Source organism: Vanacampus margaritifer, chromosome 7 (genome assembly GCF_051991255.1).
Source record: "Vanacampus margaritifer isolate UIUO_Vmar chromosome 7, RoL_Vmar_1.0, whole genome shotgun sequence".
Taxonomy (NCBI): domain Eukaryota; kingdom Metazoa; phylum Chordata; class Actinopteri; order Syngnathiformes; family Syngnathidae; genus Vanacampus; species Vanacampus margaritifer.
In genome coordinates this window covers 6,447,834-6,559,489 of record NC_135438.1, presented here as the reverse complement: position 1 = coordinate 6,559,489, position 111,656 = coordinate 6,447,834, and the positions used below count along the sequence as shown (strand labels likewise).

Below are 111,656 nucleotides of genomic sequence, written 5' to 3'. Positions count from 1 at the left end.
AAAAAAAAAAGGTTTGACATTTTAAAAAATAGCCTAGTTTGTCCAGGCAGAATGTGTTACAGCTAGAGCAACTCCTCCTTCCTCTTCTGGCCGCGTCCCCTCCCCCCCTTCTGTGTAAAAACAAATCTCCTTTTCTGCTCTCAGCCTGAAACTATTGAGTCAACAAATGTCACTGCGTCCAAGGCAGTGGCTGGTGGAAAAGAGGAGGGGTCTGCGTATAAGCTTGAGCTGCATTTAAAAGGAGATTATTTTCAAACCCACCTGTTAGCAATGGTGGAGGATTAAAAACTAATCATGATAAAACTAGCATGTTAGACTTTTTTTTTTTTAACTGCAATGCACAACAGGTTCAGGTGGTTGTTGTGCAACGTTCAGGTTCCTTAAAATGTGTGTTCCATATACAAGCTGTGACTCTATTTCAGACAATGCTTTTGTATTGTTAGACTATTCAATAGTAGTACATTTTTGCAACCATACACTGATTTGAAGGCTTTTGCAAATGTCTCCGAAAACATCCACAAGGGCTTTCCCTGTCTGCCGTCTATCTCTTACAAGTCCACGTGGCCAGTGTCAACAGGAGGAGGGTCTTGGCAGGCACACAGAGCAAAAAAAATGCAGCCTGAATGCAGACCAGAGAGTTGTCTTACGCCACACACTAAAATTGAGCCAGCCAGACAGCCGAGGCATACCAAAATAAGACACAGGCGGTGGAAATGAGTCCATTGCTAAAATGGTTTGGCCGGGTGTGTGATTTTTACTGCAATGCTCTGAAAAACATTGGCGCTGTTGTGCTGTTAAAGGGAAACTTGCATAACCGGCGGCTGATAGACAGAAAATGGAAGGAAGTCACTACACTGAGAGCAAAAAAGGAGGGAAAAAAAACCAAGCTACGTTGCTTCCTCCCTTAGAGAGAAGAGGGTGGAGACATCTTCTTACCCTGCCACAGTTAGACAGTTGAGACCAGTGCAATATTTAACAAAATGTGGGGGGTGGAGTCCTGTTCTGAATCCACTCCATTGCTTGAGGGTAGCCATCATAGTGTTCACTATTGTGTGCGGCTGAGGGAAGAAGAAAAAGAGAGGAGGGCGCACAAGGGGGGGAAAGAAAACCTGTCCCTTTGTGTGGGAAAGACTCAGCAGGAAAGTGATTTTGTGACTATTTGAGTTTGCCGGCAAAACAAGGATCTTCCCCCTGACCTGTACACACATTTTTTCGTCAAGTCCGTGTGCTTCGACTGCTTTAAACTACAGTCGCCTTCGATTTGGATTCTCCAGCCGGCAAACAGCGACACCCCGGCTTCTCCTGATGATGAGAGCAGACGTCAGACTGGTTTGCATGAATATTGATGTGGAGGATAGTCTGTTTCATAGAAGAACAGAAGGAGGCAAGATGGCTGCCCTTTAGGATTTGTTACAGGGGAGATCCAGACGGTTCGTTGGAATTTATACAGAGTGGAGGGACGTGAAAGAAGGTGAGGATTTGCTGAGAGGGTTAATGTGTTGCTTATGGGTTTTTTTTCCTCACCACTGAATGTATTTTTGAAGCTATTGAGAGCAAGGATAGGTACAGCTAACGTCCCCCGCAAAAAGCAAGAGCAAGTATAATAAGGAGGGGATTTTAGATAAAGCTACTCCAACATGGCTGACATTTTTCTTTCTTGTTCTGCCAGCTAAAACCATGAGACACATTTCACATTTTCTTTTTAGTTCTGTGTGTTTTTATTTTGAACACATATTGGAACATTTTGATTCTCAGGCTCTTTGCTCTTAGTTTTTCCATAAGAATTAACTGCTTTCTGTTGCCTCTCCCTCTCTGCGTTCCTTTTAATTTTTAAATGTGCGCTTCAGAGTGAGTGTCCCTTATTTAAAAGGAACCCGGGAGAACAATTTTAAATTAATTCTCAACTATCTGCCACTCTCATCTAATGTTAAATTGAATTCAGTACCACTATGTGTAGCTGTCTTTTGCACATCTGAGCATTTGTTAGCACTGTTTTGTGTGCAGACTCTGTGTAAGAGAGCAAAAGTCCACTCTGGGCATTTCTTGCAGTCGCCTTCTGCACGGTAGTGCAGCTGGACTACCATGAGTATTCTCTGTGAATCAGCTTTCATTGCTTTTGCTGGTGAATGACAAGCAGGCACAAAGGCAAGAGCAGAGGCAAGAGAAAGGAGAATGTTGGTGGCAAGGGTGCAGTGGAAGCCAGGAAGGTCAGAAAGCTTTGACGTGAAGAAACACAAATCCTAATATACCATTGATTTCAAGCCAACAGAGATTTGTTGCATGATTTATATCTTGTTTTTCTGAATTTGGGATAAGAAAGCAGCACCGTCCATAACTCAAAAATCATAGTTTTGAACAAAAACAAGGGTCAGAGATTTTTTTTTAAACCTTTTTTATGTAGGTTAATAGCAGAAAAGGGCTGAGCTAAGATAATAACAAAAAGACAAGTACTGTACTTTCTTAATAGCATGCAGCCCTAATATAAATTGATAGCATTATTCTCAGTGATAACAGTTTGACAATAGTTTGCATAACAAGCACAATTAGTCCTGAAAAGTCACAATAACCTGTTAATTCGGATGTGTGAGGCCTTAACAGCAAATAGCTAATGAGTCGTTATTTTTTTCTGCATTCACTAAGTGCTACTTAATGATTAACATCTGGTCCATTAGAATCTAACAGATCTCCCTCAGGTTTGTGTATTAGACTTGTGTATTCTACTGACCACAGTGGAAATGCTGCTACAATGTGCCTCAGGTAAAAGGCTAATGCATACTTGCGTCAACGTAGAGAATTTAGATTAGACCCTTTAACCTGGTAATTCAACAAACCAGGACTGGTTGTCTAATGTTAATGCTGGAAACAACGCAAGTCAACTTGGCTTTCTATAGTTTCATGCGTAATCCTCACCTATAATAAATTATTTAGGTGAATATTTCAAATAGTTCTCATAAATTGGAGAATCAAAACTGGTTCTCCAGTTAGATTTTATCCACACTAACCTGCCTGTTTTCTTAAATGTGCTTCATTTGTTAATAAGAAAATGAAAAATTATCAATGAACTGTGAGAAAACTTTGGAGATTCATGTAGGGTGCACCCCTCTAATGAAGTGGTTGTTTTGATATGGATGATATGTCAACATAAGTATTTTTTCTTGTGCATCCTACTTTATATTGCGACAACACCAAACTTAAAATAATAATAATAATAATTAATCAACATGGTCCATGCATGTATTATGATTCTAGTTGTCATTTATAATGTTGCATTAAAAGACCAAAGCAGAAACCCCTTGAACATATTTTTGCTGTATTTTTTTGTGGTTATATGGCATCTTCATGAGTATCTGCATTGCTGCTGTTAACTCAGCACCCAAAGAGGCACCAGGAGCCCATGGGGCCAAGTGGGGGAAGGGCCAAGTAGATCAATCACATTCACATTGCTCCTCTCATCTATCCACACCAACAGATAAAGCCGTGCGGTTGGATTGCTCCTTCGCCAGGGCTCTAAGTCCCCTTTATGTCACTTCCAGGGCAAAAGACAATTTCACCTTAAGGAAAGAATGTCCAGTTGCCATAGCGCGCCAAAACAATGCTGGCCACTTACAATACCCAAGCCCTCACCTCTGACCCTGCTCTGTCCAGCCCACGCATCATATTTCCACCCAGAGGTAGTTGCACAAATAACACGGGAAAACAAGCCCAGTGGTAGGCTAGATGCTTCTGGCTGCACTGTTTACTTGCTGGTCCTAGCTTCACTGCCTTCCTGAAATGAAATGGCCATATAGAGAGTGGTGTATTGATTTCTTTAGTATTGATTTTCCTTGTGTGCTATTGGTGGGTTGCTTTGCTATATGGGGAAGCATAGCAACACCAGCTCAGAAATTGTGCTGCAATTTTAGGACATTTGCACATTTTAGGACAAATGATTATGACACCAAATATTTTAAGTATAATATAAACTATGAAGCAAACGGGAGCTTGGTGAATAAACAACAATAAAAAGAAGTGAAACTGAATCTGTGACTATCACGGTTTAGCTACAAACTCTTTATAATTATAACAGCAGATGACGAAGTGGAATGAGGCCCAATTAAAATTATGGAGTGCGCTATGAGGTTCTCTTGGAAAGACCAGTCCAAGGTGAGCGATCCAGACCCTGACTAAGTATCGATGTCCATATTTACCCAGAGGGTTGAGACAGCTAGGCTAGTGACGGAAAAACTTCCTCCACATGAGCGCACGCACATGGCGGCTGTGTTTACAAACAATATCGTAGCGTACGGTAACGTGGCAAGCACGAGGTTACGTAAGCATCCCAAATTAAACACCATCTTTACCCGCCTGTATTCAGACTTACTACGATTCGCTAACACAATTTTCTTGAATGTTTTTATGAGTTCTATTATGTGGAGTTACGGTTGAAAAGTTCAAAGTACAGTTCCACTACCTGTCTAAAAAAGACCGACATGGAAAATGCCAGAAAAAGGAATTTAGGCTACTACAAAAATATGTAGATATGAGGCTTTGGAAGAAGCAGCTTTTTTCTCAACATTAATTGTCAAATCTTGATATCCAAAAATAGATCATCTAGTGCATTCCCTATATAGCTCATTATAAGCAATTTCAAATGGTGCCCATAGTGATCTACACAACTGCATGTGCAGGGTGTTTGCCCCTTTCCAAAAACGTCAGATATAGAGGATTGCACTGCTAGAAACTGTCATTGAAAAGGTTAGCACCCCCATGGCCCCCTGTTGTCCACATGAAGCAAAGAGCCAGACAGCTGGTTCTAAATGGCATTCAGAAGCATAATCAAACCAAAGTCTTTGAATTACATCACCGACTACTTCTGACAACGTCAAGGAGTTTGAGCCCGATATAAGGTTTCCAAAGTGGAACTAATCCAGCAAGTCTTTTGAATTGGATTGCCAAAGGAAAACTACAATTATTTGGGTCCTAAAGTGTGATAATGGATGTGTTTAAGTTCCAGCTCTTGAGTGTAAAGCAATGCAACAAGAACCAGTCTGCATAATTCACTGACGCAGTTACTACGAAAATTATGCTGGAGCGTAATAATTGTTGATTAATGTGGCCCATTTTACTTATTTTATGAATACCACATGACTACATTTTTTGTTAGTTAGTAATTAGTTGTTGAGGCCAAATATCTATATATATATATAAATATAAATAGACTAAGCAATGGGTCTACTCAGAAACAGGTTTGTTATGTTGTGTGCCATGTTTGTTTTCCTTTACAAAATATTTCCATTGCCTCTGTTTACTATTCAACCCTATTTCCTGTTTATTTTGAAGCTAGCTTAAAATTGGTCATGCAAACAAAAGAAAAATGTTTCATAAAATGCGTATGAGTGTATTTCAGCTCTTCACTTGAAGACAGGAGGCTGAATGGAAAACTAGCATTAAAAGATGCAGTTGTTAATCACTTTATGCTTTCCATTAGAATTCAGTGCTCTTTTTGTATTCCAATAGCAACAGAAATGTTAATTTTTAGATTTGAACAATCATAAATGTAATTTCAGATGTATAGTAGCAGGGTCAATGATACTCCACACAAACAAGATGTGTATATCACAGCTGAACAGCCTATCCTGTAGTCAGTGCTGGGGTAATGTTCAGACCAGATGGTCTCTGGAGCACTCATAAGATGGTAACCATGACTACCATGCGGTCTGAAATAAATTAACTTTTCTTCGCGCACAGTTCATCAAGTTAGTCAGATATATTGACTGCTGCACAGACAAAGGGGTTGAAGGGCAAGAAGACAAGCAGCTTGGAAGGAGACATGCAGCTTTGTGAGGGGTTTGGGGGCATACTAGAGGGGTTGTACGCAGTCGGAATCAGTCTCTATTTGATGACGCTTTAAGACAGAGCAAAAGGATTTAGATATATGTCCGCATGCCTTGCACAGAGGGTTTCATAATCGTAGAAGATCTGATGTCAAGAAGGGACTCTTCCAGTTTCATCTGATTTAACCAGATTGATCAGTGATGAATTGGTTGATAGAGTAAGATCTAGGCTAAGGTTCAACTGATGTTAACTATGAGGAGTGACCACCTCTAGAAAAGAGGAATGCGTCAAAAAACACACACACTTTTTTTTTTTGCCAAGTCAATTGCGGATAGAGGGTTCCTCATACATTGTAGTTTCTTGTTAACAGTTATTTAATGGTGCATGTTTATTGTTATCCAATGTTAGAGTTTGGTAACAAAAAAATCATAAGGTCAGTTTTTACTCTTTGAAAACTCTCCTTCAAACTCCAGTCTAACAGAGAATTTTTTTATAAAGATTATTAAAAAATCTTACTTTCCTTTAAATTTTCTTCAACTGTGATGAATAGAAATTTTATTTTTTTATAAAAACTTGGGCATTTACAAGTTCAGCCAGTTTAGCCGGTTTGTGCGGTTCAGCCTCACCCCTTACAGGCATTAAAACCACCCACTGTCAATTCTTCTTTCAAAAGTTTTAACAAATCAATAACTTAAACCCACAATAGTTCTTTATAGGAAAACCTTGACAGTAATGCTTTTTCATTGACAGAATCATGTGGAAACAGTCCTAATACCAAAAGGTCTGGGATTATTGTGTTTATGTAATAAACATGTGTATGAATGGTACTGTTAGATGTGGTTTGTGGATGAGTCTTCGGTCTGCAAATAATTATTTTCCCATACTAAAAAAACTCTGGGGTCTCTCTGACTACTGCACTCTTTGATAGATTTACATGACATGACTTAAGACAAAAAAAAATATGGAAAAAAATGTCCAGTTGTATGTGTAATGTCAAGGTAATTGATACTATAGTCCAATATATACAGTCATTTCAACAAGGTCTCTGTACTAAAATATAATTGTGACAGAGTAATTATTAGAAAACAGTCAGTGTCTTATAAATAGAACAGATAACTAGTGAAGTAATAGTAAACTAGTAAAGGTGGGGCAAAAAACATGAATGCAATTACACAAAAAGCTGCAGGACGACAAAGACAGCAAAAGGGGAATCTCCTTGCCAAGTCGACGACATCTGTTCTGCATTAAACATAAAGAACAGTGATGTTGGTATGGAGGAGGAGAAAGTTCTATAGGGAACAAAATTACAAACAGAAGAGCTTCTCCGACGCAATGTCATTGGTGTAATTTATTAACTTTATTTGCTGGTTTTAGAAGAAAATGAGGACAGAGCATATGTATCTGTTCCAATAAAATAAAAATGTAAAATAAAAATAATTTACTTGCTTACAAACATCGCCAAATGAAAAGAAGTCAGAAGTTATTACCTACTTATCAGAGAAATGTTTTTGGCAATGAAGAGAGGGGTTAATTTCCACCATGCACAAGCGCAAAACTGTCCCCTTAGAAGAGGCCTGGTCTATGTCTTTTAAAGAAAAAGGAAAAAAAAGTTGCAGTAACCAAGCTAAAAATTCTCTACATTCCAACACAACCTCTGCCTTTTTCACAACTAAGAAATACTGTACACCAATAGCAAACATACACTAACCTTAAACAAATGTATTTTTGTTTTTTGGGACTAACATGGTCATGTACTCTGAATATATTTATGCTGAACCCCCCCCCCCCCCCCCCAATATCGTTTTGAAGGATTAAAGGGAAGACACAAGACACAGAAGCCTTTTGTTACTTAGCATCTGTGGAGGGGTATCATATGTTCATACCACTAGTTATGAGTGACCATGTGAGGTACATTTGGAAGCATTGACACAGTGTGCCACGTGACGTGAATCACAAGTGTGATGGGCCGGACCAAGTAAGTTGGTGAGATGTAGAGCATGAATGAACGTCTGTCTTCATGTCTAGCAGTTGACTAACAGTAGGTGCATATCAGGGCAACTGGTACTTGTGTTTTGTGAATAGGATTGTTTTAACGTTTCCCTAGTCCAAACAACTGACTCCTTTCCATAGTCCATACAAGTAATTCTCCAAGTGTGGTATTAGTATTACTAGTGGTATGAGGGGTCACCCTAGTGGTACGCAAAATGATTACCACGTACAATTCCGTTGTATTGAACGTTTTTTTTTTTTTTTGTACTTTTGCATTTATAATAATGTATTTTTTTAATTGACATAATTATGTATTTATTTTAATATGATCTGTTTAGGAATGTAGTGGTTTTAGAGGCCTTAAGATTTTACTTCTTATGTTTTTGCTTATATTCTTACTTTATTCACGTAAGTTACAAATTTTTGTTATAATATTACAACTTAATTGTTTCATTTTGAGTTTTATTTCTCTTGGCATAATTCCAGTCCAACAGACTCCAAGAAAACTGAAAAAAAAACAAAGACTTTATCTGAGCACACGTACTAGTACGCGCATTACGTACGAGCTTGACACAGAGGCTGCAGTTACACTTTAGGCCAGAGGTAGCAGTCACGAGTAAAGTGGCTAATTCCACAAATCGCCTTTAAGTTTTGCTTAAAAAAATTCCATCCCTTCATTTTCCGAACCACTTATTCTTACTAGGGTCAAGTAAATGACCTCTCAACTATAGAAATAAACCCCTTCTCATTTTTAATGAATAGTTAAGCATTGGCTAGTGGATATTAATTTTGTTAATGATAGTGGTACTGGGAGAGTTTAGTCTTTTTTTTAGGTGGTACTTGGCGTGTGAAATTTGGCAACAACAGGTCTAGAAAACGTACTCTATACCATTAATGTTTGTTAGATGAGTCATGTATTTCCAATCATGACAATGGTTCATAAAAAATAATGTTAAAAAATAAACATGCAAAATGTTTACAGGCACTATTGGCTTCAAGTGACCATCTGGCGCAACTGGCTAGAAGGATATGGGTAAAATGCCAAGGCAAAAAAAGTGGAGTAGAGATAAAAGTTTGCATAGTCAGCTGGAATGCCAAGTTGTGCAAATGTTGTCATAGGTTGTGTGGTTTGCACAGTCCATCTCTATATTTAGGCGGTGGATTTAAAACACTCCGAGATGCAAATAATCTGACCTGATTACACTTGGGGTAGCGAAGTATGAGATTTCACTGGCACAGGAGAAAAGATTATATTATTTATCCTACAACCTGAGGGTAGACTATTGTCTCGAATCATCTGGCACAACAAGGAATTTCCTTCCATTGCAGATATTTATGGACTATGCTTCAAAAATAAAAAAAACAGCAGGGAGGCTTGACAAGCGTAATTTATTGCGCTACTCTATATTGCCAAGTATTTTCTTAAACAGGAGTGCTCTTTAGCCTTGCTGCCAAGGTCTCAACCCGAATCATAGGAACTTGAGTCTCTTAGCAGCTGTTGTGAGGGGTGAATGTCACATACAACCGCCATGTCATGGCAAATAGATGGCATCAACTATGGATACTCATATTTCAATGGTCCTGTCTGGGGCAAAAACATAGCATAGATCCAGTGCAATACATTTTAGTTGGGAATGAACTATACTTTTTGAGAGTCAGGACTAGACTACCTGAGAGCAGGACATTGCATTGAATTGGCATTTCTTTACATAACGGTAGTTTCAAAAACACTTCCTCCCACCCCCACTCCCCCCCAATACCAATTCCCCCCCAATACTGATTCACTGGATAACTATTAAGGAGACTGTCTGTTTCAACAAGACTGATCACACTGTCCTGGAGTTCAAGCTTAGCCCAAATGTTTTTTAGGCACCAAAGCAACTGACCATATATCTAGCTCAAGAGGCTATGACCGTGGAGATGACCGTCTATATTGCACCTTAAAAGACATGTTCAAACGGGCAAGATGATGGTCTTAAAACAAGAGGGAGCTGGGTGAATGACAAATAGTAGTGTAGAGCAGCCTGATGTGCAATTACACGATACTGACTTCTGGAGACAAACAGCACAATACAAGCCAAGTTGAGTCTGATGAAACATACAATTTTATGTACATGTTCCTTGTGGAAAACAGACGCTGATAGAGAGAAAGGCAAAACATAACATAAAAAAGACAGAAAGGTCAATCATACCCTATAATTTTTTAGTTAGTTAGTTTAGAAAGTCTTATACTTTCTAACAGGCACTCTCACTGAATCCATAGTAGCAATATGCAAGAGCTTTTTGTTTAATGCTCTACTTTTTCTACAAATGAATAATCTCTAACTCTCATGGATATACAAAATCAAGAGGTTGCATCCAACACTCAGTCCAATACAATAAATGTCTTAAAGTGGTTACAGTCAATTTGGGACATTCAGTGTGCCTTGCCATTGCATGTGATTGTATGTATGTGTGCAAACTGGCCTACGGTTAGCTGGGATCTCTGGCTTTGTCCTAGGTTCACAAAGATTATTTTTTGTTGTTGTCAGAGTGGGTGTACCCAACTGTGACAAGCTGCTTGGCTCCGCTTGGTTGCTTGTAAATCCCGGAGAGTGACAAAGGAATGGAGCTGCACTCATAGCAGAGTTAACATCCTGACTTAGTTGCTGATTTACAGAGCACCAGACAAAACAAAGGGATAGTCACACAGGGTTAGGAAGGAGTAGTCATTCAGTTTCCTAAGGGCAACATTTAAAAATTAATAACAATAATAATAATAAACGTTTGAGGGGGAGAATTAAAAAACAATTTAATTTATATATATATATATATATATATATATATATATATATATATATACATATATATATATAAATTAAATTGTATGAAATATATATATATATATATATAAATGTTTTTTAGAATTAAAAAACAATTTATTTATATATATATATATATATATATATATATATATAATAAATGTTTTTTAATTCTTTACTGCAAGCCACAGACGCTGGCGCTCTGCTGCAGGCGAGCCAAGAGCACTTGAGAGCTATTTTCTGGAGTTGCTGAATAAAATATGCGTCACATCTAAAGATCAAGTGGCTTGGAGTCACTCCAACTGACAAGACAGCATCCATTCGGCTCTCACAGGAGTTTGAGAGTGCCCATGGACACCTTATGAAGAGCTGGAGCAAACTAGCTCGTTGCTAACGGCTAACCGAGTGTGTTCTTTCAAAGCAGAGAATTGACAATCGATCTTGTCTGGTTCGTCATGCAGTAAAGTTGCGGTCATTTTATAATGCGCATCCGTATTGAACTTAACAAAATAAAAGCATTCAAGTTGTGCAAAGAGTCATTGTAACACAATTTAGCAGTAATAAATTAAATAACAATTGATATATTTGTGGGGACTGGGGTCAAGTTGTATTCATTTTAAAAATTTGTCAGGTCTTAATATGAAAACAAACGCAAATTATTCCATGTAGTGAAAGAAAATTGACCAACACAAATCAATGTCACACTTTTTTCTTTTTTTTTTTCAGTACTGTACATATTTTCCTTTTTTTTTTATGAATTGTTATGAACTTACTGTATCAGTGATTAAAAAATGCCTTAGTGTTAGTGAAATATTAAGTACCTTAATTAATGGACACTCTAGGACTGCAATATAGCGAGTGTCAAAGACAATGAAGCAATTGTACCAGCTCACCCCAGGATAGCATAACAGTTTCCCATGTTGGTATTCTTCGACCAAATTAATTGTCAAAATTACGACACAAATGATATTGCTTGTCTTAATTTAAACATTCCAACCATTCACAGTGGGGTTAAGTTGCCCCGTAGGTATAAATAAAGTTTTCTGAATCCGAAAAAGAGAAAGGACATGTTGATGTTAAAGTCATGGGGTCGGGCCAGTGCAGTTTTTTTTGTATCTCTGATCTAGGCAATCTCGGTCCTAGAGAGCTGCAGTCCCGCATGTTTTTGATGTCTCCCTCCTCGAACACAGCTGAGAGGCTCCTGCAGAACGTAATTATGAGCTGATGATTTGAAACACCTGGGTTGGAGGCAGGAGACACCGGAAACATGCAGGACTGCGGCTCTCTAGCACCGAACTTGCCTATCCCTGATCTAGGCAATGCTCATAAGTGAGCAGGCATCTATAAAATACATTATTAACATTATCAACCTCAATCATGTAAAATGGTTTCAGATGTAATCGCTATGTCCGATAATGGAGCTCATAATCATAATTAATTAAACGTACCTCAATTTTCAAGTATTTCTTTTATACTTTCCCCTCCGAGTGTGTGAAAAGGTTAATATAAACTTGCAACTTGTATTTGTGCTTATAAATGATAAACTGGGGGTATTTTGCTAACATGTTAGTTCAAATCATCAACAAAATGAGCTGCTATGCTCCCTTTGATGAGCTGTATGTAATTTCCATCATTCCACATTTTTTGAAATGCTCTCAAAGGACTGTCTAATGCTTCTCAGCTGCACTCTCTGTTCTGTCTGCCTGTATGAAAGTTCTCAAATGAAGGAAGCTGAAGTAATAAAGGAAACACAATAAATATGGTGTATAAGAAATCGCTTAGAGTGTTACTAAAAAATCATGTGAAACCTTTGGCAAGAATTGCAAAGTTTTAAGTGTGAACTCTTTTAACCCTAGTCCGTAGTAATCCTATTTTTCATACATCAAAATGATTGGACATTGGTGAGAAATTTAAGATAATTCTTCTTGGTGGGGCATTAGTCAAACATTTAAAAGCTAGTGTCAACCATACACAATGGTCTCAAAAGTTAAGATCTGTTGCCGACCATCTGGGGACATGATCATCTTTAATCAGCTTGACTATATTTAAATAATTAATTTTGATATTGTAATTCATTAAAATGAGAAGCCTGCTGAGTAAGAAAAATATGTCCAAGTGGCTAACTGTATAATGTCAACTTTGTTTTGTAGGACGCAGAGAGGGCAGCCTGTGAATGGACTCTAAGCAGGCCAGATGGAAACAGACCAGACCAGACATGAGACGGAAGAAAGTTTGACATTAAAGAAAATTGTCACGTCACGCAACATCTCTAACAAACTCCAGAATGGAGGGACCTTTTCAGATGGAGATCTTCTTCAAATTACTAGTGACAGAAACTGGAACAATTACAAGCCAAGCACAGAGGCCAGCTCCATAAAGAGGCAAAACGAAACCTGCAATGACTCTGGATCAGTACAGGCGCTGTTGAATCAGGGATCTTTTATGATGAATGGAGAGTTGATGAATGGAAATTTCAATCATGTACTTGGTGAACAGTCATTCCTGGCCAGCCAACCGAAAAAATTTAAAGTAGATTCAGAGATTTCTGAATTGACAAAAAATGCAGAATTTGAATGCAATGATCAGGCAGAGATACAATTAGAAAACAGTAATTGTACAATTCCTAATGGAGATCATTTTGCTCTGCCAAGAAATAAACAAGTTGCCATTAATAGTGCTGTACTCACGACCTCTACAATAGAAAGTACACCAGGTGATCTATTAGAGAAAACTTTGTCTCAATATTATCCTGAGCAAGTATCAATTGCACCACAGAGGTCTGGGACACAAGATGCTATGAATGGTTCTCTAACTAATAAACTGCCCGGTGAAGATTTTATGCCATCCACTTTGACTTCAGATTTCCCCAGTTCTTCTCAGATGCTCAAATTACAACGACAGCCTGAGGCCTCTAGTATTGCTGAGGGAGTTAATTTTAACTCTGTAAACTATATAGTGAATGGATACTCAAACAATCATGAAACAGATTACCAGCAGAAAAAACAACAGCTGCCACCATCTTCTTGCTCTGGCCACGAAAGATCTATTGATCAGCTCCCTGGCATGGTCCAATCATCAAATACTGCCAAATCCTTGCAACAACATAAAAATGGCCCACGGTGTTATCCCACAATCACAAATTCTCAACAAGCGTATGAGAATGGCAACCAGCATTTTGATCACAACCGTTTTAAGGAGATGAATACTCTACAGACAACTGATGCTGTGTTGTCAAAATATGGATTATCACTGAATTCTGGAATACAGAACATAGTGCACGGGAAGCCAGGGTCTGGTCTTGCTCAGCAATTTGAGATTCAACCCAGGAATTTCCAACAAAATGTTGGAAACATGCATGGAGCTGACAGGATGAGCAATAAAGGCCATGATCTACAGCAGCAAATTCAGTCGACTGGATTAGAAAATAGTCTAGATAACCATACGCAGCAGACCGGCAACTTGTGTTCAAGTCTCCATAAGGGGAGCTGGATGGAACAGAACCCTTCCAAGCAACAAACAAGTGCTATGTCAACCCAGGCAGAGCAGGAAAAGGCCATGGCTTTGTCCGACCAACAGAGACGTAGCCTCCAGGTTCATGGTCAGATTTTGGAGGCAAGCCCTGTACAAAAGTTTGAGTCACCTGGAATGTTAAAAGAAAACATTTGTGGGTCTAACAGCATACAGGAACAACAAAAGAGTCTCTTAGCCCAACCACACTGCGCTTCAGCCCCTAGTATCAATGATTCAGAGTGGCAGAAATCAAATTCTAACACAAATTTAATGCAGCATCTTCCACCCCAGACAAAGCACGATCAACAGACCGGGGGCCATCATCACACCCCCATGCAGTCAGAGCACTTACGTGACAACCCTGAACTCCAGGATGCATTGTCGCCTGAATTTTTCACATCACAGCAACAGCAGCACTGTAATCTTCCACGCCCACTGTCCCACCCGCCGCAATTTGAAGAACAACAACTTAAGTCTCCCATTTACAGACCTCACAGTCAGCCTCAGCCAAGTCAAGTTCAACTTAACCAGCAACACAGAAATAACACTGCGCAGCCTAACAGTCACTTCTGCTACAAAAACACAACAGGAAGTCATATACAACGTCAAAGATCGTTTTCTCCAATCTCTGGCAGCTGTGATTCCAGGCACTTTCAACTGCAGCAAACCAATAACTGCCACCCACCTAGCAATAAGGACATCTCACAGAATTCACCACAGTCACAACATTATTTTCCAAAAGGTGAAACAGACCAACAGATATCAGCGCATATGCATCCTAAGACTGAACACCAGCTGACGGCATGTTCTCAGTTCCAAAGGGGATCTCACCTGGCATCGTCACATCCCCACACAGACTTCCAGAAGCATGAAGCTCTACGTATGCATCTGTTACAAAGGCAGGAGAGACAGGGCCCTCCTCATTCTACACAAAACACTAGAGATAGCAAATACGGGCTTACAAATATAAAAATTGAAAACGGACCCAGATTTAATTTTCCTATCTCAAAGCAGCAAATGGGTGGAATGCAAATCAAGCAGGAGACTCAACACACTATGTGTGAGAATACTAAGCAGAAAAATATTCTGGCCTCCATGGAACAAAGTCTAAAACAATACCAACTGTCCCCTGTATTTGAGAAAAAATCCTTCGTCATGAATTCAAATAAAGTTAAGGTGGAATCTTCTGGGCCTGTCACAGTCCTGTCAACCAATACTGACATGTGTAAAGTGGAAGCATATGGAGCTGCCATGTCCATGACAGCTTTAAAAAGAACACCTGACACCACACCCAAGAAAGAACAACTCCTACAGAGATTTATGGATTCCCCAATGAAGCTATTGGATACCCCGATAAAAAGTCTACTTGACACACCTATTAAAACACAATATGACATTGCATCCTGCCATTGTGTTGGTGAGTCACCTTTTGTTGATTTACATTACTGATAATGTGGTGTATTACTAGTGAAATGTCCCTTCATTTAGAACAAATCAGTGAGAAGGATGAGGGCCCATACTATACTCATCTGGGATCAGCGCCTACGGTTGCTGGTATACGGGAAGAGATGGAGAGGAGGTAAACAACATTTTAACAGCGGACTGTGCTGTATAATTACAATTTACTATCCAATTGTAAGTACTTTATTATCTTTTATTCCAAGGTCTGGTTTAAATGGTCAAGCCATCAGGATAGAGAAAGTAGTGTATACCGGCAAAGAAGGAAAAAGCACACAGGGGTGCCCTATTGCAAAATGGGTAGGCACTATTTTTTGTTGTGTTACGCAATGCATTTCTTCAGAAGAAAATGGAACACCTTCAAATATGTTCAATAAACAAATTCTTATACTCATCATGATTCAGGTGATCCGTCGAGCCAGTGTTGAAGAAAAGCTACTGGTGTTGGTTCGAGAACGCACTGGACACAAATGTGAGACGGCCTGCATAATCGTGGCAATCCTGGTCTGGGAGGGCATCCAACCCAGCCTAGCTGACAAACTCTACCTCGAGCTAAGTGAAACTCTAACAAAGCATGGAGCCCTCACCCAAAGACGATGTGCTCTCAACGAAGAGTGAGTTACAACAAAGCTGAAAAAAAAACCATACATACAGGGTACCCCAAAAATCACTGTACACTAGTTTTGTTTTTTGTTTTTTCATTTCTTGTATCATTCGGAAAGATGCGAGGCCATTGGCAATTGACGGCTAATGCTTTACCGTTTTGTAAGCAAATCACCTACGGTTTGCCTTTTGACAATGAACCATTCCTGTATATTTACCGGCAAAAAGTTTTTCTGTCCCTGACCGCTGTTCAGCGCCAGTTTGCTTTAATGCCTTCACACTGCTTCAAAGCATAGTACAATTATGCTATCCATGGCAAGTTGCTCATGTTGGATTCCCTGGACTTGTGCGAACACCTACTCTTGCAGTTTGGTTTTCATCTGTGGTGGTAGGCGTTTCCGCTGCGTGGTTTGTCATAAACAGATTGTGTTACAAGATACTTGCCATGGATAGTGTAAATTGTACTACACTTTAGAGCAGTGTGAAGGCCATGAAGCTGCTCAAACAAGCGCTAAACTGCAGTCGGGGACCAAAAAAATTCTTTGCAATTTTGCAACACAACACCGGACCTATGTTAATTGACGAGCAATGGACAAGGGAATTATATTTACAAAGACTGCAAAGCCTAAACTGTCAAATAGATTAATGTCTGTCGGAATAAAAGATGAAACAAAATAGAGAAAAAAATAAGTGACTTTAGGGACACCCTGTATTTCTAAATATGTAGTCATCTTTGTATATTATTGTGTGCTTGTATTTAAAACAAGGGAAAAAATGCAGATGATGAACTGAATTAATCCATATGAGACTCTCAAATTGTCATTACTTGCTTTCAGGAGGACTTGTGCATGTCAGGGATTAAACCCAGATGCATGTGGAGCATCATTCTCCTTCGGCTGCTCATGGAGCATGTACTACAATGGCTGCAAATTTGCCAGAAGTAAAATTCCAAGAAAATTTAAACTACAAGGAGATGATGTCAGAGAGGTATTCTCCGCTGATATGTGTACTTATTACTGAAGTTATTTTAAATGTATATTTCATTCAATAATGTCAATTTCACAATGGCAATATGTGTCTTTTAGGAAGAGAGACTAGAGCAAAACTTTCAACAGCTGGCCACCTTACTGGGCCCCTTGTACAAAAATATGGCACCTGAAGCTTATGGAAATCAGGTGAGGACATTGCACCATTTCTAGCCTTTTTAAACAAATATTAAGCAAGACAACAAACCCCTCCTTGCACTCCAGTTAACACGGATACATTTTGGAGTGTAGTTAACTGTGGTTGGCCTAATAACACATATACTGTATAATTAAAGACAATGCTTTCCGAAAAGCCAATGTGAGCAAAATTTGTGTGTTAATGGAAACAGGTTGAACACGAACACAGAGGACCTGATTGTCGTCTGGGGTTTAAAGAGGGGCGTCCCTTCTCTGGGGTTACTGCTTGTCTGGACTTCTGTGCCCATGCTCATAGAGACCTCCACAACATGCAAGGGGGTAGCACAGTGGTAAGTTAAACATGGCTTTCTAGGTTTGCTGTGTTTGAGGCAGGAAAACGAAACATTAAAATATCTTAAAACTCTTGACGTGCTAAAAACTAACTTTTGGATCTGACACTCTTAATGAAATACTAAACTTACTGTGTTTTCGCAGGTATGCACCTTAACAAGGGAAGACAATAGAGCAATTGGAAAGATACCAGAGGATGAGCAGCTTCACGTCCTGCCACTGTATAAAGTTGCCAACACAGATGAATATGGCAGCGAGGAGGGTCAGCAGGAAAAAATCAAATCGGGTGCCATTCAAGCCCTCAGTGCCTTCCGCCGCCAGGTGCGCATGCTTGCCGAGCCCGCCAAGTCATGTCGCCAAAAGAAGCTGGATGCTAAGAAAGCTGCTGCTGTCAAGAACACCATGTTTGACAACTCTCATGATAAGGCAGAGAAAGTTACTCCATCTAAGGCAAAAACTGGGACTTGTGAAAACATCATTCTAAGCACACATGTGCAAGGTAAAACTTTCATTTGGGCCATCATTGGCTAGCCCTGTTACACAAAATGTATTTGTATCCATTAGTGGCATTGTCTTTGTATCTGCTCATGCTTGGGATTTATTCCAGGTGCTATGGGAGCCTCTCAACATCCAGATCAACCAACGGAATCCATTGGAGCCCATTCTCTGCAACTGCAGCATCAACAGCACGAAAACATTCTTACCTCTTATCCCGGTGCAACAAATGCTGCCAAGTATCCTGGGTTTCCTGGCCACGCGGGATCATTTCCAAGCACTTCAAAGCCAGGGAGCATGTTTCATCATCAACCCTCAACACCAGCAAGCCATTACCCATCCCCGGTCCACACACCCAACTCGTTCATTGATGGATCTAAACATTCATACCCTGTTTATCAATGTAACGGAGGCATGCCACTTGATAACTACCATCCATACTATGCTTCAAACCAAAAGCAACTGGACATGTATCAACAACGGCAAGCATTGTACTCCGAGCAGCAGTATGCAGCACATCAGCGTTATGAGCTCAATTATCCACCAAATTATCCTGATCATGGTTTGCAAGTCAATGGCTATAATACATGCAGCATGAGGCCAGTTCACCCCATCCGAGCTTTCAGTCCATGTGGTCCTAATGGAGTCGCAGACCCTCATTTTATGGACCCCCTTTCAAGAACGCCCTCTGCCCACAGAGTTCGAGATTATACAGCTGTTGGGAGTAATGGCAATCACTTTGGAAGGTCCCCAAATCCATACTTTGGGAGTCCTCAAATGTTTCCCTCAGGCCAACAACCATTCCATATGCAAATTAAGCAAGAAATGGGTATTGCTAACCCGAAGATGCTTGGTGCTCAGTTAAGTGGTGGGTGTTTAAACCTAGAAACACAGATAGGATTGGGCCTGCTCAATGGTAGCCCCATGGTGACTGGTATTAAACAAGAGCCTGGAGCCCCACAGACACCCCTAACCCCACAAAAGCCAGAAATATGGTCAGACAATGAGCACAACTTCTTGGACCCTGACATCGGTGGAGTGGCAGTGGCACCAAGCCATGGCTCAGTACTCATTGAATGTGCTAAACGGGAGCTCCATGCCACAACACCTCTTAAAAATCCGGACCGCCATCACCCAACACGCATATCCTTGGTCTTCTACCAGCACAAAAATTTGAATGAGGCTAAGCATGGTCTGGCCATGTGGGAAGCAAAGATGGCAGAAAAGGCTCGAGAAAAGGAGGAAGATGCAGAGAGGAATGGTGGAGAGGGGACGCCAAGCAAGAGCCACAAGAAGGGGACAAAACGTGAACATCCAGAGCCGTCAGAATCTCTTGGGGAGCCTCCTTATAAGCGTTTCATAAAGGCACTCTTTGAGGGGTCTTCATCGTGCACAACCAACACCTACATCAGTACAACTCCGTATGCCTTCACTAAGGTCACAGGACCTTATAGTCACTTTGCATAAAATACCCTCAAGATTTAAACAAAAGAAAACATGAAGGTGCTTTATTTATGCTATGACCAACTGCAGCACTGGCCTCATAAAAAACACTCCTAACCTGTTCAGGTTTTTACATTTTTAACAACTGAGCTTTACTTGTTGACCCTGCTATGGATGTATTTATTTTTGTTTTGCATCTTTTGCAAGATACACACTGTTAAAACATCTGGTGCTCTCAATTGTACACATAGCCCTTTTTTTATTTTATTTTTTTTACTGGAAACAAAGCTTATTCTTTGGTGGCTTTATTTTATATTTTGAATATTGCAACATGGCATTGAATGCCAAATTTGAAAATGACAACTTCAAGGTGCTAATTATGTCTTCTTTTTTTTGCTTAATATCTTGATACCATAATTGATACTACAGATGAAATAATTTAACAGGAAATCATGGGAAATATTTGAAGTCATTAGTATCAAAATGAGTTGATGTGTGTCAGTGTTTCTTGAGCACTTCTTGATTATAAAATTTAAGCGATAAAATTTTGATGTAACAAAACAAATTTTCAAGCATCCGCAAAGTACAACACCACAATGTTTTTTTTAGAATTCTTGCAAAAAAAGTTCTTCAGGACACGATCGTGTTGGTGCTTCTTTCGCTACTTATATTCTATACATTGAGACATTCAAATGGTGCATTTCTAACATTTTGAGGGGAAAAAAAGGCTATTTGTTATCCAAGGTTTTCCAGTTTTAACTATCAGCAAAAATGTTCCTTTCGGAAGGTTCATTGAACCAGCCTGAATTGTGAAAATTAAGTGTAGTTTTATGTCTGTGGTGCTTAGTTGATGTGCTTTTTATACACTGAGGAGCACGAGACAGGGTAAGCTTGGTGTAACTTTCAGAGGGCAGCTGGCTTGCTGTGGGTTTGTTCTTTGTTTATTGTAATCTAACTGTAAGATAAACAGGTGAGATGTGTACAGTAACTTAAATTCCCTTTTTGGAATTACTGTTATAAATTGTGTTTGTTGTAAAGAATGCGCAAAGCCTAAATCATTGTTTATCTTTGTGTTCAAATGGATCTTGTTTCATAGGGTGCTATTGAACCTGTTAAAACATACAATGTGAGACTCTTTAAGCAGTGAGAAGAAGGCTGTTAAATAATGTACAGTAACCAACCAGTCATATACCTCAAAACCAGTTTGGCAATAGGAAAAAAAAAATCATATATTTCTTTGTTTAAATATTTTTGGTTACAGTTTAACTGCATGCCACCTAAAAGACGGAAAAGTTAATTTCTTACTTTCTTACCTACCTGTTAGATTTTTTTTTAATTTTTAATGTTACTGTAAAATCAGGGACATTTAAAAAGAAAATGTACATTATTGCCTGCATTTATTTTGTCTTTTTCCTAATTCAGGGACGTGCCATTGCATTTTGTGTCCCAGTTCAACTTTTCTAAAATATGTCACACAGAATTTTGAAGTTAAAAAAAAGAAATCCTTCATTTGTTTTCCTTTTTTTATGTAGTAGGATGGTGTGTTTTTTTCTTTCCTCAAATGAACACAACGTATATGCACTGATGTGACTAAAGGGAAAGTATGATATTGAATAAATTAAGGGCAATTTATTTGCTTTCGTTACGAGGCAAGATCAAGGCAGTGAGTATTGTCTTTGTGCCTGTGTATAGTTCAATTTATTTATAACCACTAAGCAATTGTATGATTTTTCCTCAAATTTTTTTTTTAATTATTGTGATATATAATAAAATGACTGTAACATTAGAGTAACAATTCACCCACTCTTTTAACAAATTCGTTTTCTGAAAGCACTTCAATTTTTTTTCAGGAAAAAAAATGTATATGTAATAAAGTACAATATGTTTTATTTAACAGGGTGTAAATGAGTTTGTCACATTGTACAGTGAATATCAATCAATGAAATCAATGAATTTTTCAGAACTTGATGTTGATGTTGGTTCTCACCAAGGCAAACTGGCCCAGAAATTATCAAATCTAAAACAAAAACTGTATACATTTTTCAGGAAATCTTTGTAAATAGTACACTCACTGTCAACATAATGTTTACTGTTAGCTTGATGAACATTGGAATTTATATTTTTGCTTTTGTAAAATCCACAGTGCTTATGTTTTCAGTGTACAGAGCCCAGCAACAGTAGCAGGTTGTGGTGAGGAGATTCAAGAGATTTAGTAGAATTAAAAAAAAAGAAAAGAAAAATGAAAAAGAAGAGCCATACTTGAAGCTATGAGTCAGTATTACTTGAATGACTTTATTGGTATAACAAGAGTACTGCATGTACGTGGCTCAATCAACTGGTAGTTCATACTTATTTTTTTGCAGGCAGACACTAAAAGTCCTTATTTTTCCTGTTTTATTTCTCAAGGCTTCCCTTGTTCTCCTGAAGCTTGGTATGCTCCGAAAATTGGATTAAGGATAGGATTTAAACTGTAAGTATTGTAACGTACTGAATACAGTTCATTTCAAATCTGTTATTATATAATTGCTGATTTTGCCGAGGTGTGGGTGTTTTTTTTTCCTCCAATAAATTTATATTTATTTAAAGATATTTGACTTGTATAAACATATCAGTTTTATCATTATAAATACAACTTCAAATGTTTGTGTGTATGCTCCATTAATGGTCTAAAAGGCAATCATGTTACATTTACATCAGTTAATGGATTTATTCACACAGCTGATCATTTGGTGCAGATCTTGTAAGCCTTTGATGTGGCAAGAAACACATTGCACATAAAAAAAAAAATTAAAAAACAAAACAAATATTTACAGTAAAATACAACTAACAAACTCAAAGAAAAAAAAAACGTTATCTCTGTGATTACTAATATGGATGCTTATAATAAAAGAAAAGAACATATGGCAGTCAAAACATGATATTTCATCTTTGATTGGACAATGAACAAAACTTCATAGTGATTACAAATAACATTTTTGCTAGTTTAGTATAATACATTATATTTAGCTTCATTGGACAGCAAACATGGCACTGACAAAAGATATCAGACATTCCTGATACAGCTAATAAACCGTAAAGCACCATCATACCAGTGATGATTGTTTGCATCCGTGATGTTTTTCCCAGTTTCACAATCACTCAAACAAAGTGCCACTTGTCCACTGTACAGGTAGAGATAGAGAAAAACATTACGTTCGTGAGGATAACAACTCAAATGAGTCCTGATCTACTTACCCACTGACGGAACATTGTGTGCGCAACCAAGTGCAGGGGCCTGCGTAAATAAACATTGCAATTAACAAAGACCAACTATCACTGATGTACAGTTGCTATGCCACTCCTCTGGCAGCGATCATTACTAAGGAAAGCATATATAAAGCTCACCGATTGAATCACTTTTGTAGCATCTTTGGCGTTGCATTTGAAAGGACTGTCAGAGCATGATACATTTTTACTGGAAAAAAAACAAAAATAAAACCAAACATGGATTTAATTTAAAACAAATACATAAATAACACAAGGCTCTGTCAGGTCAACCTTTTAAATAAGCTTACCATTCAATTCCGCCACTGTTTGTCTGCTTTTGCACTAGTGCCCTCCAGTGCTCATGTGTTGACTTAATAATCTCAACAGCAAAGTCCTTAATACAAATACACAAATTCTCAATACAGCAGGCTATTACAAGTGTTTGTAATAAACATGTGATCATACCTTATCTTGAAACTGAGCATTGAATCCGAACTGGTTCTCTGGTTTCCCATCTGGAACTTTATATTTCCTGAACCAGTCCACAGTGGCCTCTAAATGACCGGGTCGGCTCTTGCGGACATCATCTATGTCTATGGAAAAAGAAAAACTGAATTCTTGTAATTTTAGTAAGAAAATTCTATATAGAATATGCAGAACATTCATTCATTCTTTGAACTGCTTATATCATAATAATTGGTACTGTAGCATGTGCCTCCCTTATTTGTTAATGCTAAAGAGTAAATACAATTCTTAACATACAACTGAAACTGTAGGTCAAAACACACCTACGGACAGGCAATGCTAGCGGTCTATTGGCACGTCAGTGAACATGATTCCTGCATCTGATTCCTGTGTGATTTGTGCAGTGAATAAATGATAAATCTCACATCAGAGTAAGTTTCTGCCCCATCCATATAGAACATCGCAGAGCAACTATTAAAGGAGACTCGCAGTGAACCGTTGACTGTACGCGACTACTGTGTTTAAAATGAAAACGTCTCAAAAGTCTGTTTGATGATACTGTCATCGCCATTAACCTGCAAGGTTTGCCTTTTGACTATAGCTAAGGTCATCTAACGTAACGTGAACAAAATAAGGTTCCGACATGCTACAATACAGTCAATTTAGCATGTTTCTAGTTTTTTGTGTGACCGGAAAAAAGTCTGACCTGAACAATCACACTTTTCAGTCCCCTGGACCTTCTGTACACCTGTGTTGGGAGTGCTGGTAACATTGGTACACTTCGGTACATTTGAATAGAGTGGAGTTGAGGCAAGTTCCGTTTTACTTACATGTTGCAGTTGAATTTAACAGACAGAAAAAGGACAAATTGTCACATGCTGTGTTGATGCATAGAAGCAGAAAACTTCTGTTTTACTTCTTCCGTCCATTGGTGTATTTCCAGGTAATTTCAACACACATTTGGTTTGATACTTACTGTATTAGCCACCATTTGCATAGCATTTGTCCATGTCTCCGAAACAGAATGGGGGAACAAAGTCCGGATATGGTTGTAAAGACACTCAAGACTCACTTCTCCTGCTTGATGGAAAGGTGGTTCATGTGACCAAATCACTGCAAAGGTTGATGGTGGAAAAAGAATACACCAACACATGGCCCAAGATCTTTTTTGCTTGGTTCTCAGTTTCCTGATTTTTCACAAAGTTCAGAAAATGCGGGCAGCTTTATTGGAAATGAGCCAGCTGCTGGCCTTTTTTGTCGGTTTGTGGAAGGTGGCCAACACTCAATCGCAGGTTGAATGTGACTTCTGGCACACTATGCAAATTGGATATCAACGTGAAGAAGTTGACGGCTTGCCTCGATGAGTTGATTGCCGATTCCTCCATTTGATGCCCATTAAGTGCTCCGGTGAAAGAGTCAAGGCTGAAATTATTGTTGCCCTGTCCACTTGTGTTGGGTGGGGTATGAATCCTTTCACCGCGACTTAAGTCATTCGATCGGAAGAAAATACCCACCATTTAGGCTTTTGGCATCGGGATCCAAGGCATTGATAGCAATGACCTTCCAGTCCATTTCTCCCTCATCAATCATTGCCAAGATTCCAAGTACCTTCACTTGAATCACCTGACCAGGTGAGCATACCTAAAGAACAAGCAAACGACTGGTGAAAAAGCACAGAAATTCACCTACTTATATTGAGGGTTTGTACCTGCATGCCGATATCACAAACGTCAATTGGATCATTATCGCCGCAGCATTTTGTTTCTGAGTCCATGTGGTTTGGGTCCTCCCACGTCTTTCCCAATGAACCAAGTAAACAAATTGAGAAATTATTGTCCACAAACTAACTGAAAAGCAAGCATTAGCTCAAACAACTGGGACTAAAATAAAAAAATTATTATAATGTAATAGACATGCCGCAAATTCTACAGAATACTATGTTAGTAAATTGCACAACTATGCTTTATTAATATTAGTAGCACTTGCTAGTGACAATCAAGGTTCCTGACGAATGACTCCCTTACCTGTGGGATGGCGCCATAGTTCCAAATATAACCTTTATGTGGAAAAATGTTGGCAACGTATCGGAGTTTGCCTTTCTTTACGTCTTGCTTGATGGGGTTCAACGGTTCCTTTGTCGCAATCTGGAAATTGTTCAAATGGTGAAGGAGTGTGTATTTGTGTGTCAGTGTGTACACACGTTTCCCATGTGCAATGCAAGTGTTTAGTATGTCTATAATGTAAGCAAAATTGTCTTGTCTTTGTCAGCACAAAAAATAGATATTTTATTATTATTATTTTGCACATGACTGCAATGTATTCCTTCAATTTTTGGGGGTTAGTCAACAGTAGTTGGTACTAGTAGGAATACAAGCATACATTTCTTTTGGTCTGGTATTTCTCTTACCTGCTTACTGTGGTGACAATCAGTGGTACTTTAACTTTTGTCACTATATGTTTGATCAACATTAAAGAAATGCTAATATATGGATGGACATTTCAAAATTTAAAAAACATGCAAACATTTTGTCCGCTCAATCAATGACATGGAGAGTTAGTTTAACAACAACAAAAGAGTAAGTAAATCTAATTCATTGCAAAAAATATATATATATTCAAGCAGTGGGAAACAACAACAACAACAACAACAACAACAACAACAACAATAATAATAATAATAATAATAATAAAGGATGCCTATTTTTAATTTATGGAAGTCTGCAAACTTTTCAAAATTCTTAACTTTGCATCAACATGTTGGTATTGTCAGAAAACTCTACCAGGGTGACACCCACTTACCTCCATCTTAGCATTTGACCAGCGGGGCACCTCCACAACCATGTTAAAGAGCACCTGAATATACAGACGGTATTTCAAGTACAAGCTGTATGCTCAGCTGAATTTCACAAGGTAACAGTCTGATAAGAACTTAGCCGAACCTACCTCGCTCTCAATCCTCTTGGCCTTCTTGGCTGCCAAATCATTGTGCTGCTGCAAGAAAAGCATTACACATGATGTACACATGTAGAAAGGGGCCATGGATTTCAACCAAAAGAATAATGAGGGTTACCTGTTCTGCCTCAGCTATAAGAGGAATATCATGGAAAGGAGAAATGTAGATGCCGTCCGAATTTTCTGAGGAAGAAAATAATGGCACAATAAAAAATAAAGTCATCATGAAATGGTGTACAGTACTCCACTGACTTTGACGTGACCATGGAATCATCAACTATACCCCATGTAGACATCTGCTACGACAACACTCATCTGTGCAACATGTCAGTTTAGTTATCCATCTGATTTCTATAGTGCTTTTCCCCATTAGGGTTGCCGGTGACTTACGCTGTATGTAAACTATTGGGACCCAACATTTATACAGTATGTTCATTGCTAAGTTTCATTACGTTTGATTGTTGACATAAAACACGAATTTCACTAGTGACATGAAGACTAAAAACATTGTTATTCGACATTATTTACAACCGAGTAATTGATTTTGTATGCGTCAAATACACTTGAGCATGTTTATTCTGCGTGATTGTTCCACAAACTCAAGCATCCCACAGGCTCAAAAACTCCTCCGTACGCCTTTTTATAGCAAGTAGAACACTGTAGGAAAACGTTGGTAGTGCTTTTAGACTGACGTTACAGACAAGGTCAAACATTAACTTTGTCATGTGCCGCCATTAAACTAACACTTGTATTGGGGTGTGTTTACGTTTCTGTTACCACAATGGCGGTTCCCCACTTACTAAAATAAATCCGGTAATCTGTGGTGTTTGGGCTTCCTCTCTCCTCGGTTTGATAGTGCATCTTTTTTCTCAACGTGTACAAATGCGGCAAGGAGGCTGTACGAGAGAGGAGTTTGTGTCCAAAGACGGGAAACGGCCCCAAAAGTGCCCGGAAGACGTAGCCTGAGGACTGGAATACATTCGGCAGTCTCATGGCTGACGCTTTCGCGTTTCCCCACAACTTCCTGTTTCCTGTTTTACCGCTACAAGGCTATTAACACTTCCTGTATAAAACCTACAAAAATAAAAGCGTTATTAGCGACAGATTAGACTTCTAAATTGCTTTTCGATGTAGTTTATGTTGATAAAAGTATTATAGCCTGTGATTGAATACGAAAGAACAAAATAGCCGAGTCACACCACAGTTTAAGAAGACGCTTTTGAACCCTAGCTTTAGTTTTATAATACAAACCGGAAGCTAATCTAGTACTTCCATTCTCCTGCCGGCCCCACCCTAAAAAAACTCTGCAAACTGAGACTCCCAGCATGAAAAATAAAATTAATAGCAATGTAATTTAAATTTATAATGAAATAAAAATACAACTGAAAAAAAAACGAGCACAAATTTCAGGTAGAAACAACAATTTCATTCAGTAGTGCAAAACCAAGGGAATGATAATTGATTTTTAAGTCCAGCGTTTTTTCCCCTTCCCTTGGTGATTGACAATAAAGCTGCAGAGAAGGTACAACTATATAAATATCCCGGCACTTTATTCAATGGCAAGTAGTCATTTAAGTATTCCACCCATATCCCCTGACATCTGAATTTAAGATGCTTCCCTCTGGGTACAGATGTGTAGAACAGGGGTGCTCAAATTCGGTCCTAGAGAGCCCCTATCCTGCCTATTTTCCATGTTTCTCTCCACTAGCCCACCTGATTCATAATCAGGATCGTTATCAGGCTTCTGCAAAGCTTGCTGATTAGCTGATCATTAGATTCAGCTGTGCTGCAGGAGGGAAACACAGAACACAGGCTAATAGGGGCTCTTGAGGACCGGACTTGAGCACCCCTGATGTAGAACAACAAGGTATAAAACCTAAAAATGTCCTGGGTTCCATTAACCATTGGCCTTTCAAACAAACAAAATTGATTTTGTTGTTTTAGGCTTAGCCTCAGGCATAGACCTACTGCACTTACTGCAGTCACTTTACCGTTGAATTTGTTTTTATTTTAGAATTCATTTTAGATATTATTGTTACATATTTTAGATTTTATTGTTATTCTTGCGTGCATTTGCGTGTTGTCTTTTGTTTTTGCTGGCTGCACCACAAATTGCCCCTTGGGCACAATAAAGATGTCTTGAATCTTGAATCAACAATTCAGCGATGGCAAGTCGCTACCTAGCTTTCCATTGGACCATAACAATATAAATTCACAAAAAGTTCAGGACAATTAATTGCTTGACAATTAATAACGATGCGCAAAGCATTTTAGTAATGACAATTGGCAATCCATTAATAGACCCATAATCCCATATTACATTTGGAAGACGTTACAATTAAAAAAATATGGTCTAGTGCTTTTTCTAATTATTTTTCAGACTCACACACATTCTTTCAGTTACAACGTAACCACAGAGTTATACCATGCCAAAGTAGCACAGTTGTATCCCTCTTGACAGTCTTATGACTTGAATGTTGACACTGCATGAAGCGCTCAAAGTCCACATACACTGAGCCATGAACAAACAATCGCTCCTCGGCCTCCTTGATCTTTTATCTTCGTATGACGGCAGTGCACGGTCAAACAAATGATGTCATCCGCAGATTGCGTGAGTGGGTTATTAAAAGGCGAAAATGCATGCTTGTTTTTGACCAAGTTGCCAGAGAGCTGTCATCACATTCACACCACAAACGTCTTGACATTAATTCTGTGCTTGTGACACAATGCATCAATTGGTAGCCTTTTTTGTTCAATCTGATTTCAAATTCATGGCAACCCTGCCTAAAAAGTGGCCTGTGACTACTTACAGTAGTACTAAGGTCTTCTTTGAAAACATTGTACTTGGGTCTTCTAGGAAAGATGCACTTCAAGAGACATGATGTAAGATTACACCCCTCAGGGACCAAACATATAGCTAACACTGCATGTTTGCATGAATCTGAATAGGATTTGGAATGACGTTCTACTCACTGAAGCACCAAGACTTTAATGGTGCACTCATGTGACATGGTCACTATTGTCACGTATTTATGACAGCACACGCACGCCCTGTGAGTGCATTTAGTGTCATGGGAGTGAAACTGGTGAGGTCACATTACACACGCTTTCAATAGGGAGCAAATGCATCCATTCATTGTGCTGCCAATGAACCTGCTGGACCTGCCCTACATTTGATGCACAATTTATTCAAATTTGTATTCATTTGTTATCGTTTTTGCTAAATAATCAACATTCAGCTGATTGCGCCATTTTTTTCATTACGTTAAATAATAATTATGTATCGCTTATATGCCTTGCATTATAATTGAAAATAAAAATACAGATTTTTTTCAATTATATGGAAAATTCTACTTAATAATTATACATTATTTTACTCATTTTATATTTAATGGCAAATACAAACTTAATACTGTATATAATTATTCTCGACATTTAAGTATTATTGCTCATATTAATATATAATTTATGATCAATTTAATAGGCAGCAAAATATTTATACAGGAAATACTGAATATGAGTAATAATTTCTCATTATAAATAAATATATTTGTACAAATAACCTCATGATTTTTCATGGTATTTTAATTATGTTAAAAACATACCATGACAATTAATACTAGTGCTTTATCAAAATATGTTCATATACACTTTTTTACTCAATCACTACATTGTTAATAAGAATATATACATAATTTGAAACATTAAATAAGTTTGACGCTAATATACATTATGTTTATAATAATATGTAACAAAATAATACAATGAAATAATGAGTATGTGGACTATTTTAAATGACTAACATTATTTGTCATGCCATTTAAATAATTGAGATTGCTAGTAATAAATAAATAAACAAACATAAATATAAATTACATAATGGAAAAAAATCATTACAATTGTAATTAATTAGATTTTTTAATATTTACTAAATTAAAATTTTTTTAAAAAATTTGTAACAGGCGGGGTCACAAGGCAGTGTTGACATTCTCTCTCATGTTTCTAGCTTGAAAAAGTTTTTAAAGGGAAGTCACGTCCCACAGCAGAGGAGAGGCGTGTTCACTCACCTCTCAGGTCAGGTGGACAGGGGTGGGGTGGAGCCGAATTACCTGTAACAGAGTAGGTAACCAGCACACAGGGGAAAGAGTGCACCTGTTCCCGCTGCCAGGGCTGCCTTCCTTACCGGACGAGCTACTTTGGAAGCTCGCCATGGATCCCAAGGAGGCCGGCGGGGCTGAGAAGAACAAGGAGAAGGTGATCAAGCGCAGGAACCGGCCTGTGTTCCTGCGCTACCTGGAGAGGAGGAAGACGGACAGCATTGTGGATGATGACACCTGCAAAGGTGACATCAACCTGGGGACGCTGGTGAGGCGCAGTCAGTCTGACAAGACGGAGTACAGCGCTAAACTTAAAGGTAAGGTGCTTATTAATGACATCCCTAGAGTGGGACGCACAACTATGGCAACAATCCACGCACACACGCTCCATCCCACATGCAAACATGTCAGCATGGAAAACTTTTAGATGATAACTAGTTTGACACAACAGGACTCAAACATAGCCATGGATACTGTGCACCTGTTATGTTCCTATGAGTAAGAGATAGTCTCACGGGGGACGGATCCACGTATGCAAACAGTGTCGATAAGTGTGGCGCGCACCAGCTGGTAAACAAGCCCTGCGCAGTGACATCCAGGCTTTTCGCAAATGATTTTCACAGGTGGGAGTAAGTCATAAATACCTCAAGTTTTAACCTTCAAGTTTCAAACAAGTGCTGAGTTACTGTGGCCAAAATCACGCATGTCCTCACTAAGTTAGTCAAGTCATTATTTGGTTTTAAGCAACTCATAAGTCATACAATGTTACCCAGTCACACCATTTATTCGCACATAAGCCAGTTTAAACTTAGTATCTCTACTTGTATTGGTTAGCTGTACCAAACACATTTTCAGTTTCAAAATTGTCCCCAAACGGTCTTCTGTAATGTCTATTATTTTCCTTTCAATTAATCGCATGATCAACATTAAGTTGTTTGACCAGTCATCTGTAAACTTTAGTGAACAGAGAAGTTAGCATAGTTTACCTGTCTGAGTTTTAGAGTGAGTGATAAAGTTAGATGTCATACTAACTGAGTTAAAAACCTTGCATGGTGCCGTTCTCATAATTAAATAATTCCCAAAGCAAATGGGTTGGCCTCTGCAATCCACATCAGAGGATACTGCCTGGGTTGCCAGGTTGCACATTATACACACACACGTGCACACTCGCTAACTTGAAATTATTTTCAAATGTAAAAAGACGAACGAGACTTAGTTGCCAAATCATTTAAATCCAGGTTAAAGTTGAATCATTCCAAAAATTATATCAACCAAGTCCCAAGACCTAAACTTAAGTCTGACCCGAATAAAGTCATGTGACTCGAGTCTCCCAACTGATGATCTTAGTTGAGCTGACAAGCTTAATATGCTGACGTAGTGTTTTTACACATACACATGTTCCCAGACAACCTGTCTACGGGAGTCAATGGTTGGGAATGTCGCACTTCAGGCCAAATGAGTGACATCACCCCTATAGTCAAAACTATGTTGGCTTTCCTGCAACACTTGTCCTGTGTGTTAACCCTTTCCTCAAACTGGTTCACTTCCCATTTGCTAGTCGACTGATAAGACAGCTTTCACACACACTCGACTTATCAGCGGCAGTTTACAGTTCACTTAACTCCTCTCCAGTTCCTTTCGAAAATGTCTGTTTGTCCCCAACAAACCTGCACGATGGCAACTCTTGTTGTTTTCAGTAAACCCGCCACCCGCCCCTGTTTTGGCTGTGGGTCGCACACACACATGCCGACAAAGCGTATTGCATATTTACAGGGATATTAGCATTGCAAATATTGACAGAGCGATGACTTCACCAGAAAGAGGAAACACGTGAGCATGCCTGTTCGCAACTCAAAAAGTTGTCACCTGCCTGCCGGACAGGTTGGTCAACCCATGCAACGTGAACTCAGTGAGTCGAACTATGTGCTCAGTGCAATACTAGTACTACAAATACTACTAATACATTCCTACTAAAGCCTGACAGTCTGATTGTCAGATGTCAGAATATAGAGCTTGTTTATCTTATTTACCTCACAATCTGTTTGGAAAATAGTTGAGGCCAACGACTGTTCAAATAAATTTTAAGATCAAACTAAAATGCGCTATAACTTTTCCAGGTTAACTTATTTTGACCTTCTCTAAACTTTTCAATGTACATTCAACTAAAATCACCATTCACCATAAAGGGCATTTGAGACTTGCCCATTTCATCACCAAAATTGAGATTCTTCCATTCAACTTCATGCTCATTGTAATAAGTAGTTTTTATGCTATTCAAAATGCAAATTGGTCAAGCTCCAACACGTTAAAAAAAAAAAAGTATACATACTGTAAACTGCAAGCTGACGAAATATGCAAACAGCATATAAGTGAGCTTGTGGACAATTATTGTCTAATGTTAGCGTTTAATGAACACATGGTGGACTTTCACTTAGCAAACAAGCTGACAGACTAATGATTAACAAATGTGAAATTTCTGAAAGTGTTTTTTTATATATCAATGGATATTCATTATGACCGGGTGGACATGTTAAGCTTGACGAATCGATACCTAAACTAAACAAAGTGTATGATCATATGTGATGAAACTAATCATGTAAATATTCATTTGACAGCCATCCACTTTTTTCAGAAAGACAAAATGTTGCTAGTAATATAACTGAAAATGTCAAGGGGCTTGTTAAAATGTGCTGTTATCCTATAATGACAGTGTGGACAGAATATTCAGGCGCACAAGCAAGATTTTCTTCATCCTGATGAAAATAGGATTTCAAAAGTTATCATTCAGGCTCCCAAAATGTCATATCCTTTGCAGATACACGGACACTAATTTTCGTAAGGATGGAGCCTTATAAATCTAACTAGTCATGTTTGTTTTATTTATTTTTTTGTGAAGGCCAGTGACAGTTTAATGGCACCTCAGTTCATTTCATTTGGTAATTGTGATTTTATATAGGCCTGCTCATTGCTTATATAATAATAGATTGATATAGTAAACAAAATATAAGTGCAAATGATCATTTCACAGAATTTTCAGCAGTGATCAGATCCCATTGAGCATGTTTAGGAAATTAGGAGGCAAGAGCAAGTCTAACGTGTCATTTTTCTCCATGGTGTTTTATTCCTGCCTCTTGGGCAGTTGGCCCAGGCAGTGAAAAGCCCTGGATCCACTTTCATGGGAACTCCTGCTCTGAGAGCCACAATAAAAAAAAATGGACAAAGAAGTCCGGATGTGAATTGCAGCAGTTTTAATATATTAAATGGTTTGCAACAGTGTAAAGCATCTCGGGCATAACTTGATGCAATTTTATATGATTTCAAACAATTTGATATGAGACTCTTTCTGGGAGCACGTACAGTACATGCCATAGACAAAGAGCTTATTGTTCACACTACATTAGCCTAAGGTTCTTATTGAGCTACAGCACATGCTAAACAGACCAGTTATTTAACCATGGCGTGGACAATGAAAGTGCTATGTTTAGTTTGTACTTTGGTATCAAATGTTAGTTTATGAGCAGGCAAAATTATTTTCCAATTGGACAGGCCTTGACCTTTTAGATGAATTATAACAAAATATACCATGTAAGACAGAGTATGTGCACTTTTGAGCACAATTCACCATTAGCAGCAGACAGTTGTGCTCATAAATTGATGAGCACAAATTATATGTCTATGAGTATAACGTCTAGTCTTTTCATCAATTTCAAACCGAGCTTATCCTACCGATCTGAACCTCCAACATGATGGACAAGCAAATACCGATCACATGATTAAAAACTATTATTTATTCATCATAACGTACTAGATTGTGCACCAATCGTTTTATAATTTTAATGGTCAACCAACAATTTATAAAAAAAAAAAAATCCTGGGTCATCTGGTTTGTAGTTTATTGACTTTGATTTGCAATGTGACAAGAGGAAGCAGCAGCAGTTAATTATTAAAACATATTTTGCTATGACATTTTATTTCACTTCATTATAATTTTTTATATTTAATATTTTTTTTTACTAATTCTATTATCAATAATCAGCAAATCAGTTCTATTTAATAGATTAAACAATTACATCATTTTATTTTCTATTTCTAACTAGATTAATTCATTGTATATTTTGCTTCTATTTAATAAAACTAATTATAATTTTACTAATTATTTTTAAATGTAACATTTAGAAAGAGTAATTGTATTTGTAAATTAATATGCTGCTAAAACATTTTGGGGTCTAACATTGAATATTTATAGCCATTTGTTTCTACGAAACAATGAGCATATTTAATATTTAAATTAATAGATTGTATAAAATACAGTATATTTAATATTTTGATTAATTGTATTACATATAATTTTATATTTCATTCCAATTTATTTTTAAAATAATTTTATATTTAATATTTGAATACTTATATATAATTTATTATTGTTATTATGAATTATTTTATTTACCTCTAAGTTACACTCTATAGCCGGTAGACTTTGGCAAATAACCTCAATGCGTGAGGTTTATGTTTTATGCACTAGCATTGAGCATGCTGTGCCCTGTTGGACTGTGGTCAAATTGTTTTGTGTGTGCGCTTCCTAACTTGTGTGAGATTCGGTCAGCATGTGTGTGTCCTTGCAAAGGTGCGGGCTTATTAATGGCCTCCAAACAGATGGAATGCCTGAGCACGCCGGCGCATTACATCAGCGGTGCGATTCGTTCCGTAACCTGACACGAGCCCCCTGCAGCCTTCCCCTTGCCCTCAATCCCGCCCCGAGCAGGAAGCCGTGTGTGGCATCGATTAGGCGGCGAGGCGGCTTCTCTCTTGCCTGAAGTCAAGCGCACAGCCGTCGCAGACTGATTAGGCGGTGTGAGCCGTAAAAAAAAAAAAAGCGCAGTGAGCCTGACTGGCATGTTAAATGAGGCCTTGTGGCGCAGCAGTCACAATAATTAGTTCACCATGAAATATTGCAGGCGGCTCAGAAAGTTTTTTTCCTTCAAGAAATGCCCTTTGCTGATGAATTAGCACGTTACCGGCTTCTTGCATGGGCTAAAACCCTTTAAACGCTTGAAAATGTATATAAACAAACAGTATGCACGTAGTCGTTTGTAGCCATGTGTGGGAGGTCACGATTACCTCTGCGGTCGATGGAGGTCCACAGCTATGTTCTGACCTTTATATCACAATGCTAAGTGGCTACATGCTAGCATCACGAATGCCACAAATACAAAAAGTTTCACATCACACACCATAAGAAGGCCACAAAGGTTAACACAAATTTGACTCTACAATTATATTGGTGGAATAAATTTTTCAGTTTGCGGCTTTTTCTTTTGCTAAAGGATGATGTTTTTTTTCTTATCGTTTTTTGCAATTGAAACTAGTTCCCAAGTGTCTGTCTAAATTGTCTGTTATATGCTTTTGTCAAAATACCCTAATGATCTTGAATTACAGTTCAATTTACACCCACGTCTTAGCCAGTTTGTAAGGTGAAGTTCATGAGCTTGCTCACCCCACCCCTTCTACCGCAAGAGTGTGACATTTATTACCATGACGACAGAGCTGAACTATGTCGTTGTGTCAAGGTAAGGAGTTTAGAGAGCACTCTTAAAGACGGCAGCATCATTCTATTCTATTTTCACTTGTGGAGGTAGCACTTCATCACCAGGATCTGAACTATATTGAAGTAGATGCATGCATGTGGCACATGTAGCAGCCAAATCTTCCACCACAATAATAACTTTGCCTAACATTCCATAATGAACCCATTTTCAGTAGCTTTTGCTAATAAAGCTGTTAGCTAATGCTAATCTGTAATAATGCAGCAATTTTATGTACGATTTGTTTTAATATTGTAGTGCTTTCATGTGCTACAGCTGTCACTTTAACACAAACACATAATTAAAAAAATATGTTAGAATTTACTTCTACCGTTTGTTGGTCAAATCCGCCAATAAAAAAAATCCTGCAGACAGATTTAGCATTTTGTCATCACAATGGCGCATTCACACCAGGCCAATTTAGAGACTTGAATTAACCGAACATGCCTGTTTTTGGAATGTAGGAGGAAGTCAGAGCACCCAGAAAAAAAACTCGCAAATATGGGGAGAACGTGCAAAGTGTTGGGACCTCTCCATTGTGCGGCAAACATGTTAATTCTACCCTCACTAATAGTACGCATTTTTCTGCAGAAAAAATGACACCGCACGACTTGTCCACCCCTGCCTCACCAGCGCTGGACCCAGAAGAGGTCCGTTCGCGAAAGATGAACCGCAGATCAAAAGTCATCCAAGAGCTGATACAGACTGAAAAAGACTACCTCACTGACCTGGAGTTGTGCATCCGAGAGGTGGTGCAGCCTCTGAGAAACATACAGGTGTGTTATTGCGGATTGTAGAAACATTTAGCAGATGGGATGTGTTACAGATATATGTCATTCAGTTCTCCCTCGTCAACAGAACATCAGATATCTGGAATTACATTCTTTCTATCCCCAATTAGCATTCCAGATACTGTATCCGAACAAACCCCATACACCTGAAAGGCAAAAGTGAAGACATCTATCTAATCTGGCTTTTCAAAAGATAAAATTTTGTTACCGATTTTTTGAATGAAAATTCCAACTATTCAAAGTCAAATTACCCAATAAAAGTTAAGGTTTGCAATACACAATAAGCATGTTAGAATGTTTGATAGAGCTCATAAGACTGTGCAGATGTACCTAATGTTTTGTAGTGGACAAAAAATGCTATGTGTTATGTTAGGTTGTCGATGTGGATCGTCTGTTCACCAACATGGAAACGGTGTGCGAGATATCAGCTGCACTGCTAAACAGACTTCAGGAAGCCATATCTGACCCAGATCCTGAGGCCGTCATTACAGGTACCGGTAATCTTCATCACCCCCCCCCCCCCCCCCTATTCCTCCATGCCTGAATGCTGAGCATTTTATGTTAATTATACATTTTGGGAAAATGTGTTTGTTTTGAATGTAAAGGAGACATATTCATCCAGGCAAAGGCAGCTTTAGAGGACGTGTATAAGATTTACTGTTACCATCACGACGATGCCAACATGGCGCTGGAATCCTACGAGAAAGAGGAAGGAATAAAGCAACATTTCACCACGTGTGTATTAGCAATGAAGTAAGTATTACTTCCTCACAATATTCATTTCAAGCTGCAACTTCCTGATACAGTGGACATTCTGAGGTGGAACAATACAGGATGCTGTTGGACTTCCAATTTTGGCCTGCATTTTTCTTCACAGTGTAAAAGAGTTTCCAGGGGTGTTAATAAAAGGGCCCTGACAGTGTTTGGTTAAACATACAAAGGATAAAGAATTAAAGTACTGTAGTCGCTCTGGTGCAAATCACACCATTTTGAGGGGAGGTCAGCCTTTCAACTTAGAAAACTTCCTGTATGTCCTCCTTTTTTCAAAACTCCTTGGTTGAGGTGGTTCTTTCTTTTAGGCAAAGTGTTGCAAAAAAAAAAAAGTCGAAGAAAAATGATGTTTAATTGAGGTCCTGTGAGGTATGCTGCAAGTCTGGAACACTTTGAACAGATGCCGAATTATATGTTCTCAGGGGTGTTCAACTTTTGAGGTTCCAGTAGGTTAGGAAATTAACACTATAAATGAAATCTAACGTTCAAATCTTCTATCTCCTCTTAAATTGCAGGAAACTCTACGACCAAGAGTGAGTATCCCGAAAATGACAAGGCTGAACTTGCAGACTTTTTTGGGGTCCATTTTCGATGATTGTTTTGCATCACAGAGGGAAGCCCCATCTACTGGATATGGGTTCGCTCCTCATCAAGCCAGTCCAGAGGATCATGAAGTACCCGCTGCTGCTTGGCGAGCTGTGGCAGGCCACGCCCGAAGACCACCCCGATTTCCAGCCGTTGCAGGAGGCCTTCACCGCCGTAAAGATCATAAACATCAACATCAACGAGTTCAAGAGACGCAAGGACATAGGTGAGGTGATTACGCCTACTGCAATGTGATCTTATACATATCCATTCTCTTCTGTTACCATTTGGATTTTCAGCGATGAAGTACAAGAACTCAGAGGGTGAAGGAACTCTGCGCAAACTTCACAAGTTCAACATCCACTCTATTAGGAAGAAAGGTGACAGGTTTGCAGGTTATCTCAAGATCCTCACAGGTGTTGAACCACAGGTAAGAAAATCAAGCATCATCATTCACCATGGTGTACCTTCAAAATACTGCCAAGTGCCTACTATTTTGGATTATTCTCGGGGTCTTACATTTTTTGTTTTTATTTTCGCCTACAGGTCAGGGATGAAGTGTTTGACAGGGAAGAAAAGCTGTTCAGGAGCCTGGAGAAAGCTGTAAGGCAGCTGGTTAAGAATGTCCAAAGCTATCTGCAGTACAGTCAGGTTGGTGAAAAGTCTAAAAAAAAATGTATACCTTGTTGATCTTCTTTGTTTCCTCATGCTTTTATGGTTGTGTCCAATTCAGGAGATGGTGTCCGTCGCTGTTAACAATGTCCACGAAATGGAGAGCATAATCAAGGACTCAAACGGCTCATCACACACTAAAAGTGATGACCCCTATGAGGATTATGTAAGTCAAAAAGTCCCAAGACGGATAGCAAGTTGGATAGCTATCTAGCTAGCTAGCTATCTATCTAGCTATCTAGATAGCTAAATAGATGCTCATTGACTTAATAGATGAAGTCTGTTATATCTGCTATAGCTTGCTAACATGCTAATCTCTTATTCGCTACTTGTGGTAGCAGCTCAGCAGTGTTGACGTTTGCCTTCTGTACCTCCAAAAGGAGGCAGATGCCTGCAAAAAGCCATTCACACTCAACTTCTAATGTCTCACAGAAAGACAACATGGAGCGTCTGGTCCTTGCCCCACTCTCATCTCTTCAGGGCATGTTCACTGCACCACAAAAGCTCATCCAAAAACGTTATGACAAACTGCTGGATTACTGCAGTCGGCTTGAGCGCTCGTCCTTTTCTTCCTCGTCCTCATCATCTACCTCGTCCTCAACCCCATGCCTGCTATCCGTAGAAATGCCCGGTCCTGCCCGGAGGGACTACGAGGCTCTCAACGCGTTGCTCGTGGAGGAGTTGCAGCGGTTCAACATGGCTGCCTATGCTATCCTCAAAAACTGTGCGGTGTACGTCGTGGCCTTGCTCAGGGGGCTGATGGAGAAAATATTGTCAGGTGGTCCCTCCATACAGCAGCTACCAGTGAGCAGCACCCCCCACCAACACACACAAAAAACAGTACCTTATCAAGCATATTTATTGCATTAAAATGCAAATTTGCCGCATCATTCGCAGGCTCCGTTGTCAAACATCGCTGAGGTGCAGAACAGCATTATGGATGAGCTGAACAATCTGGCGTTTGTCAAGGAGAATGCACAGAAACTAATGGAGCGGAAAGTCAGCTTCGAGAGGCAACGAGACAAGAAAATAGCGGTGAGATAAGTGGTTGCAAGAATAATTAGATATTCTCCTTTTGAGGTTGGATTGCAACGCTTCCACCAATTTCTATTCTGCTTACATTGTGGAGGGTGGAGCCTCCTCTGAGTCTTCAATGAACCTAACATACAATTTTTAAACATTGAGGCTAATATAGTCTTCAATTAACCTCAACATTTCATGTGTTTCGTAAATACTGAAGACAATGAGTCTTCCATGTATACAGCCTGTTTTCATAAACAATGACGCCAATTAGTGTCTTCTACCAACATTAGACAATTTCAAGACTTGAATTGCTGATACGTATATGTTCTCTTTAACATGCAGTGTTGCACAAGCTTACCATACTTACACGTTTTTGCACTGTGGGAGAACAAAAAAAAATACCACAAAGAAAAAGCCAAGAACTGACCTAGATTCAAACCGGCAACTTTCTTACTATGAGGCAACAGTCCAGGCGTTTGAGAGGTTACAACAGTTCACTTTCAAGATCGTCTGTCTGGATGTCAAGTTCAAAGTCCCTCATTTCCCCCAAAGAGTTTCACAGTTTGGTGGAAAATTCCAAGTGATAAAGATGAACACAAAGGACACCCCCAGGTGGTGATTAACTGGGGCAATTCCATGCTCCATCAGGTCTCAGCCATTTACACTTAAAAAACTTTTTCTGTAATGTTTCAAAGTATCCCTCGACGAACTCCATCCACCTCACATACTACATACATAACTAACAACACTTGTTGCCTTCCAGGCGCCGGAGGTGGATCATCAGACAGAAGAACAACGTGCCCAACTGCTGGCCGAATATCCCCCGAGTCGTCTGTACCAGCTGAAGAGGAAGTGCAATGGCTGCCAAAAGCAGGACCTCAGCCTGCTGGAAGGGGAGCTGGTGGCCTTGCTGGTGGACACAGACCCGCTGGGCAGCAGCAGCCGCTGGCTGGTTCACACCGGAGGCAAGTTTGTGCTCACACATGCATATTAAGTCACGTTATAAGGAAGGCAAGACAAATAAAGAGATCCAAAAACAGGTCTAGCCTAATACTTGAATAGGAAGAATTTACCACCTCTCTTGACCATTGAGCACATGCTCCTCTACAGATTGACCTCAATTTCACATAGAAAACTTTCTCACAATGAAGTGCTCTGACAGTTGCCGATAGTGTTAGTCTGTCCTCTGGGGACGTGTTCCCTCGTAACACTCTACAACAAACCGGTGTGCGTTGTCAGCAGCGTTTCTTAGGAAGAGAAAAGCCTCACTAGCTGCTGACAATTCCAAAACAAGGACAAAACTCTATTCTGCTCTCTGGACTTTAATGTTCACTGCGACAACACCTTTTTTGAGAATGCTATACATACCCCCCCAAAAAAACTACAAAAGACGTGTCTTACCCCCCTGGGATTATAAGAATGCCCAGAAGTTGGGGGTGAATTTGCTTGTCTCAGAGTATCTTATTCATGATGTCTTTCTCTGTACGCAGAGTTAGACAGATTTTTAGCGTAGCTTGTAGCTACAACAGAACAATGAACAATTCTTAGAATATTCAAAGAGATGTAGCCTATACTCTGCCGAATGCCCATGTTCTGACCAGAACTAGAAATGTCTTGAAATGTTTTTGCATGTATTCATAATTTTCCAATGTACCACCAATTAGGTGCGCAGGGATACGTGTACTCCACGTTCTTGAAACAGTACAACCCTCTGAGAGACTCGCAAAGGGGAGGCCAGGTGGCCAAACAGCAGCAACAACAACAGCCGCAGCCACCCGCCATTGCCGACGAGGACTTTGACAACCTGAGCCTTTTCGTGTCGGGCAGTGGGAGCAGCAGCCTGCGGAGCTTCAGTCTCAGCACAACCGACAGCAACTCCAACCTTTCAGGCCTTCAGGTTGAACTTGATACATCAGACGACCTGGAGGCTTCGTTTGATACAGACGCCCAGCAGGTACGTATACAAACATACAATTTGCATGACGGAGTTAAAAGTCTTGCGCCCGTTTAGGGAACCCTGGTCCTCAAGAGCCACTGTCCTGCCTATTTGAGATGTTTCCCTTCACCAACACATCTGATTCAATGATCAGGATCGTTATCAGGCTTTCTGCAGAGCTTGGTGATGAGCTGATCATTTCAATCAGCTGTGTTGGAAGAACACTTCTAACAGAAAGGACAGCTGCTCTGAGGAAGGGGCGATCACATCAGCGTCAGTGCTCGGGTAAAAATCTAGCAAACAGTGCCACCTACTGGTTTAATGACAATATTGAGGTCAAGGCAAGCAAAAGTCAAGGAAATACTTTTAGGAGTTGTTTTGCCGTGCATGAAGTCGGGGAAAAAACAAGCATAGTGATAAAAGTATAGTAAAATATTGTTGAATGTCAATATTTCTGGAAGTGTGTTGGTGATAGTTTAGGAAGAAATGTATCTTGGGGGAAAAAACTTTCCAAATTTTCAGTGAGCCTTAACAGGTTAAGTAAAAAATGGATGGGTAAGGGTTGAATTCAATGATAACAACCAACCATCCATTTCCTTCCCCATTTATCCTGATCAAGGTTGCAAGAAGATTGGAACCTCTCTCACGTGATTAAGGACATACAGTAAAGCAGTCGACGTTCTTCACTCGTTGCCATTCAAACAGGGAAACTAATTGAATTGGATGCCAAATAACAAATACAATGTCTGCTATGTCAACCACTAGGCTAACAATGACCGTTCCCTGTCAGAAGAGTCAAAATTGTTGGCATTCATCATGGAAATCTATTTAAAGAGCTATCAAATACAGAATCTCTTTAATGAGTTGCCAAACACATTACAGTCTATACCTTGGCAAGGGTCTAATGATCCAAAATAGCTTATGGAGACAATTTTTAATGATGAGTCTAAGAGAATGGTCTACACAAATTGAGGTGAATTAAAAGGGGGTGTTTTTAATGGCAGTGTCTAGGCTGTTGTCCTTTTATAATTTGGTGTTATTCGGGCAGGAAAGATTATTGGGACAATGCTATCTCTAAAAAATTACAGTCTATTTAAGCACTGGTGTGACAAATTAATATGCTTCTTGTCTCTTTTCACAGTACTATGCTGTATATGCATTTCAAGCCCGTTGCGACCAGGAGCTGACACTGCAGGAGTACCAGCATGTACGCATCTTGAAGTTCAATGACTTGGGCGGTAATAAGGATTGGTGGCTAGCGGAGGCTGATGGCCAGCGGGGATATGTCCCCGCTAACTACCTAGGCAGGATGTCCTATGCATAAGAAAATACATATCCTGACTTCAGACTAACTTGCAGGGTTTCAAACTATACTTATTGTTTCACTGACCATTTCAGCGGAATGTCATCCATTTGTGCTTTGTGAAACATAAACTGTGGATCTTGTCATATTGACAGCGTGACCTAATGAAGAACGTGATAAAAATGTTATAATGCAAGCTGCTGTGCTGAGAGCACTTTTACTGTTTGTATGTCAGTGTTGAGTTTAGAAGTCATATTTGTGAAGTAAAATTTTATATGAAGACCTTTTTGGATGTAGTAAAGCTTGTATATGAAATAATTTATCAAAGAAGTTTAATGTGAAAATAAATATTCTATGTGCTATTGATTATATTTTGTTACGTCATTATTAAACAGCTTCTATGAAAATGACTGTTGATATTTGCATTATCCCCCCCCGGATTAGATCCACTATCACAAGACTCATTGATGTCGTTCTTATGTGGAATTTTAATGACATTTGCAGGTTAAAAAAAAACGGACACGTTATCTCGGGGCCCCATTAGTTGAGACAGAAAGAGGCACATCAAACCAGCAGCATTTACACAAGTAAGGTTCAAGTATGACAAAGTATGGTCTGTCTCCATAGACATAAGATTACAAACAACGCTCTGGCACTAGATCTGCTGAGGTTGAAAGTTTATTTTACCCTCCATCAGCCATGCTTCCACCAAGTGCCACACAGTTCAGTTCAAGTTCAGCTTGCAACAGTATGGTTTAGAACAGTGAATGTGCCTTGTGTCTCCACTGCAGTTTGTAGGTAGACTGGTTAATATTGACTATCTGTAGAAGAAACAAGAGCTTTCTGTCTTTGTTTTTGTGTCCTTGACATTTCATTCCTACTACTGTGCAACAGAGGCATGTCTTTGATTCTTCGTTCAATTAACGGACAGTGTGTCAAGCTGGGAAAGTGGTAAAGTATGAACTGGCTCTACAAGCATCTCAACAACTTTTACCAATGGAAAAGCTAAACATTCAGTACTGTAAGTGAACTGAACTGTACTACGTGTTGGGTGCAGGACTTTACTACCTCTGCTTATTTCTTTAGCTTTTTCTGTGCTGCTTTTTTCTTTACCAGCTGCAACCGTTTCATGGCGTTGAGCTGGGACTCTTGTGATGTTGGTGCTTTTTCCCCCAGTGGAACCTTAGACCCATTCCCATTGTTTCCATTACTTCCACCGTTATTTCCACCTGTGCCACTACCTCCTGGACTTGCCTGGGAGCTGCCTGGGGAGCTTGCCCCTGACGACAAGGCGGAACCCTTCCCCTGGCTCTCGCTGCTCGATGAACGGTTAAGTGGCTGCTTGCCCAGGGTCAAGGGTGGTGGTTTCAGAGAGACCTGGCTAGAACCATTTCCATTGCCGCTGCCGGAGATCTTCGCAGCGCCGAGTCCGGACTTGGTTCCGGCTAAACCAGAAAGACCTACCGGTTTCTGGCCGGGTGGAGTTGTCATTGACTTGTTATTCCCACTTGGTCCCGAAGAACCCAATTTGGAGCTGACGGAAAGGGATGGACTTGTCTTAGCGCCAAACGCGGCCCAGCCTGTTAGGCCGCCGCCTGACGACGAGGAGTTGTTGTTGGTGGGATTGGATGATGTTGTGGAAGTCTGCAAACGATAGCATGTTAGTTGTCATCCATCCATCTGTTTATTTTTGATACTGCATATATTTATCCGAGTGACAATAGAGGCTGGCGCTTACACCAGTCAGACACCCTGGATATGGATAAGTTGGCAGTTAATATGCAATCCTAAGCAGTGTTGGGAACGTTACTTTCAAAAAGTAATTAGTTATAGTTAATAATGACTTGCTTAAAAAAATAACTGAGTTAGTAATTGAATTACTTCATAATAAAAGTAACTAACCCGTTATCAGGCAAAGTAACTATTTTCACTACTTTAAAAAAAATGTTTTATATCAATAAAATTGTGGACTCTAAACTGCCAATGGCAGCCGTTTTGACACAATCCAGAAACATTTACATGATAAGCACGTACCTTCACTTCCGTCCGTTTGAAAGCCTGAAAGGTACTAGTGGTGTCCAGTTTGGTTTTTAGTTCTGTCTTTTTCACCAGAGTGTCCTTGATAACAACCGGTGCCGACGAGGCGGACGCTGGGGAGGGCTTCTGTGGAGGTTTTTGGGCCTAGTACAAACAACCAATAGATGCATTATAATTATGCCAAAAATGAACCCACCAGGAATTGGTTGCCCAGACGAGTATGATACAAATTTGTGGCTGCGCTGCAGTAGAATGGATGTTACTGACCATACGCTTCATTTGTCTGGTGCAGCGAGCACAATACCACACGAGCCTGGGGTCGTTGACTTCTTTGTCTGTCACTTGGGGCTTGTGGCAATCCTGATGATACAAGTTATGGCACTCTTGGCACTCAACCAGCTGGTTTCCCATTGACACTGTCATTTGTCTTTGGTGGGAAAAAAGACAATTCAATACAAGTGATTGTCCTCCTATTCACTAATTCACTATGACCAAGGATTAATGAGCGTTATTACTAGATGGCACCTACAGTACACATAAACTAAGGGTGGAAATGTTCGCTTCAACAGTCAATTTACACATACAACACACATCAATAAAAGATTTGTCATTTGTGTAGCGTCTTCACAAAATTGGATTTTTAATAACAATACAAAAATCTGAATTAGAATCTTAATTGCCACTGCATGACTCTGCAATATCCACAATTAATACAAGCAATGTTAAGAATGAGCACGTACCTGCAAACCACGCACGCCAGACCCATCTCCATGGCAAAGTCGTCAGCGTTGGTTTCGTCATAGTCGTTGATGTTAGGTAGAAGGTCTTTGCTCGTCTGCACGGTAACGGGTGACGAGCGATCCGGCTTCTCTAAACGGGGCTTTTTTGGTGGGTCCACATCACCAAAGTCAACCCTAACCTGTTCATCATGAGGATCCCAGGAACAAGATATTCATTTTGGTGCATATTTGTGACAATGCCGCCCCCAAAAAATTATTTACCAATGAGTTTATTACTTTCCAACTCAAATTGGTGTAAAGTCAAGCACTGAGCAATCTTTCATATTGACTGTCCTCATTGGGATTGCAGGTGAGCTGGAGCCTATCCCAGCTGACTCTGGGTGAGAGGCGGGTACACCCTGAATTGGTTGCCAGTCAATTACAGGGAAGATATGGAGAAACAACCATTCATTCACACATATACATCCATATACGATTTTGAGTCTTAATTTAACCAAACAGCCTGTTTTAAAGGAAACTGAAGTACCAACAGAAGTGTTTGTTTGACTTTTCCGAAGTCAAATTCAAGCACTTTTAACATATTTTTTAAGCAGACTATAAGCAATTTTTAAACCTAAAAAGTTCAATTCAAGTTCTAGAATTTGAAGAATTAAAAGCACCTGTAAGTAGCAGGGTTGGACAAAGATTGAAAATACTGCATAATACCTTGGACAGAGATTTATAATTTAATCTGTATAGGACAAGCACTTCGGAAGAGTTATGGAACATGTTGTGCTGTACTATCTATCTTAAACACTGTAGAGAGTGTACAGTACATTGACATTATTCATACCTTCTCAGAAGATCTCCTATCAGTGTCCTTCTTGCTCTTTTCAGAGCTGGATTTACTGCCCGTGCTGGAGGATGAGGAACTGGACAAGGATTTGGAGTCCTGCTTGCTGTAGCTAAGTTTTGACATGGACCCCTTGGACACCTCCAGATCCTGAAGATGCACAAAATAATGTATTTGTCTCTCCAGTGTCCAGACACTTCAGCATATCTTACAAGGCCTCCATTCAGGGAGCATCAAAGGAATAACTTTTTCTTTGGCCCCTTATTGAAAAAGGAACCGTATCAAATTGTTGTTCACGAAACTATATACAGCAGAATGTTACGTGACGAGGACTAACAACTGACAACATCTGCTAATGTTAATATTTGTAAGAAAATCACTTTTAGGCCATGAATTTAAAATAATCAAATGGAACTGTGTGGACTTTAAATTAAAGCTTTGGCATCATCATAGTTTCATTTGATTGTATATTTAGGGTTTAAACTATTAATACAGTATAGGCTATTCACACAGAGTCCAGGTCCCTACACTTGAGATTATGAGGGGTTGACAGTGAGCTATGTCATAAAATATATACTCATATCCACACAAGTTTTCATCTTGGAATTAATGCCCCTGGAGTCTAAAACACTATTCCAGCTTTTTCTGCCATGCATTCTGCACTCCTGCCATCTTGATGTCATCTTCATCTTCAAAATGGGTCCCCTTGATTACCCCCTTGAGCTTGGGAAAGAGGAAAAACATATAAATCACACAGAGTTGGGTGAGTAGGGCGTGTGCTCCAGCATGACGAGATTCTTCTCAGCTAGGAACTGTCAGATGATCAGGGCATTGTGAGCGGGTGCGTTTTTCTGGTATAAAAGGTCACGACGTGCCCTGTCACAACTCGAAGAGAGCTGTTTGATCGTCTGGCCCACATTGACGGGGAAAACTTGTAGTTTGATATGAAATATATATTTTGTGACACCAGTCCTGGGCACTTCTCAGACACAACTCCTATGATGACATTCGTTTTACAAATTCTAAAAATTGGATTTTCAATAACCACATACTTTTTGTACCAAGCGATAGGACGTGTCGCTCCCTCTGGAAAGGGACTCGTCGAGGAGGGCTTTGAGCTTCTCAGCAGAATCTTTGCTTTTGGAGTGCAGGTAACTCAGACCTTTCAGGAAGATGGGATCTAGCTCCAGACTGACAGGTCCAGCCATGGCTTATACTGAAGACAAAGTATTAATTCCAACAGTTAGCAACAATGCTGACATCAAGTGGGACAGTAACCATTCATGACTACATTATAATACTATTCATCATAGTCTTGAGAATGTGATGTAGAGTTCACAGCACCAACTAGCAACTAGCTCTGTAGTGACCCCACAATGGGTAACGTTCATAACAAAGATAAGAAGGTTAAAAATGTACAATTCTCAATTCAGCCATATTACCCGAGGTCTACTCCCAAGTAGAAACGCGTCGGCTACACCAGTGAGGGAGTAAAATGACGTTACAGAAGCTTATTGTACCGAGGCGGAAGCTTCTTCTTCCGAAAATTTGCCGGTGCCCAATCTAAACATGTCCGACATGCTCACAAGGGCGGAACTCTCGATGGGACTTTATGTCGCGGCGAAAAATAAAATAATTCTTCACGACCTATTTTGAGACGAGTCTTTATTTATTTTTTAAAATATATTCAAAAGAATTGGCGTGCGTGTGGTTATTTAGATTTTTTATTTTTATTTTATTTTACATTTATCGATAGGTGGCGCTGTGACACTAGTAGATGCCAGGAAGAGAGAAAGAAGAAGAAGCAGGCGCACATACCCGGAAGTTTATATTTACAACGTGTGTTTATGGGAACGCGAATGAAGATGTTATTTAAACCGTGTCAAAGTTGATACTTGAATCAACATTGCAACAACAACCGCTTTTTCCCAATGAAGGACCTTAATCAGCGGCATGCCTCCCTTTACCTGGAAGTTAGTTTCCAAGATGAGGAGGCACCCCGTCTCCCCTTGCACTCCTCCATCGTCTTATTCCTCTTGTCCTACTGTGAGTGCAAGTCTTTCAAAGTCCACCTTGTCTCCGGAAAGCTCGACAGCTCTCAGATCCTTCAGGATCAGCTGCCAGACTTCCTGGACGTGCGGGACGTCAGACCGGAGGACCTACCTATGCTGGTGCGAGGCTGCCGGCTACCCGCCGTGCTCGATGAAACTGGAAGGCTATGCAGGGCTGGACTAGCTGTGGTCTTGAGGCACATCATCAACAAGAGCGTCGAGGCTGAACGCTCCAGGAACGATGTGCAGGAACTGTTGGGTTTCAAGAAGACTTGCCTCAAAGCCTGTGCTGAGGTTTGTGACACATGATAGGACAGCAAAGTTGTTTTAATTGCATGCATGCAAATAGTTAGGTATATTCCCAACCATAACGTTTGAAATTAAACAATCTGTTATTTGCTGTCTGTGAGCAAGCGTTTTGAAGTTTGTAGGATTGTGACGTCACACTCACAGTGGGACTATTTACATAATAACGCCCCCCACATCTCCAGTCATTACAATACATTTAGTTGCATGAAGAATTGGTGCCCGAGTCCGGCCACTGCATCACATTGTCATGTCAAGGCCAAAAGCTAAGCAGAGCTGCACTGTTATCAGTATTCACCTATGACAACTGACTCATAATCATATATACTGTACAACGTTATTGACGAGGGTGCATGGTTTGAATGTGCGTTTGGCGAAGTGTTAACTTCATGTGCCACATAGCCTACTATATGGAATTGAAGTGGGTTTTGGTGACTTGCTGACTTATCTGAAGCAACAGATAGGTTCAGCATCACATAGGACAATATAACTGCCCACACCGAGGAGCTGAGATGAGCTAAGCCTCCATCAAGTGAATATCCTTCTGTCTGTTTTATTCTGCCCTCAGGTGGCCAAAACTGGCACACCAAATGGGGCAGAAAAATGCCCATGAATTGTAATATGTGACAAAAACTGTTGAATTATTTTTAATTATTTCTCTTAAAAATACACACATTCTGCTTTTTCATTTTTTATTTTTAGTCTAGAACCAATTAATGACATTCACATCAATTCCATTGGAGAAAGATGATTTGACATGAGTGATTTTCATTATGAGCATGATTACGAAAAGATTTAAACTCAAGGCATAACTAAATTAAAGGTGCAAAGCTTTTTCTACATCATGCATGCTCCACCAATGCCCAGATGAGTACGAAGAGCCCTGACTGTTTTACTCTGACTGCACTTATCAGCTTTTATCTTCCCTTTATAGTAGAGTGTGCGGACCGCGCACACTCCAGTTTCTTTGGGGAGGGGCGGGGCGGAGTTTTGTGGCTGTGACTGTCGCTTTAAGATCGTGCACGTACTCGCACACGCACCATGAACGAGCCTGACAACCGATGCTGCAGTTACGCATTGGGGCAGAGGTGGCAGTCGCGAGTAAAAAAGTGACAAACTGCGCAAGGATCCTTTAATATACAATGAAGCTGACCCTGCAATGTATATTCCAATATTATACATATTATTTATATCAGTTTTTTTAAGTTGTAGTGTACTGAGTTTTTGGGTTTTCCACGGTGTAATAAGTTCCATTTTCTCATTCATCAGTGTCACATTTCTGCCATCAGCCGAGTCCTTCTTTGGTGACATTAATATCATATTTCGACGTTCCTTCCATTGTCTCAGGTGAGTAAGTGGACCAGACTGTGCGAAATCGGCATCCCTTCCGCCGTCGAAGAACATCTCCGAAATCCCAGCAGTCAACAGCATCAGCCGCCACCTCCCGCCATCCTCACCCTGGAGCAAAAGCTAGCCGAGCCCGTCAAAGTCCACAACGATGACAAAATCCGCAGGCAGAAGCTCAAGCAGCTGAGACAAAACGGGAATGATGGCTCCAACCCGAGTGAAGGGCTAGAACTCAAGGCCGCTCTGGCTAAGCTCTCTCTAGTAGCAGCGCCGATTCCGACCACCAGGGAGAGCTGTGAGATCAGAAAAGTCAAGACCAGCGACCTGCCTGCGCTGGAGCACGTGTTTGCCGAGGGGCTGTACTTCACTCTGACTGATGTGGTCCTGCTGCCGTGCATCCATCAGTACCTGGTGAGTTGCCTGCTAATCATTAAAGCCCGTCCGTACCGATGCATAACCTTTGAACTCGAGATACTTAACCAAGGAGCACATTTAAATGAGACCATTGTGTATTTTTATTTCACAATTTAAAAGAGTTTCTAAAAAGTGTACTTTGACATTCTTGTGTCAAAATATTAGAGCTGTCAAACGATTCCATTTTTTAATCAGATTAATCACATCTTTGAATTTTGATTCATCACAATTAATCGCCTAATTAAAAAGGCTTTTTTATCAACATTTTTTTGCCCGGCAAATTTGAAGAGCACCTGTTATGTGTTAACATTTTTTTTTTTGATCCACTTGTCACTCTCATCCTCTTCTTTTACTAATCAGTTAATTATTTGCATAATTTAAAATGGGGAAAAAAATGACCTCACTAGTTTGACATCAACAAATATTCTGATTGTCATTCACAATAATATTAATAGTGTGATTAATCTGGGTTAATGCATGATTAATGCTATATTTTTTGGTAATCAATCAATGAGTTAATGCTTTAACGTTGACAGCACTACAAAATATACTTAAGGGGCAAAGAATATAATTTTTTTTTGGTGGAGGGTTCTGTCTCGCTGTGAATGGCTTTCATCGTCATGACAACGACCATGACGGCGCCCCCTACTATTCGCGGGGTAGATAGGGACCACAAACCCGCCTATAATTGACGTCCATTGAAATGTATTTTGAAAAAAACCCCACAAACATTCAATATGCGTTAATATGATTAATAAATACTTGGTTGGTGTCAAGGAAGAATGTTGAAATCATACATCTTGATTGAGAAACAAACTTGAGTGTTGAGGAGGAGCCATTTATTAGCAATTATAATATAATATTGGCAATTATAATCATTTTTTAGTAGCAATTACTTGTGCTTTTGTCATTGGAGATTCTAAGACCTTTTCAAGAGCAGGAGATGTTCACTAACCCTCCATAATGTATTTTAACGATTTACACCAATGGCAGATTGGCGCAATTTAGCTGCCCATTAATGGGCAACCAAAAAATGGTTTGTGGGCTGTTACACAAACAGTTAAAAAGTAAACTTTCCTTTCTTTTCTTTGGTCCTTCCTCAGGTCCTCACGACTCTAGCTGGAAGTGTTCGGTTTAGGTGAACGGTATGGGATTTTTTTTAATAGGTTTTAGGTGAACTAATGAATACACTCACATGCACGCACATACATATACACACCCACGTACAAAATAAAATAAAAATAATAAGAAGAAGGAAAAAAAAAAGAGAGAGCAATGATGATGACATGTCAAATCGGTAAAATTACCGAATGAACAATACTGAGCTCTCCGGGGGAAAAAAGGAAGAAAAAAAAAAAAGAAAAGTAAATTTTCCATAATGTGTCCCCGTAAAAAAAAAAGTAAATTTTCCATAATGTGTCCCCGTAAAAAAAAATAAAAACATTTTTTTTCCATATGTGTCCCCGTAAAACAAAAAGAGAAAAAAAAGTAAATTTTCCATAATGTGTCCCCGTAAAAAAAAAATAAAAAATAGGACCACAGAACTGTGCAGCTCCTTTAGAGTTGAACTTAACTTCTTTTATACAGCACTTTCAGAACTGCTCAACATAAACATGAGCAACAATCTTTTTCTCCATTGGTGCACACGCTTTGTAGTTTGAAGCGGTTAAAGATGAAAGAGGAGCAGGTCAAAGTCTCTTTTCACCAGTGGATCAGACGTGTCGCGATCACAGCACGCGTGACGTCGCTGGCGTCTGCTACAAGCCAAGTTTGAAAGTTACATCAATTTATTCCATAAACGCTTTGCACATTTCATGTCTTGGTGCAGAGTGCACAGGCTCGCTCGCTTGCTTATTGTACCATTATTTTTAATTATGGTGTTGTGATGGCTGGAGGATGAGGAGACACCCACCGTGCTGGTCAAGCGTCTTGTGACAAAATAGACTTAATTGGGGATTTTCTCCCTGCAGCACGGCTTGTAAGACTTAATTAAACATGTCTGGTGTATTATGTTACAATCCATACCAGGATGTTTTTGTTTTTATTTGGAAACCATTTTTCTTACAGCAGTGCTGAGAATGTCTGCCTCTCCTGCGTTGGTTTTCTCCGGTACTGCAACTTCCCTCTTGCAAGTGAGGTTCATTGAACTCGAACCATTTACAGCAGTTGTACACAAGTGACACTGATAGTGTTATTTATTGCACATAAATCTATACAATACATAAATACTAGGGGTGTAAATTGCCTAGTACCTGGCGATTCGATTCGTATCGCGATTCATAGGTCACAATTCGATTCGATGCCGATTAATCCCGATACGAATTGATTATTGCGATTTTTTTTTTTAGCTCATATTCAGAAAATACTAATCAGTAAACTTGTACATGTACACTGTAGGATTTGTATGAAAATGTATTTATTTATCTGAAAATTCAGGCTTATAACTGAGCCACTGCATTCATGTTTAAACAGCACTGAAATAAAATATAAAGGCTTAATGTTCCATTAATATAACATTCTTCCATGCTTAATGTGTGAATCCTAACCCTAAGTAAGACGTTTTGTTGAATATTCCCATAAAAAAAATGATATTTAAAAATTTATTCGGCCGCATATCGAATCGATTCGAGAATTGCGCGCTGTAATATCGCGATATATTGCCGAATCGATTTTTTCTAACACCTAAATATTAGGCTTTATAAGATCAGGATTCTTTGGCCAATCAGCGTTCGAGTTTGAGGGAAAAAAAACGATAACCAATCATCGATTCAATAGAAGCTGGAGCAATATATCCATTTAAAAAAACTTTCATATTTACTCTACAGTTGATAGGGACTGGCCTGGCCCACGAATAGCAAAAACCCACGTAAAATTGACGCCAATTGAAATGTATGGGGAGAAAAAATCTTCAAAAAATGTAACGTATAACGTCTTATTCCACAGAGCCAATCAATGATGTAATTTATTGATCGGGCAAATTAAGACATTACAGCATATCACCGATTTTGCATAGAAATGTAAAATATTGTCCAATCTCGATCCAGCCGATCAGATTTGAGTAAATTCTACTAAATACTGAATGTGTACAGTAATGGTATTCGTTGATAAGGTCATTCAATGGCCCTGTCATTCAAAACAAGGCACATCTTAATTTCAAAAGCAATGCTTAGCTTAGAATTGCCAAATTGTGTAAGAAAATTGACCTGGATGTCACTCATTTACACTCAACCTAAAGTCATTGTCTTAAAAAAAAAAAAATAAAATAAAAACACAACATATCAAATAGAACATGAATGTAATCACTGATAACGCAAACATACATGAGAAGGTTTAAAGTCCCTTCTAACTTTATTAATGAAATGCACACAATGCATTTTGGGAAACAAAAAGGAAAGTTATTTTTTAAACAATATATTTACAGTTATTTTTTACACAATATTTTTACAGTTGACCCCAATATTTGGGTTATTGTATTTTTTTACAGTATTTAATTTTTTTTTTAACTAATCGGCGAATTAATCGGTAATCTTTTTTTTTTCTGCCCAAAATCTGCAATAGCCTAAAAAAAAATCATATAGGTCCTGCCCTTTATAAAATTTTGGCGTCATCTTCCAACTAAGGGGCTATATTGAAGTTAATTGCTGTGCTACATTTAATTAGGCCAAATCCGTGTCTAATAGTAAAAGGTGCTTTGCGGCGCATACAGAGAAACATTTTCCGGTGAGCATTCATTGCAGATTCCCGTCCAAATTCGAGTTAGGTTGCTGCTGTTAAAAAGTAACTCCCTCGTAAACCAGAGAGAATATTTAACTCTGAATGTTTTTTTTGTGCACGCCACCAGAACGCCACAACATCTATTTCACCCTCCAGCTATTCGCCCGCATGGGGAATGAACCCAAGTTCTCACGATGAGCCTCTTATAAGTCAGCTGTGCTCCAGCGGTTTCCAGTTTCACACTCAGCCTAGCGCGTCACCTCTCGACAGTCACCGCAAAGTAGGCACAGCGGATTATTTTCCCACCGCCCCGTTGTTTTCCCGCCGAGCCTCGCTTTCCCGCCTTGTAATCACTGTGACGCGGCTTCTGTGTTTCTTTTTGGGTCTTTACACCCGTTATGATGTGAACCTCGGCGAGGCTGTTCAGTGGTCTGATGAGTCACTTATTAAACCCGCTGCTCTTTTTTGACAGTCTTCCGTCCGAACCCGTGCCGCCAGCACTCTGCACTGCCTCCCCCACCTGTTGCGCTGGTACGGCCGCGTTCAGGAGGTTCCCGGGGTCCTTCGGGCCGCCCAAGCCTGCGGATTTCCGCTTGCCGTCCCTGAAAATCCGCCAAGCCTCCCGACTGGGCCGCCGGTCGAAGGCAACCCGGCGAGTCAACTGGAGCAGGAAGAGGAGACGAGCACGCAGCCGCCTTTTGTCGGCGGCCCCCGGCCCACCATCACCAAACTTAAAGTAAAGCACATTTTCACTTCAAGCTGAACTGTAGAAACAGCATTAGGTCATCAATAGACTATTTAGTTTCAGCAATCCTTTAATACAGTTTTTCACAATTTTTAAGGCACATACATGCATTACATTCAATATTTCAATTTAAATTATTACTATTATTAAATTTATTATTAAATAGTTTTGTAAACTTTAAAATTCATCCCGTTGCTACCATCATGAGATCTGCCAAAATACAGCTTTGTCCTTATTTATTGCTAGGCCCGTATCCTGCTCAGGGGCGAATGTTGATTTCTCGTCAGAGTTTGTTCAAGATCGTTAACAGTTTTCATGTTTTTTCCTGTCGCAAGGCAATTCTGAACTTAAAAGTTTTGCAAAGATTGCCAACATTCACTGGACGGTTGCCAACCGTTTTATTGAGTTCAAAACGTCCTTGAGTTGTAACATGAATAACCATTAAAACGGTCGGCGAACATTTGCAACCTTGAATGAACCCTGATTAAATGTCGACATTTGCTACCTTCGCAACTTTGTAAGCATTTGCAAATGTTCACTCAAAAATGTTCTTGTGGCAAGAAAAACATTAAAGCTGTTGGCGAACGTCTAGCGAATGTTTGCGAATTGGCCAACGTTTGCAACCTTGAACGAACCCTGATGGAAAATTTATATTCTATACCTTCGCAAATGTTTACTCAAAATGGGATTTTGAGCGCAATCAAAAATTCTTTGCAAGTAGAAAAAACATTAAAGCTGTTGGCAAACGTCTAGCGAATGTTTGCGAATTGGACAACGTTTGCAACCTTGAACGAACCCTGACGGAAAATTTCTATTCTATACCTTCGCAAATGTTTACTCAAAATGGATTTTGAGCTCGATCAAAAATTCTTTGCAAGAAGAAAAAACATTAAAACTGTTGGCCAACGTTTGCAACCTTGAACGAACCCTGACGGAATATTAATATTTTATACATTACATACATACAAGAAAAACCATTAAAGCTGTTAGCGAACGTCTAGCGAATGTTTGCGAATTAGACGAACCCTGACGAGAAATCAACATTCGTTAGCTTTGCAAATGTTCACAAGGATTCGCAAAGGTTTGCTCAAAATGAATTTTGAACTTCATCAAAATTTCCTTTCCTCTTAAAAGATTTTTTTTATTTAATCCTTGCAACAAGAAATAGCATGAAACGAAAACTGTTGGCCAACGTTTGCAACCTTGAACGAACCCTGACGGAAAATTAATATTCTATACCTTCGCAAATGTTTGCTCAAAATGGATTTTGAGCTCAATCAAAAATCCTTTGCAAGAAGTAAAAACATGAAAGCAAATGTCTGACGAACGTTCGCAACCTTGAACGAACCATGATAAGAAATCAACATTTGCTACCTTCGCGACTGTTGTGTGGTTGAACGTCTGCGATGTCGGGTGAATGTTTGCGATCTCGGACGAACCCTGATGCAAGCATTTGCAAACGTTCACTCCTCAGTGGGATACAGGCTTTCACTATTAATTAGTAATTAATTATTAATACGATTCAAGGAGGGTTGGATTTTAAAAAGGAGCCATTTGTTTCAGTCCAATTAAGTTAATCATCTTGAAATCAAAACCGATTTTCCGATTCAAATCGTTTTTTTTTTTGCTGTATCCCTATTAAGTATCCTATTATACTGCAATGGGGGGGAAAAAAAAAGGTTTGCCAGCGATGGCCCAAAGCTTTTCGCCCACTTCTAAAGCTTCATGAGGCAAAAAAATCTTCTAATAGTGTCTGCTCATTACACAGCTCGCATTTATCATCTTTCATTTTCATTTTTTTGCCTCCATTTCTGCTGTTTTGTACCTTGAAGGATGAATCCCTAATTCCCTGTTTTGGCTCCTGGCAGACCTTCTTTTAATTGTACAATGTTTCCTCCCTCTGGCGGCGTTCCACATGAGCTTTCAGTCATCAAATTAACATTTCAAAAGGGCATTTTTTATGGGCTGTTTTTATGATGGTAAGATTATTATACTTTTTATTGGGCCAGCTAATAAAAATTACCTTTCATTATAGAATAATACAATCCACGCATGCACTTGTAATTCTGCGCACTATGCAAATTGCTGGCCATCTATTTTCTCAGGCTGTAAAAGCGATCCGTTCCAGAAAAACACATAAAAGTTAGATGTGTTTTTTTTTCTTTTCTTTTTTTTCTTCACAAATCATTATCAAACAATCTATTGTTATTGTTCTCTTTAGTTGTGCAATCCTGCTAACAAACAGACCAACAAACAGCACAGGTAGTAAACAAAAAGAGACATGCACATTTCGACTTGACTTCCTGCTGGCGACGAGCGTGTAACTTGATAATGAGTGGCGTGACAAGGGGGGGGGGGGGGTTGGGACAGACGTTTGGGCGCTTGAGGTTGTGTTTCTTTTTACATGACGCCGGATTAGAGTTAATTGGACATCGGACACTAAAAGATTGAAATCACACATTCACGCTGAGAGGTATGCATACTTACACAGACGCACAATGGCCGCCATTCTAAACCTTGGACGAGAGGGATTATGAGGATGGCTCCGTGCCGCAACTGTCATGTCTGCAGCTGTTGCGCTGTCATTGGCGGGCGTGCGCGTGTGTGCGTGTATTAAGTCGTTCAGAAACATTGTTTCATTGTTACAACTTGATCCCGAGAATTTCAACATCTCAACATAGGGCTGTGCAATTAATCGAAATTCCATTGCAATTTCAATTATTACACTCCATAATTACAAAATCAGCATATTTGTTAAAAAATATATAAATAAATAATACTAATTTTTGAGTTGTTTAACTATACATTTGCAATAAAATAAAATAAAAATCTTTAAATAACTAATGTAATACATTTTGTTACATCCAAAAGGAACTTTTATAATTATAGTGTTTTAAAGAATTTCATTTGTCTTAATATTTTTTTACGTTTAAACATTTTCTTGTTTTGTACCAACCAAATAATAAATGATCATCCTAATCGTGATTTCAATTATCATTTAACTCTTTGACTGCCATGGACGTTAAAAGGCGTCAAGTAAAAACCTACGGAGGGCCGCCAATGACGTTAAAAGACGTCATCCAATTTTATTTATTTATTTTTTTTTAAACGGGTGGAGGAAAGCCATGGCCAGCTGTGGTGAAAGTTTCAAGCAGATCTAGTTAGCCTAATGACTATTTTTGGCCCCTAGATGGCAGCAATGACTCTCTTTTGACAAGATTGGGTAGGCGTCAGTAGAAGACGTGAGGCGGAGCTAGATGGGACAATGGCTGGGGAAGGGAAGAAAACATGGCGACCAGTTGCCAGCAGCTCACGGTCGAGCAGTTTTTTTCAAAGACGAAAAGCATCGACCAACGCTAAAGAGCACATTGATGATGATGATGATGATGGTGACTCCGAGGTTGACGCCAAAGTTGAAAGCGCTGACGCGGCGGCTATGACGACATCATAAAGGTTCACCGACTAGCGATGCTAACACCAGAAAACGCGGAGCACAACCGAGCACTTCTGCACAGGCGGACGTTCAATCGGACGACGAAGAGTACCCCGAGTCCAATGCATATTCATCGGAGGAGTGTGTACAGTCTGCTACTTGCTATTCCCCGGAAAAAAAGGCCGTCAAGAAAGTGTAACGTCTGCACGCGAAGGAGCCATCGCAGTGAAACTCATCTGTTGTGCAAATCCTGCTGCGTCCACTTGCACGCAGGGGAGCGTTACAAAAAGAAAAACTGTATTTGAAACATCCACATAATTGTAAATAGTACCACAGTTGCACACATTTGTAAATAGTTTGCGAAATTGTTTTGTCAAATTGTTACACTGTTGAATGGAAATAAACGTATTTTACAATCTAAAAACACTTTTAGATTGTAACGGGGGTTTATAGTCAGTTCAATCTATTACAAAATTATTTTTTTTGCAATTGAAGTGTTGATTTATTTTTATTTTTTTTACAGTATTTGGTTTTGTTGAATCCGTAAACAACATCAAATAAAACACCAATCATCGGTTAATAAATAATAATCAGAAAAAATATTTTGCTATACATTTTAACGCAAAATATATTCTTATCTGATGATATGATTAATCGATGGAATAATCGGTAGAATAATTGACTTTCTTTTTTTTTTAAATAGTGACTACCCTAGTAGTGTACTGTATGCTTATCTATGTGAGTGATTGTGAGTGTCAGTGTGTTTAAAGTGTCAAGGGTACTAATAGTACCCTTACAATAGTGAATGAAAACTAATGAAATCACTCAAATTGAAAAAAGGTTTTCATTAACGAAAAAATGTTTTAGGGAAACAAAAACTAACCGAACCCGCATCTTACGTTTATAAAACTAACTTGAATTATAGCCGAAGTGTCCTTTTTGTTATTGTCTTTGTCAATATCATATGAGTTTTAGGGGTTTATTTTAAATGTATTTATTTTGGTATTGCTGTACGTCCATAAAGAAGTGAGGTCAAACTGTTGTTTATTACACGATAATTGTCACTTTTTTTTCTTTGAACTTGACAAATACTTCATATATTTAAAAAACAAACAAACCTAAAACTAAATACAAAAACTACACTAAAACAAAGCATAAAAAAACAAAAATCTAATATAAAAAAACAAACCTGCTATAAAAACAAATCAAAATTAAATTTAAAGTGCAATTGCCACAAGAAAATAAAAAATAAACTAAAATGACAAATCCAAAACCATTATATCCCTGGCGTGTGAGTGTGAACGAGTTTGTGTGAGAGCATACATCCTGCTGCGTGACAGTTTGTGTACGTGTCCTGCGGCAGGTACACAATGACACGAAGACAACACAATCCTTCCTGACGCTAACCAGGATCCTCTGGTTTCACGATCCGCAGACATATGAATGCCTAATAACCTCCTTCTCACCTCACTTAAGCTCACACTGACGATACTTGCCAAATGCAGTCAACGGGCAGCCATCCAATTGAAAACAAAACTGCCAGCCAATTTACCAAATGTAGGCCCTGGGGAGGAAAACTCTGTTTTGTATTCCGCCCTCAGTGATTGAAGTTATTTTTAATTCAGTGGCTTAATCCAAATAAATCAAAGTCTTGATGTTTTTCCCCGAAGAATTTAGGAAAACCCTTACATTTACCTTCGTTCAAATACACGCTGTGTCTCGATTAATCGGCGACTGCATCCACTTCAAAAAAATATGCGCCTTCCCTCAAACAAATGCTTGTGCAGTGCCAGTAATGTGAACAAGGGCTTTTTTTTAAATCGATACAAGGATTGGCATCTGGTTACATCACCTTAGACCAACCTTGTTGGATGCAGGGACATTCAGCGAACCTGTCTTTATTGAAAAATAAAATACGATTTATTTATTTTTTCAAAACACAGCTGACGGTTGACTGGTGAGCAGCATTTTCATCGAATCTGGCTCTCTTCTTGTGTTCTAGTACTCCCCCATCTCTATGCATCTTAAGGACGTGTTCCTTTAGTTTTGCTAGCTAGCTAGCTAGTTGTGCTGGAATAGAATTGCTCAATTCTGAATCGCAACTCAAGCAGTTAGGATGCTGACTCCCATCACTCGACTCAGCTCTATTCATAGAGCACTTAAAAACAATCGGCACTCTTTTCCTAAGATGGATCCCAAGAGTAGCAGATACAATGAAAACAGCAGAGGCCCCGGAATTGAACCATGTGGAACACCATACTGGATAGATGTAACATTCTGACCGTTTGTGTTTTTTTGTGATTTTTTTCTGTTTGTTTATGAAGTGTTTTATTGTGTTTTAAGTTTTATTTCTGAATGAAAACTTAAGACCCCACCTTTAATGTACTGTTTTTTATTTATTTATTTATTTTAAAGCAGTGTACTTGAAAAATGCATACCTTTTCTTTCTTTTTCTTTTTTTTTTTTTACAAGAAATCTAAAAAAAATAAACCCCCCCCCCCCCCAAAAAAAAAAACAAGATTATTTTTTTTAGAAATCAGATGTGCTTGATTACGAAACAAACAATGTTTACTTAATTATGTATAAAAATTATAATTATAATAATAATATATCTTGATATATAAATAATTTTCAATACTTAAGTCATTTTAAAGTGCTTTATTGGTAAAGTTGAGTTCTTTGAAAAGCCAGAAAAACATCCAACCCATTTGAAGAAGGATTTGGTCTTAAGTGGTTAAGAAAATGGATAGATGGGTTTGAAGTGATTTCCAACTGTTTCTGTTTCAGCATCACTCTGTGTAATTCGCCAATCTCAGTTAAGAATAACACTCAACTAGGGAAAAAGACGGGTCAGATAAAAAACAGGTTTCATAAGGTCAGAGCTGTTTCGAACTGAAGGTGGCCAGAAATTCGGAAAAACCCTGAACATGCCGAGTAAACCAAAATTCATGAGTACTTCAAGCTTGAAACCGAAGTACCTGGAGAAAATCCAGACAAGCACACAGAGAACACAATAAGTTGACAATGCATCCCGTTTTCATAAAAGAAGGATTCTGCGCCTTTGGTGTAGGGAGAGCCTCCAGGTTGTCAATTGGTTTCCATGGTAACAGCGATTTTATTCATGTCCCCGTAGGAAAATGGCATTGAGGCGGCCTTCGCTCATCATCCTTGCCCGGAGTGGACGCTCCCATGGGACCGCTTGCCGGATGCCATCAACCCCACGGAAGGTACTCCGCTCAACTCCAGCACCGCTTTTTTTTTTTTTTTTGTCAATACGCTCTCTGCTTAGCTTTCGTCAAAATCAAACTGAGTGATTAAACACCAACCGTAATATACAGACCCCAATTCCACACCGCCATGATTTTCAAAAAATGGTATGCCTGTAGCGTGTTTAAAGAAAGGTCAGACAAGGGCATGCTTTCAAGGGTGTTGCATCACCTTTTTTTTTTTCTTCTTTTGAACAACACTCATTGTTGAAGCTTTGCTTGATGTACAACTTAAGTTGCTCAACAGTCCAGGGTCTCTATTATCGTATTTTGTGCTTCATAATGTACCACACATTTCAATGGTGGACAGGTCTGGACTAGTGATAGACCGATAGGGTGTTTTCACAGCCGATATACCGATTATTAGTTGTCAAGGACACCGATAACCGATATTTGGAGCCGATATTCATTTTATATAGGGGAAAGTATTGACATCAAAATTTGAAAAAAATACAAACTGCAGCCCTTTTTTTGCATTTTTAGGAATATGTTTATTGAATAACTTTTAGGGTTCGTTAAATATTGGAGTATAAAAAAAAAAACAGTAATTTTTTTTTTTGAAATCTAACAAAAAGTTAAGGGATCCTCCAGGCGCCCTAGCATGCTTTAAAAAGTTAAATAAAAACTTAAATAAATAGCTCCTTATTGTTTTCTACAGTAAATAAAGTTCTCCAAAATTCCAAAATATCCGTATTAAATAACTATTAAAATTTCACTTATCTTAGTTTTAATTTCAAACAAAAACTGAAAATGAAGGGCCAGCAGCATCTCTGAAAATTTAAATAATTACTGCCCTGAAGTTAACAAATTTTTAAATCGATCTATTACGGCCGATGCCGATATTCGTCAAAATGCTGAATATCAGCGTCGATATTCGGCCCAGCCAATAATCGGCCTATCCCTAGTCTGGATTTCTGGCAGGCCTACGTTTTTTTTTAGTACTCTTTTACACCGTTGTTACTCGTGCAGAATGTGGTTTAGCATTATCTTGCTGAAATAAGAAACATCCCTCAAAAAGATGTTGCTTGAATAGCAGCAATATTTGAAAGAAAAACAATTTTGTTTTGGAGGGCAAAGTTGTGCTGAAATGGATTATTGACTTTTAAATTCATTTCAATGGGGAACATCTTTTTTGATATACAAGTAAATTGAGTAAAGGAGCAAATTGACCTCCTTAAGTCAAGGTAACATCATACAATGGCGGGAAATGTAATGCTCTCTCAAACCGTAGCCTGCTTCCGACAATTTAACTGCAAATACGGGATTATGTATAAAATCAGGTTTTGCCCTCAGAACATGCAATACGCTGACTGCTTTTGCCATGTTTTTCAGCCCTGAGCTGCCTGTTAATCTCTTTCAATAATAGTAGCCCTGTTAACATCTCCCAGTTGCAGCATTACAGTGTTTAGCACCGTATAATTAAACCGGAGACAAAAGGCAGCCAATTTGCCCTGAACCCCGCGCGTGGGTTTTCTGATCCAGATGCTCCTAAATTTCACATAAATGGACACACACTTGCCGACATACTCAGCACGATTGCAACATCGTTTCCTATAATGCACCTGAGCAACTGATCTAAACGCAAGCAAGTCATTTAACCAGTTTTTGTTCGTTTCTTTCTTTCATGAGGGCAGTAAAAAGTATGAATATGTTCTTGCCGGTGGTGCCGGATTACAAACAATAACTTCGGAGGAGAAAGTGCTGATTTACCGCTTTAATTTGAGGGTTTACATCGACAATCGATGTGGTTTATCCCCCCCCAAGGGTGACAAACCCTACAACGTGTTCACGGCATGTGATTGTAAATACCTGCGATGTATTTTGTACTGGCTCGACTTATTTTCAGTGAGTGGAAAAAACGGCCCCCACTCTTCTCGTCAACATTGCGCCTGCCTTCAGTGACACGCCCCCCCGCTCTGTGATTGGCTGGAGGGGTAAACACTGACTTTCCACCCAGAAACGTCCCTCTTATGGCAAAACACAACAAAAAGGCAAAATACAGGCTGTGGTGGTGGTTGGTGATAAAATCACCACCACACATTAACATAAAACCAGAGGTGTTGATTGAGAAGGGTTTCTTTTTTCTTTTTTTCTGGAGAGCTCAGTATTGTTCATTCGGTAATTTTTAGATTTGACATGTCATCATCATTGCTCTCCATTTTTTATTTTTTCCCCCAAGGGTTTCGTGTGTATACTTCCAGTGTTTATGAAGTGTTTATTTCTAAGTGAAAACTCGAGACCTCACCTTGAACATTTTTGCACTTTTATGTTTACAAGAGTATGAAACTTAGAAAAAAATATATTTTATTGTACATTTCATTGTTCATTTAGAACAGATATAAAATTTGCAATTAATCGAGAGTTAACCATTGAAGTCATCCGATTTATCACAATTAAAAATTGTAATCGGCTGACACCCCCTAATTTCTATGTTTAAATTGGGGGGACTGCAAGTATGTGGGTCTCCAATCGCAAGCTTTGTTGGACTCTGCTGTCATGAGATTACATGTTAAGAAAATGGCTGGCTATTGGATTTCAAATGATTTAAGTAAAAAAAAAAAAAAAGCTTTATTTTCCCAGTCTGCAGACACTAGAGATTGAATTTTAAAATATTACAGCAAAAAAAACAAAAAAAAAACTTTATTTCCCCAGTCTGCAACAGACACTGGAGATTGAATTTTAAAATATTATGGCAAAAAAAACAACTTTATTTTCCCAGTCTGCAACAGACACTGGAGATTGAATTTTAAAATATTACAGCAAAAAAAAAAAAAAAAACAACAACAACTTTATTTTCCCAGTCTGCAACAGACACTGGAGATTGAATTTTAAAATATTACAGCAAAAAAAACAAAAAAAACCCCTTTATTTTCCCAGTCTGCAACAGACACTGGAGATTGAATTTTAAAATATTACAGCAAAAAAACAACAACTTTATTTTCCCAGTCTGCAACAGACACTGGAGATTGAATTTTAAAATATTACAGCAAAAAAAACAAAACAAAAAAACTTTATTTTCCCAGTCTGCAACAGACACTGGAGATTGAATTTTAAAATATTACAGCAAAAAAAAACAACTTTATTTTCCCAGTCTGCAACAGCACTGGAGATTGAATTTTAAAATATTACAGCAAAAAAAAACAAAAAAAAAACTTTATTTTCCCAGTCTGCAACAGACACTGGAGATTGAATTTTAAAATATTACAGCAAAAAACAACAACTTTATTTTCCCAGTCTGCAACAGACACTGGAGATTGTATTTTAAAATATTACAGCAAAAACAAAAAAACAAAAAAACCTTTATTTTCCCAGTCTGCAACAGACACTGGAGATTGAATTTTAAAATATTACAGCAAAAAAAAAAAAAAAAAAACAACTTTATTTTCCCAGTCTGCAACAGACACTGGAGATTGAATTTTAAAATATTACAGCAAAAAAAACAACTTTATTTTCCCAGTCTGCAACAGACACTGGAGATTGAATTTTAAAATATTACAGCAAAAAAAAAACTTGTATGAATAAATAGCCCAAAAAAATAGGTTCACTCTAATCTGTGTGAAATGGAAGATTTATGTGATGTTTATTCTCTTGTGTAGACACTTGTTTTGCGAAACACACCGGCGGGGGTGTCTGTTGATGCAGTATGAATAGAGGCGCCAGAGCATACAGTGCAGATAGAGCTAAAGCGGGGCAAGAACGACGGAGCGACAGCGGTAGTCTACGGTAGAGGAGATGAGACTCAGATAGTCTGACAAGAGACAACCATTATGAAGATAAACAAGGCCAGCGGTGAGGGCGGGGCAAAAACAACCCGGCTGATGAAGAGACCACATAGTTGTCATAGTTGAAGCATGCTGCGATCGTGTCCTCCGGGCTTGTTTTTGGGAGAGGACATTGAATTCCCATGTCTTCCTTTTTGGCTTCTATGAGCATGACTTAAGTTGAACAGGCAGAGCTGTCGTTCTTTATCTGGGTCCCTCCATTTTCTGATTTTAATCTGAGAAATGTGGAAGATGTTATTGTAATGGGATTGTTGAGAGTCTTCTGCCCAGATTTAGTTATAACTGTTTTAATTTCCTCAGTAGAGCTGGGTGAGTGTTTAAATGATGTTTAGGAGAGCTTCCTCTATTCCCACACCAATGGGCCATTTGTCTGGGGTTGAAGCAAATGTGTTAATATGATTTCTTTGTAAATCTTATCTTATGCTAGGTGATGTTGGGTCTGAGACCTACTATATTTCCACATCAAAAGGCCATCAATCAATGTGTATTGAATGCTGTAAAAGTCTGTCTTGGATGGGGGCTGGTGGCTGGGGGGGAGAAAGGGGCTAGGGGGAAAAGGAGGAGTTGTAATACTTTTTCAAGATAGTATAAGAATGATATGAGTCCGCTGAAAAGACACACTTGCGAGGAGCAGCTGTGCTTCTGTAAACCCGCTTGTGTCCGGAATATTCTGTAGAAATAAATCCTTCGAAGGACCTGTTCACCGATCTCCAGTCTGTATTCAGAAAATCAACATTCTCTCTACCCGAACAACAACGAACACGCGGAAGACAAAGATAGTCTTCTAACAGGATGTACAACGTAACACGGTTCAACGGCAGTGCAACATACACTACTAGAATTTACAACAATTGAGTGTGAATGCTGAGAGATGCTAATAAATCAGTCAACTCATGACTATAACAGGATAATACAACACGTTACATGGTGGCAAGATGTCTATCCGTCAATGTGTTATGCTGCATTAGAGGAAAGTTGTACCAGGGGGTATGCACGGGACCGCCCCAGTGAACTTTAACCCTGGAGAACCCAAGAACCCTTTTCTTCTTTGGAAAATTATGAAATATACATTAAATGACTGCTATAAGTTCACTGAACACCAAAATATGTTTTTTCAATTTTAACCCTTTTTTTTTAAAACTAGCTCAGAGTTGCTAATTTATCAAAATATATATATAAAACATACTCCTAGGCATTCTGTAACATGATATGAAATAGATTAACAAAAAAAACACAATTTTACCATCTGATGGTTTGCTGAGATGATGGTTTTGTTTGGATTGATTTGAAGCTCAACAAAACAGCATGTTGCCAGCCATCTTGTCACCACCACTCTGGCTCATGTAAGTGCAATATTCATCCACTAGATGGCCCCATGCAGGGGTCAGAAGTGGCACTCTGGACTTTTGAAGTTAAATTTGTAAAAAAAAAAAAAGAAGGTCTTTGTTATTTGATTAGCAGAATTTATAGGGGCCAAATTTGACCCCGTGGGTTCTCCAGGCTGAAAATCCAATTTGAGGTTGGATGGGGGGGCTTCATCAACCGGTTAAAATGTCACATCTTTAGGGACAAAGACAGTGAATGGCAAAACAGTACGCTAATTTGCACGATTATAAACATATTTATCTATTTATCCTAAAAGTAATTTAGTTATTCGAGAAAAGTAACGTTACATAATCTATCGGGATTTAGACCGACAGTTCACCAGAACAACAAACAATTTATCGGATTCAGCCATCTTTGTTGTTTACATTTTCCTCGAACGAAAATATTGTGGCAAACAATATGGTACGGGTAACTGGTTAGCTGTATGGGAAATCCACGGTCATTTGATGGGAGAAATCAATAACACACATGCAGAGATTATTACTTCATCATGTGGCAAAGTAGAATTATAAACCAAGTTTGAACCTCAACATCCATCCCATTTACTTTCCAGACAACCTGGTACGGTGTGTTTCCTACTGTCTTGAAAAAGTAAAGACGGATTGTTCAAGGGATTTTGGCCCTTCATCAGTTATTCAATAGCTCTGTCTGAAAGTAACAGGAGTGATTTCCCCCCCAGGCCCGCTTAAACCGGCGCTTGGATAATTACTGCATTTCATTCAAGCAGAGTTTTATAAATTTCCCTCAGATTATCATTGACTTGGTGTTGCGATTCCCGCGAGGCACGGTACAAATTACTGTCATCAAGAGCTTCAAATCAGTACTTTGTCGCTAGGTATTGAAATATCTTCCCACTTGGTGAGACTTGTTTCTCACTAAGGATCATAAGATAAGATTCTTCTTTTCATCGCAGTTTCTTTTTTTCAAGTGAAAGGCATTTGTACACATACTGTAGCGTTTATGACTTTTTCCAAGGAAGTGTCGTTAATTGACACTGGCGCCTTTCTAGGACACTGAACGTTCTTGAGCTTTGTGTTTAGAATCACTGAACTTTGGTCGGGAAGGCGCTTGTGCTGGCACTGTGGCTACTAATCAAGTATTTAATTGTATTATTATTATTTTTTTTAAAGGCAATTGAATGGACTACTATTTAAATAGTGCTTTTTTTAGCTATACTGTACTGCCTGGTCTCTCACTTCTGCATAGCAACTGCCTCAGCCAATCATCTCTCTTACTGTTGAGCTCAACTCACCCCCTTTTTTTCTTGGTGTACTCAAGGCTGGGCCTATGTAGGGCGGCCATCTTGGCCAATTGATTAGGTACGCCCAGGATTCTCGCCACTCCACTCGCCCAGGGCGGCGGCCATCTTGGCCAATTGATTAGGTACGCCAAGGACTCTCTCCCCCTCGCCCACCTGGGTCGGCGGCCATCTTGGCCATTTGACTACTACTAAAATTACTACAACTATATAAGTATTACTAATACTACTACGACTACTACAAGTACAAGTACTACTTACTACTACTACTACTACTACTACAACAAGTATTTGCTTACTACTACTATACTACTACTACTATTGCTACAAGTACTACATACACGCGTCTTTCCGCCTTGCAAGAGTCAGCAGTCCCATTCAAAATTTCCGCGGGAATTTTTCTAGATGTATATCATAACTCACCCATGGCCCATTCTATACAAATCAGACTGTATTGGAATTACTAGTATATAAAAAGAGTCGTTTCGAAGCATACCAAGCAAACATGAGTTTGACCTTTTTTTGGAACAGAAACACTGTTTTTAGATCATTTACAACTATGGTTAGGGGTTCAAACTTTTCATACAAGCGAGTATGAAAAACCTAAATAGGGACAGAAATGACAGCTATGACCCAAAAACACTATGAAATGTTTTCATTGTGGTGGAAAGAGACATCCTTGCTCATTGTCAGAGCTCGAGTGTAAAAAGGTTAGGAATATCATAAATTTGAGTGTAATTGCTCGGCTAATCGTCCATATGACACACATAATGATAGTAGCTAATTAGTAAGTCTTTGATTAATGCCTCATTTTCAAGCCAAGTGCACATCATCCATGCAGTGCCAAGGCAATTATATCAGAGCCATATTGAGTGTGTCATTGCGTATTATAAGTCACACTCAAGTGATGAGGGTAGCTCTATTCAGAGGTTTTATTTGTGGAAAGGAGTTTTTTTTTTGTGATGTTGCAGCAACAAAACGAGATTCACGGAGTCTTCAAGACCTGCTGGTTTAAATTTTGGTGCCAAACATGTTTTCTTGTAAGAATTGTGTCATTTGTAATGATTCACTCGTATCCTGCCAGGGAAATTTGTCGGATACATTGGATCCTTTTGTCCTCATCTGCTGCTAGAGAGAAGTACTTGAGAGCACAACATAGGCCATAAATTGAGTTGCTAGTGATATTTTTTATGAAATTTCCCCAAAGATGTATAGTCATACAGAACATTAAACATGAAGTCAATTTGAGCTAACATTATTGGAACGTGATTGTTTCTGGCTTTTAGTATGGTCATATTGGAGCAGTGTGGCCAATATATTTTTGTTCTTGACTGAAAATGTGGCTTTGACAATAAAAGACGGGTATGATTGAGTATTTTTTTTTAGGCTCCTCGCTGTACTTTTTGGTCAATTCCAGCCTGTGCTCTCTACTGAATGGTTTGCATTTGCTCTTTTCATCTGTAGGTTGTTGCTGATGTCACTAGCAGTCGTTTTGAGGTCTTTCTTTAGAGCTTTCAAAATGTGTTTGTCATTGACGGTTGTTGTTTTCCTTGGTTTACCAGTTGGACATCTGCTACTCAGTACACCAGTGGTTCATTTTTTTTTTCCAGGATATTCCAATAGGTTGTATTGGCTGTGGCCATATTTTGATGTTAAATCCAAATGCCTACAGCAACAACAACAAAAAACATTGTTTAAGCACAATGTATTTCCAATGTATTGGTGTCTGGTCGGTGCTGGATTTCACTTTCCTTTCTTCTCTTTGGTCCTTCCTCGGGTCTCTTGACGGCCTCACTACTCTGGCTGGAAGTGTTCGGTTTAGGTGAACGGTATGGGATTTTTTAATAGGTTTTAGGTGAACTAATGAATACACACACTCGCACGCACGCACACACGCACATACACATACTCACCCACATACAAAAAAAAATAAAAATAATAATTAAAAAAAATCTAAATAAAGGAGAGCAATGATGATGACATGTCAAATCAGTAAAATTACCGAATGAACAATACTGAGCTCTCCAAAAAAAAAGGAAAAAAAGCACAATGTATTTCCATTGTTTGAATGTGACTTTACGCTGTACCTATTTATCACCCTCTTTCACCAAGATAATGCTGAATGAGCAGGATTTTTAAATATTTGAATTATTCATCATCACTCCGCAGCTCGCTTCTGGAACCCAATTCCTTGAGACTTTCTCAGGCTCCACCGAAAAACACGCTTTGCAGCATGTTTACAGCTGTCACGCTCATGTCCACAGACAGAACAGTTTTCCCATTGGACCCGGTAAATCCACACATTTTGACGAGTCTCTGGCCATTTGTTTCTTTAAGCTGGTGCTGTTCATTTTAAGCACAATCCAGAGACACATTCAGCTTCACTGACGGGATGGATCGATTCCAAAGCCAAGAATCAAAAGTGTTGATGTTTTCAAAAAGGCACTCCGGGGACATGCCAGACAGATTGAACTTGGTGTACACAGTCAATGTCAGCCAAAAGGATAATGCTAATGTCATATAGTGACTTTTCTTGGCCGTAATGTTTACTATTATTCCATGGAGAACAAGGCAGAAACGGTATGTTTGCCGTCGTGATGTTTTTGGCTTTCATGGGCCTCTGTCCTGACATTTTGTGCGGTTTAAGACTTTTCTACTGTGGAAGGGTGTTGGACAGGCATTCCCTGTGTTTGCTTGTCTGCTTGATTTGACAAGGAAAATAACCCCAAGGGAATGAATGAGGCCTTAAGCCCTTGACAAATGATTTTAGACATTCTGACAATACATGTTTACTCTGGGTCATGTCGTCTTGAAAGTTTTGTAATTGTCCCAAACCACACAGTAATAGATTATTAAATCAAATGAAACTTTATTTAGCACCTTACAATTAAAACATCAATAATACAATAAAAAGAAAGGGCCCCCGGGACGAGCACCCGCCTGCGGGAGAAGACCAGCCATCCCTACCAGTGCGGGGATTAGAGATTAAACTGTATGGAAATTGAATATTGTGAAAACAGTGATCAAAATGATCGCAGTTACCAGCATCTGCATTAGAATTGAAATCCATGAATCAAGAAAAACAGTAGTTTCCAATGAGTTATAAATGTATGGGATAATCGACAAAGAGAAGTTTTTGTTTGTCACAAAATGTAAATTTTGGGCGTTATTATGTTAGAGAAAAGTCCTTTTTGAATTAAACAAATTTACCTTGGCTCTTGTTTATTGATCATTTGTGTTATATTATTCATCTATTGTAATCCAATTTGCGTAACATATCTTGAGCGCCTCTCAAAACCTGACCTCCCAAAAGTGAGTGTTACTCATTTTTGCCAACTTGGCCTCTTTGTTGTTATATTCTGCAACTTTTTTTTTTTTACCTTTTCTTAAGTAACTAGTAACTAGAAGCAAATCTGAGGCTCCTCCCAGATTTCAGATCCAAATTCCACCCACCTGACTGTTGACCTGACAAAATTGGTTACAGTATTTCAGTTTTAATCTGAGGTAATACTGTAAGGTATTTTTGTCTGAAATTGAATTTATTTGGCAGAGATAAATAGACGTAATGCCGTTTATACGTTTTTTTTTTTTAGGCCAAGCTGCACAGACAAGCCAGGTACACGCCGCAGCCTGCACGAGTCAACCTCTCGCCCGCATCTCCGTCTGGTCATGTTTTGACAGACATTCCTCAGCCGCTAAAGGGTGCATGTTGAGGAGTTTTTTTTTCCCTCTATGGGTTGACTTAATTAGCGTTCCCGTTTTTTGCTGTCATGGCGGCATTTTGCGAGTACACAAAAAAATGTCAGGGAAGGCAAAACAAACTTTAAGACTCACCGACAATTGAGGCTTTCTCCGAGAAGTGACCTTTTCTCCATTTTAAACTAGCCAACCAGATTATTTTTTATTTAAGGACTCCATGCTACAATGTTGAATATTTCTGAAGCTGTCAACTATTTTATTTAAAAAAATATATATTTTTATTGACCATATTCACCATAGCTCTCTTTCCGCAGACAATCTCTTTGGAGCTTTACTGTTTTCAGACGCTATACAGATTTGCCTGACTGGTAGGGTTACTGCTTTTACTTGACAGGTGACACTTTTGTGGAGATACTTGTAAGGAGCATATTTCCTCTGTGGCAGCAAAACGTGTAACGTGAACCAGAAGGAGACCCCCTGGTGGCTAATAATCCTACATTACCATTCAACTCCGTGTCATATGCCAGTGGTCCCTCGACACCAGTCCGCAGCTGAGGCCTTAACTGGTCTGCAGGCAATTCTGGTACCGGGCCGTACCGAAAGTTTGGGAATTAGAGATTTTTTATTTATTTTTTTTATCAGCAGAGCATATATGTCCCAATCAGGACTCTATGCCACCGCCTAGGGATGTTTGATACCTTTTTTTTTTTTCCAGACCAATACCAGTACAAGTATTCACTCATACAGAGTACCAATACCTGTAGTACTTTTGATATATACAATTTCATTTAACACAATAACAAAAAATTGTGAACCAAAACCTTTCTTCCTGACACAAATGATGATTAGCATGTGTCAAACTGCTGCAGTATAGCGCCAACTACTGCCGAGGAGGACTTGATCAATGTCAGGATTTTCAGGGCCGGCTCCCCTAAAGGTTTGCGTAGCCTTTGCGCGGCGCTAACCAGTATAAATGAAGCAATCCGGGAGCGTGTAATCCACTAAGCACGAACAGATGGGGAAATTCAGCACTAACTGCGCTGCCAACAAGATTGCGCCCCGGTGCGCCGGTCGTTTTTGTGCGCACTTAAATGAGGTCATATACATTTGGCAGAGAAATTACCCACCTCTATTCAAATGAGACTCATTGATGAACAGCGTCTAATTCACTAATGCCAACGGTAATAGCCACACTTAAGTTTGAGTGACGCAAACAACGTTTTTGGAAGGCTGGTGTAAACTTGGCGCTTCCTTGACCCTGTAGATCACACAAGTAGCAGCAGTGGTTGTGGCACGGAGAAGGCAGTGCCCATCTATCTCCCTTACACTGATCACACACAGTGCATATAGTGCCATTCGCCATGTGAGAGAGAGGAGAGGCGGGGGTTGGGGGTGCATTTTGCTATGTTGGTTTACAACACATGGCGTAACCCGGGCTGATCGGCGATAGAAGGGGGACATTTTGCGGTCATTTTCACGTGACAGACGCATAATGTATGTCCACACCAACCTCTTAAAATATAAAAATGATCGCACCAATAATTTGTATTTTAAGAACATTAACTCATTCAAACCCAAAAACGTGTAATTACGTTTTTTAATGCTTTGTCCTTCTCTCCCAAAAACGTATTTATGCGTGTTTTTTTAAATATGTTTTTTGCGCAAGCACATACAGAAGGCTTTGATGCGGCTTCTGACATGAAGAGGTGGCTTAAAACAATGGTAGTATTACAAAAAACCTAGCAGGTGGCAGCAGAGTATAAGAGATCAGTCAGGACCAAGTTGCAACAAGCTATTTTTCTCAGTGTTTTCTAAAGGTTTGTGATTAACTTAGCTAATTTCTGCAAAACGGAAACAGATACAAATATACTTTTTTTCCTGATGAAAGAAGAGATTCTAATCTTTCTTTTGGTAGGTTCCATGTTTTTATAGCAATATAACACAATATTCTGTGGGACTTGCAAAATTAGTCAAAATCCAGTAAAACAGCTGAGAGCGAAGAGGGTTGCTTGAAAATGACTTGGAGTGAATGAGTTAAATGAATGAATGAATGACGTTGTCGCCCTCTTCACAGTTTAATGGCGCTAAATGATGAAAACGCTTTTGCACCTCCTCGGTCTAAGTCCGCTTTGTGATCATTTCATCTTTCTTGCAACGGTTACTAAAGTGCCGTGTTCATGGCGCAAATCTATTGTCATTGTGTGGTAAATCAGGCTCTAATTTGCTCCCAACTGTCAAACTTTGTGGGCGTGTTTGCGCTGGTATAGCATTAGAGCAATATCCTTAGTGAATAGGATGTTAACAGGGAGCAAGCCGGAGTACCTGAAGAAAACTCTTGCAGGAAAGAACAGGATCAGGATTTGAACACTGTACATTAACCTCACACAGAGGTACAAACCACTAGCACACTTTGCTTCCAATATTCCATAATATATCCCCTTTAATTTTGCACTGCATACAATACAAAATACAGAATTCACAACAGCACATAATATTTTACTTTCACCCAGAATGATCATCCAATGAAATCAGTGCCATTCAAAATGCCACAGACACAACTTGGCCATGGCCTAATCTTCAATCTTCACGCCAGCCCTCCTTGCGTTAACACCAGCATTTCCCGCGGGAGAGAGACGGGAGCTGTCGGATCCCGCAGGGTTCGTGCTGGAGAGGCCCTTCGTCCCCTCGCTGTTTACATTCTAATCTGTTGATGGAGCTCGCCGATAAATCCTCGGCCAGTCCTGCAGAATCAAAGGCTAATGGAGGCACTCAGGGTTTAGTGCCAGCAGCTGTAGCCGGGGGCTAATAGACCCTTCTCCTCCCCTCCCTCCTCCAAGCTCGTGTCCAATCCGCGTAATGGCTGGGATGCGTCAGTGAATCTTCTCGGAAATTGGAACGCTGCTTTTTCATCAACTGTATTTTCTTTTCGGTTTACAGTAACCTGTGGAAATTCAGAAAAGAAAGTGCTTTCATAATTAAACACCTGGGTCACATCGCATTGAGGTTGAGGAGTGACATCATTTGATACGGAGGAATATTTGAAAATCTTCCAGCTGCTATCGTGATTAATAATGACTTGTAATAAAAAACTATTACATTGCAACGCTGCTACCCTGTGTATATTTTCGTTTGTGTTCCTTTTGTTACTCGTGATTGTACTTAATGACTATTTTTCCCTCACTCATTTCTCTCACGTCGCCAGCCAAAAGCAGTCAGTCCACAGGGGTTCAGAAAGCCTCCCCCGCGTGTTTTATATTTGTGACATTTCTTCAAACGAGCCTGTTGATTCTGTTGTTGTCATACCAACTAGCAATGAAAGTGCCATGTGTGTTGCCGTCCAACAAAAAGAATGTACATGCACATTTCTGCGAGTCCTTCCCTTGTTATCCAAAATAAACATTGAAAAAGTGAATCAAACTGTTCAGGACTATGTCGTCCCAGAAATGAAAAAAAGCAATGTCTGCACACAACATTGGAAACTCTGGAAATGACACATTTCTGGACACTAGTATCTATGAAATAAAATAGATTTCTTCTTCTTTTTTATATATATACTGTATATATATATATATATATTTTTTTTTTTTTTCCTTTTTTGATTTACAGCAAGTACCATCAAGTTCTTGGCCTTTTGTACTCTCTTGCAGGGAAAATGTCAAGCATCCGCACAGTTAGGAAGAAGCAGCAGCTGAATAACTTGGTTGCCATGGTGACCCAACTAGCCAAACCAGGACACACCGTGGTGGATTTCTGCAGTGGAACGGTGATTTTTATACTTTTTTTTTTAAATGTTGTTAATCCGGCTACCCCCCGCCCTTCATTTCAATGGGGGATTTCGACCCCTGGTAGCCCACCATTCATTTCAATGGGGGATCTCGACCCCTGGTAGCCCGCCATTCATTTCAATGGGGGATTTCGACCCCTGGTAGCCCGCCATTCATTCCTATGGGGGAATTTCGACCCCACTTTCTATTCTGTGATGATCTTTTACTATTACTGGCTGTTATTCTTTAATGGCATTACAGTACTGTCCTTAACTCCTTTCCCTTTTCCTTCTTTGTGCTCACAGGGTCACGTGGGCATCGTTCTGGCTCATGCCCTTCCACTGTGTCAGGTAACATTACATGTGCTTTGAATGGATAGATAATAAATAGTGAGCGGACAACAAATATTGACCAAAGCGTTGATTTTTGTTCCAGGTCATCCTCATAGAAAACAAGGAAGAATCTCTGATCAGGGCGCACAGTCGCAGCATAGAGCTCGGTCTAGAGAACATTGGCTTCATTCAGGCCAATTTGGACTATTTCACTGGGCCCTTTCAAATTGGGGTGAGTCTACCGTTTTGAACATTTGTATGTCATCGTGAATCTTTTGATGGAAACTTTGCTACTAATGTGTGTGTGTGTTTTTTTTTTGATGTGTCATTGTGTTCTGAAATTGTACAGTTTACTGAATTATATTGAGCTTAGCATTAGTAGCTAAAAAAAGTTAAGGTCAAAACAAATAATTTTATTGTACCACTAAGCAAGAAAGTGATGATCTCATGTAAAGTTAAGGTAGCACATTTTTTATTTTGCAAATCCATTATATTCGCCGCAGTATATGCTGTATCTACTTAATATGTATTTGTAAGCTTTTATGTTATATAATGATAATGAGTAAGTGGGTTAGCAAGGAAGTTAGCAAGTTAGCTTGTTTGGTGGACTGACTGGATTGTTTGTTTGGCTGCTAGCGAGCTAAGTTGCAAGCAATCAGACATTCAGGAATCCACAAAATCAGCTTATTACTACTAAGCACTGCTATTATTTCAACTAAACATCGTCAAGCCATGATGGAAGAACAAAACAAAGCCCTTTTGTTAACATTACAGAATAGGCCCTTTTTAACCTCTCAATGAATAATACATGAATCTTAATGACACAATGCAGTCATATGCAGGAGGTGGGTATCAGTGAAGCGGTACGACTTGGTGCCGATCCAAATAAGGATTGTTCGTCCTTGGCGGAGGTCCCTGCTTGACTGAGTGTCATTATAATTATGCAAAGCATCTAAGTGTCAATGCATGAGACAAATTGCCGCACATTGCACATTGCTTTACTGGAGATTGGAGATGTGTTTTTTCACTGTTATGTGTGAAAATGCCAGCCAGTGCTCATTCCTGTCTGAACGCACTCAGAGAGAGCTTTTCATTTCCTGAAGTGGCGCTTTAATCGCGAGCCTTTTAGAGCTCGCTTCTTCTGTCAAGCACAGCGGGCCACTGTTATTAAAGGAGGCTTGGCCTGAGAAACAAAAGGCTGAAGGAGTGTCAGGTGTAAAGTATTGCAGAGTCCTTGCTTATTTGCAAAAGGTGTCTCTTTGAATATACAAACAACATATTCCATTACAAGGCTAAACTGTTGCCATCATGTGACCTTTTTTACAGTGTTAAACATTCCGAACTTCTGAACGTTTTTGAACATTCTTAATTGTCATACATGTGCAAAAAGAAGTTCACCACTGTAAAACATAAAAACAATTTCTTAAGGTTTTTACAAGTAAAAAAAAAAAGTTCACTACTGGTAATCAAATAACAAAAAAATTAAAAAATCTAATAAATCTCTGTCACTCATATATTTCTTTGTCATATCAAAAATTGTTAATGGGTCAATGTGGCCTGCTTTAAAAAAAAATGTGTGTGCGTCCCTCTTTATCTGCTTGCACTTCCCTGTCAATATGATTAGTAAACCATGTAAATATAAATAAATAAATCTAAATTTTGTCGTGCAGCTCTAAAAAAAACAAAACAAATTGCCCACACCCACTCTCGTGTACACACCCGCACACAATGTACCAATAAATAATTGCAAAAATACTTAAATATCAATAATTTAAAATAAATGTGTATATATAGTATGCGCCAATAAATAGTACCAAAAGCTACATAAAATCTCGATATAACCAAAGTATCATAATCACAGGAGGCTTAATTGACAGCTTAGTGCTCCCTTGATATCCATTCAGGCAGTTCTCACTAGGTAACATTGTAAATGGTTGTCTTTCTCAATATGTGCCCTGCAATTAACTGGCGACTAGTCCAGGGGTATGCTTCTAAGGCTGAGTTAAAAAAATCGAATAATCAATATCGAATCGATTTTCCATTTCAAGTGTGATATTAATTCATAAAAACATGAATCGATTATTTTGATAGCTTTTTTTTCATAAATGAACAAGAAAATAGAATTTTAAAGCCCAATTATTTTTTGGGTATCTTACTGTTTTCTTGAAATTTTGCCTTTACGTGAATTTAAAAGTATTTTCTTACATTTATGAATGACCTGACTTGTTGCACTCAAAATCGTTTTAATTTATATGTACAATAATTGAATTAGAAGTTATAAAAACATTTTCATATAAAAAATCATTTAACCAGTTACTGCCTCTGCAAAATTTAATTTGGAATTTAATGTTTGTGGAGGTTTTTTTTTTAATCAAGACCTTGATATTTAAGAAGAATTGATGTTCTATAATTAATCAATATCGGATTGAAAAATATCAGAAAAAAATCTGATCGAACTGAACTCTTGTGAATCAAAATCGAATCGATTAGGGAAAATTTGAATCCATACCCAGCCCCTTAGGCTTCCATATGTGCACTACTATATACTGGCGACCAGTCCATGCTGTACACTAAATCTCACCCGACGCCAGAGGAAATTGTCTCTCGCTCGCCCGACAACAAACGTTAGAGAAAATGGATGGACCGTAGTGTCAGCAAAGCAAACTGTTTTGTAAGTGCGTTAAGAGTAAATACGGCTGCCAGGCATATCAGCTTTTATGCAGGCAAGCTGGCCATCGTTTGTCTTGCATCTTCATTTATTACATACACGTTTTCCACAGCGAGATGGCTGCCAAGACTGCAGCTCTGCAAGTGTGCGATTGTTCGGCAGAAGGATCCGCGGCCAAGTGCGCAAATTTAAAATGCGGGGACTTTGGTTTGATGAATGAAGAAGATTTCTTGAAACGTTTTTTTATGCTCTTCACATAGTGAATGTGAAATGTGTGTGCGTCGTCTTCAATCTGGTGGAGACGGAACATAAGGCCAAGGCTTGGGAAGAATGCTCGCTCTGTTTGCGATTGCAGAACTGACATCACCACCTTTGCCCTCTTGCTCGCCAGAGTTTTTTAATGCAACGGTACGTTAAGGGAGTTTATATCCCTCTGTGATTAAGGGGTGCATAGGTGGCCTATGCAGATGTATATACATGCAATAATTTAGTCTTTGGCCTCCCAACAAATTGCATCTCAAAAGGCAGTAGGGTGGAAGGTTGAGCACAACCCATTCGTTCCGTTTATTAACATTTTTAAATTATTATTGCAATTGCAATCTAAATAATGGAAACTGAGTTCACACAGGGTCAACCAAGAACTTTGACTTTTTAAATTGCTTGTACACAAATATAAAGTTTGTTCTCTGGAGTGGCTGCCCATCCACCCAGGTGTAAAATTGGACAACTCATTTACCTTTTGGAAGATGCCCACTTCCAAATAACGTGCGTGAAGTTGGTTCCCCACACCACGCAAAATTTGATGGAAATAGTCTGTTTTGTTTGTGCTTCTACTGTTTTGCAGTATTAGAATTATTTTTTAGGTCATCCAGAGTTCACCCAGCCACCCATCTATTGAGAACGGGGCCCGAAACGGGTCCATTTGTTTGTGCTGTAAAAATCTTCGTTTGTGCTGCAAGGGTTTTATAGATATTAAATACTTTAGTTTCTTGTGATGACGTCATCCAGCCCCTCATTTAATTTGATAAGAATACAAAATAATTTTTTTTTTTTTAAAACGTTGTAGCACAAACGAAAATTTTAACAGCACAATCTAGCACAAACAAATGGACCCATTTCGGGTCAGTTTCTCAATAGATGGGTGAACTCTGGATGACTTAAAAAAATAATTTCTAATAACTGCAAAACAGTAAAAGCACAAAGGAAACTTTTTATGGCACAAACAAAACAGACTTTTGCGTGGGGTGGGGGCCAACTTCACGCACGTCTGGGAGAAGATCTATTTTCAAGCGACAGTAAGCACAGTCATTCCTAAGCCAAAAGGTAAGCAGAGCTGCATTGTTGGAACCACAGATTAGCAACAGCTAACGGCGTATTAGCTTCTGTTAACTGTCCACAGTTTTTTTGCTCAGGCAAAAGCAATTAATATATTGCTTTGGTGCCATCTCGTGGCATTTTAGTGACAAGGAACTTTGTTGAAGTAAGTTGAGAAACTTCAATTACATAAAATCACACCTTTGTCGCCGTTGTGTTGTGTGGCTAAACGTAGGGGCGTCAATTATTAATGAATTTTTGCTTTTGTTTGGCAATAGAAACAAAACACAGAACTGAGATGTCTTAGTTGATCTCCACTTCGAGATCCACAGTGTTGAACTTTTTGGGGGTCATTTGAAAATGTATTTAACTTTCTAAATTCCCTCATTGACACAGATGGATGTTTTATATTCCCACACAAACCTCGTTATGTGCCATCTTGTTAGACCATCTGCTGTTTGTTGTCATTGGTCAGCACGGAGCAATTCAAGTGTCATAGCTCAGCCTGGAACATTCACCAAGTCCGTGCTTTAATTTGAAATACCGTGGCTTTTATTCTACACTTGTTCTACTTAGTGGGCAGTAAAGTGCACAGAATATTCCTCTCCAAGCACGTGGGTGTTTTTCACTGCCTCGTAAGAATATTTTGGTACCTGAGCTTCTTCCTAACCGAATGGACTCACCATCACACTACTATGCTTTTATTTAATTAGTTTAAAGCTGATAACTGTCAAGTTGTGTTGTGTATTGACAAAGCCTTGTATTGTCAAAACACAATGGGATTTATTTCATGTTGTCCTTTTGTTTTGGCATGATTGCAACATCTACTCAAGTAAATAAGATCCATAACAAAATAAAGCCACTAAAATAATTTTATTTTCATGTCACTGAATGAAGGGGTCAAATTCTGTGTATATTTCGGTATGGCTAGCATGTCTTTTTTTCTTTTTTTTTTCTTTTCTTTGGATAGCTCAATATTGTTCATTCGGTAATTTTACCGATTTGACATGTCGTCATCATTGCTCTTTTTTTTTTTTTTTTTGAATGTGCGTGTGTGTGTATTCATTAGTTCACCTAAAACCTATTAAAAAATCCCATACCGTTCACCTAAACCGAACACTTCCAGCCAGAGTCGTGAGGCCGTCAGGAGACCCGAGGAAGGACCAAAGAAAAGAAAGGAAAGTGAAATCCAGCACCGAACAGACACCACCCACCAGGCCACCAACCAGATTCTGTGTATATTTGGGTATGGCTAGCATGTCTAATGTACAGCATTAGGGCGGCGTGCGTGGGGTTGTAGGTTCGGTGACCATGTCGAAATGTCCTTGAGCAAAGCACCGAACCCCGATTTACTCCCAATGGACCAGGCAGCGCCCTGCATGGCAACAGCTGACCACTGGTGTGCGAATGTGAGGCATTGTAAAGCGCTTTGGGCGCCATATGGTGTAGAGAAAAGCAATATATAAAAAGCAGTCCATTTACCATAAAAGTGATGGTGCTGCTTGTTTTTGTTTTTTTTGTGGTAATAAAATTACTACATTTGATGTTATAAATGGAAATATACCAACAGATGCTTTAATTATTGATTTTTATTTACCTCCTTGAACCCATTAGTCTTCAGTAAGTGTTTGGTAAAAAAAAAAAGGAAAAAAAAGCCCATCATTTTCTGAAATAAAAATAATGGTCTGCGTAGATCCTTTTAGTACCCACACACGCTAAAAGCAGGCAGGAAAAACACATTCTACATTACAAGTGCATCCTGTTATTCTGTTCCATTTATTCTTTCTTTTTTTTTGTATCGAGACCATCAATCAAATCTGCCAAACAAAAAAACAAAAAAAACTTTGCTTTCAAAGTAAAAATATGAACTAACACTAACCATAGAAGACTTCAATTATTCTTAGTGTTTGTCTGCCTGAGCACGTTTTCCCACCACGAACATTTAGCTAATTTCAGGACATATGTTTATTTAAACCCTTAATTTTTACTAGCTGGTACTGAGGTGATCTATACACTTGGTGCAGATGCTCAGAATGGTACCACCTTCACCTCAATTTTGGCCAGGAAAAACTCTGCTTGTGCCAATTTTGCGGGCTCTTTGCGTGCATGGAAGAGGCTTGGCTGAAGCTTGACTTTGTGGGTTCTGGGCATGCTCATTGTGATTGCACTGTTGTTCTCTCACTGGCTGCGTTTCTGGCAATGTCGTTTTCAGACTCCCAGACGCCGAAAGACACATTCTTGGAAGCTTTGTTTTGTGGTTGTGTGTGTGTGTTGTGATAGGGCTAATTTCAGTACAGGAAGTAGGGAAGCTATTGATAATCACAGGTTTTCCTTTAGCGAATGCACAAAAGAACCACCTGGAGTACAAACAAGTTTTTGACAAATATTTATACTGATGCAAAGCCAAGTGTCGATTGCTTGTGGTTGGCAAAAATATGTCTATAATTTTCTTGGGGTACTTTCTTGATTAGAAAAAAAAATACAATCAGCTTTATATCAGACTGGCATGAATTTTCTATTCAATGCCAACAGTCTAAAATGCTTTTGTCAAAATACCCGAAGAATCAGAATTAAAGCCCGAAGAATCAGAATTAAAGCCCGAAGAATCAGAATTAAAGCCTTAAGAATCAGAATTAAAGCACAGCTGGAGTTAGCCCGTTTTGAGGGGGGTGGTCTTGTCTAATTAAATGAGCACACAGCTGACCCCACCCTCTACTACGGGTCCATTACTAAGTGGGGGTTGGGGCAAATCTGCATAACGTGAAAAATGCGTGTATTTCATGTTCAATCAGCTTAATATTTTGTCATTGTAAAATGTTACTTAGTTCTTTTATTTTGGATTTTTTTATTTTTTATTGTTTTGTTTGTTGTATTGTCCGGTAACAGGTAACAGACTGAGTTATGGTGTAGCTATAAGCGGAGTGCGCATTACATTGCGCATGTGTGAAAATATGTATTTATTTTTAATTGCTATCAAACAAAGTCGTCATTTGAATGGCGGCGAATGGAGTGCTCAAAGGGCCATTTTTAACTGTCCTAATAGAGTTTATAGGCAAAAAAAAATCACCATTGAAAACCTCGATAAGACGTAAGTGTACATTTGCAAACCTCTGTTCACTCTTCCCAATTTCCAGACCGAAAAGAAAGATCCAAACGGACGTAAAAGAGGCTAAATTTGAAAATTTCTTGAACACATTTATTTTGTCAATATCCTGAAACCGAAGAACCAGACGGAAGCATCACGAAGCTTGCCAGCGGACGTACGTGTAACGACACTAATGGAGTGATGGTCATTTAAGAACCTGCTTCTAGCCCCAATTGACCCCCTTCAGTGAAGAAAGATCCTACCGGTCTCTTGATCGCGTCCCGGTGTTTTGTCCTCAATCCAACTCCCAGTAAAGTGCACACATCAGCTAAATATCGGCTGACGTGCTGGATGGCCATAGTTTCAAACCATGGTCTTCGTCCAGCCATTCGTCACTTGTCTTGAAGGGGTCTGAAATTACTTTGTCCCCAACAATTAACAATGACATGTAGTCATTTTTTACAGCGTCTCTCTCTTCCTCCTTTGTCAATAAGACTGGTAGTTTTTGGATCGACGCATCATATGCAAGGGCAGCCATTCGTTTTTTCCGTTTCTGTCTGTTGCCGAACGCAGTCCTCGTAACTACAAAAAAAAAACCGCTTTATATCATCAACTTTCAAGCGGTTGAATTTGTCTAAATCTCCATGGCGAGTGTGAACTGGGAAGCTTAAGTTATCCGCCATAAAGTTGGCATCGATTGCATTTTAACTCCTTGAGGTGCCACTTCATCACCAAGACTCCCATTTTGGCTTGAGCACTTTGTTTTTGGAGTTTGCGTGCATGCAGTTTCTCTCTGGGCATGTACAGCGGCTAATGGAACTGCTTGCCTTGTATTTATTGATGATGTGACTGCTGACAATAGCACAAAACTAAAGGGGAAATGGACCAGAAAATTCCAATGCATTTTGGAACAAGGCTGTAATATACCAAAATGAGTAAATATCATTACCTCAGTATACTTTGTGACATTTTTATTTGGTGTTGTGCTGTGATATTTTTCCAATGTAAAATGTGTAAATGTACTGTTTCTGGCACCAACGTCCAGCAAGAAACAATAATGCCACCTAGTGGCAGAAAATTTACTCAACACGAAGCTATGACACTCCTTTTAAGTTTAACCGTAATTGTTAACTGTAACTTCATGAATTACTATCAATGAACTGAGATACAACCTCATTTAGTAACCATATTTGTCCACTTTTATTTTTATGACAAGAATATGAAAAATTTGAAAAAATAATTATTACACATTTAGAGTAGATATAAGGTGCGATTAAATTTACGATTAATCGTGAGTTAACAATGTAATCATGCAATTAACTCATTCACTGCCATTGACGGCCATAGACGTCAAAAATGAATTTAAACTATTAGTTTCACATTTTTTTCCACTGTTAACAAGAGTGTGAAAACCTAGAAAAAAATGTATTGTACATTTAGAACAGATATCATATTTGTGATTAATCTTGAGTTAACTAGTGAAGTCATGTGATTAAAAAAAAAGTTAAAAATTATAATCGGCTTATGTCCCTAATTAAAAAAAGAAAAAAAATCTAAAAAAATTAGGGGCGTCAGACGATTAATCGATTAATCACAAATTTTATATCTGTTATAAATGCACAATAAAAAAATTCTAGGTTTTCATACTCTTGTTAACAAAAGTGGAAAAAAAATTGAAACTAATGAATTTTTTACGTCTATACCATCAATGGCAGTGAATGAGTTAATTACGATTAAAAATTGTAAGCAACTGACTTTAACTGCCCTAATATAGAAACAGCATATGCAGTATGACGTGGGTATTAAATTAGTTTGAAGTTGACATTAAAAAAACAGCGTTTAAAAGCATTAAATTAGATTTGATAACTGCCGAAATTCTGATATACCTTCTTTTTTTTCATAGCTCATATTATGATTCACCACCATGTCCAAGTTACCAGCACACTGGGGCTCCACAAGCGGCCGTGCATCATCGCCTACGTTCAAGGACGACACTTTAATTGCATTGTTTTTGTGTTTGCGACAGGTTGCGCTCCACGCGTGCGGCGTGGCGACAGACATGGTGATGGAGCATTGCATCCAGGCAGGCGCCTCCTTCGTCATCAGCCCCTGTTGCTATGGCTTCATCCAGAACGCTGTCAAGTTCACCTTCCCGAGGAGGTTTGTTTCTAGCACCCGCAGCTGCCGTGCCTCAGGCTCCCTATTTTAAACATGTGAAGTGCTTGTTTTGGTGTTAGAAATGTGCAGGTGCAGTGGAACCTTGGTTTACACATTTTCGAACAGTTGGGGTTACAAGCTAAATTTTCAAAGAAAAATTTCCTTGGTTCGCTTATTTCTGCTTTTTTTGCGCCGAGTAAGCATCACTCTCTATGTGCGGCACACATTATCAGTATCTGACTTTGTTTTTCTCTAAATTAGTCCTTCGTATGGTCTAAAGAAAGTGACAACTGGGCACAAAAATACCCTAAAACTTATAAATATTTTTTTAATATTTTGTCCTTCACTCCCAAAAACATATTTAAACGTTTTTATGTTTTTTTTTTTAAATGCTAGAGCATACAGAAGACTTTGATGCAGCTTCTGACCTGAAGAGGTGGCTTAAAGCGATGGTGGTTGCTACAAAAAACGGCCAGCATGTGGCAGCAGAGTATAAGCGATCATGTTGCAACAAGCTCTTTTTGCCAGTGTTTTCAACAGGTTTGTGATGATGAAACTTAGCTATATTCTAGTGCTAATTGCTGCAAAACTGAAACAGATACAAATATACTTTTTTTTTCCAGATGAAAGAACATTCTATGTTTTTATAGCAATAGAACACAATATTCTGTGGGCCTTGCAAGATCAGTCAAAATCCAGTAAAACAGCCTGAAGCGAAAGGGGTTGCTTCAGTTAAAAAAAAAAAATTAAAAAAAATTTAATTTTACAAAAGTAATAGATACGGTAATCGCTTCACACATCTTTATCGACACTGATGGTTTTAGTGTTAAATACATTTTGATTTTGAAACATTTTCAAAGTGGTATTTGCATCCATATTTTTTTCTGTATGTTTTAACGAGCTATCCTCCTTTGTTGTGTTAAAAAGAAAGAAAAGTCAAACCTAAATAAAAATGCATCCTTTCTAACCTTAAACCCCCATAGATGAGTAGTTCATAAGATTTGAAAGACTGATTAAATTTAAAACGCACCTGCCTGACTCAATCCCGCTTTTACTTTTTTTGGTCTGTTTTTTGGTACTGTTTTCTTACCCTCGGGTCACCTTCCGGCATTCTTCTCAATATTCCGCAGGTGTAGACATTCCAGACACTTCACACACACTTTTTTTATGATCTGTGAACAGCCCTTCTACTTTCAGTTCATTTAAAGACTTTCCGCAGAACATGAACAGTGCTTCTTTTTAATTAGCCTCAACCACGTGGAACCATCGCAAACTGTCTTTCCTGCCTTAGGGGTGTGGGGGCGGAGGGGGTCATTCAACAAGCTTGTGACCTGATGCTCGTTAGTTTCATCAAGGCTGGACTCACTATCACTAATTCAAGTCTGTTTCCAGGGAGATTTGATAAATGTCAGCATGTGCAGATTTCTTGTTCAAAACCGTAAAGAAAAGATTTGGGGCATCGCAATATAAAAACAGTTTTTCTTTTCACAAGAGAGTTTTGAAAATGTTCAAAATCTTGCCGACAAAATAAACTTTTTTGAGACCAGTAAAAAAAAAAACTGTTGGCGAGCGACTTATGCGACCTTGAACGAACCCTGACGATATATTTTACTCTAAAAAAGACTAAATTCGGTCCCAGTCTTAACAGAGTCAACTTTAGACTCAGAACAGAGTAAAATATTATATGTAATTTGAAAAAATAACATAAAAACTCAGTCTCAGGAACAATCCCACAACCTTCAGCATGGGAGACGACCACTCTTATCACTTGAGCTATGCCACGCCTACTGCTGGATAACATTGCTGGTGTGTCCAAAAGGAGACCAAAATGGTTGGATATAACAGGGATGTGATTTTTCCACTTTTTTTATCTCCCCCCCCAAAAAGAAATCCGAATTTTTTATTTTTTTTTAGTAGTTCATTGTGTATGCACATGACTCCGGCAGATAACATCTTCTGCTATAACAAAGACATTTGTGGTATGCTCTAATATGAGTTACTTTTCATTTGGTCATGATACAATTATTTGTTCATGAAATTTGAACTCTTCAACATTATTTATGTGTTAACTTAGTAATCACATTAGTTAGATATGATGATATTCTCAGTGATAGTTTTTAAAAGCAAAGGCAGTCCAATGTTTTTGAATGTGACTGATTTTGAGTTGACTAAAACTGCCATTTTATATGGGATAGTTCAATATACATTGAAAATTTATGCCGTTGTTTTGTCTATTTCTTTGTCATGTGAGTGCATTGAAAGTACTTAAAAAAACAGAAAACCCTGGACCTAGCTGGGTGCCAGCGGCCCCCAGACCCCCGGCTAAATTTTCAGATAATTTCACTTTGGTCAAATCACATCCCTGAGCGATATAATGGCACACAATCGAACCGGCATGGCTCAGCGAGTTGATTGGCCATCTCCCTTCTTTCCTCAACCCTTGAGTGATTTTTATTTTTTTTGTGTCTGTGCATTTTACTCCCCTCCAAATGTAAAGTTTACTCTAGTTTAGACTGGAAACGAATAGTAAAATTGAATACAGTATAAATCCAACCTTAAAGTCTCAATTATTCATTGCACTAACCAATTCAACTTCCTCTTGTTTTTTTACAGCAAAAAGTTCCAGGAGACACTGATTTACAAGGTAGGTGTTAAGATGGAGTGATGTTTCCCGCCCCCGCCCGTTGCATTTGTCATTCACTTACACCGAGTAGAATATTAACTACACACTGCCCAGCTACTTTTTTGGCTCTATAATGTTGCACTCCTGCCCAAATAAATGAATCTCCAGCAGTGGCGAGGCTGGCTCTCTCTTTGCTGAGCGAGGCCCCTTCCACATGATGATGAATAGCCCCTGTCAGCGCCTCCGGGCGCTAATCTGTGGAAAAGACGTCGCCGCAGGTGCTCGCCGCGGCAACCTCGTGTCGCAACACAGAATCTCCTCTGGCTTGCAAGCGCTGCACAGAGAGAGAGAGAGATATTTCTGCTGCTGGAACTTGCTGAAGTAGACCGTTAATTAGCAACCGAGGCATGCCGTGATGAGAAATGACGATGCATTTGAAGGATATTTGAGCAGGGGTGTGTAGACTTTTCATATCCACTGGAAGTTAGATCAGTGCTTATCGCTGATTTTTTTGTTACAAAGAGGGATATCCACCGCATCTGTGCTGGCGATTGGATGTCAAAGATTGATGTGGTTTAGTGTAGATGACCAAAACTGCCCAAATTAAAAAATAAACAAATAAATGACTAAAGGTGAAAATAAACAGATATACATACAAAATATAATTCAAAAATTTAATTAACTCATTCACTGCCATAAATTCATCTGAACTATTTCTATTAGTTTAACGGGTTTTTTTCTACTTTTGTTAACAAGAGTAAGAAAACCTAGAATTTTTTTTATTGTACATTTAGAACAGATATAAAATTAGTGATTAATCGTGAATTAACTAGTGAAGTCATGTGATTAATTACAATTAAAAAAAATTATCACCTGACGCCCCTAATTTTTTAATAATCTTTTATTCTTTTTTTTTTTTTTATAAAAAGATTTTTTAGGCAATTCATTTTAGTAATCGTAATTAATCGCATGACTTCACTAGTTAACTCACAATTAATCACAAATTTTATATCTGTTCGAAATGTACAATTTTTTCTAGGTTTTCATATTCTTGTTAACAAAAGTTTAAAAAAAAAAAAGTTATGGAAATAGTTAAAATGGTTTTTTGACGTCTATAGCCGCCAATGGCAGTGAATGTGTTAAAAAAAATTAATATAAAAGTCGTGGTGACAGTGGACAAAATAGCCGTCCTTTGCTGGAGCTCTCCAAGCAAGCCGGCGAGACTTCCTTGTTCGCTGACCCGCTCACTTGACAAATGAAAGGTCCAACCCAAGACACGCTTGGGACCGCCTCCTCATTTAAATAACTTTTCGTCCTGACAGAGCGTGTGCAGCATGAAATAAATGAATGTGAGAGCAGAACGTTTTTATTTCTTGATGGATATTTAATTCTATTTCTATTTTTATTTTGTAAATGTCATTTTTTTATTTTTATTTTTTTATTTATTTAGTTGGTATATCTTGTTCTGAATGCCTCGCCCTCTGTGGAGCTGGACAAAAATATTCCCACAAAACGCTCTCCGAAATCTTGTCAAAAATCCTCCCACATGAGTGGAAGTTGTTCAAGTTACAAAGTGGGCCCAACTCTTTTCTTTCCAACGATGACTTCCTGCAGGTGTCCTGGCCCGTGACCGTATCGTTCCTTTTGCTTTCATATCGAATACAAAATAAGTGTAATGGAATGTGTTTTTTCTCTCTCTCTCTCTCTCTCTCTCAGGAACACATGATACTGTGCCGCTTTGCCGACCAAACTGCTCCCCAGCTTCCTCCCGAGAGGCGACTCATAGGTACCGCCTACGACATGTTGACACTGTCTAACTTTTCTCTGACGCTTCCACTCCCATCGGGGCTACACAAAAGGACACATTTAGTGACCCGGCGTTACGGGTCGGTAGCGACGCCGCAAAGCAGCTGCGGTGAACAGCTGCCACTTGAGTGCTGTCAGATTTGTCCCAGTGTCACTGTACAGCATTTGTTCATGTCGAGGGGAGTAGGATTGTTTTACACGTCCTGCTGTTTACTGTTGCTGCTATGATTGACTGAAGCTAATCGCTAAAGTCTGTGGACGTTATTCTCGATTCTTAACTTTGTAGCCCACAACACACAACTCTTATTTTGACAGCTATCCGGTACTTAATGATTACGGGTTTATTCACGAGAGTTTCATCGTTTCCAGTTGATGGCAACTAAAAAATATCACCCAAAGTTGCATTTGCATAACGTAGTCGAGCCCCCCATCTTCAATTTGTCCTTTTTTGACAATTTTTTTTTTACGACAAAATCCTTTTTTGTATCAACTGTTTCCAAACGAAAAATATATTAATAATTATTTATATGTTTATTTTTTTTTAATCTTCTGCAAATCCAGTGGAAAAGAGAGCTTCCATCAGCGTGGATAGTTTTAAGGGATTGCAACATCCTGTCCTATTGTTGAATCAAATATGTTTCTTATTTTTACTCAAAAACAAAACAAAATTATGTTGAAGCAGTTGACATAAAACCTAGGAATGGACGAGTACGGGAACGATACCTGACCTTATATCTAGGTATCGATATCCATCGGCCACACTCTTGTTGCCAATTTATGATCAGGAACTACAAATTAAAAGCATAGAAAATTGCCATTAATTTCATGTAATTTTAAGGCAAAATGCTGTATTGGAAAATGTAGATTTTTCTTTAAAATGATCTGTTATTGTTTTTTGGAGGGGAAATTGTATGTAGCAAAAGTATTAGTGATATCAGTACTTGGTATTGGTGACTACTCAAGAGTTGAGAACTCACACTGGTATCGGTCTGAAAAAAGTGATATCGAACAAAAGTGATATAATAATAATAAATAATAACAGATTTTATTTGTAACGCACCTTAATTTTTTTAAATTAATCTCAAAGTGCACAGCACAGGCAACAATAAAAGCAAAAAAAAAAAAAACACAGTAAAACAGTCAATAAAAAAAAGTGATACGAACATCCCTAACAAGATCAATAATAAAATAAATATATTTATTTTACTATTAAAATATATTTTAAAATGACTGTTCTGCTACGCTACGCTACATCGTGTTACGCTACAATACGTTATGCTATGTCACGTAACATTATGCTGTGTTTGTTGTGTGATATGTTCCATATGTAAAATCTAACAAATTAATATATTTGGCAGGGAAGCAGTGCATGGGTTTAGTCGACTTGGACCGGTCGTGGGGTGCGGAATCACATGGCTACCAGGTGCAAGTGATGACCATGGAGCCGGAGACGTGCTCGCCGAAGAACAACATGCTGGTAGGAAGGCCCAGCGTGGAAGGTGACCCTCGCAAAGAGTGTGAGGGTCAAATGGCAACTTGATTTGCTTTTTTTTTTTTTTTTTTTTTTGTTAAAAGGCGACACCCGGCATCACATTTGGATCAATAAAGAGGAGGCTTGTTTTTAATGCCGCCATGTTTATTTTGTGTTTTATTCAAACATTCAATCAGTTGAAACCGTTTTTGGGCAGAACTCTGGAAAAAAGACGGTCAAAACCAACAAAGTTAATCAGAAATCGGTTGTCTGTTTTTTGTCTTTTTAGTCACTTGCTAACAAACAACCATCAAAACAAGTTTGTTATTCCCCTTGTTCCAGACTTTCGTTGCAATTTGGAAATCAGTGATAAGTTTTTCATAATTCTTTATTCTTTTTTTTGTGTAGTTTTTATGTGATCCTGCTAACTTGCTAATTCCCTTTTAGCTGTTTTGATCCCGATTAGAAATTAAATTTGGTTCTTGATCAGCAATTTTCTTTTAACTCATTTGCTCCCAAAAACGTATAAATACGTTCTATTTTACAATTTTAAGTGTCCCAAAGACGTATTTATACGTTGTTTTGTGTTGTTGTTTTTTAATGCTAGAGCATACAGAAAGGTTTGCTGCAGCCTCTCAACTGCAAAGAAAGGTTGAAGAAATGTCAGTTATTACACAAACGGCCAGCAGGTGGGAGCAGATCATAGGAAATGAACCAGGCCATGTTGAAAAAACCCTCAGTTACTCAGAATTCTAAATAGATTTGTTAATAATGATGAAACTTAAACATATTCTAATGCTAATTGCTGTAAAACAGAAACAGATAGAACTATACTTTTTTTCCCCTGATGAACAACTTTAATCTTTCTTTTGGTAGGTTTCATGTTTTTGTAGCAATACAACACAATATTCTCTGGGCCTTTCAAAATCAGTCAAAATCCAGTAAAACAGCTGGGAGTGAAGAGGATTGCTTCAGTGAAAATGGCTTGGAGTGAATGCTCAAAAGTCCAGTGTTTTTTTTTTTTTTTTCGCTTTTCACATTTTGTGTGTAGTCATGCAACTCGCTAACATAGCACTATTAAAAAACGACATCCTTTCCTACATCCGGCTTTGCACTGAAATCAACCAAGAGTTGACGTAGGTTTAGCCTTACCATGCTAACTAACCAACACGTTACATAAAGTACGCAGGCACGAGAGTCCCAAGATCACAATAAGCATCAACTTCAAAATTGTTTTAAAATTCTAGTTCACAATTATTTTAATGAGTATATTTCTGGCCTGGTCTGTATGAATTAGGTTAATCAGGATGCAACTCTTGTGTGTATCTTCTATTGTTTGCTGAAGCCCAAATTCTAAAAAGACCCCAAAACAAAACCTCCCCCCTGGAGGCTTCATTATAAAGGAAGCATTCACCCAAATACGGTACCAACAATATTTCCTCACTTTTCCCTGCGAGAGTTGAAATCAAGGGCTGATCCAAAATAGCCAGTACATAGCATGGCACTGATTTGGAGTTTGACAAAATAATCATTGTAATGAGGTTTGCACCAGAAATGTCAATCAGCCCATTTTGAACCGGCGAGCTGATGAATTGCGTTGGTTGGTTGAATAAATCACAATCCACATTGAGTCTGGCCTCATGATGAGATGTCTCATTATACGCAAATGGCATTTCTGGATTTATAGTCACACGTGTCATATGTTTCAAATGACTGGAGCGAGCGTCAGCCAGGAGAACCTTTCAGCTCCATTACTGACACTCGCTTTCTTTCCCCCTCTAAAAGTGAATAGAGAATGCAGCTATTCATGTTGTCGGTTTTTTCTTATTACCTGAAAAAAAAAGATTAAAAAACTCATAGAATTACTGGAAATGTATCTCTTTTTTTGTGATTTTGTTATAACATAAAAAAAAAAAAAATCACATCAACTTACATCTTTTTTTGGTGTTTGTTTTAATAATCGTAAGTCTAGTAATTGCTAATTATATTACACGCCAATTTGGGAGAAGTGAAGTCACCGGCGGCTATTTTACATTGCCACTCACCAACGTAGCCTACCTTGAATACACTGAATTGTCGGTGGCCCATCAGCAAAAAAATAAATTAAATAAAAATTGCTATGAAATGTAAACCTAATGTTGTGAGTCACACTTCACAATATTACGATAATATAACTTAAACGGTGGATGCAAAGAAGGGATTTTTGCACTTTAGAGGCTCTCATTACTCCATACAGGGCTTCTCGCATAAAACACATAAAATAGCAGAAGTTGTCGTGGCAACGTAAGATGGCTGCCCTCTGCCTTTTTTTGGCTGATGGGAGCCCATGTACCAATAGTGGTGCCACAATTTGAAAGTCACCTGCTATTTTGCTCATTAAAAATAATGTTACTTTAAACATAAAAAAGTGGTGTTTTGTGCTGGAATGAATTAATAGCATTGCCATTCATATCAATAGGAAAAGTTTATTCACGGTAAGAATAATTTAGGCACCATTGTATTGTATTGTATTTTTATTTTATTTTATTTTGACAAAGAAAATTGACCAACTAATAATCTACTAAACAATTCAAATTCTTGAATTTATTTCGTAGCAACGGTAGCAGGTCTACCTGGGTGGGCCGCACGCGCGCGACGGTGGCGCCTTGCTCGTGACGTCACTCTTAAAGCGACATGCGCACGCACGCCGGCCGCTTTATAAGGTGTGACTGCCTCAACTTGTGAGGAAGAGGAGGGCGAGAGAGAGACACACACACCGAAGGAGACAGCGAGAGAAAGGGGGAGCAGCCTGTGCGCTCTCTCCCCCCCACCCCACGCTCCACACACTCGGATATAACGCACATGAACACACAAGGCGTGCGGTTCTCAGAGCACCGAATCTTGAGGACGGACTAGCGAGCGGGACGAGGCGCAATGGACTCCTGGATAAAGTTCATCTTCATGGTCGCCACCCTCTGCTGTGGAGCCCGAGCGGAGTTTGACGGAAGGTACGTGCACGTTTTTGCATCTCGCACTTGTTTTGATGGGCTTTTTTTTTTTTTTTAATGTTCGGAAACACTCGTTTTTGATGTGATACGGCCGGTGTGAGGAGTCCGAACTAGTTGCGTTATTGACTTGACGCACTTGAATGCGCCTTTTATGTATTTCGAATTTTCGATGTAAGTAGAAACACATACTATATAGATTAGTTTTTTTGCTTGTTTGTTTTTAGTTTTTTTTTGTTCTTAAATCATAACCTGGACGGTGTTATGTTGGGGATTTAATTCTGAGCTAATCGGAGAACTATTGCACCTGAACGTATCATTTGTGTCCACTTCGTTACATTCATTAGGATTTATTGATCGATTTCAGCTGAATGCATTTACTTATCATACATTATATCGCATGCTTTTTAAACTTATGGGCAAGTAGAAAGACAGACTGCACAACTACCACGTGTTTCACCTGACATTGCAGTGTTGTTGTTTTTATCATGTTGTTTTGCACTATATTGGTTACTATGGACTTTTGAGGAAAGACAATAAATATTGAACTTGAATATATCATTTTTGTCTGCTGAGTTCCATGCGTTTGTATTCATGGGCAAAGAGAGAATTGTATCTCACCTGACATTTGAATGTTAGGTTTTACCAAAATAAGGTTTTATATTGTATCATTCTGTAATTAATGCTAATTAGCCTATTTGAACCGAAGTAGCGCAGTGATCACAGAAATGTTTGCATATTTGTTCATTCAGTTGAATGCAATTGTTTCTATGGCAAAATAGAAAATGAATCACGGTAGACAACCACCTCCTCAGGATTGAAGTGGTTTAATATAGCATGTACTATTGACCGTGCTTTTAAAAATGTTGTTTTAAACTACAGTGAAAATCATGTGATTTTGGTGGCAGAACGGATGCTTTTATAAGATAGTTTTTGTATGCACCAGGCATCTAATGTTATTAATTAAAACAATAAGTGAAGTGAAGTGATTATAGAACAATATATAGTTATGCACTGAAGTTTCTCTTCTTCTTTTTTTTTTATCCCCAAAAATTTACATTCCACTGCTTTGTGGCTGAATTTTATTCTGTGCATAACAAATGCATCATTCAAATTCCTGTTAAGGAACTCCACAATTGTCAACATCGAGCAGTGACAGCACAGGAGTAAACATCCAACCATGCTTTTTTTTTTAAAAAAAATTTATTATTATTTTTACCGCTTCTCCTTATTCGGTTTACGGGTGAGCTGGAGCCTTATGCTAGCTGTCGGGTGAGAGTCGGAATACACCCCGAACTCGTCGTCGGACCATCGTAGGGCACAAACAAGCATTCACGCTTCTGGACAATTTAGAGTTGAGTCTTCTTCAATAACCCGAACATGGATGTTTTTCCAAAGTGGAAGGAAGCTGTGGGGTCTCCTGACCAGTGACTGACTGGTGGTGACCAGTCCAGGATTTTCTCCTAAAGCCATCTTGGAAATGCTTCAGCTCTCTGTGATAATGAAAGTCCAAGCACAGTATGAGAAATAGATAGATTCATGTTCTATAGCATTTGGTTGGCGTGGGCTGACCCTTGCGGTCTGCAATTGTTCAGATGATTTCATGATGGACACATTCCGATGGTATAATATATGTGAGCAATTTTTTTGTGGTATCACAGTATTAAAATGACTGCTCTAAAATAACCTTTTTTTTAAAAAATACTTGAGTAAATAAAAATGTATTTATTTTTTCACATTGAATAAAAAAAAAATTGGATGAAATTTTGAAGAGAAACATGCACCATGTTAAGTTTAAATAAATGCACTAAATGTTGACATTCTTCTTCTGTTTTAATTATTTTTGGTGTGTGACAGTGTCCTGTCAATGGTGAGCTATTTTTTTTAGAACAGATCTGTGAGCTACTCTTGTTGTCCTTGGGACTAACTAGTACCCGCTGGCACCATTTTTTAAAATTATTATTACTATTTTGTTTTAGGAAAATGTACATTAGTCAACAGAGCAAAAAGGCATCCATGTTTGCTACAGTACACCATCAAACTGGTAATCAGCCCATGTCTAGACACACTTCGAATGTAGCATATTTAAACCATATTTATTGTCTATGCCAGGGATGGTGAATTTAAACAATGGAGGAGGCCACAGTTTTTCGTCAGTACTAGTAAATGCTCAAATACAGGTTACTTCTCCACTAAAAAGTCTTGTAAAGTTTTAGGCGCAAAGGACGCTCTTGCATGAAAAATTTCCATCGACTCATTGCACAAAACTGCAAATCAACATGAAGTGCAAGAACTCATTTTGCCAAGGATTTTACAAAAATCAACTTTTTAACTCATTCACTGCCATTGACTGCTATAGACGTCAAAAATTCTTTTGTTTGTAGTTTCACATTTTTTCACCCTTTTGTTAACAAGAGTATGAAAACCTAGAATTTTTTTATCGTACATTTAGAACAGATATAACATTTGCGGTTAATTGTGTTAACTATTGAAGTCATGCGATTAATTACAATTAAAAATTGTAATCGTCTGACGCCCCTAATTTTGAATAATCTTTTCTTTTTTTAATTAGGGGCATCAGGCGATAACTAACTTTTATATCTATTCTAAATATACAGTTAAAAAAAAAAAAAAATTCTAGGTTTTCATATTCTTGTTAACAAAAGTGGCGCAGTGGCGAAGCAACAACAACAACAACCCGGTGCAGATGCCGTCGTTCATGTCCCGACACGAAGAGTGTTGGCGCAGGCGTGGAGGACGCCTGCAACGCATCCTAAAGAATGCGCGTGACCGAGATCGCCGTCTGCTTCTGTAAAGAAAAAAGAAAAAGAGAATTCTGCAGAAATGGATGATGATGATGTAGATGTATGTTTGTGAGACGAACGAGCTATTTCATTTTCACAATTCAAAGGTTATTAAACTTTTTCTTGCTAACCAAAACATAAGCACCCCTCAAAGTAATCTTTCAGTTTCTTTAAAAAATGGCAGATTCTTGCTGTTTTTTTTTTTTTTTTTTATTGTTAAACCAGTTGTCCATCAAGTCAGGCTTTATTATTGACCCCCCATCCCCCCACCCCCCCTGCTCCTCACTCTTCATTCTTTCTTTACATGCACACATTTACAACCATCAAACGAGGTGCTCTAAATCGACAATTGAGCTTCGTAACCAAAGAATGCGCTCAAGTTATTATATGGTGGGGTTGGGCCAAGATGCATCACATGAACCCCCCCCCCCCCCCAAAAAAAAAAAAAAAAAACAATCAGGAAAACTGACATGGGCAAGAACATTTCATGATGTTGTTGCTATGTTTATTGTTCTCATAGAAACTTTACCAAAGCAGACTTCTAGATGTGATCGGATTAAGCCAGTGAAGCAGCATGTGGCTCATTAGTTATTTCCGTAGGTTTGCAATAACGAAGCATCAGAAGGCCTCGTTTGCTCCATTCCGTGCGTCTTCTCTTTTTAGCCAGAAATGAACAGTGTGTGTTTATTTTTTGTTGCAGTTGAGAAAGTAAATACAATACATCATCTTCAGCTTAAGACTTATTAAAAATGTAAATACGATGTGGAAGTGAGGGAACGGCATAGGACGCATTGTAATTAATGTCCGTCTGTCATATTACTTCCGACACATCATCCATAATCACCATGGCGACCGGCGGCATAATAGCACTGTAATGATCATTCACGTACGTGGCCATATTGTACGTTATTGACGCGGAGGCTGATTGAGCGCTTTGTCGGCATCCTCATAATTTGCCCTCCTTTACGGCTCACATCTGATATGAATTCATCAAGAGTACATCCCCACCTCCTGAGTGTGTGTGTGGGGTGGTTTGCGGAGCCATTTATTACCTGCTCTCCCTGGCTTATTGCCTTTTTGGAGAGCGCTCCTAACAGGCTTATCCTCACGGCCCTGAAGGGTCCTTCACGGCCCACATCATTTTGCTCAGGCGCACACACGTACGCAGACAAAAAAAAAAAGAAGGAAAAAAAGCGCGGCTTTCTATTCCACCCCAGGCAGCGGTGACAGCTGATTTCCTGTCTTGTAGTGTAGCCCAGCATCAACTCTGCAGCAATAAGGCGACCAAGTTGACTCCCGCCGGGTGATACTGTTGTCTGTGTACGGCGGCTTTCCGGGACGCAGAGTGATTATGCAAAAAAAGGAGCCATTAGTACGTTGAGGCTTGAGAGGCAGCGTGAGCCCCCCCAAAAATAGTCTTGACTCTGAAGCTGAATGAAAAGACCAAAAACAAGGGAGAATACAGTGAAATCTTAAAGAGCCCTTTTTTTTTTCACCCAATTAGAATCGTACAGTGAAATGAAATGAAAAACAAGCCCCTATGGCACCTAAAAATGTTTGGGTCAAAAATAACCCAAATTGGGTCAAAATGGACTGACTCAAATTTTTGAGTTATTAAACAAATTAAATTAACAAAATTGTTGAATACAAATAATTAAAAAAAATAATCCACAAAGCAATCTTTTTTTTTTTTTTTTGGGGCTTGTTTTGTGGGTTATTCATTTAATCCAACTTTTTGGGTTAGTTGAATAATCCAACTGATTTTGGTAGAAAATGAACTGACCCAATTTTTTAAAATATTTAAACCAAAATGTCACGTCAAATTAAATAACCCACAAAACAACCCAGTTTGTTGATTTTTTTATTTTATTTTATTTATTTTTGGTTTTGTTACTCATTTGACCCAACTTTTTGCTTAAATTGAATAACCCATATGAATTGGGTCGAAAATGAACCGACCCAACTTTTTGAATTATTTAACCCAGAAAGTTGGGTAAAATTAAATTAATAACCCATAAAGCAACCCAATCTTTGGGGTATTTTGTGGGTTATTCATTTGACCCAACTTAATGGGTTATGGGAACAACTTTTTTTTCTTTTTCTTTTTTTTTACCCCATTTGGGTTATTATTGACCCAACTTTTTTTTTAGTGTGTAGTTAATCCTTTTTAGATACTCACTTAGTTTAAGTCTCAGGAGATTTGAGGGGGCATTGGAGGATTGTTTTGTCATTAAAGGTGTCGTACCATCAAAACCCCGCCGCCGTCACTTTTCATCCTACAGTTTTTTTGTTTTGTTGTTTTTTGTTCTCGAGCGACATGATTGGCAGGAGGGCATACTTAAGGGGCTCTCATTAGCATTTCATCATGTCGCCATGAAGGCACTAACGGGCCTCCCGAATGCTGAGTGACAGTCGCACTTGGCTGCAAGGCACAAACAAAGCGGCTTTTGTCTTCCGGAGCTATATAAAGACGATCTGGTGGCGGATTAGCGTTAGCCCGCCAAGTGCTGTATGCTTTTGCATCATGCAGTGGAACCTCAAAAATCAAAAAAGATGCCTCTTGAAGTCAGACATCATCATGTCCTGCTATACTGCATCACAGTGAGCACGTTTGCTTTTCTTGACATCACTGACAAAAAATGTTTGCCTGCACGCGGCTCTGTTCTGGCTACTCAGTAAAATATGGTTAAAGTGGGTAATAATCATAAAAGAAAGAATAGAATGTCAGCTGAAAAGAGGCAGTCTTGCGATCTCTTTACAACTATTTATGACACCACTCGAGTTATCCTCCTCAGCTTCAGGCGGGGAAGTGCAATTAATCAAAATTCAATTACAATTTCAATTATTACACTCCAAAATTACAAAATTGGCATCATCGTAAACAAAAATAAAAGATTGTTAATACTAATTTTGAGTTGTTCAAATGTATATATTTGCACCTTTAAATTTTAAAATAACCATTTTAATCAATCTTGTTTGGTCCAAAACAAACTTGCATAATTCTAGTGTTATTTATCTTAATATTTACGTTTAAACATTTTCTTGTTTTGTACCCAAAAAAACAAAAACAAACGATTGTCCTAATTGTGATTTCAATTATTACCAAATAATCGTGATTAATATTTTCTTCATAATCGAGCAGCCCTAGCTTCAGGTTCCGCTGGATTATTCAGGATTTATCTTGACTAAAAACTAAACTATCTGGCAGTGCAATCTTAAACCCAACATGTTTTTGTCATCGTTTATCAGGTGGGCCAGTACCGGGCCTTATTTTTTAAGGCATCGTGAACTCGTAGACAAACACATTACGGCTCAGCTTCAGAAAATAGGTGAGCCGTGATTGGTCGTTACCTGAGCAAGTGTGATTTCATCTTCAGTCGACAGTAAATGGCAAAATGGCCGTTACCTCAGATGGATAAAAAATAGAACATATTATTGTAAAGACAATTTTAGAGTTGACTTCCCCTTTAAGGCAAAAAAAAATCTGACAATCTCCTTGGCAGTAGTTGGCGCTATACTGAGAAAGAAAGATGTTCGTTCACATTTTTTTGTTATTTTATACGTCAAAAGTCATAGAGGTATCGGTCTGGAAAAAAAGTGGTATCGCTTGATATACAAATAACGGTAATGTTTTTACTGACTTTCTCTGCTTTAATAACACCCAAACCCAAAGTACCGTGAGCATCTGCCTAATGGAATAAAAGCACGGACAACCCCCGCCCGCCTTATTCCGACATCTTAATTGGCGGCAAGCTCATCATGTGGCCTGGTTTTACAGGTGGCCGCGGCAGATGGCGTCGTCCAACGGGCTGTGCCGTTACGGCGCCAGAGTGGACTGCTGCTGGGGATGGACGCGCCGATCTTGGGGTCACTGCCAGCGTGAGTGCCGGGATCATGCCTGCTGATGACATTGTTGGAGGAGGAGGAGGGGCGTGGGGGGGCTGGTGAGGTGTCAAGCTGGGTGGTTGAAAAAAAATAAAACAAAAAGGTGCTGAGGATGAAACATGAGGTGGCTTTAGCGTTATTAGTGTAGATAAAGGGCTTGTAGAAGCATGCAAATGCGCAGTGGTTTTTTGTTTTTTTTATGGAAAAAGTGCCGCTTTTCGACTGTTGGCTGTGGCTAGAGGTGGCAAAAAAATATTCACACTTTTTACAGATACAAGACACAAGAGTTGGGAAACTACGGAAGCGTAATCCATTCACTTGAGAAAAAAAAAAAAAACTCCAGTTTTTCTGACTCATTTTTTGGGGGAGCTTCTTTCTGTTCTTAATATTTTTTTTCTCTTTTACTGCATGCTTTTTCTGTCATAAAAACATAATGAAAATCAGGGGTGAATTACTCAGAAAAACAGAAAAAATATTCAGAAAAACAGTGGAATAATTATTTTTTTCAAACCGAAAAAAAATTATTCCGTAAAACAAACCAAAACCCCAAAAATATTTATTTATTTATTATTAGTATTTTACCTCTGAACTCCGAGTATGCATACTTGCTAATGACGGATACTTTCCCACATGCAATACGCTTCCGTAGAAACTTAACTGTTAGTTTACTAAAATCATGCCGACCGATTGACATGTTTGTGTACTTACCTCAACTGAGCCACTAAGTGTCCGCCATTTGCAAGTCTGCAACATGTCACTTGGAGTTCAAAAGGGCAAATAATAATAATAATAATAAATTCCTCTTTTTTTTTTTTTAATTCCTCTGTTTTCCTAAATACCCCCCCCCCCCTATTTTTCATAGTAATTTGTCCTCTTGTTTTTCTTAATATTTTTTATGGCAGAAAAAAATTCTGAAAAAAAGTAGAAGAAAAAAAACTCTTCAAGTGATTGCAACACACTTCCGTATACAAAGAGAAGGACAGGATTCAGAAAGCCTGGAAGAAAACACTTGATGGAGAAACCTTGACTGAGCAACCTCAATTGAGAGATTAATGGAAGCATCCTTGAACAGCTTGCTTGGAAGAGTAGTAATAGGAAACCTCCACGTACTGACAAAAGTCTCATTTAGTAACTTTCGCTTGGGCAATGCACAATTGTCTGACAGAATAAAGGCCTTTATGACCCAAAAAAGGTCAAATGCAGAACCTAAATTGACAATTACTGGACCATAGCAACTGCATAGCAACTGACAACTTGATCATCACAACTAGCTGCAATGCTAACATGCTAATGAACGCTGTGTGCTGTGCTGCTGCTTTGCTTGGATAGTGCTCTGCTCAACTCGTAAGCCTTTTTATACCACAGGAAATGAATGGTTTCCCAGTTGGCTAGCTAATTAATTCACTTAGCTTAGCATAGATGGACTTAACTGTCTAAAAGTGGTGGAAAAATCACTTCCTGTGGTGGGAAAAGGCTTAAAGGGTTCATAGCTTTGCATGTTTGTTGTTGTTTTATTCCAGCCCATTATTTGTGTTTTTGTTGAGTTTAATTTTTGTGTACATGGGGGGAAAATGTCACACACTGCTGTTTGTAGTCAGAGCTGGGCTCCTTGATGAATTTATGGCGGCGGGCCATCCTCTGGCTCCAAGTGTCCTTCCGGCGAACTCATCCCGCGTTTTAACATTCTTTGGTCTTTTCTTTCCATCCAGATTAATTTAAGGTCCTTCCAAGACAAATCTGCCTTTTTAATCCTCACCCTGAACCCCAAACAAAGCATGATAACGCCCCCCCCCCCCCCCCCCCCCCCTTTCTTCACATTTGGCATAGAACAGCTCTTTCTCGTGAGAATTCAGTTGGAAAGCTCTCTAAAATAAACAAACATGGTATTAGTTTGTGCGTTGTTGTCGGTATTGTCTACTCATTTCTCATGAGAACGTGTTGCTACTTATTAATAATCCTTACATCTACCCTATGAAATAGATATTACTTTATGTTATCATTGAAGAATTAACAACGCATGGATCAAGATGACTAGCCAAACAGTAGTGTGTGTGCGTGTGACCCTCCATGCTGTTCCGGAGTCGCATGTGTTCCTTATCGAGCTCATCCAACAACATAGTTCATTGAAAGGTGACAGTCGTTGAATTAAATGAGGGTAACTTCCTCGTTACTCCACTGGTCGTCGTCTGCAAAAATTTTATTTCATAGTATCTTAAGAAACTTTAAACAAAAGCTTGATGATTTTTTTTTTTTTTTTTTTTTTTAATTTGACTGCAGGATGACACATTCCACATTCCAAATGCTGTTAATAGTTCTGATCACATGACTATTAAAATAAAATAGCCACTTTTTTTTTCAAAAAATTGGAATCCATAGTTTTGAGGTCCATGCTAAAATAAACTAAAAAATTAACAATTTTTTTATTTTTTATTTTTTTATAACTTTCAAAACATTTGAGTAAAAAGTTTACAACAGGCACAAAAAACAGCTTTTAAAAACTGCTGTTTTATTGGTTTATTTACATTTCCCAAAAAGTTTAATTCAGCAAACCAACGTGCTAAAACTAAAATGATTAGTCAGTGTGACTATGGCCTGACATCCATTTACTTCAGAAATGTATTTTGTATTCCTTGGAAGTCCACAAAAGAGGGGGGAAAAAAGAGAGTAATCACGGCGGTGTGAACATGACGAGCTGCTTTCAGGTGCTGCCGACCTCCACCTCTGATGGGAGGGATTAGATGAGCTACTCGCTTCATGCAACTCATCTGCCAGGATAAAATGGATCACCTTTTTTTTCTGATTATTTCTATGAACTAAAAAGAATGGTGGAGAGAAGATTGAAAGCACAAAAGAAGTGGCGAGAACGAATCCCGAGGTGTGAGATTTAGAGGTTTAGCGCGCCGGAGACTGAGGAAGACGAGCTGACGAAATTCTTTGGCAGACTTGATCTCCGTGTTTAATGTTCAGACGCTCCGGAAGCTGCGCTTGGAGCTTCTTATTCTAACCAGCTGCCGTCGGGATCATTTGACCGCAGCGGAACTTTTTGAATGAGATTTTAGAGGAAATTATCTAGTGACTAACACAACGGGAAGCTCCAAGGCCCAACTTAATCGACGATTTGTTGGGATTCTGAGACAATTTTCCTTGTAAGAAATAACGGAAATGTTCTCCGTGTTTGCGAGGGGTTTTCTCCCGGCAGCCCGACTTTCTCCCACATTCCAAGAACATGCATGTTAGGTGAATTCAAAACTCTCGCTAGTGATGAGCTGGCGGCAGTCCAGGTTTCTCCGCCTCTCGTCCAAAGTCAGCTGTGATTGGCTGTAGCTCAGCCACCACACTAATGAGGACAAATTCTCCAAGTCAACGCCTCAAAATTACTGTGAGGTCACTTGTACACAAATGAAACATCATATGTGAGAATAGCAGAGTGGCCAGTAGATTAGATCATGCACATCATCAATCTTTTTTTTTTTTTTCTTAATGTATTTGTTATAGCGTATTGTAGATTGTTTTTAACTAAGGATGTCAAGTGATTTAATTTTTTTTTAATCGCAAATTTTATATCTGTTGTAAATGTACAATAAAATATATTTTTTCAAAATGTTCATGCTCTGAACATAAAAGTGGAAAAAAAATAATTAATAGAAATATGGCTGCATCTTTTAGTCATTGATCAGTAATTTCATAATAAATAAAAATGAGTTAAAATGAAAAGGATGTACTGTAAAAAAAAAAAAAGTGTGATATTGATTTGTGTTGGTCATTTTTCTGCCACTAGATGGCATAATTGCATTTGTAAGACATTTGTGACAGCTCAGAGCATTTTTCTTTTCATATTAAGAGCTATCTAATCTTGAACAGGAAGTTAACTTGTGAAATTCTGCACATTTTTAAACTTGACCTCAGTCCCCACAAATAATTGCATTATTATTATTAAATTTATTACTGCAAAATTTTAACGTGGACGTGTCTGCTGTGTTGCGACTGGAATTCCCCCGGTACAGGCTTTCCAAGTAAGGGGCGGTCAATAATCACGCATTAAAAAAATAGTGGCATTAAATGAACTTCAAATTAACACACAAATTTTGACATTTTAACATTTTAGAAAATTCCTTAAACCTGCCGGCGATTTGCACATTACAATGTTTGACCGTATATTTTTTCGGAAAATTTTGGCCAAATAGCAGTCGTACATCTTCTGCATCATTCCACTATAGAGTCGCATTATTTGCAATAATCCAAACCACATGGCACCCCTTTTTTTTTTTTTTTATACCGCTGGTCATGTGATCCCTTTGTTGTTGTAGCAAAAAATCAATAATGGGTCATTGCAACCACGTCCCATCCATTAATGTCACCGCATTGTTGTTGGTTACAGCAAAAGAACACCAGCAAGTCCAATATCAATACAGCGATGAATAATATTGACCCGTCTCGTTGCGGTGTAACCGCATCCGTTAGAATGAGATTAATTGTCGTCCCAGACAGTCCACGTATTGGCTTCCCGGTGGGCTCCAAAGCAACTGAGACCAGGATTTTGTTTGACTGGCTTTGTTTTGGACAAACGCAAAGATTATATTTCCACTCGGTCGGTCACTTGAGCTTTGAAAGCAGCGGGGAAAAAAAGCGATACCATTTTAGTTTCATTTTGTCGTGATAATCTGTGGGCGGCTTTCTTATCACTTCATTTTTCTCGGGTTCCGCTTTTGAAGTGTGTCTGCTCCTTGAGTTGATGCACAGAACAAATGAGCATAGCCAGATAAGTGGTAGAATAAAGCAGCATTTTTAGTTTCACTTTTGCGACCCTTTGAATTTGTCAAATAAAGAGCGATTTCAAAATAAATACCATGTACTAAAATGATGATTTATCAAAAGAGAAAATATTTCAAGGTGGATTGCCAAGTCTCGAGAGGGGTTATGAAACAAACCCCAAACATAAAACATCTGCAACAGCAATAATAAACTGGTATGCAAAAAAACAAAAAGGGCAAATCTACTTAATAATAATAACTAAATAAAAGCGGTAAAGAACGGGCCTTCGCACCACCTTCTTCTTGGCCAATCCTCGAAATGATGATCAAAGTAATTAATGCCACGTTGAAGTCATTTACCGTCGTCCATCTTTTTCGGATACCTGCTTCCGATTTGGATTCATTTAGACAACTTTCCCACTACAAGTTTTTCAGAGTACGAGTCCTGGAATTCGGTCAATATGGCCGCTTTAAACGTATATGACCGACTTACGATTCAATTTCTTGCAAAGGTCCAAGACACTTTTTCGTGTACCCACTTATGCCAATGTCTACCTAATTTCAGTTTGATCAATAAAACTGGTGTCAAAGAATAATTTGCTAATAACTTTACAAGGACAGAGCGAGTTTGGGTAGGAGGCCTGGTTTGGACCCCTAAGAATTCATACAATTAAAAAAAAAAGGTAAATTACAAATTTTTCCAGGATGTTGAGGCCCCTCAAAGGCGAATAAATATTCACCAATAACAATTTCAAGAAGGACACTGCATGGTGAGGGCACTAACAAATTGTCCTTGCTATGTAAAGTTCAACAAAGTTACATCAAGACACAATTCATTTAATTCGAAAGTGGGATTTCGCCCGTCCCATTTGCATTCATGCTACTGCCGCAGCTAACAAACTAACACATGTGACTCCAGAACTTTAAGGCAATTTTTTTGTTTATTTGAGGGGGGGGGGGGGGGTAGTCACATTTCCACTAAAGTGCAGTAGATCAGTTCACAAAGTTTCAAACGCTAAACCGACAATTTTGTCGACTTATCATTGGACTATAGCTTTCCATGCAATTGGAACTAATAATGGTTGATTATTTGATTTGATTTGAAATTTGGTTTCAAAACAAAGTGCTCCATTTGGCTACAACCAGGAGATGATATTTACGTTCAACTAATTAGCTTTCTAAAGCTGGCCCACTAGTTAAATAAAATGTAGTCAAATGCCCGTGCCTAATTGGCACCTTTTTAAAGAGAGTGTTTTGAATAGTATGACACGGATAATTTATAAGTGAACTGAACCGTTTGGTGGAACTGTGGCTTTAAAAGAGTCACTAAACCTCTCACATCACGTTCAATGCCTGCAATTGTGTTCTTGTCTGTCTTGGCTGTTTGTTTTCCAGCTCCCTTCGACTTAACTCACAGGCTAGTCGGGATAAGATGCCGGCCCCAAGGTTAGCTCCACATATTGCTTGGTCCTATGATCGCTGAGAGAAGTGTGGTGGTGGTGGTGGTGGTAGGCGGAGGGGGGGGGGGGGGGGGGTGGGGCAGATCCTCGGAATCTTTATTTATAGCTCCAAAGTCACCCCGATCACCTCGCCACTTCAACTCCTATTGGAGCGGAAGTCCTGAAGAGTCCTGGATGGCTTGACACGGAATGGTTGTGGTCATGCAGTACCAATGATATTATTCTTATAAATTTTTTTAGTCTGCAATACGTTCAGACTTTCAAATTTAGTTACAGTTGAGGTACACCGTCTTGCTCAAATGCTCAAATTTTTTTGTATATCCGGTGTAAAAAACCATAGTTTTAATTTGTCATACCCGTGAACGGTTGACATTATTATTTATCACTGTTATTTGCCATCCGCTCATTTTCTGGAGCCGAGCCCAGCTGACTTTAGACGACCATCACCCTGGACTTTGAAAGAGGAATAAAATATTTGTCCTCTTTGCGTGTTCCAAAACTTGAAGACAGATTTAATGTAAGAAAAAACACCTTTGCAAAAATGATTTTAATCTAACAGAGATCTCTGGACATCGTAACAGACTCCAATTCGTCACTTAACAGGTGGAATTCAGAGCGCCGAATGTGCCTCTTCCGCGTGTAAAATGGCTTCTTATAGTTAAAACCGACCGCCTCTCTTTCATTTGTAGACAAAACATACTCTCTGGGTACTTTTCCATGAGCGATGGCGAAAACAGAGTCAGGGGTGCGTGTTCGAAGCAGATTCTGTTCTCAAGGACCAAATGTGTTTTCCCACAGAGAAGGAACTTCTAGACCAAATAATATGTCCCAGCTTAAGGTCAAATTATACTGAGTTCAACACTACTTGCTTTACACGTCTATAAAACCTTTCAACATGGTTAATATAAAGAATTAAGACGTTAATAATGTATAACAATGGTTAATATATGAAAATAAAGAATTTAAATGTCAATAATATCTAACAACTTGTGCCAACCGCTCGCAGGACACTCATAGACAAACATTCACATTTACGCTTATATACGGTTGACCGCAAAGTCTTCAAATAGCCTAAAGAGCACGCATCGTTTTGGAGACTCCACACTGTAATGCTGGAGCAGAGTTTCGAACCCTGAACTTCAAAACTGCGACGCAGAAATGCTAACCATGACCGGACCGTGCTGCGCTGTCATCTAGAAATGGAAATAGAAGGAACGATCATCTTCAAAACCCCAAAATAGCCCCTGTTCATCCGGTATCGATCGCACGGTCACTTAACCTAATCAGGATGTTACCATAGTTAGTTGTACAAATAATGTCCAAACATTCCTCCCCGCTTCCCCCCAGCACAGTGAAAGTGTGTCACCACTTGGATGTTAGCGTTAATGGAAGGTTGGTCTTACCAGCTATGTTTGGCCTTCCAGCTGCTGAATACTTCTTTTTTTTTTTTTTTTTTTTTTTTTGTCCCCGCCATGCTTGATCGACGCTGACGGCCTCCCTGATCCCTCCGCCAGCTCCGAAACATATAAATACTCTTGGAGGCCCTGCTGATGGGCCGCCTCTGATCTGGCTTAGCATTCCTCTCCATTGAGCTAACTTGGCAGCAGAAGTTCTTTTCGTTTGACTTGCTAACGAAGCGCTTGGTTCCAGGCAGCTTTCCAATAGCACCCTGATGTTCCATTGGACGTTTCGATCACATTAACGATTCAACAGTCTTTGTGTTTGAGCAAAAATGAATTAGTGGAGCTTTGGGAGGCCACGCCCCTAAAATGCATATTTGTGTTTGTGTCCACCCTCACACACTACATACTGTACACGGATCTGCACACTAATTGGCAACTGTAATTCAGCTGCTTGGTAATAAAGTGCCGCATCCTCGAGTGAAAATACAAGCCCTGCTTTTAGTGTTTGCTTTTGTAGCTTCTCCCCTAGCCGTCATGGACATGAGACAAGAGCGCCACAAAAACAGTGAGACTATAAAGACAGTGTAAAGTGTTCTTTAATAAAGAACATTCAAATAATTTATTGAATTAATGTATTAATTTATGAAATGTATTAATGTTCATATTCAAATGTGAAAAAAGTTCAAATGCCTCCGATAAATGACAATTATTGACGCCTAAAACAAAAAAACAAATAAAATAATCGCCTAAGTTATTTTTTTCTGATTTTTCAGGAAACACAAAAAAATGAACCATTTGTATCATGAGATGAAAATATAGGCCCAAAAAAATTGGGGGCAAAAAAATGGCATAGGCAATTATTTTAAGAGGGTTTTATGCAAATTCTGGATAAAACTAGCATTAGCTTGTCGAATCGGTCAAATTTCAGGCGCATGTCTGTCACTAATGTGGCGCTAGCAATCTTGGGCAGCTAAGCTAACGAGGCTAGCTTCAAGCTACAACATTTGGATAGAAGCTATGAATTTTGTGCCTGAAATATATACAATAAACACAGAGTTTGCATTTTTTAAAGTAATTGATATTAGCCAAGCATACACAGTACAGTTCTAATTAAACCTTCCGAGTTGATTGTCTTTTGAAACATAGCAGAGTAAACATCAGGAATCAAAGGCTTAGCTTGCTGAAATTGCCAATAAATTTAACTGCCGTTACAATCACTGAATTGATCTTTAATAAACAGAAGTTCAGAACATTTCATTCTCCACACTCCAAAAAAATGCTTTAAAAAGAAATTCATTGATTGATTGTTTAACCCCAAATGAACCCTTTGAAATTCCTCATTCATTCTTTTTAAAATGGTAAAACATCGACACACTGTAACTGTGAAAGAGTCCACATTAAAGCACTTCACTTATGCTGGATTGTCTCTTGTTTTGATGACAGATGGCGTAATAAATGTAAGCGCTATGTTCCTAAGCTGTAAAACTGTCAATAGAATTAAGCATTGTACCCCTAAAGGCCCATCAAACCACCATAAACTAGCTTATAGGATTAAGTCTCGTCCTCCATAATTGCGCCATACTGCTATTTTACTGCTATTAAGTGTCACGTTTTTAAAAGCCTGCGTGATGAAGCGGCGGAATAAAACTCTTCCCCTCTTGAATTCCCACTCAGCACTTTGCCAGTCGGGCTGCAAGCACGGAGACTGCGTGGGGCCCAACAAGTGCAAATGTCACGCGGGATTCACGGGGAAGACCTGCAATCAAGGTGAGTGGGCGGAACCCTTCATCATACAGCGCTGGCTACAACTGAATGATGCAATCTGGATGTTTTTGTTTTTTTATGTAGCCTTGTTCTGCAGTGAAACCAATTCATTTTGTGTTTGATGCAAATATTTGGATTTGATTAAAAAAAATCCAATTAGAGATCAACATTTCAGTTTATATTTCAAGGTAATTCCATTTGGACCTGACAATTTAAATGTCACCAAATGTTTTCATTCATCAATTTCTAGACATATGCCCTCTAAAGTATGCATTTTAACGGCAAACGATGACAAAACTGAGTAGCCACCAGAACGATTTAATTCTTTAAAATTTAAACCAACAGAGCATTCATTTTACCTGCGAAAGATACTGAAGACAGTAACCCAGAATCATTTAAATTTCTAAATTTAAACTCAATAGCGCATGATTTTAGCTATAGAAGACTGAAGGGAGTAACCCCCAAAACAAATTCATTTTCCAGACTGAAACTCAATAGAGGATGCATTTTCAATTTCACTCTTCAGACTTAAACCCTACAAAGCATACATTTGAACTTTTCTTAAGAGGCTAGACTTAAGGGAGTGACCCCAAACCAAATTCCCGACTTAAACCCTGTAGGACATGCACTTCATCAGCGAAAAGAGGAAACTCAACGCAGTGAAACAATAACAATCTCCAGACTTGCACCCTAGAGAGCATGCTGTATTGCTGGCTTTGACTTTTGTTCAGAGCAGATCAGGGAGGATAACTTCTGAAGATAAACATTTAAAGCCAGACATTCAGCAACCGAGTCATTGCTGACTTTGAACAGAATTGAGGAAAACTGGCTAAATTAGTCCTGATGATTGCTTTGTGTGAATTCTGTCATCGCGGGCGTCAAAGTCCGCAGCCTGTCAGTGTGCTGGCATTTGGTCACTGAACGGAACGGTCTTTGTTTTCATCACAAGAGTGCGGCTAGAAAGAGTTGGTTGGGCTCAAATAAGAAGGAGCGATCAGCGTGAGTGTTTCCTGTTTCCCACCAAGATAAGATCTTAATCACTGAGCCCACATCTCAACCTTTTGTGCACCTATTCGTGTGGGCTGTCCTCACTGACGGGTTTGAAGAAATCTGCTTCACGGAGGTATTTACACTCTCGGTCGGGAAAAGGGATCATGTGTAATTAAAAGTGAGGTTGACTCGAGGAGGAGAGAAATTGAGATCCTTTCCGGAATGTTCCGTAAACATCCAGATTGCTCGTCCTGACCTAACCAAAGGGCTCTCACTCCAAACTATCCGTCCATCGTTTATACCACTTATCCTTATTAGGGTCGCAAGTGAGCTGG

General features: G+C 38.9%; 6 protein-coding genes across 13 annotated transcripts in view; 4 read left to right on the top strand and 2 right to left on the bottom strand.

The window, feature by feature from the left end:
• Positions 1–1,063: 1,063 nt before the first annotated feature.
• tet2 (tet methylcytosine dioxygenase 2) lies at positions 1,064–22,270 on the top strand. Its single transcript, XM_077569911.1, has 10 exons — positions 1,064–1,471; positions 12,755–15,531; positions 15,603–15,693; positions 15,779–15,872; positions 15,978–16,186; positions 17,012–17,162; positions 17,261–17,350; positions 17,551–17,688; positions 17,834–18,188; positions 18,297–22,270. Exons 2-10 carry the CDS (start codon positions 12,798–12,800, stop codon positions 19,649–19,651), a joined length of 5,217 nt encoding a protein of 1,738 aa, XP_077426037.1. The 5' UTR covers positions 1,064–1,471; positions 12,755–12,797; the 3' UTR covers positions 19,652–22,270.
• A 39-nt stretch (positions 22,271–22,309) lies between these two features.
• Positions 22,310–30,577, bottom strand: ppa2 (inorganic pyrophosphatase 2). 3 transcript variants are annotated; one of them, XM_077569915.1, is made up of 13 exons: positions 30,474–30,577; positions 30,358–30,399; positions 26,409–26,473; positions 26,282–26,329; positions 26,138–26,191; positions 25,363–25,482; positions 25,047–25,133; positions 24,853–24,979; positions 23,339–23,466; positions 23,182–23,267; positions 23,012–23,081; positions 22,862–22,901; positions 22,310–22,788 (listed from the first exon to the last, which is right to left on the bottom strand). In XM_077569915.1, the coding sequence occupies exons 1-13, from the start codon at positions 30,499–30,501 to the stop codon at positions 22,766–22,768; spliced, it is 918 nt and encodes a 305-aa protein (XP_077426041.1). In that variant the 5' UTR covers positions 30,502–30,577; the 3' UTR covers positions 22,310–22,765. The 3 variants fall into 3 exon arrangements, with proteins under 3 accessions (XP_077426041.1, XP_077426040.1, XP_077426039.1); XM_077569914.1 differs by lacking the exons at positions 30,358–30,399; positions 30,474–30,577 and adding an exon at positions 27,091–29,685 and having other exon boundaries at positions 26,282–26,326; XM_077569913.1 differs by lacking the exons at positions 30,358–30,399; positions 30,474–30,577 and adding an exon at positions 27,091–29,677.
• On the top strand, positions 30,500–43,419 carry arhgef38 (Rho guanine nucleotide exchange factor (GEF) 38). Its single transcript, XM_077569912.1, has 14 exons — positions 30,500–30,704; positions 36,561–36,745; positions 37,134–37,251; positions 37,366–37,513; positions 38,047–38,064; positions 38,143–38,342; positions 38,416–38,546; positions 38,663–38,767; positions 38,850–38,954; positions 39,221–39,592; positions 39,686–39,823; positions 40,575–40,776; positions 41,476–41,765; positions 42,889–43,419. Exons 1-14 carry the CDS (start codon positions 30,500–30,502, stop codon positions 43,069–43,071), a joined length of 2,400 nt encoding a protein of 799 aa, XP_077426038.1. The 3' UTR covers positions 43,072–43,419.
• A 99-nt stretch (positions 43,420–43,518) lies between these two features.
• ints12 (integrator complex subunit 12) lies at positions 43,519–48,243 on the bottom strand. Its single transcript, XM_077569715.1, has 7 exons — positions 48,102–48,243; positions 47,712–47,875; positions 46,660–46,809; positions 45,828–46,006; positions 45,355–45,514; positions 45,085–45,231; positions 43,519–44,694 (listed from the first exon to the last, which is right to left on the bottom strand). The coding sequence occupies exons 2-7, from the start codon at positions 47,865–47,867 to the stop codon at positions 44,125–44,127; spliced, it is 1,362 nt and encodes a 453-aa protein (XP_077425841.1). The 5' UTR covers positions 47,868–47,875; positions 48,102–48,243; the 3' UTR covers positions 43,519–44,124.
• A 220-nt stretch (positions 48,244–48,463) lies between these two features.
• Positions 48,464–91,448, top strand: gstcd (glutathione S-transferase, C-terminal domain containing). The gene is made up of 11 exons (XM_077570898.1): positions 48,464–49,004; positions 50,364–50,774; positions 54,964–55,227; positions 61,803–61,896; positions 75,708–75,823; positions 76,130–76,174; positions 76,260–76,388; positions 85,250–85,383; positions 87,994–88,024; positions 89,720–89,789; positions 91,168–91,448. The coding sequence occupies exons 1-11, from the start codon at positions 48,591–48,593 to the stop codon at positions 91,347–91,349; spliced, it is 1,890 nt and encodes a 629-aa protein (XP_077427024.1). The 5' UTR covers positions 48,464–48,590; the 3' UTR covers positions 91,350–91,448.
• A 2,550-nt stretch (positions 91,449–93,998) lies between these two features.
• npnta (nephronectin a) overlaps positions 93,999–111,656 on the top strand; it is a 49,462-nt gene continuing 31,804 nt past the window's right edge. For 3 of the 6 annotated variants that reach the window (XM_077571308.1, XM_077571305.1, XM_077571304.1), the window contains exons 1-4: positions 93,999–94,267; positions 100,847–100,947; positions 107,100–107,150; positions 110,242–110,334. In XM_077571308.1, coding sequence (XP_077427434.1) covers positions 94,194–94,267; positions 100,847–100,947; positions 107,100–107,150; positions 110,242–110,334 — 319 coding nt within the window. In that variant the 5' untranslated portion in view covers positions 93,999–94,193. The remainder of the gene's footprint in view (positions 94,268–100,846; positions 100,948–107,099; positions 107,151–110,241; positions 110,335–111,656) is intronic. The other 3 variants (XM_077571309.1, XM_077571307.1, XM_077571306.1) reach the window with 1 other exon arrangement.

Coding starts and splice junctions, on each gene's coding strand:
- ints12 (XM_077569715.1), bottom strand. CDS start 47,867: ATGGCTGGACCTGTCAGTCTGGAGCTAGATCCCATCTTCCTGAAAGGT. Junction 46,810..47,711: donor CCTATCGCTTGGTACAAAAA/GTATGTGGTTAT, acceptor GTGCATCTTCAG/GATCTGGAGGTGTCCAAGGG. Junction 45,232..45,354: donor CCAGACAAATGAAGCGTATG/GTCAGTAACATC, acceptor TGTTTGTACTAG/GCCCAAAAACCTCCACAGAA.
- arhgef38 (XM_077569912.1), top strand. CDS start 30,500: ATGGATCCCAAGGAGGCCGGCGGGGCTGAGAAGAACAAGGAGAAGGTG. Junction 38,343..38,415: donor CAAGAGACGCAAGGACATAG/GTGAGGTGATTA, acceptor TTGGATTTTCAG/CGATGAAGTACAAGAACTCA. Junction 39,593..39,685: donor CCTCCATACAGCAGCTACCA/GTGAGCAGCACC, acceptor CATCATTCGCAG/GCTCCGTTGTCAAACATCGC.
- gstcd (XM_077570898.1), top strand. CDS start 48,591: ATGAAGGACCTTAATCAGCGGCATGCCTCCCTTTACCTGGAAGTTAGT. Junction 49,005..50,363: donor GCCTCAAAGCCTGTGCTGAG/GTTTGTGACACA, acceptor CCATTGTCTCAG/GTGAGTAAGTGGACCAGACT. Junction 85,384..87,993: donor AAGTTCACCTTCCCGAGGAG/GTTTGTTTCTAG, acceptor GTTTTTTTACAG/CAAAAAGTTCCAGGAGACAC.
- ppa2 (XM_077569913.1), bottom strand. CDS start 27,283: ATGAGACTGCCGAATGTATTCCAGTCCTCAGGCTACGTCTTCCGGGCA. Junction 26,474..27,090: donor AGATTACCGGATTTATTTTA/GTAAGTGGGGAA, acceptor TTTCTTCCTCAG/AAAATTCGGACGGCATCTAC. Junction 24,980..25,046: donor TTTGTGATATCGGCATGCAG/GTACAAACCCTC, acceptor CTTGTTCTTTAG/GTATGCTCACCTGGTCAGGT.
- tet2 (XM_077569911.1), top strand. CDS start 12,798: ATGGAAACAGACCAGACCAGACATGAGACGGAAGAAAGTTTGACATTA. Junction 15,532..15,602: donor TGCATCCTGCCATTGTGTTG/GTGAGTCACCTT, acceptor CCCTTCATTTAG/AACAAATCAGTGAGAAGGAT. Junction 18,189..18,296: donor TCTAAGCACACATGTGCAAG/GTAAAACTTTCA, acceptor GATTTATTCCAG/GTGCTATGGGAGCCTCTCAA.